The sequence below is a fragment of the Musca domestica genome, unplaced genomic scaffold (assembly GCF_030504385.1).
Source record: "Musca domestica strain aabys unplaced genomic scaffold, Musca_domestica.polishedcontigs.V.1.1 135, whole genome shotgun sequence".
NCBI lineage: Eukaryota > Metazoa > Arthropoda > Insecta > Diptera > Muscidae > Musca > Musca domestica.
In genome coordinates this window covers 1,318,477-1,462,655 of record NW_026712181.1, presented here as the reverse complement: position 1 = coordinate 1,462,655, position 144,179 = coordinate 1,318,477, and the positions used below count along the sequence as shown (strand labels likewise).

Here is a 144,179-nt window from a genome sequence, read left to right as displayed (position 1 = left end):
ACGAATGTGAGGGATTTAAACACCAAATCGGATGAGCATATATATGGGAGTTATAGCTATATCTGAAGCGATTTTCCCCAAATTTGATGTACTTGCTTCTAGACTGAATTCGGTCGGATGTGCCAAAATTCAGGTCATTTGGACTGATATTGGAAATTTGGTGCACAATTAACCTCAAATCGGTTGAAGATATATGTGAGCTATATCTAAATTTTGAGCCGATTCTTGCCTATTTAAATTTAAATTAAATTAATAGGGTTCGCCCTTGGGCCAAACAAATATTATTTGGAAAATTTCATCTCAATCGGATAATAAATGCGACCTGAATTTTGTTCACAAGAATACATAGACTCAGAATGTGATTCTACGAAGATCCTCAAAAGTAACTATAGGTCTATCTCCCTGACATAATGCCCTTACCACTACGTGGTGTAGGGTATAAAAATTACTTATATCATACAAAGTGAAGAAGTAGTTGATATAGTCCAAATCTGGCAGGTTATAATGTCTATATCAGGCTTAGGTCCGACATTAATTTTCATTAATGCATTTGTAAACAAAAAATTTCAATTTTTGCTGGTTTTCCTCTCAAATAACCTGAGAAGTGTTAAATTCGAAGTCACGATGAAGAGCCTTCGATAAACCTTAAAATTTCTCCACTTCCCGACATAACTTCGAAAATGTTCCTCTTCAAACCAAAATCTGCAAGGAAACACTGTAACCCAATTTTTTTCTATTGCCAAATGTTTGATTAAAATATGAACAGAGAAACTAACGACCATTTGGATGAGTATTTTGTCGACCATAAAAGTAGATTTAAGCTTCAAAAAAATAAACCTTTTTTCCATTTTCGTCATGGAGATTTTCTCGTTTGACATTGGATAATTTCGGATGCAACAAGCGAAAAAATGGATTCCGCACGGGTATTAACTAAAGAAAATAAAATTCAATTACATGGTGTTGTTGTTTTTTAGAAATAAAAATATTCATTTTTTTTTGCGGGGAGATTAAAATATATTGACAAGTAAAAATGAAAAAAAAAAAAAACAAACAAACATTTTACAAAGGTCAAATTCAGTAGGCAGCGGCACACAAAATGCATGTGTTTTTTTTTTGTAATCAGCCCACAAACATATTATTTTATTGGAAAATAATTCCAATACAATTATGACATATGCATTTTCGCTTATCAAAATCACTTGTTTTCTTTTCCCATCCATTCGACAATTCATTGCAAACATTCATTCAGTAGATTGTCATCAGCTCAAAGATTAAGATGAATCGAATTTTCTTCTACGCCATAATTTGTAGTTTATGTTTTGAACTGGCCCTGGGCCAACAACATTTGAGATATTTCAAAAGTTATGGTAAATCGTAATTTCGTAATTTATTTTTATTATTGTTGTTTTCATTTTAGAAATTTCTTTGGAAAATGAAAATAAAAACAAAAACATTGTTTTGCTTTCAGATCATCCCGGCAAATGTGTTTTCGGCGATCTGGTGTTATCACCCGGCGAAGAGGGTCAACCCAAGGGCAGTTGTTTGCGTTTGGTTTGTCAACAGAGAGATGGTCTTGGCACACTAAAACTGTGAGTTGTTTTGTTTAGTATTTTCGTCGTTTGTTATTATTTTTGTATAAACAAAATAATAAATAATTGTTTATTAAATTTTTGTAGTTGCAACAATGGAAGCGCTGTTAAGCCCCGCTGTCGTCTTGGTGCCCTGATCAATCCGAATGGCGTATATCCTGCATGCTGTGAGAGACAAGTTATTTGTGACTAGATTAATTGAACCAATTTGTGATATGTTTTAAAATTTAATTTTAAATGAAACAGCGGACTATTTCTTATAAGAAAATATTATAAGTGCACTTTGTACTTTTTTTTTTTGCTTTGCAATAGGATTCCCATGGTAGTATTAAGATGGTAACACTGTACAATAATATTTTTACCATTTTTATACCCTCCACAATAGTATGGAGATTATAATAATATGTCATTCCGTTTGTAACACCCCGAAATATACATTTTAGATCCCACAAAGCATATATAAATTCTTGATCAGCATAAAATTCTATGTCGATTTAGCGATGTCCGTCCATCTATTCGCCAGTCCGTCTATTCATATAACGGTAACTACCGATATTCGGTATTTTGATGATTTTAGCGACATTATTCACCGGAATTATTTAAAATTTTGTATTTGAAGTTCGAAATGGATACTACAGCATAAGACAGATAATTGTTTTTGCAGGTCCATGTCTTCGTATAGCCTCCGTACAACGGTAATGATGATTTTAGCGACATTATTCACCTGAAATGTTTCAAATTTTGTATTTGAAGGTCTTAATGGGTACTACAGTATATTACAACAAGTTAAAAGGCAGTAAGTTAAGTTAAAATTTTAAAAATACCGAATATAGCCGTTATATTGCGGTCTATACGAAGTGGACCTACATAGGCATTGTTTGTCATAAGATATTGTCATATTCAAATTCGAAACTTGAAATAAACGGTGAATAATGTAGCTAAAATCATGAAAATATCGTATATAGGGAGGTATCGTTATATCGAAGCTGTTCGAAGACCTGGACCTGTATAGACAATTTTTTGTCACAGGCTTTAGCATACATTACGAACTTCAAATACCAAATTTGAAACAACTCCTGTAAATAATATCGCTAAAATAATCAAAATACCGAATATAGGGAAGTACCGTTATATGGGGCCTATACGAAGACCTGGATCTGCATGGACAATTTTCTGTCACAGACTGTAGTTTCCATTACGAACTCTAAATGCGTAATTTGAAAGAATTCCGTTGAATGATGTCGCTAAAATCAGCAAAATACCGAATATAGGGAGGTACCGTTATATGGGGGCTATATGATAACGTGAACCATGGCCCTTTTATGAACTTAACCTACCTACTGGACAAATTAACATGTGTACAAAATGTTAGCTTTCTATCTCAATTTGTTCGAAAGATAGCGTGATTACAAGAGACAGACACACAGACGGACAAACAGACAGACACACAGACGGACAAATCGACTTAGAATTTTACGCTGATCAAGAATATATATACTTTGTTGGGTCTGATATGAGTATTTCGAGGAGTTACAAACGGAATGACAAAGTTAATATACCCTGCATAGTATGGTGGAGATTATAAAAAATTGCAGGTCCACGTCTTCGTATAGGCCCCATATAACAATACCTCTATATTTTGATTATATTAGCGACAATATACACAGGAATTGTTTTAAATTTCGTATATGAAGGTCCTAATGGGTGCTGAAGCCTATAACAAAAATTAAGTGATTGCGTCCTCGACTTTGTATATTTAAACGGTATTTTTCGATGACATTTTTTTTTTAAATTTTCCATTTCCTTACAAATGGTGAGGGGTATTAACAGTTCGTCTCGATCATTGCACAATGAAACCACATCCAATTTTCCTGTCCAAAACCAATTCAACATCTCCATATTTAAATCCTGAAACTCACGTTGACTTCAATATCAATTTTCAGAATTTGAGCTCTATTCCTTCATCCAATGCATATTCAGAACAATCTACCTCTCCCCAGACACCAACAGACACCAACAGTGATCCCAAATTAGTACAATTTAGTACTTTTCGAAAAATTACATCACTTTTCGTAGAATTATAGTACACATTTACAAAGACACCTCTGTATCTCAATTAAAGATACCAACAGAGACCTCAATATTAAATTTCAGGATTTCAGCCCTATTCATTCAGCCAACACCAAATATAGTACTATTTTGTTCTTTTCGTACAATTATAAATGACATTTTCAAGACCACACCATATGTCAAACACAGACAACAACAGTGCCAACCATATGAAACTTAAGAATTTCAGATCTGTTCCTTAACCCTATTCCAAATATGGTACTATTTAGTACTTTGCGTAGAATTATAGTACATATTTCTAAAGCCACTTCTTTATCTCCAATACAGATATCAATAGATACCACAATATTAAATTTCAGGATTCCAGCTATCCCTTTTGCCAATACCAAATATAGTACTATTTTGTACTTTTTGTACAATTATAAAAGACATTTCAAAACCACCTCCATATCTTAACCACGGACACCAAAAGTTGTCGTAATATAAAATTTCGAGGTTTAGCTCTATCTATTCACCCCATAACAAATTTTAGTACTATTGAGTACTTTGAGTACAATTATAGGAAACATTTTCAAAATCACTCCATATCTTAAACACAAACACCAACAGTGCTATCTATATCAAATTTTAGGATTTTAGCTCTATTCCATGACCCATTACCTAATTTAGTACTATTTTATACTTTTCGCACAATTATAGTACACATTTCCAAAATCGCCTCTATACCTCAATCCCAGATATTAAAATAGATTTCAATATCAAATTTCAGGATTCCAGCCCTATACCTTCACCCAATAACAAATGTAGTACTATTGAGTACTTTTCGAACATTAATAGTACGCGTTTTAAAAACAATCTCCATATCTCAACCTCAGACACCAACAGCGACTTTCATATTAAATTTCAGGATTCCAGCTCTATCCCTTTACCAGTACTAAATTTAGTACTTTTCGTACAATTTCGTATATTTCCAAAACCATCACCATATCTTAACCACAAATACCAACAGAGACTTTAATGTGACATTTGAGGATTCCAGCTCTATTTCTTCACTCAATACCAAACAGATATCCCAATACCAAATTTCACATTTCAAACACAATCTGCTCACCCAGTTCCCAATTATACCAAATATTGTACTATTTAGTACTTTTTGTGGAATAGTAGTACACATTTTCAAAACCACCTCTTTATCACAAACCTGCAACCAAAAGTGACCCCAATACAAAATTTCAGAATTCCAGCTTCAACTGTTCAACCTAAACCAAACTGTTTCAAATTTAGTACCATTTACTACAATTCGCACAGTTAGTACACATTTCCGAAACCACCTTCATATATCAAACTTATCTTGTAAACCTTGATACTCATACCAAATGTTAAGTTTTTAGATCTATCCGTTCGCATTAAACCAAATGGTACCATTTTAGTAGTTTAGTACCATTTCAGAACATTTCCTAATCTAAAGCATCGATTTTGATACATCTATTCTGCACTCTATCAGTTACTCTCATTCCAAATTTCAGAATTATAACTCATTCTGTTTACCAAATACAAGGAATTCAATTTTCGTACATTTTAGGACTTTTAGTACGAGTTTTCAAAAAGCCAGTATTATAACGCGCCTATGCATCAAGACTGAAGCTTGTACAAAATTTATAGATTCCACTTCAGCCATTGAGTATGGGCGTTATTTCACTACTTGGAGGTACATAGAGTGCGTGGTGTATCAAATGTATGAAATTAGACAAAAATGTATATGGGAGCTATATCCAAATCTGAGCCGGTTTTAATACAATTTGTCAAATTTATTTTTGTATCAAACTTCGTTACGCATTCCAAATTTCATTGAAATTTGTGATATTTGGCCGTTTTGGTGCAAATCGACGGAACATATGGGAGCTATATCGGAATCTGAATCGAATAAAATATAACTTAGCAAATTAATTTTTTTGCCACTTTTTTTTTACACATTCCAGATTTAAACTAAGCAACAGGTATGCATACAATTTTTTATACCCTACAACACTATGTGTTGGGGGTATTATAAGTTTGATTGGGTCAAAAATTATGTAACACCACGAAATATTGGTTTCCCCCATAGGAAAGTATATATGGACCTTCCTAGCCGAGTTGAGTCGATCTAGATATGTATGTCCGTCCGTCCGTCTGTCCATGTTAATTTGTAATCACTCTACAGGTCGCAATTATGGCTCGATCTTCACGAAATTGAAAATGGAGGTGGGGTTAAGGTCAGAATAGAACCCTATTTCTTTTGGAGATGATCGCATAATATTTAGGGGTAGAAATGGACCAAAAACTGAAAAATTCCTGATTTTGCAGTTGCTCTACAGGTCGCAATTATATACCAATCAGTGCGGAAGTTAGCAGGGGCTAGAGCTTAGGACTGGGCAGAAGCCTTCCAATTTTGATGGTCATCGGGTAATATTTAGTGGGTGAAATAGCCACAACATTTGTGATAAATAAAAGTAAAATTTTCCATTAAACCGCGAATATTTTTAATCCCGGCGAAATCACAAATAGACGAACAGGTCAATTCTGACCGTTTCGTAGATGCCGATAGTAAATATGTCGGTTATATATAGAGAAATATATACAATGTATATATAGAAGGAAGGGAATGTTAGCTAGAATGCTTATATCTCAAGAATGGCTAGACCGATTTCGGCAATTTTTGTCAATTCAGAATGCCCTCTTGACATAAAAATATAAAATCTAAAAAATCGCCTAAAAAGATGCCTATTATCATGTTATTATAGATTTTGTAGAATTTTGTGACTTTTTTTATATTTTCATATTTTTTATCGCATGCGATTTTTTCAATTTGATTATAATATTTTGTAATATTTTTTCACCTTACAACACAGGTTGGGGATATTATATAATTATTGCAAATATCGTCCGATCATCACGAAAATTTTCACAAGGGTACGGTTGAGCTCAGAAGGGCTAGGCCTATTGTTTTCTAAGACGTCCGCAATATATTTAGGGGTTGAAATGGACCAACAATTAAAAAATTGTCCTGATTTTGTAGCCATTATTAAGGTCACAAATAGAAACCAAGGGACACGAATTCTCGAATAAAGTTAGAGTTTAAGACAGCAGGTAGAATGGACCACTACTTTTATGGGAAGAAATACCAACATTTCCATTCTACCGAAACACTGAAAATAACTTACAAGCAATATCCAAGAGGCGAATTTTTGGTTTTTTTATGCTGATTTCGTTGACGAATATAGTAAATTGTCATAGACAGCAAATCATATAGAAGAGTCTAAATTTAGAGACACAGATGGGCCTCTTCCTTTTGGAAATGATCGCAAAATATGACCCAAAAACAGAAAAAAATCCTGTTCACACAATTGAAGCCAATTGACGCGCCTGAGAAGAGAGTTAATGACAGGGAAAGTTCTAGCATTTTGGATGACCATTAGATTATATTTAGCTGTAAAATGTAGCGCAACGACTAACAGCACGAAGGAGTGCGTAAATATTGGGCAAATGCCCCTAGGCAAAATACTAAGGGTAATATCTGGGCAGTGTTCCGTGACGCAATTTCAAAAGCGAAATCTTCCAAAATGGATTTGGACATAAGGGGGCTTCTAACATATTGTAGTGTTGTAGGGTATCACATGGTCGGCCCCGCACGACTATAGCCTTTGCTTACTTGTTTTTTTTTTTTTTTTTTTTTTTTGAGTTACCCCAAATTCTGTTGTTATTATTTGGAAATTAGCTTGAGATCATTAATTACAAACAAACAATTAAAGGTACAAATACGTTCCTCGTCGCCGATGAGTAGTGCCATCTACATGTGAAGCAAGAAACTATTTTATTTCATCATTGAATGGTTCAAGTCTTTGATTATCATATACATTGGTTTTTGAATTGGTAGTACAAATATTCATGTGCAACCACCCTGAAATAGGGGAAACGGGTTACTTTGAACCGTTTCAAGCTATTGCCAGTGTATTATACATTTTGTAGAACAGTTTATAACAAAACATAATATTTTTGTCATGTTTGTATAACGGATTGTATAACACCCAATTATTAAAATTAAATATACTGTTATAAATACGATTCTAACACATTATAATAAATATAACACAATTTCACAAAAAAATACTTTATTCAACAAATTTGAGTTGGAATAGGAAAATATTCCTACCTGTAATATTATGAAAAAATTATGCATAGCGTAGCAACCAAGTAGGAAGTGTCTGGGTATATCACCAATTTTTTATATTGTCTGTGAGACATTGCTAACATTTCATTACCAGCTTCAATTTTCTCCCAATAAAAAGAAGCCCAGAAGAAACGACTGTTCGAATCTTGAAATTTTGAGTAATAGTCACTCTTCGTTCAAAGGTTTAAGACTGGGTTTTTGGTTATTCGTACTTGAACGGTTCGAAAAGGTACTAATGATGCCCTTTGTATTTGAGGAAGCTGTAGAGCTAGAACTCTAAATTTTGAATGAAGGTCACTGATTTAGTACGATAGGTATACCAAATGGTTTTTGGAAATTTGCACTATAAGTGTACGGAAAGTATTAAAATGTACTAGATTTGGTACCATTTCGTATCGAAAAGTACTAAATTTATTACAACTTAAACTTAAATTTATTACAACTTAAATTTACACTACTGGCGGACTGTAAGATTGGGCTATGGAGGAAGTTTTCGGAATTTGTACTTATGCACTCGAAAAGTACTCAATTTGTACAACATTTGGTACCATTTCGTATCGAAAAGTACTAAATTTAGTACAATTTAAACGGATAGAGCTGGAATCTTGAACTTTGAAATTTAAACTACTGGCGGACTGTAGGATTGGGTTATGGAGGAAGTTTCCGGAATTTGTACTTATGTACTCGAAAAGTACTCAATTTGGTACAATTTCGATTTGGGTGCACCAAAAGGGCTGGAATTTTTGGAAATTTCGAAATATAGGGTGAGATGAAAAAACTGCAATCAACTTCTGACTGCTGTCATTTCCAAGCCACTCATCCGACAGCTGTTAAAATTATTCCAGTGACAGCTCATTATATTGTTTACAAGCGTACAAAAGCATTTGGTTGAGAATTTTCTAGGAAAAAAGTTATGCGTGGTGGAATTCGAGCGTGATAGCGTGATTTCTTTACATTTGGCTGGAAAACCACAAGTGGCTATCGTTAAAGCAATCCAGCATTTAAATGTGAATAAATCTTTTTCTGTTCGAAACATCGCTCGTTACCGTGATACTGGTAACGTAGCCCGATGTCAAGGAAGTGGACGGAAGAAAACAGCAACGTCAGCAGAAATGGTTCGAAAAGTAAAGTGGCGACTTGATCGAAACTCACGTCGAAGTGGCCGAAAAATGACTCGTGAGCTTAACATATCGCAATATTCCATTCGGCAAATATTGAAGAACGAGCTCGGGGAAAAGCCATTGACATTCCAAAAAGTGCAAGAACTTACACAACAACAAAAGCTGTACGTTCGGCCGGGCCGAACTTTTAATACTCTCCACCATTTGGTACAAATTTGGCAATTTCCAAAAAATTAAATCCATTAAAAATTCTGTTAAAATCTTAAAAATACCGAATGCCTATACGATGACGTGGGCCTGCATAGGTAACTTTTGTCATAAGTTATTACAAAACTTGAAGAAAAATCTATTTATAATGTTGCTAAAATCATCAAAATACCGAATATGGGGGGTGCCGTAATATTTGCGCTACACGAAGACGTGGACCTGCACAGACAATTTTCTGGCATGGGCTGAAGTATCCATTACGAACTTCACATGCGAAATTTGAAACAATCCCGGTAAATAATGTCGCTAAAATCATCAAAATACAGAATATCGGTGGTACGGTATATGGGGGCTATACAAAGACGTGGACCTACATGGCTCATTTTTTGACTCAGTATGTAGTATCCATTACGAACTTCAAATACCAAATATGAAACGATTCCGGTAGACAATGTCGCTAAAATCATCAAAATATCGAATATCGGGAGGTACCGTTATATGGGGGCTACACGAAGACGTGGACCTGAACAGATAATTTTCTGTCTTAGGCTGTAGTATCCATTACGAACTTCAAATACCAAATTTGAAATAATTCCGGTGAATAATGTCGCTAAAATCATCAAAATACCGAATATCGGGAGGTACCGTTATATGGGGGCTATATAATAACTTGGACTTACATGGCCCATTTACGAACTTAATCTGCCTACTGGCAAAATATACATGTGTGCAAAATTTTAGCCTTCTATCTCAATTTGTTCGATAGATAGCGTGATTACAACAGACAGACAGACGGACATGGCTAAATCGTCTTAGAATTTTACGCTGATCAAGAATATATATATATACTTTGTTGGGTCTGACATGAGTATTTCGAGGAGTTGCAAACGGAATGACAAAATTAATATACCCTCCATAGTATGGTGGAGGGTATAAAAAAATATACTCAAAAAAGCTAAAGAGTTGCTTCGCTTGGCCGAGAATATGAAAATGTGCACCTTCGGTTGGCCACCAGAACTCAAGCGCTGGCCATGGGGATGGTATGGGCCACCGTAACAGCCGATGGTCGCTCTACGCTCGTATTAATTGACCGTGGCATCAGAATAAAGTCCAAATATTATCGCGAAAGTATTCTGGAGGGTGTATTAAAGCCTTGGGCACGCAAACATTTTGGCCGCAGGTCTTGGACGTTCCAACAGGACTCAGCAACATCGCACTCAGTACGCACCACCCAAGAATGGTTACAAAATGAGGTTCCTCGCTTCATTTCCAGCGCACAATGGCAACCAAAATCTCCGGATACCAATCCTTTGGACTATTGTGTCTGGAGTATTTTGGAAAGCAAGTTTGGCACTATAAAATACCAAAATGCCGATCACCTAAAGCAAGCGCTTCGCCGGGAATGGACCAAAATACCGCAGAGCAACATTCGGGCAGCGTTTGACAGTATCATTGGTCGTTTGAAGGCCATAATTCGTGCCAAAGCTGACCAATACGATTAAAATTTAAACTTATTCGAAAATTTGATGCTATTTCCGATATTTTTATACCCTCAACCTTGGAAAGGTGGAGTCGGTCTGTCCGTCTGTCTGTCTGTTGAAATCACAATACAGGCCACATTATTTGACGTAGAGAAAATTTAGCAGAATAATTTGCCTTGCGTCTAGGATGGTTGGTATTGAAAATGACATATATTGGTCCACGTTTTGGTATAGCTCCCATATACCGGTACCTTCCGATATTCGGTATTTTGATGATTTTTGCCGCATTTTTTCATGGATTTGTCTAAAAATTGGTATTTGTTGGTCATAGTGGGTTGTAGCTGCGGTGGCGAAACATTGCATGTATAGGTCCACGTTTTGGTATAGCCCCCATATAATGGTACCTCCCGATATTCGGTATTTTGATGATTTTTGCAATTTTTTTTTTTTTTTTTTGGATTTGTCTAAAACCTGGTATTTGTTGGTCATAATGGGTTGTAGCTCCTCGTTTGGTATAGCCCCCATATAGCGGTACCTCCCCATATTCGGTATTTTGATGATTTTTGCCACATTTTTCATGGATTTGTCTAAGAATTGGTATTTGTAGGTCATAATGGGTCTTAGTTCGTGTGGCGAAACATTGTGTGTATAGGTCCACGCTTGTGTATAGCCCCCATATAATGGTATATCCCGATATTCGGTATTTTGATGATTTTTGTCACATTTTTTCACGGATTTGTCTAAAAATTGGAATTAGTTGGTCGTAATTGGTTCTAATGTTTCCATTACCCTAATCTTCGATATTCACAATATCGATATTCACAATATCTTCGATATTCTTCGATATTCACAATAACCGAATTCGAGCCTACCACTTTCATTGAGCTTTTATTAAAAAAAATCGTGTTTGCGAAATAAAATCTAGTTCATTGCCAATAAATGTTTGAACCATAAATTTTTGATACGGCACATGTGTCATGTGAATTCATGTCCATATTATCTGTCAATTGTATCTTCACTTGTAATTGTTTACGATTTTTAAATTATGTTAGTTGTTTCTGTTTACCGTTATAATTTGTTTTTTTTTCTCTCTCTTTTTTTTTTTTGTTCGAATTGATATACATTTTATTGTCCAATTTAATTTTTTATTTTCAATTTTCGCGTCGTGTATTATGTCAACTGTCATCGGCGTTTTGTATTAACGCAAATACAACAAAACGTCAGATTTTGAAACGTGCTAAGTTGTAGCTGAAGTGGTTTACAGTTTTCAGGCGCTTTGCTTTGAATGATGTCTTGATTGAATCGTACGTAGGTCGACCGATTGTCCACTTGATGTACATATGTATGTCTGTAGTTTACTTTTGATGGCATCTCATGTTACATTTTTGTAATTCCTATTGATGAATATTTTATTTCATTATGATCTGATCTACAATCACAATTTTACAACTCAAACCGCATTGTAAAGGCTTAAAAATAGTACGCATGATGACCCACTTGTAACCTTACAATAATTATATTAACCCGGAAAAATCGTTCGCCCGTGCATCTAGGTCAAATTCCAAAAATACCTCACAGAAATCCCAGCACAATTCAATTGAATAAAACGAAGTGAAAAGAATAGGGTTTGCATGGTCACAATTTTCTAAATGTTTATACCCTAAAATTCTAAGAACGATAGCCCTGTTCGGTACCCGGTACACCCCCCCCCCCCCCATATTTGGTATTCGGTATTTTGATGATTTTAGCAACATTTCTCAATGGAATTGTCAAGGAGTTCCTTGTGAGTACATTATTCCCTGATAGAGAATTATCTATATAGGTCCACGATATCGTATAGCCCCCACATAACGGTACCCCCCGATATTCGGTATTTTGGTGATTTTAGCCACATTTTTCAATAGAATTGTCTGAAAATCCACACAAGAAGTTTCTTGTGAGTACTTAATCCTAGAAAAGAATTATTTATATAAGGCCACGATAACATTTAGCCCCCATATAACGGTACCCTCCGATATTCCGTATTTTGATGATTTCAGCCAAATTTTCAATGGAATTGTCTTAAAATCCACACAAGGAGTTCCTTGTGAGTACTTTATGCCCAAGAATAGAATTGTCTATATAGGTCCTCGTTTTAGCATAGCCCCCATATAACAGGACCCACAGATATTCGGTATTTTCATAATTTTTGCAATATTTACCGAAATTGTTTCAAATTTCGTATTTGAAGTTTGGAACCCTTACTACAGCCTATGACAATAATTACTTATGCAGGACCACATCTTCGTATAGTTATAACCATATAACGGATTGGTATTTTCGACGGAATTTTCATGACATTTTTCAAGTTTCTTCCAAATGGTGGAGGGTACAAAAAAGGCCGAACTTAGCTGCTTTTTATACCCTCCACCATACTATGGAGGGTATATTCATTTTGTCATTCCGTTTGTAACTCATCGAAATAATGGCCTTAGACCCAGCAAAGTATATATATTCTTGATCAGCATAAAATTCTAAGACGATCTAGCCACGTCCGTCTGTCTCTCTGTTGTAATCACGCTATCTTTCGAATGAATTGAATGAATTGATTTTGCACACATGTTTATTTTTCCAGTAGGCAGATTAAGTTCGTAAATGGGCCATGTAGGTCCACGTTATCATATAGACCCCATATAACGGTACCTCTCGATAATCGGTATTTTGATGACTGTAGCTACATTATTCACCGATCTTTTTCTAAGTTTCTAAGATTTTGACGGATTTTATTGTTTTTGAGAATTGCCAAATTCGTTCCAAATGGTGGAGGGTATTTTTACTTGTTTAATCCTTCTCGAAGTCATGCACTCTATAGCAATATTAATTCTTATAAAAAATAAAAATGTTTCCGCCAAATTATTTGAAAATCGATTCAGAAACCAAATTAAAACTGATATAAAGCCAAAGTTTGATAGGTGGTATAATCTACTTTAAATATATTCCCAATATAAATTCTTTTTTTACGAGAGCTCTACTAAATACACATAGTGCATAGCACGTTTCCACAGATCGCCATTTCACACATGTATTTAAATTTGAACAAATTACCAGGTGTCTCATATTTTAAAGTGCACTGTCATTATTCATGTAATTTTGTCCAATATCTCCATAACCACATTTCTAATCGGAATTGTTTACAATATGCCATTTCAAGATCTAAGTTTGCATGTAATTGCTAACCTTTCCTTAATTTGGTTGGTTGCAGGTCGAATATGGAATAATTTATTGGGAGAGCCATTATTTTCTAATTATTCTTTTTTTTTTTGTATTTTAGCAGGGCAGTTGATTAAAAAGTAAATTAACTGTCAAAGTCCCATATAATGAAATTCTGTGCGGGAGATCTATTGTGACAAAACAATTTAAATTTAAAAATTTTAAATTAAAATTTGTTGTTGTTTTCTTTTAACAAATGTATGTACATATTTCATTCACTTTTTTTCATTTTTCCAAAACAAAAATAAAAACAAACAAACTTCAAAACTAATTATTGAAAATTATTTACAATTCTGAGTTAACAACTGCCAGTTAATGTTGGAGAAAATCCCCCAACAGATATTTTGTAATGAGAACAATTGTTACAATTTGGGTCGAGGTCGAAAAAGCATTCTGTTAGCCAAGCTGTTAAATAATTATTTTTTCCATAGATACCAAATGTGGGGGCTTGATGCCAGTTAATTCGTTGTTAAAACTAATTATTGAACTAAATGTGATGTGGAAACATATGTGACCTTTGCTCGACAATGAATTGACTAATGTTTGCTTTATTTTCTAACCTTTGGATTCTTTGAGGATTTGTGGTTACACAAGATATGTCATTGACAAATCGATAGAAAAAATTAAAAAAAATATTACAAATGATGTTTCTTTTATTTCTTGGGGCACTTTAATTTTTAGAGTTATAAAATATGTTAATAGATACAAATTTAATTCGATATATTTTTAGATTTACTGGAATTGCGGCTAAATTGTTAGGTTATTAATAACTTACACAATATTTTGATTAATTTGTGGAGCACTTTGATTGATTATTTCGTTGCAGGTTGCGAATTTCATAAAATGCCTCGGGGCAACGATTTCCACTTTACCAATGATTTTATTTTGTAATAAAACTTAGGCTGATTTTGTCCAAATTTTTAAATTTCTACAAAAAAAAATTAATTAATTAAATTTAAAAGCATTTAAAAAGTATTATTCAGTTTTGTCGACACATGTATACCCTCAGCCAACTTTCGATTATTTAAATATATTTTGGCTTGTGTTATGATCACTCAAATTGTTGGCCCTCTATGGTGTAGGTTCCGAAGGAATGTGCCAATATTGTGCTAGGTTTGGACTATATTGGTTACTTCCTTCACTTCATATGAGATATGTGGTCATTTTTAGAAAATGTTAAAATGTGCGTGAGGTACCAGATATAGGTGACCGAAGTATTTGATAATCATACTTCATTTAATACAGATACAAGTATTGATATGGGCAAAATTATAAGAAAATTGAACATTTATATCCAATTTTATGCGAAATCATAAGTTGTCTGGTCTATAGAAATATTTAGATATAGCAAGTTATGACAGATAAAAGTATTGAAAATTTTGACCCCTTGTGGGTGAAGTACCAGAAGGGGTTTCTGTCTTAGCAAAAATGTTTGTATGTGTGAAAAATTTGAAGAGAGTTGGATGCTTATTTCTATTTCTTTAAGCGGTTTGCTTTTCGAAATCTTGAAATCTATGTGAGGGAGGTACCAGAAGGAATGATCCGATCTCTAACATTTTTATAGGAGATCTTGAATCGGATTTTTGCGTTTTATGGATATTCCAAATGTTGACCCTTTGTGGGGGGCGTACCTGAAGGAGTGAACCAATATATAACCCATTTTCACAGCAGATCTTGTGTTAGTAGAAATAATGGGATGTGTGAAAAATGAAGAGGATTGGATGCATATTTCGGTTTTTATAATCCTTTTGTTTATTCCAAAATTTGACCCTTTGTAGGAGAGGCACCATAAGAAATGGTCCGATCTATAACATCTTTATAATAGATCTTGTGTTGATAAAAACATTGAAATGTGCAAGCCTGAATGGAATCACGAATGTTATTTTGTGTTTGTGTTTTATGAGATTCTTGAATATTCAAAATGTTGACCCTTTGTGGGGGAGGTACCAGAAGGAGTGAACCGATATATTCCATCTTCACCTGAGACCTTGGGTTAATGAAAATATTGGGATGTGTGTAATTTGAAGACAATAGGAATCTTACATCACATTTTTAAAGTGTTATAATTATTCAAAATTTTGCCCCTATGTGGGGGAGGTACCGGAATGAGGGGGCCGATATATCCCATCTTCACAGCAGATTTTGTGTTAGTAAAAATATTGGGATGTGTGAAATATGAAGAGAACCGGATGCTTATTTGGGATTTCGTTTGGTTATTCAAAATATTGAACCTTTTTTGGGGGGCTGTACCACAAGGAGTGGACCGGTATATTTAATCTTCACACCAGATCTTGTGTTAGTAGAAATATTAAAATGTGTGAAATTTGATAAAAATCTGATGTTTTTTTTTCGGATTTTATGAGAAACAAACTAATTCCAAATTGTTACCCGTTGTGGGGGAGGTACCAGATGAAATGGTCCGATTTCTACCATCTTTATAACAGGTCTTATGTTGGTGGAAATATTGAGATGTACCAACTCTGAATGGAATCGGATTTTAATTTTGTGTTTTTGAGCTTCATGGATGTTCAAAATTTTGACCACCTTTGTGGGGGAGGCACCAGAAGGAGTGGCTGATATCTACCATCTTCACACCAAGTATTGTGCTGGGAAAAATATTGGGATGTGTGAAATTTGAAAAAAATCTGATGCATATTTTGGATTTTATAAGAGTTATAATTATACAAAATTTTGACTCTTTGTGGGAGAGGTACTTGATGGAGCCGACCGATATTATCCATTTCGCACCTGACACTGAGCACCGATCAAAATATTGGAATATGCAAAGTTTGCACAAAATTGGAAAAAGTTTTCTTATTTATACGGAAAATTATTTTCTGTGAAATGTTCGATATTTTGTGGGGGAGGTATCTGAAGGATTGGACCGAAATTGTCCATCTCCGAACTTGATATAATATTGACAAAAATATTACGATGTACCAAGTGTGGATCAAATCTGATACTCCCTTCGAATGTTATCATACGCACTAGCCAGCCAGCTAGACGGACAGACGGACAGCTCTAGATCGACTCCAAATGCCCTGATACGGATTTGGTCCAAAGAGACCTGGGGTTTAAAACCGTTATTTCGATAAGGCATGTTTTGGTCGTATTCGTATATAACCTCTCCAGCCATATGGCTGAGAGTAGCAGCAAGTTCGGCCGGGCCGAACTTTGAATACCCTCCACCAATTGGAAAGAATTTGGAATTTTTCAAAAAATAAAATTCTTAAAAAAATTCTGTTAAATTTTTAAAAATACCGAATATAGCCGTTATATTGGGGTCCATACGACGTGGACCTACACAGGCATTGTTTGTCATAAGCCTTTACCATATTCCAATTTGAAACTTGAAATAAACGGTGAATAATATAGCTAAAATCATCAAAATATCGTATATAGGGAAGTACCGTTATATCAGAGCTGTGCGAAGACCTGGACCGACAATTTTTGTCACAGGCTGTAGCATCCATTAGGAACTTAAAATACGACATCTCAAACAATTTCAGTGGGTATTGTACCTAAACTCGTCAAAATACCGAATATAGGGAAGTACTGATATATGGGGCCTAAACGAAGACCTGGATCTGCATAGACAATTTTCTGTCACAGACTGTAGTTCCCATTACGAACTTCAAACACCAAATTTGAAATAATTACGGTGAATAATGTCGCTAAAATCATCAAAATACCGAATATCGGGAGGTACCGTTATATGGGGGCTATACGAAGACCTGGACCTGCATAGACAATTTTCTGTCACAGATTGTAGTTCCCATTACGAACTCTAAATACGTAATTTGAAACAATTCCGGTGAATAATGACGCTAAAATCATCAAAATACAGGATATTGGGAGGTGCTGTTATATGGGGACTATACGAAGAAGTGGAGCTGCATAGATAACTTTCTGGCTTAGGCTGTAGTATCCATTTCGAACTTCAAATACTTAATTTGAAACAATTCCGGTGAATAATGACGCTAAAATCACCAAAATATCGAATATTGGGAGGTACCGTTATATGGGGGCTATTTGAAAACGTCAACCTACATGGCCCATTTACGAACTTAGCCTGCCTAATGGAAAAATAAACATGTGTGCAAAATTTTAGCCTTCTATCTCAATTCGTTCGAAAGATAGCGTGATTACAACAGACAGACAGACTGACGGACAGACAGACAGACGGAAAGACAGACAGATGGAAATCGCTAAATCGACTTGGAATTTTACGCTGATCAAAAATATATATACCATGTTGAGTCTGACATGGGTATTTCGAGGAATTACAAACGGAATGACAAAGTTAATATACCCTCCATAGTATGGTGGAGGATATAAAAAAGATATTGAAGGCCCCATAAAAAGTTCTTTAATTGATTTTTATTTATCATCCATTACTCGCATTATTAATTTTTTTTATTGCATCCATTATCGACAGAGATCTACCTACTATGCTACACGTACTCTCTCTCTCTCTTTCTCACTCTCTCCCTGTATCCCAGCTCTTTATCCAACTCGCTCATATCGATAACAAATTTCAATCAATCACTCTCTAAATTACCTTTTACATTTAGCGCGATTTAAGGTAATTTGTAAAACACATTTTCGTCGGATTCCAATTAAATTATAACAAACGATTTCAATCACATTCACTTATTCACATCATAGCTGTCAAAATAGGCCTTCACGGAGTGATTTCTCTGGCTTCCAACTATGAATGATAAATTACATGGACATAATTGAAATTTATGGGTAGAGCAGAAGAAAACTCCCCATAGCTGACATTTCCGTCACTTCATTTAACAAATTTGTTTCCAAAAATAAAACAACGTTTTCAAAAATAAAAGAAAAAACTCCAAGAGATATTCATTGAATTGTAAAGCTACCACACATATTTACATGCAATTTTTGCCATGGTCCAATGGAGCCAAACTGACTGCGCCAGAGATGATGATGATGATTTACTGCCAAGTGTCGGCTGCTGCTGCTGCTGGTGTTAGTGTTGGCAAAATTTGCAGCCATAACCGTGGTAATAATAAGACAACATTAAAACGTTTATCACTTCCAAATTCATATCAAAAAACGATTTCACTTAGCCATTTTCTCTCCGCATCTGTAACTCCCGTTTGTTTCTCCAGCAAATCTTCACAAAAATTGATTTCGATTTTTCCCCCCTCTTGTGTAATTGTGTGTGATTAGCAGATAAAACCTCATATTAATAATTGTATTTCTTTAACACTTTTTTCCCCGTTGTTGTTAAATGCCTTGAAATTAAACTTTACAAAATTATTTATTTACACACACACACACACTCACATTTGCATATTACTTTGTTTACTGCATTAATTTCAATTTACCATTCACCTTCATCAACTAAAATAAAATAAAATAAAAAAGAAGTGAAATTTCTTTTCAATTCCCAAGTACCCACCGGAAAAAAAAAACCGAAAACTCTTTGAAATGTAAAAGAAATTACAAATGTTTAAACAATTACAACACCCAAAAACAATATGGGAAATGACAATAGCCGTCACAATCACAAGGAATGACTCGAAACGGTGGTAACGATAGGTGCAAATACTTACAATTATTTAGTCATAATACCCTTTATGCCATACAGAGGGTATATTATTTGATAGATCAGAAAAATATGACAAAAAAATTAAGGGTTACTTTGAACGATATCCACTTCAGGGCATTTGAAGTCGATCTGACCATACCCGCCCATTTGCCAGGAGAACCAGATTTCCCCGAATGCTCGATCCGTTTCCCTCTTAACTTTACCCATCTTAACACTATCGCCAAGCATAGCTCGAATTCGATGATAAGAATAAATAAGAAAATTATTTCATACAAACATACATTGTATTCACCAAAACATAGCATAGGGTCAAATTTTTGAATAAATATAAATCTCATCCTACACATCCCATTTTTATACCCTCCACCATAGTATGAAAGGTGTATTAAGTTTGTCATTCCATTTGTAACTCCTCGAAATACTCATGTCACACCCATCAAAGTATATACATTCTTAATCAGCGTAAAATTCTAAGACGATTTAGCCATGTCCGCCTGTCTGTCTGTCCGCCTGTCTGTTGTTATCACACTATCATTCGAACGAATTGAGATAGAAGGCTAAAATTTTGCACACATATTTATTTTGCCAGTAAGTAGGTTAAGTTCGTAAATGGGCTATGTAGGTCCAAGTTTTCATATAGCCCCCATATAACGGTACCTCCCGATATTCGGTATTTTGATGATTTTTGCGACATTATTTACCGGAATTGTTTCAAATTTGGTATTTCAAGTTCGTAATGGATATTACAGCCTATGACAGAAAATTATCTGAGCAGGTCCACGTCTTCGTATAGGCCCCATATATCAGTACCTCCTTATATTCGGTATTTTGACGATTTTAGGTACAATACTCACCGAAATTGTTTGAGATTACGTATTTGAAGTTCGTAATGAAAGCTACAGCCTCTACAGAAAATTGTCTATACAGGTCCAGGTCTACGTATAGCTCCTATATAACGGTACCCCCTATGTACGGTATTTTGATTATTTCGGCTACATTCTTAACCGTTTATTTCCAGTTGTGAATTTGAATATGGTAATGACTTGTGACAAACAGCAGACCCTAATATAACGGCTATATTCGGTATTTTTTTAAAATAAATTTTTGACGAATGTTATCTTTTTCGAAAATTTTCAAATTTGTTCTAAATGGTGGAGGGTATTCAAAGTTCGGCCCGGCCGAACTTACTGCTTTTTTACTTGTTATTATTATATTATTCATTGAATGAAATCCATTTCAGAATATTTGTAGTAGATGGATTGCCTTCTCCCTCCGTTAGCATGATGTTTCATGAATGAATATGGCAGCTGAACCTAAATGTGAACCGATCTTGATAAAATTTGGCGGAGGTATGTTTGAGCTGTGTCTGATATCTGCAGAAAATTTCATTCTTGTGGGTGCATTTTAGAAATGTCAGGTACTTAAGACCCGAATCGGATGAAACACATATATGGTGGCTATAGCTGTAACTGAACCAATTTCACCAAATTTTGAATACTTCCTTCTGGGCTACATTCGATCGGATCTGCCGAAATCCATTCCGTTTGGACCAAAATTACACATATGGCGCTCTTTAAAAGTTGAAATCGGACGAAAATATATATGAGAGCTATATCCAAATCTGAACCGAATTGTCAGACGGACTTTTGGACTAAACTTGGTTGTGTACGCTCAAATTAATTTTATTCGGATTGATATAGCGTATTTGGAGCACAATACTTATGAAATCGAACAGAACTTTGTATGGGAGCTATATCGAAATCTGATGTAATTATCACTAAATTCAATAGAGTTCGTCCTTGGTCCGTCGGTCTGTCTGTCTGACTGGTGCGCACGATGACTCTCGAAGGAAGTATCCGATTTGATCTAAACTTGGTACATCGTAATAGTATTGTCAAACTTCAAATTTTAAATAATTATAGCTCTCATAAAATGTAATGTAAGTGTCCGGTTATCTTCAAATTACACACATCACAATATTCTTATTAAACCAAGGACTTGTGTGAAGATGGACTATATCGGTCCACTCCTTCTGGTGCCTCCCCCACAGAGGGTCAAAATTTTGAGAATTCATGAAGCTAATAAAACTCGAAAATATCGTCCGATTCCATTCAGACTTGGTACATCTCAATATTTACAATAACACAAATTCTGTTACAAAGATGGTACTGATTGTGTCATTTCTCCCCCCATTGGGTTTAAGGTTTTCGAAAAACAAGCATCCAACTTTCTTCAAATTTTTACACATCCAAATATTTTGTTAAAGCAAGATCTCTTGTGAAGATGATATATATCTGCCAACCCCCTCTGGCACCTCACCCATAAAGGATCACAATTGCCAATACTTATATCTGTCATAATTTGCGAAACAAGTTACATCTCAATATTTCTCTTAACCAGAAATCATGAATTTATGATTTCGCATAAAATTTGATATACACAAGGTGAGATAAAAAACGGTAACAAAGTCAAACACCATAATTTTTCAATTTTTTATTTAATTTTATTAAACGGAAGCAAAAAATGTCGAAAATAGCGTCACATTTTAGAACAACTATAGATTTGCTCGAATTGGTCACCTTTGGCACGAATTATGGCCTTCAAACGGCCAATGAAACCCATGCCCATTCCCGAAAAAGGCATGCTTGAGATCGACACTTTGGTATCTTTTAGTGCCAACCTTGCTTTCCTTTCCGGATTGGTATACGGAGATTTTGGTGGCCATTGTGCGCTGAAAATATTCGGCATTTATTCTGATGCCACGGTCGAGCGGAGAGCGACCATCGGCTGTTATGGCGGCACACACCATCACCATGGCCGGCGCTTGAGTTCTGGTGGCCAACCGTAGGTGCACATTTTTAGCTGACCTCTTTGGCAAGTAAATACAATCATTTTGTTTGTTTACAAACTGCTGGACAACGAATGTTTTCCCATCGGACAAAACCAAATTCGGCAGTTCACCACCTTCGGCCAAGCGAAGCAACTCTTTAGCTGTTTTGAGCCTTTTTCCTTTCTGTTGTGGTGTAAGTTCTGGCACTTTTTGGAGTTTCAATAGCTTTACCCCGAGCTCACTTTTCAATATTTGTCGAATGGAATATTGAGATATGTTCAGCTCACGAACCATTTTTTGGCCACTGCGACGCGGGTTTCGATCAAGTCGCTTCTTTACTTTTCGAACCATTTCTGCTGATGTTGCTGTTTTCTTGCGTCCACTTCCTTGACGTCGGGCTAAGCTACCAGTATCACGGTAACGAGCGATGGTATGAGATATAAAAAATTTTATCACATTTAAATGCTGGAGTGCTCTAACGATAGCCACTTGTGGTTTTCCAGCCAAATATAAGGAAATCACACTATCACGCTTAAATTCCATAACGAATAACTATTTTTCTGGAAAATTCTCACCAAAGTGCTTTTGTAGGCTTGTAAACAATATAATAAGCTGTCACTGAAAAAATTTTAACAGCTGTCGGGAGAGTGGCTTAGAAATGACAGCAGTCTGAAGTTGGTTGCTGTTTTTTTTTCATCTCACGCTGTATGTTCTATTTCCTTCAAATTTTCCACACACCAATATATTTTTCTGTATTAGATGAAGTATGAAAATGGAATGCTTCGGTCCGCCCCACGCATATTTCCACATTTTCCCAAAATTTGCACTTATCTCATATAAAGTATACCAAGTGATCGATAAAGTCCAAATCTGGAATTATATCTTTCATGATTTTAACGATGTTGTCGTATTTGAAGTTTGTAATGGGTACTACAGCTAGCGACAGATTGACTATGCACTTCCACGTATTCGTAAAGCTCCCATATAACGGTACCTCCCTATATTCGGTATTTTTATGATTTTAATACCCTCCACCATACTATAGAGGTATATTAACTTTGTCATTCCGTTTGTAACTCCTCGAAATACTCATGTCAGACCAACAAAGTATATATATTCTTGATCAGCGATCTAAGTCGATTTAGCCATGTCCGTCTGTCTGTCCATCTGTCTGTTGTAATCACGCTATCATTCGAACGAATTGAGATAGAAGGCTAAAATATTGCACACGTGCTTATTTTTCCACTAGGCAGGTTAAGTTCGTTAATGGGCCATGTAGGTCCACGTGTTCATATAGCCCCCATATAACGGTACCTCCCGATATTCGGTATTTTAATGATTTTAGCGACATTATTCACCGGAATTGTTTCAACTTTGGTATTTGAAGTTCGAAATGGATACTACAACCTATGACAGAAAATTATCTGGGCAGGTCCACGTCTTCGTATAGCCCCCACATAACGGTACCTCCCAAAATTCGGTATTTTGATGATTTTAGCGTCATTATTCACCGGAATTGTTTCAAATTACGTATTTTCGTAATGGGAACTACAGTCTGTGATAGAAAAATGTCTATGCAGGTCCAGGTCTTCATATAGGCCCCATATATCAGTACCTCCTTATATTCGGTATTTTTATTTTGATGATTTTAGCTATATTTTTCACCGTTTATTTCAAGTTTCGAATTTGAATATGGAAATGGCTAATGGCAAACAATGCCTATGTAGGTCCACATCGTATAGACCCCAATATAAAGGCCATATTCGGTAATTTTAAAATTTATCAGCATTTTTTAAGAATTTTATTTGTTTTAAATTTCCAAATTCGTTCCAAATGGTGGATGGTATTCAAAGTTCGGCCTGGTCGAGCTTACTGCTTTCTTATTTGTTTATAATAATTCAGTGAATAACTTTTTATTCGTTTTCTACATGTCTTGACAATTTTGTATAGAACCTTCATCAAAACATTTGTTCAAATATTGGAATTCTATGTAGTTCATCAACATTCTAACTTTGTTATGACGCCTTCCCCTCCCTCCACTTCTCCCTCCACTACCAAACAAAATCTATGACCTGGTTGCGTTACTACCTCAACCAAGCACAAGTTGAGGTAACACATCATAGGTACTTACAGCCGGATTATGAACTTTCAGTGGGGATTTAACCAAAATTGTTTCTGTTTCTGTTGTTGTTATTGCTTTCGTTGGCGTTGCTTTGTTTTGAGGTACGGTGTGGCTTAAACTCCCAAAAAAATAAAACACTTCAAAATAAAAATCCAAATATACTCATTGTCAGTTGCGCAATTGTGACACTTAACAGCAGTTCGCTCAACAATGAAAACAAAAGTTTTCATTAAACGATTTTCGGTGTCGTTGCTTCGGAGGGGGGAATTTTGTCTCACCTTTACTTTGTCGATTGGTATGTGTGTGTGATTGTGTGCGACAGAGTGTGGCGTGTTGTAGGAAGTAAAGTTATGTTGAACTTACATCGCGCATGCGTCAAAGGCTGTGCAATCTGTCATCCGCGTTTAAGAGACGCCCCTCCTCCCCCAGAGTGGCTGATGGCCGACCTGAAATACGGAATTGAGTTGGTTTATGTGTTTCTTTATTTTTGGTTTGTTTCATTGTTTTTGTTTGTTATTCGCTTTTGTAATCTCTTCAATGTTATTTTGGCAGAGCATTACAAATCATGTTATATATGAATGAGTGTTGGCCAGCATGCCGAACTCAGGCAGCCACCGATCGCTAATACACATGTTGCAGAAGATTACTATTTTGCAGACAATTGGAGATTTGTTTCTTCTTTAGCGGATACTCAATGAACGAATAACTATCTTTTTGTGATTTTTTGCACAATGGGATGGTGTGTGAATGTGCATAACGTATAATATATCGACCTAAGTGTGGATACATGGGCGGGCATAATATTTTGCAATGGAAATGTGTTAATAAGAAGTGTAATCCAAGTAAATCATTTCAAATTATTAATTTTAAAAGAATTTGATAACAGCACTGCGGAAATAACCTGGTGTGAAATATTGAGGGGTGGCTATCATATTGCATTGCTTCTCATACAACGTTACTCCAATTATGAAAATAGTATTCAATTAAAATTCGGATGTAATTTATTCTGCAAACTTCAAAATAAAAAGAAGTAGACAAGTAAAAAAGAAGCTAAGATCGGCCGGGCCGAACATTGAATAACCTCCACCATTTGGAACGAATTGGCAATTCTCAAAAACAATAAAATCCGTTAAAATCTTAGAAATACCGTATGTAGCCGTTATATTAGGGTCAATACAACGACATGCACCTGCATAGGTAATGTTTTTCATAAGCCATTACAATATTCAAATGCGAAACTTAGAAAAAAAAGTCGGTGAATAATGTAACTACAGTCATCAAAATACCGATTATCGGGAGGTACCGTTATATGGAGGCTATACGAAGGCGTGGACCTGAACAAACCATTTTCTGTCGAAGGATTTAGTATTCATTGCGAACTTCATATACCAAATTTGAAACAATTCCGCTGAATAATGTCGCTAAAATCATCCAAATACCGACTATAGGGAGGTACCGTTATATGGGGGCTATACAAGGACGTGGATCTGCATACACAATTTTCTGCCTTAGGCTGTAGTATTCATTACGAACTTTAAACACTAAATTTGAAACAATTCCGCTGAATAATGTCGCTAAAATCATCCAAATACCGACTATAGGGAGGTACCGTTATATGGGGGCTATACAAGGACGTGGATCTGCATACACAATTTTCTGCCTTAGGCTGTAGTATTCATTACGAACTTTAAACACTAAATTTAAAACAATTTCGGTGAATAATGGCGCTAAAAATCATCAAAATACCGACTATAGGGAGGTACCTTTATATGGGAGCCATACGAAGACGTGGACCTGCACAGGCAGTTTTGTGTCTTAGGCTGTAGTATCCAATGCGAACTTCAAATACCAAATTTGGAAAAATTCCGGTGAATAATGTCGCTAAAAATCATCAAAATACCGAATATAGGGAGGTACCGTTATATGGGGGCTATACAAGGACGTGGATCTGCATACACAATTTTCTGCCTTAGGCTGTAGTATTCATTACCAACTTTAAACACTAAATTTAAAACAATTTCGGTGAATAATGGCGCTAAAATCATCAAAATACCGAATACAGGTAGGTACCGTTATATGGGGGCTATATGATAACATGGACCTACATGGCCCATTTACGAACTTAACCTGCCTACTGGCAAAATATACATGTTTGCAAAATTTTAGCTTTCTATCTATCTATCACACACCCTTTGTCGTAGGTACCTCTTCCGGAGTGGAAGGATATATTCCATCTTAACACCAAATCTTATGTTGATAGAAATATGGGGATGTGCCGAGTTTGAAAGGAACTAGATGCTCATTTTTCGTTTTATGCGCTTTGTGGTTTTACAAAATGTTCACAACTTTGTGTGGGAGGAATCAGAAGAAGTGGATCGATATAGTCCATCTTCACAGAAGATCTTGTGTTATTAGAAATAATGGGATGTGTGAAATATGAAGAGAACCGGGTGCTTATTTCGGATTTTATAATCGTTTTGGTTATTCAAACTTAATAACATATCTTACCCCGATAGAAATTTTGAGATGAGCCAAGTCTGAATGGAATTCGATGTTAATTTTGCGTTTTGTGAGTTTCATGGATATTGAAAATGTTGTTGAAGTACCTGAAGGAGTGTTCCGATTGAATATCTTTACACTATACCTTGTGTTAATAAAAATATTGTGATTGTGAATATTTTATAAGAGTTATAATAAACATTTTGACTCTTTGGGGGGATAGGTAATTGGAGAGTGGACCGATATTGTCCACGTTCACACCTGACGTAGCATTGAAGCAAATGTTAGGATTTGCAAGGTTGGAGCAAAATCTTTTTCTTCCTGTGCAGTAAAATATATATATATATATTTTTTTTTTGAAAATTTCGACATTTTATGGAGGATTCACCAGAAAGAGGGGACCGATATTGTCCATCTCCGAACTCGATCTATGTTTGTCAATAATATGATGATGTAACAAGTTTGGGCCAAATCGGATACTCCCTTTGAAAGTTATGGAGCGCACCAGCCAGACGGACCGGCGGACGGGCGGACTGACACCTCTAGATCGACCCCAAACGTTCTGAAACGGTTTTGGTCCAACGGATTTGAACCTAGGGTCTAAAACCGTTATCAAATGATGAAACCACACACACACGCTGGCCGAATGTTGCTCTGCGGTATTTTGGTCCATTCCCGGCGAAGCGCTTGCTGGATGTGATCGACACTTTGGTTCTTTTTTAGTGTCAACCTTGCTTTCCAAAATACTCCAGACAAAATAGTCCAACGGATTTGTATCCGGAGATTTTGGTGCCCATTGTGCGCTGGAAATTAAGCAACCAAAATGTTTGCATGTCCAAGGCTTTAATATTTTCGCGATAATATCCGTCATATAGTCTGATGCACGGTCGATTAATACGAGCGGAGATCGGCCATCGGCTGTTAAGTCGGGCGGCCTACACAATCACCATGGCCGACGCTTGAGTTCTAGTGGCCAAACGATGGTGCACATTTTCAGCTGAACTCTTTGGGAAGTAAACACGATCATTTTGCTGGACAACGAATGTTTTCTCATCGCAGAAAAAGAAATTTGGAAGTTCACCACTTTCGGCCGAGCGAAGCAACTCTTTAGCTCTTTTGAGTTTATTTTCTCTTTGTTGCGGTATAAGTTCATGTACATTTTATACCCTCCACCATTCTATGGAGGGAATATTAACTTTGTCATTGCGTTTGTAACTCCTAGAAATACTAATATTAGACCCAACAAAGTGTATGTATTCTTGATCAGCGTAAAATTCTAAGTCGTCTGGCTGTTGTTATCACTCTATTTTTCGAACGAATTGAGATAGAAGGCTAAAATTTTGTACACGTGTTTATTTTACCAGTAGACAGTATTTAAGTTCGTAAATGGGTCATGTAGGTCCAAGTTTTCATATAGCTCCCATATAACGGTACCTCCATGTATTCGGTATTTTTTATGATTTTTGCGACATTATTCACTAGAATTGTTTCATGTTTGGCATTTGCAGTTCGTAAGGAATACTACACCCTATGACGGAAAATGGACCATGTAGGTCCACGTCTTCGTATAGCCCCCATATAACAGTACCTCCACATTTTCGGTATTTTGATGATTTTAACGACATTATTCACCGGGATTGTTTCAAATTTGGCATTTGAAGTTCGTAATGGATACGACAGCTTATGACAGAAAATTGTCTGTGCAGGTCCACGTCTTCGTATATCCCCCATATATTCGGTATTTTAATGATATTAGCGACGTTATTCACATAAATTGTTTTCTTAAAATTTGGCATTTGAAGTTCGTAATGGATACTACAGCTTATGACAGAAAATTGTCTGTGCATGTCCACGTCTTCATATAGCCCCCCTATAACGGTACCGCCCAATATTCGGTATTTTGATAATTTTAGCGTCGTTATTCGCCGGGAAGAAAACGAAACATTGCAACATTTTCTATGCCAATGCCCAGCGTTTGCAAATTTTAGATCCCAATTCTTAGGGAACGACTCCATACCAGACCTTAATCAGACCATGGTAAACGATATAAGACAGTTAAGAAATTTCATTAAGTCAACTGAATTTCAATTATAACAGACTGTAAACTGCCCGCCTTCTTCAAAAAAAAAACCCTTAGTCTAAGCGCACAAAAGGCCTATACTGGCCCAACAAGGCATGCGGCGAATTGCTTCGCCACTCTTTTCAACCTAACTTAATCTAGCCATATCTGACGGTAAAACCTACTGATATATTTTAAATTTTCTAAATAAAAGCTCGATCTAAATGTAATAGTAATATTACGATGTACGATATCAGGTACCAGACCTTTAATAGACTCCAAATTCCCTGTCGTGAAAATGGAAGTCTAGAAATTTGTTTTGGATGTGGCCTATCCTTTGTAGTCATAAGGCTTAGGCCAAAGACAATTTAAAATTTCCTGATCTACAGGTGTAAGGTATCACACCGTAATGCATTTTATTCTATGTTTTTTTTTTACATATATTGTGCAGCGAAAACAAAAAAAAAAAAACAAAATACATTAGCCTGTTGTCACTGAACGGTTATTTCATGATGGGTTTAAGCCTTTTTCAGGTTTTTTTTTTTTTTTTTTTTTTTTTTTTTTTAATTTGGTTATTTACATTTTTTTAAATCTCTTGTACGAATATCGTTAACATGTAATATGGAGGGAATAGCCCATGCAAGAGTTTTCAACTTCAACAACTGTTTTGGCTCGAAATTAGTTTATGAATGGCATGTCTCCAAAAAAGACCACTTCAAAATTGTATCGGATAGATGACCGATTTTTGTTCATTCATGACAATGGCTGCGTTTTTGCACTTTTTGTTGTTATGATTTAGTTTTCATTTTTTTTTTGCTCGACGATCGCTTCGTTGGTTATGATGATAACATCCATCCGACGTTTGCTCTCAAACAAAAGCAAAGCTCTTGGCTTTGGTTAACACAAACAGCCAGCCAGCCAGCTAACCAACCAGACCGCCATCCACCGCATATGTTTTTTTTTTCATACAACAGTTGTTGTCGGCTTTGGTTTTGCTCTTAGCGTTGATGTTTTCTGCTGTTGCTGCTGCCGTTTTGTTGTTGGCCTTTTTCGCTTTTTGTATTATTTACGAAATATTTGTTGTTGCTGTTGTTGTTGTTGTTTTTTTCGCTTTTTTCATTTCAGTTACAAGCCACCAACAAATTTCAATTTCGTTCAGTTACCACTCGGTACGGGTACTGAACTGTTGTATGGCCGCCAACCAATATTAGTCAACCAAAATCGAAATCGAACGAATAATATTTGCTATAATTTGTTGAAACTGAACTCCAATAAATAAAGGAATAAAATATCAAAAATTAAATAAATATTGACAACATTTTAATATATCCTGTGTACGATAAGTGTTTCACAACGAGCCAGTGATAGTGTTTAAAAAGATGTGAGTTTTAAAAAAAATAGTTAAAAATAAAAAAAGATATCTATAATTCGATATTAAATATATATAAATACTGATGGAAAATTAAATAAATTTTGAAGTGTTAAATTGAAATTGAATGTCAAACTACAAGGATATACTTAATTTTTTTTTTAAATTCAACTCAAAATATTATTATTTACATAAAAATATTAGAGGTATCCTTGGATCATCCAGGACTTGTAAGGATTTTAAATTGTAACCCAAAATTTCTCTCAAGGTAACATTTATTTTAAGCTCCTTAAAATTGCCTTTTAAACCTCATCCCGAAGTGGATAGCCTGTGGATTAGTTATGGGTTCAAGTATAATCTAAGCTATGGAGGTTAATTAACACCGACATCTAAATTACGCATTTTACACGCAGTTGGATATGCAAAAGGATAACAGAAAGACCCATGCGTACCTTTGATGATCTGCATCATTTTATAACGTACGCTAAGCTGCGGTACAGGGTATTATGTTTTTGTGAGAGATAGACCATAGTTCCAATAGCTGTCAAAAATATATTTTATCCAACATCATTTTTAAGACTACTAACAATGATATGCAGCATAAACTATCAGATAAAGAGCGGTTAAGACATCTTCGTCCGATTTGCACATACAACCAAATTAGGCATGAAAAAAAGTATGCCAAGTTTGATCGAAATCGGTTCAGATATAGCTATAGCTCCCATATATATTGTTCATTCGATTTGTTATTTTTGTCCTCCGCAGCCGTAATATGCACTCTGCAACAAGAATATTTGGGGAAATATATCAAATGCAGCTCAGAAATACCTTTGCTAAATTTTATCGTATCGGTTCAGATTTGGATATAGCTCCCACATATAACTTCGTCCGATTTACTTTTTATTGTGCACCAAACGTCTAATATTTGCCCAAATGGGATGCAAATCGGCAATTACAACCGAATTGAATCTAGAAGCTAGTATGCTAAATTTGGTGAAGATCGGTTCAGATATAGCTATAGCTCCCATACATATTTTTCATTCGATTTGTTATGTTTGTTACCCACAGCCGTAATAAGCACTCCGTTACAACGATATTCAGGGAAATATATCAAATACAGCTCAGAAATATCTTTGCCAAATTTTATCGAGATCAGTTCAGATTTGGATATAGCTCCCATATATATCTTTATCTGATTTCAAATTAATTGTGCACCAAATGGGCAATACAAGCTCGAATTTAAAAGATACAAATGCTTCGGCATATTTAGTTCTTTGAACTTTAAATTATAATTATAATCATAGCGTGTATGATTGAATTCTCCCATAACAACTTTCAATTGTTATGCGGAGCTCTACTAAATTAGCAAAGTGGTGTAGGGTATCATAAAGTCAGCCTAGCTCGACATTAGAACTTTCTTCATTGTTTTTTTTTTTATTTTATTGAATGAAAGCAAAAAAACGTCGGAGATAGCATCAAATTTTAGGATAAGTTTAGATTTGTTCGAACTGGTCACCTTTGGCACGAATTATGGCCAAATGTTTCTCTGTGGTATTTTGGCCCATTCCCGGCGAAGCGCTTGCTTGAGGCGATCGACTCTTTGATATTTTTTAGTGCCAACTTTTCTTTCCAAAATACTCCAGACGCAATAGTCCAACGGATTGGTATCCGGAGATTTTGGGTGCCGTTGTGCGCTATAGATGATGGGAGGAACCTCACTTTGTACCCATTCTTGTCCCACCCAGTTCTGGTGGCCAACCGAAGGTGCACATTTTCAGCTGACCTCTTTGGCAAGTTAGCACGATCATATTGTTTGTTTACAAACTGCTGGACAAGGAATGTTTTCTGTCAATGGAATAATTTTAACAGTTTTCGGACGAGTGGCTTAGAAGTAACAGCAGTCTCAAGTTGGTTGCAGTTTTTTCATCTCACGCTGTATATATATTCTTGATCAGTATAAAATACTATGTCGAGTCTGTGGATAAATAAATAAAATTTGATAAAATTTTACACAAATATATATTATGTCTGCAGGACTTTTGGTATTGAAAATGGGCCATGTAGGCCCACGTTTTGGACTATACCCATATAACGGTACCTCCCGATATTCGGCATTTTGATGATTTTAGCGACATTATTCGCTGGAATTATTTCATATTTGGTATTTGAAGTTCGTAATGGATTCTACAGCCTATGATAGAAGATAGTCTGTGCAGGTTCAAGTCTTGGTATAGCTCCCATATAACGGTACCTTCAGATATTCGGTATCTTGATGATTTTAGAGACATTATTCACCGGAATTGTTTCAACTTTGGTACCATATATATTGGTACCTTCGGATATTCGGTATATTGATGATTTTAGCGACATTATTCGCCGGAATTGTTTCAAATTTGGTATTTGAAGTTCGAAATGGATATTACAGCCCAAGACAGAATATTGTCTGTGCAGGTCCATGTTTTCGTATAGCCCCCATATATATTGGTACCTTCGGATATTCGGTATTTTGATGATATTAGCGACATTATTCACCGGAATTATTTTAAAATTGGTATTTGAAGTTCGTAATAGATACTACAGTCTATGACAGAAGATTTTCTGTGAGTGGACATTTTGAAGTGGAAAAGTCTGTATGGAGAACCTGTTTCAATGTGGATAGAACATCAAACATGTATTTGCAAATTAGTAATTAAACTAACAGCTAAGCTTCAAAATTTAAATTTATTTCCCAAATATTTCTCTATGAAAATTTAAATTTAATGTAAGCCTCGCATTATTAATATCGCACAGAATATATTTACAAACATTACAGTGTCAAGATACTCTACTCACATTGACAATTCCACAATAAATTGAATGCAGCCTCAACGAAAGCTCATTACTACATAGTCGAACAAAGTGTTTTACGATGACAAATTTGAACTCATGACATGAAGTAATTAAAAAATTGTGCATTTCTTTTTAATTAGAAAAAAATCCTATTTATTTTATTCAAACAATATGCACACATTGTGTTTTATTACAAAGTGCTGATGTAAAAACGAAAAAAAGAAAAGAAACTGCTGATCCAAAGCAAAATACAATAACAACACGATGGGTGTGAAAATCTTGGCAGAGATGAAAAAGTAAAAGTGACGAGAGATAGTCATCTAAATCTTCAACAGCATCCGTCCAGCATTAAAAGCCATGAGTAATAACAGCAACAGCATCTAAACAAAAGGTGGCGACATAAAAAACAATGATGAAAAAAAAACCATACTTTTACATACAACAACATTAACGTGAAAGAAAAACAACAACAACGTTCCCTACTCAAATGTCAACCTTAATAGTGTCCACCTTGATGTTTTTTTTGGCTCTTCTAAATCCCATAATCATGCATTTAAATGTGTTTTATCGCAACCTAGCATCTGTCCAAGCATTCATTCATTCGCCCATTCATTATCTGCCGCAATAAATCACACATCAAAAATTCAAAATTATCAAAAAAACAAGTAAGCAAAGGCTACAGTCAAGCGGGGCCGACCGTTGAATACCCTACAACACTATAATAAACCATACAGTTGATATAGGCGAGATACTCGAAAGAATTCCACAAGATTTTGTGACAAGTAATATAAGGAAACCATCAGGTTCCGTTCACTAATTTTCGAATAATAGCAACTTAAACTAATTCGCTCATTTCCAATTTAGTGGTAGATTTGCACGTAAATGGTCTTCCTAGATCTGGAACCAATATTTCCCAAAAAAATGAGAAACAGACATTTGATTATATTCTTCAACGAAATCAGCGTTAACGAAATAGTCAGAAGATCGTCTTTCCTGTATTTGTGAATTCCCCAAAAAGTCACTGGAATCGACATTTTCGTATTTTGTCTACAAAATTTGGCAAACTATTTCACACATTGAATATTTTTGGATGGCCATCCAAAACTGCTTGGCTTTTGTAATGTCCGGTAACCCCCATTCAAATATGCGTGAGGATCGGGCGACAATTTTGCAGTTTTTTGGTCCATTTCAACCCCTAAATATATGGCGATCATCTCCATGCAAAATTTCGTAAGGATCGGGCCATAAATGCGATCTGTATATGATATCCTGATATCCTAACTACTTAGTTTTGTTAGCTGTAGAAATATTACCAAATGTTTAATTCAAAATGAAAATATGCCAAAAATATGACAAAATTGAAAAAATATGAGAACATTTTACAAAATCAATATTTTCATCTTTAGAGAGATATTTTTGAGATTTTTTTAGACGCTTTTTCTTTCCTGCCAAGAGGCCATTCTAAACTAATGAGAACTTTTCAAATCAGTTCAGCCGTTCTCGACATATAAGAGATTTTTCAAGCATATCTTCTTTGATAAACATATATATCGCACATATTTTGCTATATATCCGTTTTGTTGGATGTTAACATCAGTGTAAAGATCAGAAGTAACCTTGTCATGGCTTTGTGATTTCGCCGGGATTTAAAATATTCGCGGTTTAATGAAAAATTTTGAATTTTTTCAACACAAAAGATATGGTATATTTTACCCGCTAAATGTTATCCGATGACCACCCAAATTGGTAGGCTTCTTCCCCGTCCTAAACTCTAGCTACATACGAAATTCCGCGTCGATTGGTCTATAATTGCGACCTGTATAGCTACTGCAAAATCCGACATTTTTTCAGTATTTGGTCCATTTCAACCCCTAAACATTTGGCGATCATCTCCAAAAGAAATAGGGTTCTATTCTGACCCCAGTCCCACCTCCATTCTAAATTTCGTGAAGATCGGGCCATAATTGCGACCTGTAGAGTGATTACAAATTAACATGGACAGACGGACAGACGGACAGACGGACAGACGGACGGACGGACATACATAGCTAGATCGACTCAGCTCGGCGAGCTAGGAAGATCCATATATACTTTCCTATGTGGGAAACCAATATTTCGAGGTGTTACATAATTTTTGGGCCAATCAAACTTATAATACCCCCAACACATAGTGTTGTAGGGTATAAAAATTGAAATTGAAGTTTGAGTATGTGTCCGAATGTAAAATTTAATAACGATTTCAATTTGAACTGTCTGCCACCGCCTCTTTGACTCGCTAACTAACCGATCGAATGCCATGACTTGGCCCAGAAAACCGACATTCACAAATGCCACTTTTAATGAAGTCGCTATTGTTGTCCACGCTGTAAATAGATGAATTGTTGTTATTGCACACACATATGACAATTGCCGCGGCAATGAGTGAGTGATGATGTCAGAAGTTCAGTTGCAAAATCTATGATATGACATACACTTCTAGAAAATGGAACTTTTTTCTAAAAATTAAAAAAAAAAACCAAAAAGCAGTAAGTTCGGCCGGGCCGAACTTTGAATACCCTCCAAGATTTGGAATGAATTTGGAAATTTTCATAAAATAAATCCTTAAAAAATGTGTTAAAATACTAAATGTCGCTGTTATATTACGACGACATGGACCTGCATAGGTAAAATTTGTCATAAGCCATAAAAATATTCAAATGCGAAACTTAAAAAAAAAAACAGTAAAGAAAGTCTTAAAGTCGGGCGGGGCCGACTTTATGATACCCCACACCACTTTGCGAATTTAGTAGAGTTTTTATGGGAGAATTCAATCACACACGCTATGATTATAAATATAATTTAAAGTTCAAAGGACTAAATATGCCGATTCATTTGTATATTTTATATTCGGACTTGTATTGCCCACAATTAATTTGAAATCGGATAAAAATATATATGGGAGCTATATCCAAATCGGAACCGATCTCGATAAAATTTGGCAAAAATATTTCTTGCTATATTTGATATATTTCACCGAATATCGTTTTTACGGAGTGCATATTACGGCTGTGGGTAACAAATATAACAAATCGGATGAACAGTATATATGGGAGCTATAGCTATATCTGAACCGATTTCGATCAAATTTGCTATACTTATTTGGCTGTATGTGCAAAATTCCATACTATTCGGGCTGATATTATACGTTTGGTGCACAATAAAAGACAAATCGGTCGAAGATATATATGAGAGCTATATCTAAATTTTGACCGATTATCTCCAATTTCAATGGGGTTCGTCCTTGGGCCAAACAAATGATTTGTGCAAAATTTCTTCTGGATCGGGCAATAAATGTGAACTGTACTTTGTTTACAAAAATACATGGACAGACGGACGGACAGACATACGGACGAACGGACATACGTACATCCATAAATCGACTCAGAATGCGATTCTATGCAGATCATCAAAAGAAACTATGGGTCTATCTCGTTACCTTTTGCCTGTAAGAAACAAATGCACAAATACATAATACCCTGACCACCTTGTGGTGTGGGGTATAGAAATCGATAACAAATCATCAAAATACCGAATATCGGGAGGTACCGTTATATGGGGGCTATACAAAGACGTGGACGGGCACAGACAATGTTCTGTCTTAAGCTGTAGTATCCATTACGAACTTCAAATACTAAATTTGAAACAATTCCGGTGAATAATGTCACTAAAATCATCAAAATACCGAATTATGGGAGGTACTATTTTATGGGGGCTATACGAAGCCGTGGGCCGGTACAGACAATTTTCTCTCTTAGGCTGTATTATTCATTACGAACTTCAAATGCGAAATTTGAAAGAAATCCGGTGCATAATGTCGCTAAAATCATCAAAATACCGAATATCGGTAGGTACCGTTATATGGGGGCTATACGAATTCGTTGATCTGCACAGACAATTTTCTGTCTTAGGCTTCAGTATCCATTGCGAACTTCAAATACCAAAATTTAAACAATTCCGGTGAATAATATCGTTAACATCATCAAAATACCGAATATCGGAAGGTACCTTTATATGTAGGCCATACGAAGACGTGGACCTGCACAGACAGTTTTCTGTGTTAGGCTGTAGTATCCATTACGAACTTTAAATACCAAATTTGAGACAATTCCAGTGAATAAATTCGCGAAAATCATTAAAATACAGAATATCGGGAGGTACTGTTATATGGTGGCTATACCAAAACGTTGACCTATATGGACAATTTTCAATACCAAAAGTCCTGCAGATATAATATACATTTGAGTAAAATTTTAACAACCTACTTCTTTCGTTCGGAAGCTAGAGTGATTTCCACTGACGGATAGAAGGACAGACGGACGGACATTGATAAATCGACATAGAATGTTATGCTAATCAAGAATATATACTTTATGGGGTCTAAAATATATATTTCGAGGTGTTACAAATGGAACGACAAACTTAATATACCCTCCATGCTATGGCGGAGGGTATAACAAGTTAAAAAGTATCAGTGGTATCAGTCAGTATCGACAGAGGTATACCCTCATCAAATATTCGATTATTTAAATATATTTTGACTTCTGTTATGATTATTCAAATGAGCTTTTCGTTTTGCTATGAGCTTTTCGTTTTTCAAAATCTTACACTATATGTGCGGGAGGTATCAGAAGAAATGGCCTGATCCCTACAATCTTTATAAAAGATCTTGTGATGATGGAAATATTGAGATGTACCAAGTCTGGAGTGAAATCGGATATTAATTTCCTGTTGTATGAGCTTCGTGGATATTCAAATTTTTTACCCCTTGTGGGGAGAGGTGCCACAAGAAGTGGACCAATATATCCTATTCTCACAGCAGATCTTGTGTTAGTAGAATCTCCAATATCAAGTACAGTTCGCATTTATTACCCGATCCTGATGAAATTTTGCACAAATCATTTGTTTGGCCCAAGGACGAACCCTATTGAAATTGGAGATAATCGGTAAAAAAAATAGATATAGCTCCCATATATATTTTCTTCCGATTTGCCTTTTATTGTGCACCAAACGTGTAATATCAGCCCGAATAGTATGGAATTTTGCACATACAACCAAATTAGACCTGATTAGCAAAGTGGTGTAGGGTATCATAAAGTCGGCCCCGCCCGACTTTAAGACTTTCTTTACTGGTTTTTATCTCAACCTGTATGGGTCTATATCGTTTCCTTCTCAATTTTACACTTAAACTGTACAAAGACATAATGCCATGTACAACAGTGGAGTATAATAATAGGCTGGACTATTTCCCACACGTTTCAGATTTTTCCTCATAACCAAATAAATTTGAATTTGAAGAACATTTTTATCTCCCAGTCACAATGGCTCTGCCTTACATTTTCCAGAAAGATCTCATGCTAATGATCACAAACTCTTTGAAAACGATTGCAATAAAAAAACCCTCATTACTTAATAAAGATTATGCAAAAAAAATGCAATTAACTTTAATCCACTCACAATTTACAACATCGGATTTTCTCCAAGTGTATGCATTTTATGTGGAGCTATTTTTTTATTTCATTTTATATAATCTCCAGATGTCACTGGGTATTCAACTTCAATTGCGATTACTTAATAATTGTCATCATTACAATACGCCAGTTAGACGAGCAAATGAATAAATGAATGGACAAGGGGCATATCTGTGTGGCAATTTGGTTGGTTGGGTATTCTGTGCGCATGCGCTCGTCTGCCGCGCTGTCTCCGGCATACGAATCATCAAGAGAGAGAGCTAATGCATTTTGAAAGAGAGCTTTGCTGTCTCTTTGTAAAGAAAGTGTTATTAACCTTTTGCGGCCACAACGCGAGCCCCAGCTCCTCTATTGGGGCTTGTGATTTGTGGCATTTCGAATGTCGTTTAATGTTTCCACATTTACAGTTCGTTCGAATATGGAAGTTGTGGTGATTTAATTTCAGTTTTTATACCCTACACCACATAGTGGTAAGGGTATTATGTCTTTGTGCATTTGTTTGTAACATGGAGAAGGAAACGAGATAGACCCATAGTTACTTTTGAGAACCTTCATAGAATCACTTTCTGAGTCGATTTATGCATGTCCGTCCGTCTGTCCGTCCGTCCGTCCGTCCGTCCGTCCGTCCGTCCGTCCGTCCGTCTGTCCATGTATTCTTGTGAACAAAATGCAGGTCGCATTTATTATCCGATTGAGATGAAATTTTCCAAACAATATTTTTTTGGCCCAAGGACGAACCCTATTGAAATTGGTGAGAATCGGATGAAATTTAGATATAGCTCCCATATATATCTTCATCCGATTTCGGGTTAAATGAGCACCAAATGTCCACTATCAGTCCAAATTACCTGAATTTTGGCACACCCAACCGAGTTCGGCCTAGAAACAAGTATATCAAATTTTGAGAAAATCGGTTCAGATATAGCTATAGCTCCCATATATATCTTTCATCCGATTTGATCTTTAAGTCCCTCACATTCCTACTATGCACTCCACAACCGTGATATTTGGTACCAGGTATTAGATGGAGCACAGAAATAGCTGTTTTAAATTTTATCGAAATCGGTTCAGATTTGGATATAGCTCCCATATATATCTTCATCCGATTTCGGGTTAATTGACCTCCAAATGGCCAATATCAGCCCAAATGGCCCGAATTTTGGCACATGTGACCGAGATTAGCCTTAAAGTAAATACAACAAATTTGGAAAAAATCGGTTCAGATTTGGATATAGCTCCCATATATATATCTTCATCCGATTTCGGGTTAATTGTGCTCCAAATGGCCGATATAAGCCCAAATGGACTGAATTTTAGTACATCGGACCGAATTCAGCCTAGAAGCAAGTATATCAAAGTTAGTGAAAATCGGTTCAGATATAGATATAGCAAGCATATATATGTTTCATCCGATTTAGTGTTTTAGTCCCTTACATTCGTAATGTTCACTCCACAACCGTGATATTTGGTACCAGATATAAGGTACAGCCCAGAAATAGCTGTTTGTAATTTTATCGAAATCGGTTCAGATTTGGATATAGCTCCCATATATATCTTCATCCGATTTCGGGTTAATTGTGCACCAAATGGCCGATATAAGTCCAAATGGACTGAATTTTAGTACATCGGACCAAATTCAGCCTAGAAGCAAGTATATCAAATTTAGTGAAAATCGGTTCAGATATAGATATAACAACCATATATATGTTTCATCCGATTTAGTGTTTTAGTCCCTTACATTCGTAATGTTCACTCCACAACCGTGATATTTGGTACCAGGTATTAGATGGAGCACAGGAATAGCTGTTTTAAATTTTATCGAAATCGGTTCAGATTTGGATATAGCTTCCATATATATCTTCATCCGATTTCGGGTTGTTGACCACCAAATGGCCGTAATAGCATCAATTTTGGCAAATCCGACCGAAACCAGCTTAGAAGCAAGTACACCAATTTTAGTAAAAATCGGTTCAGATATAGCTATAGCTCCCATATATATGTTTCATCCGATTTCGTCTTTAAATCCTTCACATTCGTAATATGCACTCCACAGAAATGATATTTGGTACCAGTTATCAGATAAAGCCCAAAAATAGTTGATTTTAATTTTATTAAAATCTGTTCCGATTTGGATATGCCTCCCATATATATCTTCATCCGATTTCGTGTTAATTGTGCATCAAATGGCAAATATCAGCCCAAATGGTATGAATTTTGGCAAATTCGACCGAAACCAGCCTATAGGCAAGTACACACATTTTAGTAAAAATCGGTTCAGATATAGCTCTAGCTCCATATATATGTTCCATCCGATTTGCTCTTCAAGTCCCTTACATTCGTAATATACTCTTCACAGGAATGATATTTGGTACCAGATATCAGATAAAGCCCAAAAATAGTCGATTTTGATTTAATAAAAATCTGTTCAGATTTGGATATAGTATAGCATAGCATACTCTTCACAGGAATGATATTTGGTACCAGATATCAGATAAAGCCCAAAAGTAGTCGCTTTTAATTTTCTCAAAATCTGTTCAGATTTGGATATAGCACCCATATGTATCTTCATTCGATTTCGAGTTAATTGTGCAACAAATGGCCAATATCAACCGAAATGGCATGAATTTTGGCATATCTGGCCAAATTCAGCCTAGAAGCACGGACACCAATTTTAGTAAAAGTCGTTTCAGATATAGCTATAGCTCCCAAATATATCTTCATCCGATTTCGGATTAAATGTGCAGCAAATGGCTAATATTGGTACATCAAATTTAGTGAAAATCGGTCGGATACAGCTATAGCTCCTATATATACCTTTCATCCGATTTGTACTTTAAGTCCCTCAAATTCGAAAAATGTACGGTACAAGAATAATATTTGGTATCAGATGCAGCCAAGAAATATCTTCTTTTTCAGTTTTACAAATATCGGTTCAGATTTGGATATACCTCCTATATATATCTTCATCCAATTTCGTGTTGATTGCGCACCAAATGTCCAATATCAGCCCAAATGTCCTGGGTTTTGGCAAATCTGACCGAATTCAGCCTAGAATCAAATACATCAAACTTGGTGAAAATCGGTTCAGATATAGCTATAGTTCGTAAAATGCACGATAGAATTAGATAGATTTTGATTTTGTACCAAATATCTCATAGAGCTCTGAAATGCTCTGTATAAACCTTTTTACGAGAGCTCTACTAAATATGCATAGTGGTGTAGGGTATCATATAGTCGGCCCCGCCCGACTTTTGAGCTTTCCTTACTGGTTTGGATCTGAAACCGTTTGACTGTGACGCCCATTAATCTGTCTACTCACGTTGAGAGTTGTGGTTGTTTTTTTTTTTATTAATTTCAATTTGAATTCATTATTTATGACACTGACTCTAGGTGTGTGTGAGTGAGTGTGTGCGAGTGCATATATTTATGCGACAATTACAAAATATTTACTTTCTCGCATTGCATAGCAAGTACTTGACTTTTAAGTAAAAATAATGTTGTGGAAGAGGGCAATTCACCTTTTGATTTGTTTCAATTTTTACAACTCTACCGGCCGGCCATTAAATTTTTATTTTCTTCGTTGGCTGGATATTTATTTTGAAAATTAAAAATGATTTGCATAAACCGAATATTGTTGAATGGTTCACTTTTTAATGTTGGGTAATAAAGCGAAAGACAGACCCACTGCTTTCTTAGACAATTGGGTAATTTTTTCCTCTGCAATGGATTTGTTATTACTTTTTCGTTTATTTTTTTAATTGTCAATTGTAATAAACAAGATTTATTATTGGAGCAAATAATTAAATCAAATATTGGCCAACGCTAATGGGATACTAATGAAATTGAGTGTACCGATGGCAGATATAAACGTGCTGGGAATTGAAATCTAAATTTAATGCTTTCATGTTGTGTAATAATTTCAAAATGCATGTGGGTTTTCGAATACGAGATGATTTGGGTAAACAAATCGTGGGAATATCTGGGGGCGGATTTGGATAACAAACTTTGTTTAGTAAACAAATTAAAAATTTTTATACCCTACACCACAAGGTGGTCAGGGTATTATGCCTTTGTACATTTTTTTGAAACAGGCAAAAGGAAACGAGATAGACCCATAGTTCCTTTTGATGATCTGCATATAATCACATTTAGGGTCGATTTATGCATGTCCTTCCGTCCGTCTGTCCATATATTTTTGTAAACAAAGTACAGTTCGCATTTATTGCCCTATCCAGATGAAATTTTGCACAAATCATTTGTTTGGCCCAAGGGCGAACCCTATTGAAATTGGAGATAATCGGTCAAAATTTAGATATAGCTCCCATATATATCTTCGTCCGATTTGCTTTTATTGTGCACCAAATGTGTAATATCAGCCCGAATAGTGTGGAAATTTGCATTTACAATCAAATTAGGTATGAAAATAAGTATGCCAAATTTGATCGAAATCGGTTCAAATATAGCTATAGCTCCCATATATATTGTTCATCCGATTTGTTATTTTTGATCTCCGAAGCCATAATATGCACTCTGTAACAACAATATTGGGGGAAATATATCAAATACAGCTCAGAAATACATTTGCTAAATTTTATCGAGATTGGTTCAGATTTGGATATAGCTCCCATATATAACTTCGTCCGATTTACCTTTTATTGTGCACCAAACGTTTAATATTTGTCTAAATGGGATGGAATTTGCCACTTACGACCGAATTGCGTCTAGAAGATAGTATGCTAAATTTGGTGAAGATCGGTTCAGATATAGCTCCTGTTTGAATGTCCAAGGTTTCCGGCCCAAGGCTTTAATACACCCTCTAGAATATTTTTGGCATTTATTCTGATGCCACGATCGATTAATACGAGCGGAGAGCGACCATCGAAAAAAGGTTCTATCCACGGAAGACCTGAAAATGATATTCTACTCATAGAAGGACTAAAGAAGGTCCTCTAGTTATAGAAGTCCTGAAGAAGGTCTTCTTAGCATGGAAGACGTAAAGAAGGTCATCTATGGCTATCGCACCTGAAGAAGGTCTTCTTAGGATAGAAGACCTCTGTCACGTCTTCTATGGATAGAAGACCTATTTCATGTCTTTTATGGATAGAAGACCTCCAAAAGGACTTCTATGGATAGAAGACATCCGTCAGGTCTTCTATGGATAGAAAACCTCCGTCGGGTCTTCCATGGATAGAAGACCTCCGTCGTGTCTTCTATGGATAGAAGACCTCCGTCAGGTCTTCTATAGATAGAAGACCTCTGTCAGGTCTTCTATGGATAGAAGACCTCCGTCAGGCCTTCTATGGATAGAAGACCTCCGTCAGGTCTTCTATGGATAGAAGAACTCCGTCAGGTCATCTATGGATAGAGGACCGCCGTCAGGCTTCTATAGATAGAAGACCTCCGTCAGGTCATCTATGGATAGAAGACCGTCGTCAGACTTCTATAGATAGAAGACCTCCGTCAGGACTTCTATAGATAGTAGACCTCCGTCAGGTCTTCTATGGATAAAAGACCTCCGTCAGGTCTTCTATGGATAGAAGAACTCCATCAGGTCTTCTATGGATAGAAAACCTCCGTCAGGTCTTCTATAGATAGAAGACCTCCGTAAGGTCATCTATGAATAGAAGACCGCCGTCAGACTTCTATGGATAAAAGTCCTCCGCCAGGTCTTCTATAGATAGAAGACCTTCTTCTATGTATAGAAGACCTTCTTCTATGGATAGAAGACCTTCTTCTATGGATAGAAGACCTTCTTCCGATCTTCTATGGATAGAAAACCTTCTTCAGATCTTCTAGGGATAAAATACCTTCTTCTGAGGGTTACGACCTTTCTCAGTTCTTCTATTGATAGAAGACCTTCTTCAAGTCTCCTTCAAAAACAACAATTCCATTGACCTCCCCACTCTTCAATCACACATCATTTATTTTACATGACCTCCCAAAAACGAAAAAAATTCCCAAACATTTCTTCAACATTTTGACATTGATCCATCAGGTGGCCCATCCATCCATAGCTAATTTTATTGGAGGAAAAATTAATGGATTTTTAAATGAACTGCATAACAAAGGTAAGACCCCAACGACGACCTCTCTTAGCTTAAACAAAAGCCAAAAATAGTTATTATATTTCATCAATGCCATCTCCATCTCCACAATGGTATCAATCATCCAAGCAGTAATAGATCCACCAAAAAAGATCCATCCACAACAATAACAAGACAGCTAACTAACCGCAAAACAAAAAGTCAGATGTTAATTAAAATGGAGGGGTTTGGGGGAGAATAAATAAACAAAACACAACAAAGCGAAATGATGATCATTGTCGTCATCATGAAATTCGATAAAATAAAGAAGAATCAAAAAAACCTTAGTCATGCTGGTCTCAAAAAAAAAAGATTTAATAGTGTGCGTGAGCCTGGTCTATTATTGACCTAGGTTATGATATATTTTTAGATAAATAAATATCTTTTGTCAGTGGCAGAAGCAACAGCTTTAAACCACCTCAGGCGTTGCTCCATATTTGCCCTTTCTCTTGGTGTATATTTCCATGTTTTTTTTATTTTCAAATGACCCATTGTAGCTCTTTGCTCGTGATGACCATTAGTAAAACCGCGATGAAAAAAATTTGGAGAAATGTTAAGGTTAAACTCGTGTTATTCATTTAACCACCAACTGTTATAACTGTCAGTCGGCGATAATAATAATAATAGCAGAGGTTCATGTGTTAGCGTAATAATTGAATTCCGCCTAACACTAAACTTTTTTTTTTTTTTTGATTTTTATTAATCTTTGATCAATATTCAAATTGTAAAATTTGGTGTAAAATTTTGAAAAACTGATGGAAAAATACAGGCTTGATGGCTTTCTAATGGAACCAGCAATGTGGTATGAGAATAGCGCACACATGTCAGTATCAGGACAAAAGTCGGTTATGACTTTATGGTACCCTACACCGCTATGGTTATTAGAGCTGCCGGTAACAAATGAACGTATGTTTTTGAAATTTATGAGAAATATATTTTACCAACGGCGATTATTAAACAGTCCCAAAACCTAGTCCGTATCTCAATGCCAGATTCCGACTGAGACTTCAGTATCAGTCTCATTTCGGGTTACCACCTCTATCCAATCACCCAATAGCAAATTTAGTTCAATTTAGTACTTTTCGAACAACTATAGTCCGCAAACCCAGCTCGAAATCTCAACGTAAGATACCAACAGTTTTCTAATTACCAAATTTCAGATTTTCAGAATGCCACTTAGTACTTTTCGCACAAATATAGGGCACATTTCCAAACTACCGACAAATCTCAAAAACAGATACCATCAGTAGCATAAATATTAAAATTCAAAATTGAATCTCTTCCCCATCACCCAGTAACAGATATATAGTACCACCACCATATTTTCAGGTTATACCATATCCATATTTCCAGGTTATATATAAACAATGACCTAATACCACATTTCAGATTTTAAACACTACCTGATCCCATCTTACTAAATTGTACCGATTATAGTACTATTTCGTACCTTTCCTGCACTTGTAAACCACCTCTTTATTACAACTTACCAACAACATGGACCCAAAAACAAAATTTCTAAATTTCAGATTCATCCGTTTACCCTAAACCAAATTGTGCTAATATACCGTCCGTTTGTCCGTCCGCCTGTCAATCCGTAGTAGATTGATAAAAGTAGATTGATAAAATTTTACTCAAATGTATACTATGTTTGCAGGACTTTTTTATTGAAAATGGGTCATGTAGGTCCACGTTTTAGTATAGCCCCCATATAACGCTACCTCCCGATATTCGGTATTTTGATGATTTTAGCGACATTATTTACCGGAATTATTTCAAATTTGGTATTTGAAGTTCGTAATAGATATTACAGCCTACGACAGAAAATTGTCTGTGCAGGTCCACGTCTTCGCATAGCCCCCATATAATAGTACCTCCCGATATTCGGTACTTTGTTGATTTTAGCGACATTATTTACCGAAATTATTTCAAATTTGGTATTTGAAGTTCGTAATAGATATTACAGCCTACGACTTCTTCGTATAGCCCCCATATAACGGTACCTCCGAATATTCGTTATTTTGATGATTTTAGCGACACTATTTACCAGAATTGTTTCAAATTTCGCATTTGAAGTTCGTAATGGATACTGCAGCCTATGACAGAAAATTGTCTGTGCAGATGCTCGTCTTCGTATAGCCCCCATATAACAGTACCTCCTGATATTCGATACTTTGTTGATTTTAGTGACATTATTCACCGGAATTATTTCAAATTTGGTATTTGAAGTTCATAATAGATACTACAGTCTATGACAGAAAATTATTGTTGCAGGTCCACCTCTCCATATAGCCCCCATATAAACGTACCTCCCGATATTCGATACTTTGTTGATTTTAGAGACATTATTCACCGGAGTTGTTTCAAATTTGGTATTTGTAGTTCGTAATAGATACTACAGCCTATGACAGAAAATTGTCTGTGCAGGTCCACTTCTTCGTATAGCCCCCATATAACGGTACCTCCGAATATTCGGTATTTTGATGATTTTAGCGACACTATTTACCAGAATTGTTTCAAATTTCGCATTTGAAGTTCGTAATGGATACTGCAGACTATGACAGAAAATTGTCTGTGCAGATGCTCGTCTTCGTATAGCCCCCATATAACGGTACCCCCCCGATATTCGGTATTTTGATGATTTTAGCGACATTATTTTCCGGAATCATTTCAAATTTTGTATTTAAAATTCGTAATGGATACTACAGCCTAAGACAGAAAATTGTCTGTGCAGGTTCTCGTCTTCGAGACCCGATATTCGGTATTTTGATGATTTTAGCGACATTATTTACCGGAATTGTTTAAAATTTGGTATTTGAAGTTCGAAATGGATAATACAGCCTAAGACAGAAAATTGGGTGTGCAGGTCCACGTCTTCGTAGAGCCCCCATATAACGGTACCCCCCGATATTCGGGATTTTGATGATTTTAGCAACATTATTTACCGGAATTATTTCAAATTTTGTATTTGAAGTTCGCAATGGATACTACAGCCTATGACAGAAAATTGTCTGTGCAGATCCACGTTTTATAACCCCATGGTACCACCCTATATTCGGTATTTTTATGATTTTGGCTCATTATAAACATATTTTTGTTTCAAGTTTCGCATATGAATATTGTAATAGCTTGTGACAAAAGTTGCCTATGCAGGTCCACGCTGTCGTATAGACCCTAATATACGGCTAAATTCCGTATTTTTAAGATTTTATTAGAATTTTTAGCGGATTTTATTTTTTTCAAGAATGGTTAAATTTGTACCAAATGGTGGAGGGTATTCAAAGTTCGGCCCGGCCGAACTTACAGTTTTTGTACTTGTTTACTTGTTATCTACTGAATTTCTCACATGAGCTCCCGTTTGATAACCAATTTTCAAAACAAACATTTTGTAGATCAAATTTCACATGGCAAACAAACTATTTTCTATTGTAATTTTCCGCCAATTATTTAAAAATACGCCATAAACACATAAATTTTCTCCACTCTCTCAAGCTCATATCGCTGCAATCTCAATCTCATTAATGTATATAGTGCGTAAGAAGCTGCCACTCCTCCTGCCAATTAAAAGCGAAACATTCACAACTGATGATTAGTTTTTGATTTATTTTCAAACAGCCATGATAACGGGCGCTAGACTTTAGGCCTCCAAAAGAAGACCGTTTTGGTCTTGTGAACGGGCGAGCGAACGAATGAAAGAGTTTGTAACACTTAATGCCAAGATTCGTGTCGATGTCTTTTTTGTTTGGGGGGGACTGAACGTCATTATCTAAATATGTGCGGCTGTCTATCATGATGGGTACGACGAAATCAAACCCAAAACCATACTTCGTGCAAATGTGATATTTATAATGTTGTTGCTGTTTTTTTTTTTTTTTTTTCAAAATTTGTATTGCTAATTAAAGTATTTTAAGGAAAAATAATTATATGTTGCAATATGAGTGCTTGGAAAATACACACAGCTAACATGCATGCCTAGCCTACATGTTCGATACGATAGCAAAAGCCATGCAACATCCTTTCAACACATCGCTTTTGTTTATGAATTTATTTGTACAACCAACAAAAAAGTAGGCGTGTTTTGACGTTTCAAGTAAATTGTCAAGCTTACAAAGAGAGCATCGCCATCGAGCTAGGAAACTTACTTATATGGCCGACTGAAGAGCTCTAGCACAGATCCACTTATGTGTGTCTGATGTCGATGGTGTTTTATTTTTTGTAACACCACTTACAACTCCATCATGTGGAAAATCCAACACCAAACATAGACCAGATGATGATCGTCATCATCGTCATCATCATCCATCTAATCATTGGTGGTGTTTAACGGCTGGAACAACGCCAGCTGCTGCTGCTGTTGTTACGACTTTCACTTTCTGTTGCTTTTCATTTCATCATTGCTGTTGCTTCTTCTTCTTCTTCTACATCTTTTTCGCTAACAATGAGAGTCAAAGTGGCATCAACCAAGCAGCCGACCAACCAACATTGGCAACGTTTGGCCGCAACAACGGCATGTTCACCTTGTAACGAACCACACAAAAACGAGGTAAATGTTGATGATCTGATCTCTGGGTTGAATTTAATCCCATATTGCAACAATACTGGCAGGCTGGCTGGCTGGCCTGTTATGAAATCTGCACAGTTTGTGGAAACAAAGTGAAATAAAACGAGTTAGGGCCGAACTTTGAATACCCTCCACCATTTGGAACAAATTTGGAAATTTTCAAAAAATAAAATCCTTAAAAAATTCTGTTAAAATCTTAAAAATACCGAATATAGCCGTTATATTGGGGTCTATACGACGTGGACCTACATAGGCATTGTTTACCACAAGCCATTACCTTATTAAAATTCGAAATTTGAAATAAACGGTGAATAATATAGCTAAAATCATAAAAATATCGTATATAGGGAGGTAGCGTTATATCGGAGCTGTGCGAAAACCTGAACCAGCATAGACAATTTTCTGTCACAGGCTATAGCATCAATTACGAACTTCAAATATCAAATTTGAAACAATTCTGGTTAGGCTGAAACATCCATTACTTACTTCAAATACAATATTTGAAACAATTCTGGTGAAAAAATGTCAATAAAATCATTAAAATACCGAATATCGGGAGGTACCGTTATATGGGGGCTCTACGAAAACGTGAACCTGCACAGACAATTTTCAGTCATAGGCTATAGTATCCATTTCGAACTTCAAATACCTAATTTGAAGCAATTCCGGTGGATATTGACGCTAAAATCATCATAATGCCGAATATAGGGAGGTATCGTTATATGGAGGCTATACGAAGACGTGGACCTGCACAGAAAATTTTCTGTCATAGGCTGTAGTATCCATTACGAACTTCAAATGCGAAATTTGAAACAATTCCGGAAAATAATGTCGCTAAAATCATCAAAATACCGAATATAGGGAGGTAAAGTTATATGGGGCTATACGAAGACCTGGACCTGCATAGACAATTTTCTTTCACAAACTGTAGTTTCCATTATGAGTTCTAAATACGTAATTTGAAACAATTCCGGTAAATAATGACGCTAAAATCATCAAAATACCGAATATCGGGAAGTATCGTTATATGGGGGCTATACCAAAACGTGGAACTACATGGCCCATTTTCAATACCAAAAATCCTGCAGATATATCATGCATTTGAGTAAAATTTAATCAATCTACTTCAATTCGTTCGGAAGTTAGAGTGATTTCCACAGATGGACAGACGGATAGACGGGCATCGCTAAATCGATATAGAATTTTATGCTGATCAAGAATATATATAGTTACAAACGGAATGGCAAAGTTAATATACCCTCCATTGTATGGTGGAGGGTATAAAAATTCTGAAATTTCATATTTAGATTACTGTTGGTATGTGTGTTTAGGACTTTACGGTGGTTTGAGAATGCGTCCTATATTTGCACGAAAAGTACCAAATAGTACTAAATCTGGTAAGGAAGAGAGCTGAAACCGTGAAATTTTATACTGCGATAACTGATGGTGTCTAGAATTGAGATATGGAACGATTTTGCAAATGAGTACGAAAAGTTACTAATTTTGGATCTAGGATAGAGATATGTTTTTTTATTTATTTATTTATTTTTTTTTTTTTTTTTTTGGGCAAACGTACTAAGTGTTAAGTGTAAGAAGGTGTCTTATTATTGAAATTCCTGCAGATTTCAACATCTTTCAATATTCGCCATGACATTTAAATCCTGATTTCTTAATATTTTTTAAATGGATATTAATTTTTAACCTACTTTGAAATGCATTCAACCGATCTATCAATATTCCGAAATTTCTTTTGTTTATTTTTTTTCTGCGCGGAAAGCTTACAACCTCTCGGCCGTAATTCAATAGTAATAGTAAAAACAACAATTTAAAAAATATAAAAGAACAGTGTGGCTTGTTTTTGCGATTTCTTCATATTGCAACAATAAAAAATATAATTTAAAATAAACGAACAATACTGCGGCAAAACAAAAAAAAGAAATAATCAAACAAAACCACAAGGCCATAAAAAGTAAATAAAGTCATCAAACGTGAAGGCATAAACCTCAAATGTGGCACACAACAGCCTTCACCCAAGATTTCGATATCGGTTTGTTTTCTCACATTAAATAGACTCCTATTCGGCATTGTGGAGCAAGAAAAGAGTCATTGTGCTGTACGCTGCGAATGAATTTTTGCCAGGGTTGCCAGGGTTGATATGCAAAAGTGGAACGGAATAGGTATACAGGGTTAGATGAAAAAACTGCAACCAACTTCAGACTGCTGTCATTTCTAAGCAACTCGTCCGACAGCTGTTAGAATTATTCCAGTGATAGCTCATTATATTGTTTACAAGGGTAGAAAAGCATTTTGAAGAGAATTTTCCAGAAAAAAAAAGTTATTCGTGATGGAATTCAAGCGTGATAGTGAGATTTCTTTATATTTGGCTGGAAAACCACAAATGGCTATCGTTACAACACTCTAACATTTAAATGTGAATAAATCTTTTGTGTCTCGTACCATCGAAGAAAACAGCAACATCAGCAGAAATGGCTCGAAAAGTAAAAAAGCGACTTGATCGAAACTCGCGTCGCAGTGGCCGAAAAATGGCTCGTGAGCTGAACATATCGGCAAATATTAAAAAATAAGCTCGGGGTAAAGCCATTGAAATTGCAAAAGTGCAAGAACTTAGACCGCAACAGAAAGAAAATAGACTCACGAAAGCTAGAGAGTTGCTTCGCTTGGCCGAAAGTCGTGAACTGCCGAGTTTGGTTTTCTCCGATGAGAAAACATTCGTTGTTTGTGAACAAACGAAATGAGGTCAGCTGAAATGTGCACTTTCGGTTGGCCATCAGAACTCAAGCGCCGGCCATTGTGATGGTGTGGGCTGCCATAACAGCCGATGGTCGCTCTTCGCTCGTGTTAATTGACGGTGGCATCAGAATAAATGCCGAATATTTTCGCGAAAATATTCTGGAGGGTGTGTTAAAGCCTTGGGCACGCAAACATTTTGGCCGCAGACCTTGGACTTTCCAACAGGACTCAGCACCATCGCAGTCTGGACGCGCCACCCAAGAATGGCTACGAAATGAGGTTCCTCGCTTCATTTCCAGCGCACAAATCTCCGGATACAATCCGTTGGACTATAGTGTCTGGAGTATTTTGGAAAGCAAGGTTGGCATTAAAAAATATCAAAGTGTCGATCACCTCAAGCAAGCGCTTCGCCGGGAATGGGCTTAAATACCAAATACCAAAATGGACCAAATACAGCATTCGGGCAGCGTGTGACGGCTTCATTGTCCGTTTGAAGGCCATAATTCGTGCCATAGGTGATCAATTCGAACAAATCTAAACTTTTTCTAAAATTTGATGCTATTTCCGACATTTTTTACTTTCATTCAATAAAATTATAAAAAAAATGTAAAAAATATGGCGTTTAACTTTGTTGCAGAATTTTTTATCTCACCCTGTATATATACAAATGTTTAGGCTAATCGATTGGAAAATATGGTAAAAACCATAGCATAACTTATATCAGGGGTTTGGCTTCCCCATAAAATTAATTCGAAACACTAAAAATTGATGAAAGTAAGCGAAAAATAACAAAAACTTAAAAAAAAGCTTGAAATCTGGGTATGCCCTTATGTAGGGACTTACCTAGAAGTGGACCGACATGGCCAATTTTTCAAAGCTCTCTATTAAATGTTGGGAAAGATAACCTTAATTATTGTTGTTCCTTTGTATATTGGAGCCCAAGTTTGCCCTATGAACTCAAAACTCTTTAGATGTTTTGATCTACAAACAACTTGGAATTTTCCAAAATTTTCCAGACTAGCTTTTGGACAGACATCAGTCCGGCCGAACGTTTAATACCCTCCGCCATTATGTAAAAAAACATTTTTAAACAAAAGTATCTGGATTTATCTTTTATTCGCAAATATCAGTGAGATCGGTTGAAGAATGCAGTTAAAGTTTTAAAATAATATAAAATGGGTGGATCTGTTATATGGGGACCTTGGACCAATGTAGACTATGTTTTCACTACAAATACGGAATTTGAAACAAATTCGAAAAAATAAAAAATATCGAATATCTGCAGGTACCATTATATTAGGGCTAAAGAAAAACATGTACTTATTATAGACAATGATATGTCACAGAAGATAAAACCCATTACAAATGGTATATGTCAAATTAAAACAAGTTAAAAAGCAGTAAGTTTGACCGGGCCGAACTTTGAATACTCTCCACCATTTGGAAGGAATTTGGAAATTTTCAAAAAATAAAATCCTTAAAAATTTTAAAAATACCAAATATAGCCATTATATTGGGGTCTATACGACGAGGACCTACATTGAAAATATGGTATATACTGTGGTACCGTTTGTTGTGTGAAGACGTGGACCTGCATAGATAATTTTCTGTCACAGGCTGTAGCATCCATTACGAACTTCAAACACGACATCTAAAACAATTATGGTGGGTTTTGTACCTAAACTCGTCAAAATACCGAATATAGGGAGGTACTGATATATGGGGCCTATACGAAGACCTGGACCTGTATAGACAATTTTCTGTCACAGACTGTAGTTCCCATTATGAACTCAAAATTCGTAATTTGAAACAATTCTGGTGAATAATGACGCACAGAAAATTTTCTGCCTTAGGCTGTAGTATCCATTACGAACTTCAACTACCAAATTTTAAACAATTCCGTTGAATAATGTCGCTAAATTCATCAAAATTCGAACAAATCAGTTCCGTCACTGTACCATTATATTGGCTACATTATTCACCGGAATTACTTCATATTTCGTATTTTAACTTTGTAATGAGTACTGCAGCCTGTGACAGAAAATTGCAGGTCAACGTCTTCGTATAGTAACTCGTTCCAATTTGTGGAGGGTATTCAACGTTCGGCCTGGCCGAACTTACTGTTTTTTCACTTGTTTATGTATATTTTTTTGGGTCAATAGTAGAATTTTATGACAAGTACATTTATGGAATATTTTGACTTTTTTTACGATGCCGTTTAAAGGGAGTTTTTTTAAGCACAAGGAGTTTTTTAACACAATGTGAAATAATGGAACAATCTTCAAACATTAAATTATTCAAATAATTCTGTCGATTAAAATAAGGATTTTATATATTTTTTCAATATTTTATCTGATTTTTTTTTTTTTTTTTGAAAAATGTAATATTTTTCAAACATTAAATTAATCAAATAATTCTATCAATTCAAATAATAATTTTAAATATTTTTTCTGAATTGGAAGTGAATTTTTTGAAAAAAATTCCTATACCTACTAAAAAATTACTCTTTATAAGATAGGCTTATGACTAATTAAATGCAGATTTCAAATTTGAAAATGAGCTTTGTGGTAGGTGCTGAACTGGTCTTAAATATTTTTTTTTGTATATGCCATTGATAACAGTAGCAATATAGGTAACCCTTTTTAGGAAAAAAAACGCCAAGAGTTTGTTCACCGCACACTCATTCTAACCATTGTCTGATATCATATTGTTTGGACTGTTGTTGTTGTTCCAAGCCACGCTGCGGCGTTGTTGGGGCCAGTTGTTAGTTGTGAATGGACTTCAATGTCACGGGTTGTTTGTTTGGGTTTCTTAACTTTGTAGCTGTTGTTGTTTTCATTTTCGTTTGTTTGTAAACTCAATGCAGTCACCAGCTGTTCATATTTTCCCTCTCATTTAATATTCTCTTGCTTCTCTTTCTCTCATTTTTTTTACTTTGCATTTAAGCTTTGTGTCACTCCAAGCTTTGAGTCACTCACTCCACAATTCGATATTACATAATAGTTGTTTAAGCCATGCTTACAGCACACACACAACATTGCAAATCTTGAGATAGCCATTTTTTTGGGTTTGTTTTTAAAGTCGTCACAAACCGGAATACGGAATTACAACTAAATGAAAAAATTCGTAGTAACGCATGCGGATACATAGCGACCGAGATTAGCAGACAAACTTGAATGACGATGATGATGATGGAGATAATAATGTGAATGATAGTAACCGGCAGTTTTATAATTTTGCAATCTCAAACAGCTGTTGCTACCAGCTATGAAATGAATAAGAAATTATCAAGAGAAGTTCAGAGTTCAGTTTATCATATTTTTTTTTTTTTTTTGTTAAAAATAATTGTTTTGCACTTAAAGTTATTACCACGGCCAAAATTATTTTTTTAAACACTATCTAAAAATAGAGCTTTAAGAAAATTACGCCTTGTATAATGACGTGTTTTATATTAATATGGTATAATAATAGTAAAAGTTTTGTAATAACAGTATTTTTTTGTTACGTGCCGATGTATATGTGACTATTATTTATAGGTCATATAGACATAAATTAGAGCATCCAGTTCATTTGGCTTCGGTATTGGATAGATCAAAACTGAACAAGTAATAAAGATGTTAGTTTGGCCGGGCCGAACTTTGTATGCCCTCCACCATTTGGAACGAATTTGGAAAATTTCTAAAAATAAAATCCTAAAAAAAATCTGTTAAAATTTTAAAAATACCGAATATAGCCGTTATAATGGGGTATATACGACGTGGACCTACATAGGCATTGTTTGTCATAAGCCATTACCATATTCAAATTCGAAACTTGAAATAAACGGTGAATAATGCAGCTAAAATCATCATGCTGCACGAAGTCCTGGACCAGCATAGACAATTTTCTGTCATAGGCTGTAGCATTCATTACGAACTTCAAATATGACATCTCAACCAATATCGATTGGTATTGTACCTAACTCAAAATAAGGAATATAGGGAGGTACAGTTATATGGGGGCTATACGAAGGCGTGGACCTGCACAAATAATTTTCTGTCTTAGAATTTAGTATTCATTGTGAACTTCAAATACCAAATTTGACACAATTCCGGAGAATAATGTGGCTAAAATCATTAAAATACCGAATATAGGGAGGTACTGATATATGGGGGCTATACGAAGACCTGGACCTGCACAGACAGTTTTCTGTCTTAGGCTGTAGTATCCATTACGAACTTCAAATAGCAAATTCGAAACAATGCCGGTGAATAATGTCGCTGAAATCATCAAAATACCGAATATCGGGAGATACCGTTATATGGGGGCTATACGAAGATGTGGACTTGCACAGACAATCTTCTGTCTTAGGGTGTAGTATCCATTTCTAACTTCAAATGCCAAATTTGTAAATCTGGTAAATAATGTCGCTAAAATCATCAAAATACCGAATGCCGTTATATGGGGGCTACACGAAAACGTGGACCTACATAGCCCATTTACGAACTTAACCTGCCTACTGGCAAAATAAACATGTGTGCAAAATTTTAGCCTTCTATCTCAATTCGCTCGAAAGATAGCGTGATTGCAAAAGACAGACAAACAGATGGGCTGACAGGCAGACAGACGGACATCACTAAATCGACTTAGAATTTTACGCTGATCAAGAATATATATACTTTTTGGGTCTGACATGAGTTTTTCGAGGAGTTACAAACGCAATGACAAAAATTAATATACCCTCCATAGTTTACCAGGGTGTAAGGCAGGGAATACCTAGGTTTCGGAAAGAGCCACCAATCCTCATCAGTTCCCTTGTTTCCCCTTACGATCTCGTCACTTGTAAACAAACGTTGTTTTTATAAAAACAACAATAAAGGGATAAAACCTGACCATTTTGCAACAACAAAAGAAAATATTTTTATAAAAAATATCTGAATTCAACGTGTGTGTGCTACATGAAAACGTAGACCTAAATTTTCAATTATCGGGAGGTACCGTTATATGGCGGTTATATTAAAACCTGGATGTGGACCGACACAATATAAATTTTTCTGCCAAATTTTGAAGCTCTATGTCAAATAATGTGGGCTTTATCGTGATTTCAACAGACAGAGGGACATACATCGTTAAATCTACTTAGATTTTTATGCTGATTATGAATATGTATACTTTATGGGTTCTACGACGAATATTTAGGGATGTTACCTCCTTTTCAAGGTGGAGGTTATATAAATTTAAATAATATATGAAACCTTGAATATAGGAACATTTATTTTCGATGTATTTTCATTAAAAATTTGTATCAAACTGAACAAATTGTGAAAGGCCTAATACGAACCTTTGAAACGAATTTAAAATTTTAAGGTGGACTTAATGTGGCACGTTATTCTCTATATAGGTCAATATAATTGTACTTCCCGATATTCGAAATTTAGCCACACTTTCAAAGGGAAAAGTTTAAAATTTGGTATTTAGAGTTCATAATTTGTTCTACCACCTGTGGCCGAACTTTGTCTACATAGATACCATTTTTCGTATAGGCCCCATATAATTCGAAATTTTTTCGATTTTAGCCACATTTTCTAATGGAATAACTTAACATTTGATATTTTTTAAATTTGTAATATATTCTACCTCCTGTGTCTATATAGGCCCACATTTTCATATAGCAACCATATAGAGGCACTTCGGTATTTCCACATTTTCTAAGGGAATTATTAGGATTCCGTAATGGGTTCATCTGCTTATACAGAAAATTTCGACAAAATGCAACGTTATTCTATCCAAACCACTATTTTTACAGAATCATTTGAAATTTTGATAGCATGTTCCTAATAACGAGAAAGCTACCTTTCTGGTTCCGCCATGAGAGACTCCATAAAATGGGAAATTCCTATTGTTATTTTTACCAAATGTTGACATTTTTGTCAACAAAGTATCTGAATAGGTGGATCGATGTATGTCATCTTCGAAAGCTGTTATTTTTATACCCTCCACCATAGTGTGGAGAGTATATTAAGTTTGTCATTCCGTTTGTAACACCTCGAAATTTACATTTTGGACTCCACAAAGTATATATATTCTTGATCAGCATAAAATTCTATGTCGATTTATCAATGTCCGACCGTCTATCCGTCTGTGGAAATAACTCTAGCTTCCGAACAAAATGAAGTAGGTTGATAAAATTTTACCCAAATGTGTATTGTGTCTGCAGGATATTTGGTATTGAAAACGGGCCATGCAGGTCCACGTCTTCGAATAGCCCCCATATATCGATACCTTCCGATATGCGGTATTTTGATTAGTTTAGCAACATTATGTACCGGAATTGTTTCAAAATTAATATTTAAAGTTCGTAATAGATACTGCATCCTAAGACAGAAAATGGGCCATGTAGGTATTCTGTATATTGATGATTTTAGCGACATTATTCACCGGAATTGTTTCGAGTTTGGTATTTGATGTTCGTAACGGACGCTACAGCCTATGACAGAAGATGGTCTGTGCAGGTCCACGTCTTCGTGGTACCTCCCGATATTCGGTATTTTGATGATTTTAGGGACATTATTCACCGGAATTGTTTCAAATTTGGTATTTGAAGTTCGCAATGAATATTACAGCCTACGACAGAAAATTTGTCTGTGCAAGTCCACGTCTTCGTATAGCCCCCATATAAGGGTACCTCCCGATATTCGGTATTTTGATGATTTTAGATACATTATTTACCGGAATTGTTTCAAATTTGGTATTTGACGTTCGTAATGGACGCTGCAGCCTATGACAAGAGATTGTCTGTGTATGTCTACGTCTTCGTACCGTCCCATATAAGCGTACCTCCCGATATTCGGTATTTTGATGATTTTAGATACATTATTTACCGGAATTGTTTCAAATTTGGTATTTGAAGTTCGTAATGGACGCTGCAGCCTATGACAAGAGATTGTCTGTGTATGTCTACGTCTTCGTACCGTCCCATATAAGCGTACCTCCCGATATTCTGTATTTTGATGATTTTAGCAACATTATTCACCGGAATTGCTTCAAATTTGGTATTCGAAGTTCGAAATGAATACTACAGTCTAAGACAGGAAATTGTCTGTGCAGGTCCACGTCTTCGTTAAGCCCCCATATACCTCTCGATATTCGGTATTTTGATGACTTTAGCATTTCGCATTTGAATATTGTAATGGCTTGTGACAAAAGTTAGCTATGCAGGTCCATATCGTCGTATTGCCCCTAATATAACAGCTACATTCGGTGTTTCTAAGATTTTAACGGATTTTATTGTTTTTGAGAATTGCAAATTCGTTCCAAATGCTGGAGGTGTTCGAACTTACAGCTTTTTCACTTCTTTTCTTTTCTAAATTTTGAACTTTTTGTCAACAAAGTATCTGAATAAGGGGATTGATTCAATCTTCGAAAGCTGTTATTTTTGTCATCATGTCTTTATAAAAAGCCAGAAAAAAACCTATTATCATCATCATATTTTCGTCATATTAAAATCTTTAATATGCTTTATTGATCACAGCTTAAAATTTTCAAGGTAAATCCAATTATGGCCATCAAAAACCCAATATTTGTTCATGACCTATATAGCTCGCTGTAGGTGCACTTAAAAATAATTTCCTATACTTGAATTGCGTTCAAGTCATAATATTTCCGGTAAAAGCAAGCGCTTCATTGATTGCTTTTATCAAGTGAAGACTTCAACGAAACTGTTGTTAAATCAAGGCTTTAAATATTTTGGCAACCTGCAATTAACATAATTATCTGCACAATGTAAAAGTAAAAAAAAGCGGCAGCAGTGAATTTCTGGAGCGTAACGGCGAATTCGTCAACACGATTTTTTTAGTTATAAAAGCAAAACCGTAATTGGCATTCAGTTTCAATTTCTTGTCATTCGATGGCGTTAATAGCGTTTGCTAATTGTTAATATTTTCCGTTCTTTATTTTCTCTTGCAGAGTCACGCAAACGTTGAAGTGAAACACTTTTTGGAATAGAAACAAGCAAAAGGCAATTGTCACCCAAGGAACAGACGCAAAATGCAGGCGAAATTTTTAATTTTACTTTTTATATTGACTGTATTGGGGCGAGTGGCTTGGGCCCAGTATGGCCGCGGTGAGGCTCATGTAAATCCCGAAGATACCGGCTATACCCCTGCCAATGCGCGAGATCCCAGCAAGACACTCAAACCGGCCATATTGAGAACGGAACTTAGATTTGGTCGAAATTTGGATCCTGAAAAGGTACGAGTGGTCACTGTCAAGTCGGACAAGGGTGATGATGTGGAATTGTTGGTGGGTAAAAATAGTAGACGGGCTCGTGTGGGACAAACACAAAGTTTCTTTGTACGCTCCTCGGATGTACGCAAGCCCGAGCAGCTGAGATCAGCCAAGAAGTCGAGTAATCCCGAGGACCTGTTGTTGGCCCATTCACCGGCTTTACTAAAGCAGCAGGAATTATCCAATGAAGCCAAAGCCTACCAGCAGCGTAAAGAAGATGCGGAAGCTCGCTTAAAACAATTGGAGCAGTTAAAGCTTATCAAGGCCCAAAGTTGGAGGCAACAGGAAGATATGGTAAATCCATGGTCCTCTAGACCCAGGGCAGCAAGACGTATACGTTTTGAGGATGATACCCCAAATCACACTTTTCAGAATATGGAAAATAGATATTTTCCGCAGCAACAACAACAACAGCAACAATTTTATCAGGCTAGGTCCAACACTCGTCCCTATAGCTATGGAACCCTTGAGAGACCTCATAATTTCTCTTTTCCATCGGAAAAGTCCGTCATTACCTATCAAACTTATCGCCAGGAACAACAACAACCCCAATGGCAACCCATGGAAGTTCGCAATGGCAATTATAGGCAAGCAACCGTTTCCTATACCCCCGAGAGGTCCTACAGCCAACAATCGTCGCCTCGAGACAATTTTGAGCGTAATTCCCGTCATGTGCCTTCAGCTGGTGGCAATGAAAATAATTTCCACGAAGAAAACCGTCAACATAAAGTACCTGTAAATCTGATTACGAAAAAGAATTATGCTCCCGCCAAGAGAACCCATATCCGGGTGCCAGCACCCATTGTTGTTACCTCTTCCACAGCGGTACAGCAAAGTTCGGCGCCTTTACAACAGCCAATGAAACAACAGGAACAATCTCGCCCCCAGCCACCACAGCAACCACAAATTCAATACGATTTTGTGCCCCAGCCAGCGAGACAGCAACAACAACAACCACAACAACAAAAACTACAAAAAAGAGAGCAATATAGTTCCGTACCCCAGGGCCATGCCACCTCGTCAGCCTCTCTGACATTCATAGAATCCGATGAGCCCCCCACCAAGTCCTTTACCCGCTCACCCCAAACATCGGCCACAACTACAGTTGTCGATGGACCCGCAGTCACCGTTATCGAAGGTATACGAGTACCCGATGCTCCCGAAGATAAAGTAAAAACCTGGCGCAATGCTCGAGTGCTCAACAATCAATTGGTGCCATACCCAGAGGGTTATACGCCGCCCAAGGTACAAATTCAAACGTTCGACAGATAGACACAACAATTTAATAGGGCCAGCATGAGAAGTGTCCACACAAAAAAAAATCTTGTCCTTTAGAATTTATTGAAAATTTTTAACTAACACCAGCACATTTTACGCACAAACCGTATGTGTGTATATGTGCCTTCGCTGCGGGAACATGAACTTTTTTTTCAATATTTATTTATTGCCGTTTTCATTGTCCCCATCAATCCAATTAGAATTTATTTAAGCTATTGTTATTTATTTATAAAAAGTTATTTTGCAATTTTGTTTATTTTTAAAAAAAAGTTACTATGTAATTTAAGAATTTAGTTAGTTATAACAAAAAAATAAATAAATAAAATATAAATATTTTATTTTTAGCTTATTTTGAGCAAAGCAAAGGTAAGTTCCCTAGATCCTTATCATTTACCACCTCCATATCTTCACCATAGACACCAATAGTGACATCTATATCAAATTCAGGATTTTACCTTAATTCCTTCACCCAATACCAAAATTTAGTACTTTTCGTACAATTATAGTACATACCCCAATCATACACTCCCACAGAAGTCCCCATTCCAAATATTACGATTCCACCCCTGTTGTTCCGCCAAAATACAAATTGTACATTTTTTTTTTTTTGGAAAATTGAGGTACATATAAGTACGAGTTTCCAAAACTACCATACTCCGACAGCAATCAAACTTAGTACTATTTAATACTTTTCGCACAATTGTAGTATACATATCCAAAACCACCTCCATATTAAAATTCCAAATACCAAAAGAGACCTCAATATCAAATTTCAGGATTCCAGCTATATGTATTCACTCAAGATTTGTTCGAATTGCTCATCTTTGGCAAGAATTATAGCCTTCAAACGGCCAATGATACAGTCACACGCTGCCCGAATGTTGCTCTGTGGTATTTTGGCCCATTCCCGGCGAAGCGCTTGCTTGAGGTGATCGACATTTTGGTATATTTTAGTGCCAACCTTGCTTTCCAAAATACTACAGACACAATAGTCCAACGGATTGGTATCTGGAGATTTTGGTGGCCATTGTGCACTGGAAGTGAAGCGAGGAACCTCATTTTGTAACCATTTTTGGGTGGCGCGTTCTGAGTGCTATGGTGGTGAGTCCTGTTGCAATGACCAAGGTCTGCGGTCAAAATGTTTGCGTGCCCAAGGTTTTAATATACCCTCCAGAATATTTTCGCTATAATATTCGGAATTTATTCTGATGCCACGTTCGATTAATACGAGCGGAGAGCGATCATCAGCTGTTATGGCGGCCCAGACCATCACCATGGCCGGCGCTTGAGTACTAGTTTCAAACCGAAGGTGCACATTTTCAGCTGCCTCTTTGGCAAGTAAACACTATCATTTTGGTTGTTTACAAACTGGTGGACAATGATTTTTTTTCTCATCGGAGAAAACCAAATTCCGCAGTTCACCACTTTTGGCCAAGCGAAGCAACTCTTTAGCACTTTTGAGCCTATGTTCTCTCTGTTACGGTGTAAGTTCTTGCAATTTTTGGACTTTCAACGGCTTTTCACCGAGCTCATTTTTCAATTTTTATCGAATGGAATATTGCGATATGTTCAGCTCACGATCCATTTTTCGGCCACTACGACGCGGATTTCGATAAAGTAGCTTCTTCACTTTTCTATTCATTTCTGCTGATGTTGATGTTTTCTCCCGTCCACTTCCTTGACGTTGGGCTACGCTGTATCACGGTAACGAGCGATGGTACGAGATAGAAAAGATTTATTCACAATATAATGAGCTGTTACTGGAATAATTTTAACAGCTGTCGGACGAGTGGTTAGGAAATGACAGCTGTCTTAAGTTAGTTTGCAGTTTTTTTTATCTCACCCTGTATTCACTTAATACCAAATTTAGTACCATTTAGTGCATTTCTTAAAAATGTAGTAAACATTTCTATAACCACCTCCATATCTTAACCACAGACTCCAACAGTGACATCTATATGAAATTTCGGGATCCAGCGCTATTCATTAACCCAATGCCAAATTTAGGACCATTTAGTACATTTCGAATAATTATAGCACACATTTCCAAAACCACCTCCATATCTTAATCACAGACCCCAACAGTGACATCTATATCAAATTTCAGTTCAATTCCTTCACCTAATACGAAATTTGGTACCATTTAGTACTTTTCGTACGATTAAAGGACACATTTAGTATCATTTAGGCCATTTCGTACAGATATAGTACACATTTCTAACACCCCCTCCTCATCTAACCCTAGACACCATATCAAATTCAGGATTCACCTCAATTCCATCACCTAATACCAAATTTAGTACTTTTCGTACAATTATAGTGTCCATTTCCAAAAACCACCTACATATCTCAATTCCCGATACCAACAGAGACCTCAATGTCAAATTTTGGGCTTCCAGCTCAATCTCTATTTACCTAATACCAAATTTAGTTCTATTTAGTACTTTTTCGTAAAATTGTAGTACACATTTCCAAAATCAGTACCACTCTGGATACCAATCCGACTATTGTGTCTGGGGTATTTTGGAAAGCAAAAAAAAGCTAAAAAATACCAAAGTGTCGATCACCTCAAGCAAGCGCTTCGCCGGGAATGGGCCAAAATACCGCAGAGCAACATTCAGGCAGCGTGTGACAGTTTCATTAGCCGTTTGAACGCCATAATTCCAACAATCCAATTCTTACTTATCTAATCTTATTCTAAAATTTGATGCTATTTCCGACATTTTTGCTTTCATTCAATAAAATTTAAAAAAAATGTAAAAATTATAGCGCTTGACTTTGTTGCAGTTCTTTTTTCTCACGACCCATTATTACGAATTTCCAAAACTACCTGCATATCCCAATCCTACACTCCGACATTAATATTATTTTTAATTTTCAGGAAACCAGCTCTATTGGTTCACCCAAATCCAAAGTGTGCCAAATTTAGTACCATCCTATACTCCATCAGTAGTCTTAGGTCAAAATATCAGGACTCCAGCCTTATGGGTACAACAATATCCAAATTGTACCAAATTTAGTACATATGAGTACAAATTTTCAAAACTACCTACATATCAGGATTTAATACCATTTAGTACACCACTTTTCAGAAACTACCTACATACCTCAGTCCTACAATGCAATAGTAATCTTATTTCCAAATATCAGGATTCCAATCCTACCGGTTGACCCAAAGTTTCAATTGTACCAAATTTTCAAATTCAAATTTCAAAAACTCCCTATATACCTAAGATCTAGAATGCAATAGTAATCTTATTTCCAAGTATCAGAAATCCAATCCTACCGATTGACCCAAAGTTTCAATTGTACCAAATGTTGTACCATTTAGTACACATAAGTACGAGTTTCAAAAAACTCCCTACATACCCCAGTCCTAGAATGCAATAGTAATCTTATTTTTAAATTCCAGAATTTCAGCTATATTGATTCACCCAAATCGAAATTGTACCAAATTTAGTACCATTTAGTACACATAAGCAAAAAAATTCGAAAACTTTATACATATCCCAATCCTACACTCCGCTAGTGATATTCATTTCAAATTTCAGGATTTCAGCTTCAACCGTTCCTCCAAATTCAAAGTGGACTAAATTTAGTACGATTTAGTTATTTTCGTATTAACGAGTACACACTTCCAAATCTACCACCTTATATAGATTTTACTCCACAACCTTAATTACCATTCCAAATTTGATTACCATTTTTTAGCTCTAACCGTCCACATAATACGAAATTTTTTCAATATAGTACATTTTAGAACTTTTCGTACACTTATAGCGCGAATTTCCAAAAACCCCTTGGTACATCTATCATACACTCCATCAGTGACCCTAATTCCAAATTTAAGAGTTCAAACTCCACTGCTTCCTCAAATACAAAGGGTACCGTATTTAGTACCTTTTAATACTTTTCGTACCGCTTTAGTACGCATTTCTAAAAAGCCAGCCTTATTTGACCCCTAAAGGGTCAAAGAGTACCGTATTTAGTACCTTTTAATACTTTTCGTACCGCTTTAGTACGCATTTCTAAAAAGCCAGCCTTATCTGACCCTTCGGACCAAAAGTGACCCTCAGGCAAAATTTAAAGATTCTAGCCTCAGCCGTTTCGTCTGGGCGTTGATGAATCTTTAAATCAGTCAGTCAATTATTTTACCATTTTTATTATATAGATATAGATTTATAGATAGACTTAGATTATGGCGGGTTAAATAATAATATTTACAAAGTTACAAACATAATGACAACAAACTCATTTCATAACAAACTAATTACAACATGGCAACACTGACATTTATTTTAGTTTAGTTCTTTTCTTATTTCGGTCGGTTGTGGTCTATATTGTGCGTGTCCGGGTCTTGTGAATTGTTTTCGGTAGTTTGGTAAATGAATACTTGTGTTTTGTTAATAAAATATAAATTTAACGCGTTAATTAAATTAAATTCATAAAAAAAATCCGTAAATATTGTCAAAATTGTCATAAATTTGTGCAAAAATTATTCTTGTGTATCGTCTTCTTCTCACGAGAGAGTGAATTGCATTTTTGCTTTGTTGTGTCTATGCCGGTAGCAAAGTGTAAACAAACGTCGACGTCAACGTTCGGGATATTTTGCTGTCGCTGTGAAATTAAGTGTTGTTGTGATTAGTTGTGTATAGGAATGTCAAACGTGTAATTTGAAGGTGAGTAACACGATTTTCTTTGTGAATCTTATCTCTGATAGGGCGAGAGCCATGTCTTCTAAAACTATTATTATTATTATCTATGAAGAGACATCCATTGTGTAGGACTTTGCACTTAAAATCTTCGTATTGCATTTTTAAAAGAAAAATCAGTTTTGTGGGACTGATAAGCTAAATAAGAATATTATTTTCTTTAAATTAAGAAAATTATTTCTTTTTAAAGCAAAGGTTTATGAAACACGTCTAAACATGAAGTGCTCCCTCCCAGACCCGTGAAGCTTGTCGTAATTGCGGCGAAATTTGACATACGTCTGTGATCTCCTGGGGGTTTTATTTTTGCATCTTTCTTTTATATTTTGATTCTAAATTTGTCATGATTTTTTGTTTTTCGCGCTTTTGAGCACAAGGTAGAGCTTAAAGACCCTGACACTCGAAAGTCGTCTAGCGTAACTCCCTGTGTCCTGTGTAGGTTCCTTTGCTGTCATCTCCACTGTTTTATCCAGCGCAGATATCTGAAGACCCTGTTACACAATTCTTATACCCTCCACCATAGTATGGAGGGTATATTAAGTCGGTCATTCGGTATCACCACGAAACATACACTTTGGACCCCAACATAAAATTCTATGTCGATTTAGCGATGTCCGTCCGTCTGTCCGTCTGTGGCAAACACTCTAGCTTCGAAATGAACGAAATGAAGTAGGTTGATACGATTTTACTCAAATGTATATAATGTCTGCAGGACTTTTGGTTTTGAAAATGGGCCATGTAGGTCTACGTTTTGGTATAGTCGCCATATAACAGTACCTTTCGATATTCGGTACTTTGATGATTTTAACGACATTATTCACCGGGAATGTTTCAAATTTGGTATTTGAAGTTCGTAATGGATACTACAGCCTATGACAGAGAGTTATCTATGCAGGTCCACCTTTTGATGTAGCCCTCATACAATAGTACCTCTCTATATTCGGTATTTTCAAGATTTTAGTTACATTATTTACCGATTTTTTTTCAAATTTCGCATTTGAATATTGTAAAGGCTTATGACAAAAGTTGGCTATGTAGGTCCACGTCTTCGTATACATACGGCTACGTTCCGTATTTTTAAAATTTGAACGGAATTTTAAACGTCTTTTATTTTTTGAAATTGCCAAATTTGTTCCAAATGGTGGAGGGTATTCAAAGTTCGTCCGGCCAAATTTACAGCTTTTTTTTTTCAAGTTAGATCGTACCGATATATTGGGATCGCTGCAGGTATTTATTCCTCACAACGTTTTTAGCAATATATTACCCATAATTGGTACCTTGAGGACCACAGGATAGTTAAGCCTGACAATTTTTTAAATGCCCCTGTGGACATTTAAAAACCGTCTCATTATTCTACACTGCTCAAAAATATATTCTTCACATAGTATTGATTGATTATTTTCATGAATTGCAAACGGAATCACAAACTTATCTTATGTACCGTACTGTACAGGGAAAACAGAGTCATATCTGAATAATTAAACATGGCAACACTAACATTGATTCCAGTTTAGTTCTCTCCTTACTTCTGTCGGTTGTTGTTTATTTTGTGCGTGTCCGCGTTTTGTGAATTATTTTCGGTAGTTTGTTAAATTAGAATATGTCTTTAGTTAATAAAATACAAATTATATTCGCTAATTAAATGAAATTCAAAGGATATTCTATAAAATTGTAAAAAAATTGCCATAAATTTGTGCTAAAGTTATTCTTGTGTATCATCGTCTCCTTCTCATGAGAGAGTGAATTGCATTTTTCCTTTGATGCCTCTCTGCCGGTAACAAAATGTAAACAAACGTCGACGTCAACGTTCGGGATATTTCGCTGTCGCTGTGGACTCCACAGCGTGGAGTGTTGTTGTGACTGTGTATAGGAATGTGAGCAGTGAAATTTTAAGGTGAGTAACATAATTTGTTTTTGTGAGTCTTGCCTAATAGGACTACCCTGCAAGCATTTGGATGTGAGTTTTTAACTCCATCACCTAATATTACACTACTTTGTCGCTTCCTGCTTGTGAAACGTCGATAGTTGGTCGATTTGCAATAACAATTCTATTGCCCCACTACAGTTAACTAATTTTCATCTCCAATAGTAACTTTTTTGGCACTTCCCGTAGATTAAAGAGCGATTGTTTTGTTTTACTCCCATAAGGGAGAACAAAATTAAACGAGTTCAGTTTGTCGGAGATCGGGATTGGTGCACGAGTGAAAAAAAAACTATTAAATGAAAAAATATATTTAAATTATTAAGTGAAAAAATTGTGCCTTTTTTCAGCATTTTTTAGTGTATGTGTTCAAAAAATTTTTTAAAAATTAAAAAACAAGTGATACACAAAAATAAAAAAATTAATATTAATTAGTGAAAAATAAAATTTAATATTGTGTTAATAACTGAGTTTTACTTATGCTTTTTGTATGCGTTTTACTTATTGTTTAATTACGCTTGAAATTATATTAAAAAAGTTATACAAATAATAATTTTATTTTCAAGACTTCCAGCTCTTTTTTACTTTCTGAAGGCATTGCATATCGCATACAAATCAATAAAGTCACCAACAGTCGATGAAAACCCACGCCCTCAATCAATTAAAGATTCGAGCTTTAACCAAAAAGGTAAACCGTTTGGGAAGAAATGAACCACGCTCTCGTTACTTCCTTAAATTACCTTTATTGTAACGACTGAACGTTACTAAGTCGTCAATTTCATCTGCCACTAAAAAGTCAATGTTAAGAAGTAACTAGTGCGTGGTTCATTTCTTCCCGAACGGTTTAACTTTTTGGTTAAAGATTCGAGATCGCCGGCGAGGGTTTTCATCGCCTGTTGGTGACTTTTTAGTTATGTCAGCGACAAAAAATGCTTGCTGGGTACTGTCATATCTTGCAATATCTGTCCTATTCTTTCTGTATTTGTATGGGAAGTCTAACTATAAAATGTATGCATGCAGATATTTTAATAAGAAAGCAAAAACATCATTGATAATGTAAAATTCATATTTAAAAGGAAAGCATTGTAGTATTTTGTCGAAAGCTTCGAAATTTTACTCAAATGTATATTATGTCTGCAGGAATTTTGGTATTGAAAATGGGTCAAGTAGGTCTACGTTTTGGAATATGTACCTCCATATTTTCGGTATTTTGGTGATTTAAGCGATATTATTCACCGGGAATGTTTCAAACTTGGTATTTGAAGTTCGTAATGGATACTACAGCCTGTGATAGGAAATTGTCTTTGCAGATCCGCATCATCGTATATCCCCCATATAACGGTACATCCCGATATTTGGTATTTTGATGATATTAACGCATTATTAACCGAAATTGTTTCAAATTTGGTATTTGAAGTTCGTAATGGATACTACAGCCTGTGATAGGAAATTTTCTTTGTATAAGCCCTATATAGTGGAACCTTCCGATATTCGGTATTTTGATGATTTTAGCGGCATTATTCACCGGAATTGTTTCAAATTTGGCATTTGGTGTTCGTAATTTATTCTACAGCCTATGACAGAAAATTGTATGTGCAGGTCCACATCTTCGTATAGCTCCCATATAACGGTACCTCCCTTTATTCGTATTTTAATGATTTTAGCTATATTTTTCACCGGAATTGTTTCAAATTTATTATTTGATGTTCATAATGGATGCTGCCGTCTATGACAAAAAATTGTCTGTGCTAGGTCCACGTCTTCGTATAGCCCCCATATAACGGTACCTCCCGGTAATCGGTGTTTTGATGATTTTAGCGACATTATTCACCGAAATTGTTTGAAATTTGGTATTGGAGTTCGCAATGAATACTACAGCCTATGATCAAAACTTGTCTATGCAGGTCCACGTTTTCGTAAAACCCCCACATAATAGTACCTCCCTATATTAATGCTTTTAGCTGTATTATTCACCGATTTTTTTTTTTTCAAGTTTCGCATTTGAATATTGTAATATATTGCAGGTCCACGTCGTCATTTAGACCCTAATATGACGACAACATTTGGTCTTTTTAAGATTTTAACAGAATTTTGAAAGGATTTTATTTTTTGAATATTGCCAAATTCGTTCCAAATAATGGAGGGTATTCAAAGATCAGCTCAGCCAAACTTACAGCTTTTTTACTTTTTTTTTTTTTTGTGGAACATTGGTGAACATTTTTTTGATATACGGTGAAAATCGAGATTTCTTATCTCAGGTAACTTTGTGTAAAATTTCATAAAGAATATTTTAGTCTTTGAGGTCATCCCTCCAAAAAATACTTTGTAAGAGATTTTTGCATAAAATCACTTAAAGTACAGCTTTAAACCTAAAATGCGTTTTTAATATATGTATAGTGAATTCCTGACGTTTAGATAAGATTTTGACGGGTTTTAGGAGCTACAGTAGAGTTTTATGACAAATAATGTTGTAGAATATTTTGACTTCTTATGATCGCATTTAAAAATGATATTAGCTCGAAAATTTCAAAAAATGTGGAGAAAAGAAAAACTTGTTGAAAAATATATTTCGAGTGTGTACCAAATTTATTGAAGAAAAAATTTGATATATCGTATCCCATTTTGTAAATTTTGACATTAAAAAGGTCAATTTTTCATAGAAATCAAATTTGGTTTTCTTTTGGCGGATAAATGAAAAAAACCTAATAAAGATGGGAGATTTTTAAAATATTATTTGAGGTTAGCTTAAGGTTCGCAAGAAGTTATGGAGTTAAAATTTCGGGTGTTATTTAACATTTTGCATTCGCAGTGTGTAGAAATCATTACTACCAGAGATAACGCTAAAATAGCCCACTATATTCCAAATTACGACTTTTTTATATAAATCCTCCATCAAATGAAACCCCAATTTATAGATATATAAATTCCTTATAGTAAAATATATTTTGTTCGATATTCAAGTTTCACAAAGTTCTTAACTTATTAACTTATTTTTTTTTTGCTTGGTGGCAACCAATTTAAAGCTTCATAAACTGATTAACTGTCATTATTTTAAAATCTTTGGCATTCAGTCGAACGCATTCCTTTGCCTCAAATTCCAGATGTAGAACACAACTCGATGAAGTCATCATAAAACCATTTTTCGAAAATTTATAATGTTTAATGTCGGGGTGTTTTTCCAATATTAATTCTATGTAGACAAATATTGCCGGATATTTGGCGTTCAGTGTCAGACTGTAGCTGTTCATTTTGACATTGACTTGGGAACTGCAGAAAACATTGGAAATGAGAATCTGTAAAAAGAAAGAATTTTATTTTATCTTAGTTTCGAAGGGAATGAAATTTGTTGTTGAAAGGCTTACTTGTATCTGAGGATCTTTGATAGCCTGAACACTGCTAAACGAGGCAGGGAAATAAAATGTACGGGCCAATGCCATGTTATTTCGTTGCAGCACAAATTCTACAAAGCTGTTGTAGTTGGTAAACTCTCCCTGAAAGATGTCATCGACGGGTATTACCTTGTCGTAGTGAACGCCATTTGGTACCTGGAATGGAGAAAGGATGTATAATTTACTAGTAAATTCCCGCTATTTCGTGTGCGAAATAATGAATTTATGTTAAGAAATTTTTTTACCCCAAATAAAATTTTTTGAATAATTATCTTCCCCAAATACCAAATCTAATACCATTCAGACCTTTTTTGGTGCAGGGTGAGATAACTTTTGGCAAGAATTATGGCCTTCAAACGGCCAATGAAACTGTCACACGCTGCCCACATGTTGCTCCGCGGTATTTTGGCCCATTTCCGGCGAAGAGCTTGCTTGAGGTGATCGACACTTTGGTATTTTTTAGTGCCAACCTTGCTTTTCAAAATACTTCAGACACAATAGTCTAACGGATTGGTATCCGGAGATTTTGGTAGCCATTGTGCGCTGAAAATGAAGGAACCTCCCTTTGTAATCATCCTTGGGTGGCGCGTGCTGAGTCCTGTTGGAGTGTCCAAGGTCTGCGGCCAAAATGTTTGCGTGCCCAAGGCTTTAATACACTCTCCACAATATTTTTGCGATAATATTCGGCATTTATTTTGATGCCACGGTCTATTACTACGGGCGTAGAGCGACCATCGTCTGTTATGGCGGCCCACACCACACCATCACCATGGCCGGCGCTTGAATTTTGGTGGCCAACCGAAGGTGCACATTTTTAGCTGACCTCTTTGGCTAGTAAACACGATCATTTTGTTTGTTTACAAACTGCTGGACAACGAATGTTTTCTCATCGGAGAAATGCAAATTCGGCAGTTAACCACTTTCGGTCAAGCGAATCAAATCTTTAGCTCTTTTGAGCCTATTTTCTTTCTGTTGCTGTGTAAGTGCTTGCACTTTTTGGAATTTCAATGGCCTTACCCCGAGCCCGTTTTTCAACGAACCATTTTTCGGCGACGCAGGTTTATATCAAGTCGCTACTTTACTTTTCGAACCATTTCTGCTGATGTTCTTGTTTCTTCCGTCCACTTCCTTTACGACTATTTAGTACTCTTTAGATACTAAGAATTCCCAAATCATCTCTCAAACAAATTTCAAGAACTATTCGACTTATAGCAAATTTAGTACCATTTAGTACTTCTCGTATAATTGTAGAACGTATTTCCAAAACCACCTCATGTTTTGAGTTTTTACCTATACCTGTTCTCAGTTCTCCCAAAAATTTGAATTGTACCAAATTTAGTACACATAAGTAAGAATTTCCGAAACTACCTACGTACCTCAGTCCTAAATGCAATACTAATCGGTTCGCCCAAATCGAAATTGTACCAAATTTAGTACCAATTCCAAATTTCAGGATTCCACCCCTATCGGTTCGCTCAAATACATATTGTAGCAAATATGGTACTATTAAGTAAATATCCCAATCCTACATTTCAACAGTCATCCTAATTCCAATTTTAAGGATTCTAGCCCTATCGGTTCGCACAAATCCAATTTGTACTAAATCTGGTACGAATTTCCAAATTTACCACCCCAATCCTACACTCAAAATTTCCGAAACTGCCTCCATACCTCAAGAAATGTTATTTTCAAATTGCAGAATTCCAGCTCTATCGCTTGACCACAATTCCAAGTTGTACAATTTTTAGTACCATTTAGTACACCGAAGTACAAATTTTCAAAAATACCTTCACATCCCAATCCTACACTCCGACGGTAATCTTATTTCCAATTTTCAGGATACCAGGTTCATTGATTCACCCAAATCCAAATTGTACCAAATTTAGTATCATTTAGTACACATAAATACGAATTTCGAAAGCTTCCAAATCCATTAAGTACTACTTTCCAGAACTTTCTACATTCCATAATCTTATAATGCAATATTAATATTATTTTCATGGACTTCAGGACTCCGACTCGATCGGTTCTCCCAAAATTTAAATTGTACCACAGTTAGTACAATTTAGTATACATTAGTACGAATTTCCAAAAAAATACCTAAATTTCTCAGTCCTAAAAGTCCGCTATTGGATCTATTTCTAAAATTCAGAATTTCTACTCTATCGGTTCACCCAAATCGAAATTGTACCAAATTTAGTACAATTTAGTACTTTTCGTGCACATAAATAAAAATTTCGAAAACTTCCCCTGTATTCCAGTCCAACACTCCGCCAGTAATTTTAATTTCAAATTTCAGCATTCCAGCTACATCCGTTCCTGCAAATTCAAATTGTACTAAATTTAGTAGCGTTTAGTACTTTTCGTATACATGAGTTCGCACACAAAACTACCTCCTTACATCGACCCTAATCATCAACCTAGATTTCTTTTCCAGATTTCAAGTTTTTAACCCTAACCATTCACATGATGCGAAATGGTACCAAATATAGTACATTTTAGTAATTTCCGTACGCTCCGTACATCTATCATACTCTTTATCAGTGACCTCATTTTAAATTTCTAGCTCTTCGTCCTCAAATACGAAGGGTACCATATTTAGTACATTTTAATACATTTCGTGCCGTTCTAGTACGAATTTAAAAAAAACCTAACCTTATGTGACCCGTTCGAACCAAGAGTGACCCTCACTCAAAATTTCAAGATGCTAGCTTCAACCGTTTCGTCTGGGCGTTGATGAATCGTTAAGTCAGTCAGGGATGGATCTTTAGTATCTCTGCATTAATTGGTTTAAAGGTGGCGACACATAAGAGGATTTTTATAGACATGAGAAGATTATGTTTAGCAGGACTCAATTATGGAAAGAACTGAAATTTCTAGCCCAAATTTTCGCTACTAAATATTTTATTTTTAATTTTTTTACCAATTTGTCGTATATCCTGAGTTTAAGAATTCGTAGAAATTGAAACACCTTACCATCGTTACAGGCCATGTTGTCGTATTCTTTGGAAACAGTTGAGACCATTTGTAAATATTCATTGAGACCTGCAGGCCGTCGGTATTTATTTCGAATAGATCGCATATCAGAGAGACATTCAGGGATCGAATTTTACTCTCATACAAGGCGGTTATGGCAATGGGCGCCAGAAATTCCTTAGACCAATAGTGCAGCAGCTAAAAAAATAAAATGAATTTAATTTAAAAAAGTAAATAAAGCAAGTAAAAAAACTGTGAGTTCGGCTTGGCCGAACTTTGAATACCCTCCACCATTTGCACAAGCTATTACAATATTCAAATGCGGAACTTGAAAAAAAAATTATTTACAATGTAGGTAAAATCATCAAAATACCGAATATAAGTAGGTAACATGGGGGTTATAAAACGTGGACCTGCACAGACAATTTTCTGTCATAGGCTGTGGTATCCATTACGAACTTCAAATGCGAGATTTGAGACAATTCTGGTAAAAAATGTCGCTTAAATCATTAAAATACCGAATATCGGGAGGTACTGTTATATGGGGGCTATACGAAGACGTGGGCCTGCACAGACAATTTTCTGTCATAGGCTATAGTATTCATTATGAAATTCAAATTTGAAATAGTTCTGGTAAATAATGTCTCAAAAATCATTAAAATACCCAATATCGGGTTATATGGGGGCTATACGAAGATGTGGACCTACATGGCTCATTTTCTGTCTTAGGATGTAGCATCCATTACGAACTTCAAATACCAAAATTGAAACAATTCCGGTAAATAATGTCGCTAAAATCATAAAAATACCGAAAATCGGGTGGTACCGTCATATGGGGGCTATACGAAGACGTGGACCTACATGGCCCATTTTTTGTCTTAAGCCGTAGTATTTATTAAAAACTTTAAATACTAATTTTGATTTTGAAATTCCGTTAAATAATGTCGCTAAAATTATCAAAATACAGAATATCGGTAGATACCGGTATATGGGGGCTATACGAAGACGTAGACCTTCACAAACAATTTTCTGTCATAGGCCGTAGTATTCATTACGAACTTCAAATACCAAATTTGAAACAATTCGGGTGAATAATGTCGCTAAAATCATTAAAATACCGATTATCGGGAGGTACCGTTATATGAGGGCTATACGACTTATGTGGACTATGTGGACTTACATGGCCCATTTTCAATACCAAAAGTCCTGCATACATAATACACATTTGAGTAAAATTTTATCAACCCACTTCATTTCGTTCGGAAGCTAGAGTGATTTTCACAGACAGACAGACGGACGGACCTGGATAAATCGACATAGAATTTTATGCTGATCAAGGGGTCTAAATGTATATTTCGAGGTGTTACAAACGGAATAACAAAGATAATATACCCTCCATACTGTGGTGGAGAGTATAAAAATCTGAACACACCTTATAATTTCCATAGTAATCAATGGCTGACCATGACGGCGCAACCCAGACATCATTCAGCTGCCAATACAATGCACCCATTGTTCGATGTTCGGTATCGCGTAGACTGCGATACAACTCTGTTTCGGTTTTCGTGGCCATAGCCTGTGAGATTTGACTAAAATATACCAAAGCCTCCAAATAATTGGCATCCTCTGGCAGCGGCAGAGGAAAATGAATTCGCACCAAAGGTGTTATGGCCATCATGCCCAGTGGATGATGTTGACGATGTTCTATTAAATCGGCAAGATTATCCTCCGGACCCAGTGTGCGCTGCCATGTCTGCAAGGAGGGTAAACTTTGAAACCCGTATTCCGATGCAAATCTAGGGCGGGGATATATGGAGGGATTCCAACCATCCTTGAAAATGTCATAGAAATGGACTAAAAGAAAAGAGAATTAATAAGGGGAAAAATTCATTATTTTTGTTATTAATATTATTTTTCTTCCGAACTCACCATCTCCATAATTGGGATCTTGAGGATTTGCCGATATATAATTATCTCTCGCCGATTCTTTGCCATTGGATGGTGACGAGACCAAAGGCAATGGTCGTGTTGCATGTTCCAATGCCTTTAGTTCATGTATTACCGTAGCTATATACAATTGCCGATATTCAGTCTTAAAACGTTCCTCCACTGTGCCATACCAATTTTGTGCAATGGCCACCTCATTTTCATTATTTGTCGCAAATATCGCAATACTTGGATGATGGGCAATACGTTGAGCATTTTGTATAACCTCTTTACGTACGGAGGCCAAAAATGAATCTGTAACGGGATACATGGCACACGCAAACATCATATCCTGCCATATCATTATGCCCAACGAATCGGCCATTTCATAGAAATATTCGGACTCATAGATGCCACCACCCCAAACGCGTATCATATTTTGGTGAGTGTCCTTGGCTGCTTGCAGGAGGTGTTTAACTAAAAAATGGAAAATACATATACAGGGTGAGATGAAAAATGCCACTCGTCCGACAGCTGTTAAAATTAAAAAACATGGACAGACGCACGGATGGATTGACATCCATAAATCGACTCAGAATTTTATTCTATGCAGATCATCAAAAGGAAATATAGGTATAACTCGCTTGCTTGGTTTTTATTCGTTTATAGTTGTTTCTGCTGCAGCTACCTAATAACCGCTAACGATTATTTTGTACAGTACATTTTGTATAACGCCTAAAAGTATGCTCTAGTTGCAGTCTTATTGTTATGGGTGATGTGTTATAAAGTAGAGATGTTGATGGTTTATTCAAAATGACATACGCCAAACTTTAAGATGTTACCTCACACGACACTGTGGTGCAGGGTATTTTTATACCCTCCACCTTGGAAAGGAGGGCATATTAACTTTGTCATTCCGTTTGTATCATGTCTAAATATTCGTCGTAGACCCCATAATGTATATATATTCATAATCAGCATAAAATTCGATTAAAATATGTCCGTCTGTCTGTTGAAATCACGATACCGGCCACATTATTTAACGTAGAGCGTGAAAATTAAACGGAATAATTTGTATTGTGCCTAGGATGGTTGGTTTGAAAATGAGGTATATCCGTCCACGTTTTGGTATAGTCCCCATATAACGGTACCTCCCGATATTCGGATTTGTCTGAGTAATGGTATTTGTAGGTCATAATGGGTCCTAGTTCGTGTGGCGAAACATTGTATGTATAGGTCCACACTTTGGTATATCTCCCGATATTCGGTATTTTGATGGTTTTTGTCACATTTTTTCACGGATTTGTCTAAAAATTGGAATTTGTTGGTCATAATAGGTTCTAGCTCCGTTGGCGAAACATTGTACGTATATATAGCGGTACCTCCCGATATTCGGTATTTTGATGATTTTTGCCACATTTTCCCACGAATGTGTCTAAAAATCGGTATTTGTGGGTCATAATTGGTTCTAATGTTTCCATTACCCTAAGGTGGACGATATTAAAAGTTCGGCCCAGCCGAACTTAATGTTTTTTACTTGTTTTTGTGTGCATTTTTTTCTAAAATTCAGAAAGAAAATAAGTCGAGTTCTGTGAAAATTGCTATAGTTCCGATATATACAGGGTGGGATGAAAAAACTGCAACCAACCTCAGACTGTTGTCACTTCTAAGCCACTCGTCCGACAGCTGTTAAAATTATTTCAATGACAGCTCATTATATTGTTTACTAGCGTACAAAAGCATTTTGGTGAGAATTTTCCAGAAAAAAGTCAGTCGTGATGGATTTCAAGCGTGATGGTGTGATTTCTTTCTATTCGGCTGGAAAACCACAAGTGGCTATCGTTAGAGCACTCCAGCATTTAAATGTGAATAAATCTCTTATCATCGTACCATGTCTCGGTAGCGTAGCCCGACGTTAAGGAAGTGGATGGGAGAAAACAGCAACATTAGCAGAAATGGTTCGAAGAGTAAAGGAGCGACTTGATTGAAACCCACGTCGCAGTGGCCGAAAAATGGCTCATGAGTTGAACATACCGCAATATTCCATTCGGCAAATATTGAAAAATGAGCTCGAGGTAAAGCCATTGAAATTCCAAAAAGTGCAAGAACTTACACCGCAACGGAAAGAAAATGGACTCAAAAGAGCTAAAGAGTTGCTTCGCTTGGTCGAAAGTGGTGAACTGCCGAATTTGGTTTTCTCCGATGAGAAAACATTCGTTGTCAAGCACTTTGTAAACAAACAAAATGTTCGTGTTTACTTGGTCAGAAGAGGTCAGCTGAAAATGTGCACTTTCGGTTGGCCAACATAACTCAAGCGCCGGCCATGGTGATGATAGCAGCCGATGGTTTCTCTCCGCTCGTATTAATCAGAATAAATGCCGAATATTATCACGAAAATATTCTGGAGGGTGTACTAAAGGCTGGGGCACGCCAACATTTTGGCCGCAGACCTTGGTCATTCCAACAGGACTCAGCACCATTGCACTCAACACGAGCCACCCAAGAATGGTTACAAAATGAGGTACCTCGCTTCATTTCCAGCGCACAATGGCCACCAAAATATCCGGATACCAACCCGTTGGACTATTGTGTCTGGAGTATTTTGGAAAGCAAGGTTGGCTCTAAAAACCAAATACCAAAGTGTCGATCACCTCAAGCAAGCGCTTTGCCGGGAATGGGCCAAAATACCGCAGAGCAACATTCGGGCAGCGTGTGACGGTTTCATTGGCCGTTTGAAGTCCATAATTCGTCCCAAAGTTCACCAATTCAAACAAGACTAAACTTATTCTAAAATTTGATGCTATTTCCGACATTTCTTGCTTTCATTCAATAAAATTTAAAAAAAAAAATGTAAAAATTATGGTGTTGGCGTATTAGTAAGGTAAACCGTTTGGGAAGAAATGAACCACGCTCTCGTTACTTCCTTAAATTACCTTTATTGTAACGACTGAACGTTACTAAGTCGTCAATTTCATCTGCCACTAAAAAGTCAATGTTAAGAAGTAACTAGTGCGTGGTTCATTTCTTCCCGAACGGTTTAACTTTTTGGTTAAAGATTCGAGATCGCCGGCGAGGGTTTTCATCGCCTGTTGGTGACTTTTTAGTTATGTCAGCGACAAAAAATGCTTGCTGGGTACTGTCATATCTTGCAATATCTGTCCTATTCTTTCTGTATTTGTATGGGAAGTCTAACTATAAAATGTATGCATGCAGATATTTTAATAAGAAAGCAAAAACATCATTGATAATGTAAAATTCATATTTAAAAGGAAAGCATTGTAGTATTTTGTCGAAAGCTTCGAAATTTTACTCAAATGTATATTATGTCTGCAGGAATTTTGGTATTGAAAATGGGTCAAGTAGGTCTACGTTTTGGAATATGTACCTCCATATTTTCGGTATTTTGGTGATTTAAGCGATATTATTCACCGGGAATGTTTCAAACTTGGTATTTGAAGTTCGTAATGGATACTACAGCCTGTGATAGGAAATTGTCTTTGCAGATCCGCATCATCGTATATCCCCCATATAACGGTACATCCCGATATTTGGTATTTTGATGATATTAACGCATTATTAACCGAAATTGTTTCAAATTTGGTATTTGAAGTTCGTAATGGATACTACAGCCTGTGATAGGAAATTTTCTTTGTATAAGCCCTATATAGTGGAACCTTCCGATATTCGGTATTTTGATGATTTTAGCGGCATTATTCACCGGAATTGTTTCAAATTTGGCATTTGGTGTTCGTAATTTATTCTACAGCCTATGACAGAAAATTGTATGTGCAGGTCCACATCTTCGTATAGCTCCCATATAACGGTACCTCCCTTTATTCGTATTTTAATGATTTTAGCTATATTTTTCACCGGAATTGTTTCAAATTTATTATTTGATGTTCATAATGGATGCTGCCGTCTATGACAAAAAATTGTCTGTGCTAGGTCCACGTCTTCGTATAGCCCCCATATAACGGTACCTCCCGGTAATCGGTGTTTTGATGATTTTAGCGACATTATTCACCGAAATTGTTTGAAATTTGGTATTGGAGTTCGCAATGAATACTACAGCCTATGATCAAAACTTGTCTATGCAGGTCCACGTTTTCGTAAAACCCCCACATAATAGTACCTCCCTATATTAATGCTTTTAGCTGTATTATTCACCGATTTTTTTTTTTTCAAGTTTCGCATTTGAATATTGTAATATATTGCAGGTCCACGTCGTCATTTAGACCCTAATATGACGACAACATTTGGTCTTTTTAAGATTTTAACAGAATTTTGAAAGGATTTTATTTTTTGAATATTGCCAAATTCGTTCCAAATAATGGAGGGTATTCAAAGATCAGCTCAGCCAAACTTACAGCTTTTTTACTTTTTTTTTTTTTTGTGGAACATTGGTGAACATTTTTTTGATATACGGTGAAAATCGAGATTTCTTATCTCAGGTAACTTTGTGTAAAATTTCATAAAGAATATTTTAGTCTTTGAGGTCATCCCTCCAAAAAATACTTTGTAAGAGATTTTTGCATAAAATCACTTAAAGTACAGCTTTAAACCTAAAATGCGTTTTTAATATATGTATAGTGAATTCCTGACGTTTAGATAAGATTTTGACGGGTTTTAGGAGCTACAGTAGAGTTTTATGACAAATAATGTTGTAGAATATTTTGACTTCTTATGATCGCATTTAAAAATGATATTAGCTCGAAAATTTCAAAAAATGTGGAGAAAAGAAAAACTTGTTGAAAAATATATTTCGAGTGTGTACCAAATTTATTGAAGAAAAAATTTGATATATCGTATCCCATTTTGTAAATTTTGACATTAAAAAGGTCAATTTTTCATAGAAATCAAATTTGGTTTTCTTTTGGCGGATAAATGAAAAAAACCTAATAAAGATGGGAGATTTTTAAAATATTATTTGAGGTTAGCTTAAGGTTCGCAAGAAGTTATGGAGTTAAAATTTCGGGTGTTATTTAACATTTTGCATTCGCAGTGTGTAGAAATCATTACTACCAGAGATAACGCTAAAATAGCCCACTATATTCCAAATTACGACTTTTTTATATAAATCCTCCATCAAATGAAACCCCAATTTATAGATATATAAATTCCTTATAGTAAAATATATTTTGTTCGATATTCAAGTTTCACAAAGTTCTTAACTTATTAACTTATTTTTTTTTTGCTTGGTGGCAACCAATTTAAAGCTTCATAAACTGATTAACTGTCATTATTTTAAAATCTTTGGCATTCAGTCGAACGCATTCCTTTGCCTCAAATTCCAGATGTAGAACACAACTCGATGAAGTCATCATAAAACCATTTTTCGAAAATTTATAATGTTTAATGTCGGGGTGTTTTTCCAATATTAATTCTATGTAGACAAATATTGCCGGATATTTGGCGTTCAGTGTCAGACTGTAGCTGTTCATTTTGACATTGACTTGGGAACTGCAGAAAACATTGGAAATGAGAATCTGTAAAAAGAAAGAATTTTATTTTATCTTAGTTTCGAAGGGAATGAAATTTGTTGTTGAAAGGCTTACTTGTATCTGAGGATCTTTGATAGCCTGAACACTGCTAAACGAGGCAGGGAAATAAAATGTACGGGCCAATGCCATGTTATTTCGTTGCAGCACAAATTCTACAAAGCTGTTGTAGTTGGTAAACTCTCCCTGAAAGATGTCATCGACGGGTATTACCTTGTCGTAGTGAACGCCATTTGGTACCTGGAATGGAGAAAGGATGTATAATTTACTAGTAAATTCCCGCTATTTCGTGTGCGAAATAATGAATTTATGTTAAGAAATTTTTTTACCCCAAATAAAATTTTTTGAATAATTATCTTCCCCAAATACCAAATCTAATACCATTCAGACCTTTTTTGGTGCAGGGTGAGATAACTTTTGGCAAGAATTATGGCCTTCAAACGGCCAATGAAACTGTCACACGCTGCCCACATGTTGCTCCGCGGTATTTTGGCCCATTTCCGGCGAAGAGCTTGCTTGAGGTGATCGACACTTTGGTATTTTTTAGTGCCAACCTTGCTTTTCAAAATACTTCAGACACAATAGTCTAACGGATTGGTATCCGGAGATTTTGGTAGCCATTGTGCGCTGAAAATGAAGGAACCTCCCTTTGTAATCATCCTTGGGTGGCGCGTGCTGAGTCCTGTTGGAGTGTCCAAGGTCTGCGGCCAAAATGTTTGCGTGCCCAAGGCTTTAATACACTCTCCACAATATTTTTGCGATAATATTCGGCATTTATTTTGATGCCACGGTCTATTACTACGGGCGTAGAGCGACCATCGTCTGTTATGGCGGCCCACACCACACCATCACCATGGCCGGCGCTTGAATTTTGGTGGCCAACCGAAGGTGCACATTTTTAGCTGACCTCTTTGGCTAGTAAACACGATCATTTTGTTTGTTTACAAACTGCTGGACAACGAATGTTTTCTCATCGGAGAAATGCAAATTCGGCAGTTAACCACTTTCGGTCAAGCGAATCAAATCTTTAGCTCTTTTGAGCCTATTTTCTTTCTGTTGCTGTGTAAGTGCTTGCACTTTTTGGAATTTCAATGGCCTTACCCCGAGCCCGTTTTTCAACGAACCATTTTTCGGCGACGCAGGTTTATATCAAGTCGCTACTTTACTTTTCGAACCATTTCTGCTGATGTTCTTGTTTCTTCCGTCCACTTCCTTTACGACTATTTAGTACTCTTTAGATACTAAGAATTCCCAAATCATCTCTCAAACAAATTTCAAGAACTATTCGACTTATAGCAAATTTAGTACCATTTAGTACTTCTCGTATAATTGTAGAACGTATTTCCAAAACCACCTCATGTTTTGAGTTTTTACCTATACCTGTTCTCAGTTCTCCCAAAAATTTGAATTGTACCAAATTTAGTACACATAAGTAAGAATTTCCGAAACTACCTACGTACCTCAGTCCTAAATGCAATACTAATCGGTTCGCCCAAATCGAAATTGTACCAAATTTAGTACCAATTCCAAATTTCAGGATTCCACCCCTATCGGTTCGCTCAAATACATATTGTAGCAAATATGGTACTATTAAGTAAATATCCCAATCCTACATTTCAACAGTCATCCTAATTCCAATTTTAAGGATTCTAGCCCTATCGGTTCGCACAAATCCAATTTGTACTAAATCTGGTACGAATTTCCAAATTTACCACCCCAATCCTACACTCAAAATTTCCGAAACTGCCTCCATACCTCAAGAAATGTTATTTTCAAATTGCAGAATTCCAGCTCTATCGCTTGACCACAATTCCAAGTTGTACAATTTTTAGTACCATTTAGTACACCGAAGTACAAATTTTCAAAAATACCTTCACATCCCAATCCTACACTCCGACGGTAATCTTATTTCCAATTTTCAGGATACCAGGTTCATTGATTCACCCAAATCCAAATTGTACCAAATTTAGTATCATTTAGTACACATAAATACGAATTTCGAAAGCTTCCAAATCCATTAAGTACTACTTTCCAGAACTTTCTACATTCCATAATCTTATAATGCAATATTAATATTATTTTCATGGACTTCAGGACTCCGACTCGATCGGTTCTCCCAAAATTTAAATTGTACCACAGTTAGTACAATTTAGTATACATTAGTACGAATTTCCAAAAAAATACCTAAATTTCTCAGTCCTAAAAGTCCGCTATTGGATCTATTTCTAAAATTCAGAATTTCTACTCTATCGGTTCACCCAAATCGAAATTGTACCAAATTTAGTACAATTTAGTACTTTTCGTGCACATAAATAAAAATTTCGAAAACTTCCCCTGTATTCCAGTCCAACACTCCGCCAGTAATTTTAATTTCAAATTTCAGCATTCCAGCTACATCCGTTCCTGCAAATTCAAATTGTACTAAATTTAGTAGCGTTTAGTACTTTTCGTATACATGAGTTCGCACACAAAACTACCTCCTTACATCGACCCTAATCATCAACCTAGATTTCTTTTCCAGATTTCAAGTTTTTAACCCTAACCATTCACATGATGCGAAATGGTACCAAATATAGTACATTTTAGTAATTTCCGTACGCTCCGTACATCTATCATACTCTTTATCAGTGACCTCATTTTAAATTTCTAGCTCTTCGTCCTCAAATACGAAGGGTACCATATTTAGTACATTTTAATACATTTCGTGCCGTTCTAGTACGAATTTAAAAAAAACCTAACCTTATGTGACCCGTTCGAACCAAGAGTGACCCTCACTCAAAATTTCAAGATGCTAGCTTCAACCGTTTCGTCTGGGCGTTGATGAATCGTTAAGTCAGTCAGGGATGGATCTTTAGTATCTCTGCATTAATTGGTTTAAAGGTGGCGACACATAAGAGGATTTTTATAGACATGAGAAGATTATGTTTAGCAGGACTCAATTATGGAAAGAACTGAAATTTCTAGCCCAAATTTTCGCTACTAAATATTTTATTTTTAATTTTTTTACCAATTTGTCGTATATCCTGAGTTTAAGAATTCGTAGAAATTGAAACACCTTACCATCGTTACAGGCCATGTTGTCGTATTCTTTGGAAACAGTTGAGACCATTTGTAAATATTCATTGAGACCTGCAGGCCGTCGGTATTTATTTCGAATAGATCGCATATCAGAGAGACATTCAGGGATCGAATTTTACTCTCATACAAGGCGGTTATGGCAATGGGCGCCAGAAATTCCTTAGACCAATAGTGCAGCAGCTAAAAAAATAAAATGAATTTAATTTAAAAAAGTAAATAAAGCAAGTAAAAAAACTGTGAGTTCGGCTTGGCCGAACTTTGAATACCCTCCACCATTTGCACAAGCTATTACAATATTCAAATGCGGAACTTGAAAAAAAAATTATTTACAATGTAGGTAAAATCATCAAAATACCGAATATAAGTAGGTAACATGGGGGTTATAAAACGTGGACCTGCACAGACAATTTTCTGTCATAGGCTGTGGTATCCATTACGAACTTCAAATGCGAGATTTGAGACAATTCTGGTAAAAAATGTCGCTTAAATCATTAAAATACCGAATATCGGGAGGTACTGTTATATGGGGGCTATACGAAGACGTGGGCCTGCACAGACAATTTTCTGTCATAGGCTATAGTATTCATTATGAAATTCAAATTTGAAATAGTTCTGGTAAATAATGTCTCAAAAATCATTAAAATACCCAATATCGGGTTATATGGGGGCTATACGAAGATGTGGACCTACATGGCTCATTTTCTGTCTTAGGATGTAGCATCCATTACGAACTTCAAATACCAAAATTGAAACAATTCCGGTAAATAATGTCGCTAAAATCATAAAAATACCGAAAATCGGGTGGTACCGTCATATGGGGGCTATACGAAGACGTGGACCTACATGGCCCATTTTTTGTCTTAAGCCGTAGTATTTATTAAAAACTTTAAATACTAATTTTGATTTTGAAATTCCGTTAAATAATGTCGCTAAAATTATCAAAATACAGAATATCGGTAGATACCGGTATATGGGGGCTATACGAAGACGTAGACCTTCACAAACAATTTTCTGTCATAGGCCGTAGTATTCATTACGAACTTCAAATACCAAATTTGAAACAATTCGGGTGAATAATGTCGCTAAAATCATTAAAATACCGATTATCGGGAGGTACCGTTATATGAGGGCTATACGACTTATGTGGACTATGTGGACTTACATGGCCCATTTTCAATACCAAAAGTCCTGCATACATAATACACATTTGAGTAAAATTTTATCAACCCACTTCATTTCGTTCGGAAGCTAGAGTGATTTTCACAGACAGACAGACGGACGGACCTGGATAAATCGACATAGAATTTTATGCTGATCAAGGGGTCTAAATGTATATTTCGAGGTGTTACAAACGGAATAACAAAGATAATATACCCTCCATACTGTGGTGGAGAGTATAAAAATCTGAACACACCTTATAATTTCCATAGTAATCAATGGCTGACCATGACGGCGCAACCCAGACATCATTCAGCTGCCAATACAATGCACCCATTGTTCGATGTTCGGTATCGCGTAGACTGCGATACAACTCTGTTTCGGTTTTCGTGGCCATAGCCTGTGAGATTTGACTAAAATATACCAAAGCCTCCAAATAATTGGCATCCTCTGGCAGCGGCAGAGGAAAATGAATTCGCACCAAAGGTGTTATGGCCATCATGCCCAGTGGATGATGTTGACGATGTTCTATTAAATCGGCAAGATTATCCTCCGGACCCAGTGTGCGCTGCCATGTCTGCAAGGAGGGTAAACTTTGAAACCCGTATTCCGATGCAAATCTAGGGCGGGGATATATGGAGGGATTCCAACCATCCTTGAAAATGTCATAGAAATGGACTAAAAGAAAAGAGAATTAATAAGGGGAAAAATTCATTATTTTTGTTATTAATATTATTTTTCTTCCGAACTCACCATCTCCATAATTGGGATCTTGAGGATTTGCCGATATATAATTATCTCTCGCCGATTCTTTGCCATTGGATGGTGACGAGACCAAAGGCAATGGTCGTGTTGCATGTTCCAATGCCTTTAGTTCATGTATTACCGTAGCTATATACAATTGCCGATATTCAGTCTTAAAACGTTCCTCCACTGTGCCATACCAATTTTGTGCAATGGCCACCTCATTTTCATTATTTGTCGCAAATATCGCAATACTTGGATGATGGGCAATACGTTGAGCATTTTGTATAACCTCTTTACGTACGGAGGCCAAAAATGAATCTGTAACGGGATACATGGCACACGCAAACATCATATCCTGCCATATCATTATGCCCAACGAATCGGCCATTTCATAGAAATATTCGGACTCATAGATGCCACCACCCCAAACGCGTATCATATTTTGGTGAGTGTCCTTGGCTGCTTGCAGGAGGTGTTTAACTAAAAAATGGAAAATACATATACAGGGTGAGATGAAAAATGCCACTCGTCCGACAGCTGTTAAAATTAAAAAACATGGACAGACGCACGGATGGATTGACATCCATAAATCGACTCAGAATTTTATTCTATGCAGATCATCAAAAGGAAATATAGGTATAACTCGCTTGCTTGGTTTTTATTCGTTTATAGTTGTTTCTGCTGCAGCTACCTAATAACCGCTAACGATTATTTTGTACAGTACATTTTGTATAACGCCTAAAAGTATGCTCTAGTTGCAGTCTTATTGTTATGGGTGATGTGTTATAAAGTAGAGATGTTGATGGTTTATTCAAAATGACATACGCCAAACTTTAAGATGTTACCTCACACGACACTGTGGTGCAGGGTATTTTTATACCCTCCACCTTGGAAAGGAGGGCATATTAACTTTGTCATTCCGTTTGTATCATGTCTAAATATTCGTCGTAGACCCCATAATGTATATATATTCATAATCAGCATAAAATTCGATTAAAATATGTCCGTCTGTCTGTTGAAATCACGATACCGGCCACATTATTTAACGTAGAGCGTGAAAATTAAACGGAATAATTTGTATTGTGCCTAGGATGGTTGGTTTGAAAATGAGGTATATCCGTCCACGTTTTGGTATAGTCCCCATATAACGGTACCTCCCGATATTCGGATTTGTCTGAGTAATGGTATTTGTAGGTCATAATGGGTCCTAGTTCGTGTGGCGAAACATTGTATGTATAGGTCCACACTTTGGTATATCTCCCGATATTCGGTATTTTGATGGTTTTTGTCACATTTTTTCACGGATTTGTCTAAAAATTGGAATTTGTTGGTCATAATAGGTTCTAGCTCCGTTGGCGAAACATTGTACGTATATATAGCGGTACCTCCCGATATTCGGTATTTTGATGATTTTTGCCACATTTTCCCACGAATGTGTCTAAAAATCGGTATTTGTGGGTCATAATTGGTTCTAATGTTTCCATTACCCTAAGGTGGACGATATTAAAAGTTCGGCCCAGCCGAACTTAATGTTTTTTACTTGTTTTTGTGTGCATTTTTTTCTAAAATTCAGAAAGAAAATAAGTCGAGTTCTGTGAAAATTGCTATAGTTCCGATATATACAGGGTGGGATGAAAAAACTGCAACCAACCTCAGACTGTTGTCACTTCTAAGCCACTCGTCCGACAGCTGTTAAAATTATTTCAATGACAGCTCATTATATTGTTTACTAGCGTACAAAAGCATTTTGGTGAGAATTTTCCAGAAAAAAGTCAGTCGTGATGGATTTCAAGCGTGATGGTGTGATTTCTTTCTATTCGGCTGGAAAACCACAAGTGGCTATCGTTAGAGCACTCCAGCATTTAAATGTGAATAAATCTCTTATCATCGTACCATGTCTCGGTAGCGTAGCCCGACGTTAAGGAAGTGGATGGGAGAAAACAGCAACATTAGCAGAAATGGTTCGAAGAGTAAAGGAGCGACTTGATTGAAACCCACGTCGCAGTGGCCGAAAAATGGCTCATGAGTTGAACATACCGCAATATTCCATTCGGCAAATATTGAAAAATGAGCTCGAGGTAAAGCCATTGAAATTCCAAAAAGTGCAAGAACTTACACCGCAACGGAAAGAAAATGGACTCAAAAGAGCTAAAGAGTTGCTTCGCTTGGTCGAAAGTGGTGAACTGCCGAATTTGGTTTTCTCCGATGAGAAAACATTCGTTGTCAAGCACTTTGTAAACAAACAAAATGTTCGTGTTTACTTGGTCAGAAGAGGTCAGCTGAAAATGTGCACTTTCGGTTGGCCAACATAACTCAAGCGCCGGCCATGGTGATGATAGCAGCCGATGGTTTCTCTCCGCTCGTATTAATCAGAATAAATGCCGAATATTATCACGAAAATATTCTGGAGGGTGTACTAAAGGCTGGGGCACGCCAACATTTTGGCCGCAGACCTTGGTCATTCCAACAGGACTCAGCACCATTGCACTCAACACGAGCCACCCAAGAATGGTTACAAAATGAGGTACCTCGCTTCATTTCCAGCGCACAATGGCCACCAAAATATCCGGATACCAACCCGTTGGACTATTGTGTCTGGAGTATTTTGGAAAGCAAGGTTGGCTCTAAAAACCAAATACCAAAGTGTCGATCACCTCAAGCAAGCGCTTTGCCGGGAATGGGCCGAAATACCGCAGAGCAACATTCGGGCAGCGTGTGACGGTTTCATTGGCCGTTTGAAGTCCATAATTCGTCCCAAAGTTCACCAATTCAAACAAGACTAAACTTATTCTAAAATTTGATGCTATTTCCGACATTTCTTGCTTTCATTCAATAAAATTTAAAAAAAAAAATGTAAAAATTATGGTGTTGGCGTATTAGTGGTAAGGGTATTATGTCTTTGTGCATTTGTTTGTAACATGGAGAAGGAAGCGAGATAGACACATAGTTACTTTTGAGGATCTCCATAGAATCACCTTCTGAGTTGATTTATGCATGTCAGTCTGTCCATGTATTTTTTTGTGAACAAAATGCATGTCGCATTTTTTATCCGATTGAAATGAAATTTTCCAAACAACATTTGTTTGGCCCAAGGACGAACCCTATTGAAATTGGAGATAATCGGTGAAAATTTAGATATATCTTCGTCCGCTTTGCCTTTTATTGTGTAATATCAGCCCGTATAGTATGGAATTTTGCACATACAACCAAATTAGGCCTGAATAATAAGTATGCCAAAATTTGATCGAAATCGGTTCAGATATAGCTATAGCTCCCATATATATTGTTCATCCGATTTGCTTTTTTTTGTCCTCCGCAGCCGTAATATGCACTCTGTAACAACAATATTTGGGGAAATATAGTAAATACAGCTCAGAAATACATTTGCGAAATTTTATCGAAATCTGTTCAGATTTGGATATATCTCCCATATATAACTTCGTCCGATTTAGATTTTATTGTATACCAAACGTCTAATATTTGTCCAAATGGGATGGAGTTTGGCACTTACGATCGAATTGAGTCTAGATGCTAGTATGTAAAATTTGGTGAAGATCGATTTAGATATAGCTATAGCTCCCATATATATTGTTCATCCGATTTGTTGTATTTGTTACCCACAGCCGTAATATGCACTCCGTAACAACGATATTCAGGAAAATATATGAAATACAGCTCAGAAATATTTTTGCCAAATTTTATCAAAATCGGTTCAGATTTGTATATAGCTCCCATATACATCTTTACCAAATTTCAAATTAATTTTCACCAAATGGGCAATACAATTCCGAATTAAAAAGATACAAATGCTTCGGCATATTTAGTCCTTTGAACTTTAAATTATAATTATAATCCTCGCGTGTATGTTTGAATTCTCCCATAAAAAAAAATTTTAATTGTTATGTGGAGCTCATCTAAATTAGCAAAGTGGTGTAGGGTATCATAAAGTCGGCCCGCCCAACTTTAGGACTTTCTTTACTGGTTTTTTATCTCACCCTGTAATTTAGTACCAAGTTTGAATCAGATCGATGGGAGAGGAGTACTCCAATTATTGTGTAGACGAAAATATTTCACCAGATTGACTCTAAGTCCTACATCGAATTGCTTTTGCAGTGATATGGGATGTAAAATCGTTATTTCTTTGAAGCTTATTTTAGCCGTATAAAACAATGCATACCCTCTGCATCCCTTAGGTTTAAGAAATGAACATTCAGATTTAAAATGCAGCAGTGCACTGAAATACAAATTCTCAAATGCCAACCTGAACAGGTGCCATAAAGAATTGATTTGTTCAGCAAGAACAAAAATGCAGGTAATCCTCCGAAATTGTGTCACACCAAAGTTATAAGGGCCGAAAAAATATTTAAGTTTTGAACATTTCCCCCCCCCTATAACCCTATCGCATCGTCGTTATTATTTCAAACTTATTTCGGGATTACATCGTTGATTTCGTCATTAATCAAATAAGGCTCCGCCTATAAATAATGCAATTTGATGACAATTTAATTCAATTCGTTTTCATTGAAAATGTGACAAGTGTTTTGGCCATAAAACTTCACTCGTAACAAGGTTCTGATAACACAATACGCTCCCCTCTTGCACAAATGTTTGCGTATAAATGAATAATAATACAAATACATTTGATTATGTTACGTGTGTTTTTTTAAGACCTTGCACTTGCCGGTTCTTTTTTCTGCACCACAAAATATAGATCTAACTGTCATAAATATTGACATATGTTGTTGTTAATTACTTACTTCTTGTTTTATCGCGACTAAATTCCGGCAATATATGACTTGGTATATAGTTGCTGCCTTTCATGAAGATCTCCTTGTCATTGACTTTGAAGAGAAACGTATTGCCGCTACCTAAAAGAGAATAGAAGTAGGAGTAGAAATAGAAAAAATGAAATGGTTAAGTTTACAAAAAAGAAAGAAGATAAGAAAATGTTATACTATTCTGAGATATCGGTAAATATCGTATATTATTTGTATGCCACAATAAAGTACAATATAACATTACTGTGGCATAAAACATTTATCAATTGAATTTTAATTAATTAAATGTTTATAATCTATATTAATAGCAGAGTAAGGTAATAGACTGAGTGACTGACTGACTTAACGATTCATCAATGCCCAGACGAGACGGCTGAAGCTAGAATCTTAAAATTTTGGGTGAGGGTCACTCTTGGTCCGATGGGGTCAGGTAAGGCTGGATTTTTGGAAATTCGTTCTAGAACGGTACGAAAAGGTAGTGAAAGGTACTAAATACAGTGTCCATTGTATTGGAGGAAGCAGTAGAGCCAGAACTCTTAAATTGAGAATGAGGGTCACTGATGGAGTGTATGATAGATGTACCAAAGGGGTCTTGAAAATTCGTATTATAAGTGTACGAAAAGTACTAAAATTTGATACCATTTCGTATCATATGAAAGGTTAGATCTAAAAAATTTATATTTGGAATGGGAATGGGAATCAAGGTTGAGGAGAAGAATCAATGTAAGGAGGTAGTTTTAAAAATGCGACCTCATGTACACGAAAAGTACTAAACGGTACTAAATTTAGTACATTTTGAATTTGGAGGAACGGATGGAGCTGGAATCCTGAAATTTGCGAATCCTGTAGGATTTGAATATAAAGATAGTTTTGAAATGTGCACCTATGTGCACGAAAAGTACTTTGGTGCAATTAAGATTGCGCAAACCGATAGAGCTGGAATTCTGTAATGCATTCTAGGACAGAGGAATGTAGGTAGTTTTGGAAATTCGTACTTATGTGCACAAAATAGTAATTTTGTAAAATGTCAATTTTGGGAGAACCAATAGAGTTGGAATGCTGAAATGAGAATTATTGGACTATGTGACGTAGGTAGTTATGAAAATTAGTATTTAAATGTACTAAATTGTTCTACATTTGGATTTGTGTGAACCAATACAGCTGGAATTCTAAAAATTGGAATTAAAATTACTGTTGGAGTGTAGGATTAAGTTAGGTAGGAACCTATGGAAATTCGTACTTATATGTACTAAATGGTCCTAAATTTGATACACATTGGAATTGTGATGAATCGATGGAGCTGGAATTCTCAAATTTGGAATGAGAGTCGCTGATATAGTGCAGGATAGATACGCCAATGGGTTATTGGAAATTCGAACTTTAAAATTAAGAAAAGTTCTATAATATTTCTAAACTTCTAAAATGGTACCATTTGGTATAATGTGAACGGATAAACCTAACAACTTAAAATTTTGTATGGGAATTAAGGTAGGAAATGAAGGTGGTTTGGGAAATGCGTACCAAGTGTGCGAAAATTGTATTGTAATTGTAAATTGTATTAATTGTACTAAATTGTACAAAATTTGGAATAGTTTGGTTTAAGTTTAACGGATCAAGCTGGCATTGTAAAATTGTGTATTTAATGCAGTTTTGTGATAGTAGCATATTTGGTGCAACTTGCTATTTTGTAAAAAGGTGAAAGCGTCGCTGTTCATGTGTGACCTGGACATATGGAGGTGATTTCGAATTTTACGAAAAGCACTGAAGGGTACTAAATTTGGTATTGGGTGAAGGGATAGAGCTGAAATCCCGAACTTTGATATTGAGGGTCTGTTGGTATCTGGGATTGAGATATGGAGGTCGATTTGGAAATGTGAACTTTAATTGCACGAAAAGTACTAAATGGAACTGTATTTGGTATTTGGGGAGGTTTGTGAAACGCGTACCATATCCGTACAAAAATTACTAAAAAGTATTATATTTGGTATTCGGTGAAGAAATAGAGCTGAAACCTTGAAATTTGATATTTGCTGGTGTTTGAGGCTAAAATATGAGGGTGATTTTGGATATGCGTACTGTAATGGTACGAAAAGTACTGACTGGTAATAAATTGGGTATTGGGTGGAGGAATAGACCTGGAATCTCTAAATTTGATGTTGAGGTCATTGTTTGTATGTGAGATTGAAAAATGCAGGTCGTTTTGGATATGTGTACTATAACTGTAGGAAAAGTATTAAGTGGTACTAAATTAGGTATGGGTTGAAGTGGTAAAAAAAAAATTCTGAATTTTGATATAAAGATTACAGATGGTATATGTGTGTCGGTGGTGTGAAAATGCGCCCTATATTTATAGGAAAAGTACTAAATAGTACAAACAGTTGGTAATGCGTGAAGGGGTAGAGCTAAATTTGATATTTAGGTCTCTTTTGGTATTTGAAGTTGAAAATCAGAAGTGATTTTGAAAATGTGCACTATTACCGTACGAAATATACTAAACAGTACTTAATTTAGTATTGGGAGAAGAAATAGAGCGGAAACCTTAAAATTTGAAATAGATGTTACTGCTGATGACGGTGGTTGAGATAGGGGTGTGTAATATTATGTTCGAAAAGTACTAAGAGGTACTAAATTGGGTATTAGGTGAAGGAATAGAGATGACATTTTCAAATACCAACAGAGAATTTGGAATTGAGGTATGGAAGTGGTTTTGGAAATGTGTGCCATAGCTGTACGATATGTACAAAAAGTACTAAATTTGGTATTGCCTAAAGAAAAAAGTTCAAATCCTAAAATTGAATATGGATGTTGGTGTTGTTGTCTGTGATTAAGATTTGGGGGTGGTTTTCGAAATGTGTACTATAATTGTGCGAAAAGTACTAAGTGGTACTAAATTGTGTTATGGATGAAGCTGGAGTTTCAAAATTTGAGGTTTATGTTGGTATCTAGGATTGATATATGTAGGTCAAATATGTACTACAATTGTACGAAAAGTACTAAATTTGGTATTGGTGAAGGTATAGAGCTTCAACCCTGAAATTTGATATGAATGTCACTGTTGGTTTCTGTGGTTCGGATATCGAGGTAATTTTGGAAATGTGTATATTTAATATGAACCATGAAAAAAAATCCTTAATTTTGATTTATAATTTTTCCGAGATTACGACAAATTTCACTGTTCAATAATCAGTCAGGGTTATGGAAAATACCAAGTGGATTTGATAATATTCGGTTTGTAAAATAAAACCACAAAGGGTTTCGGGTTCTTAGGCAAATCTTGTTTAAGGCTTTTATATAGCCTTTACCTTTCTGAAAGGGTCTCTAAAATTGTGAGATACATTTTACAGTATTTCATATTGAGCTTTGAAAATATATTCGATTGCTTTGGATTCCCTTAAGAGTTATTAGTTTGATAAAATGGGGCATATTTTGGAAAGTCCCTTTTTGGAATGGTCCCTTTGGTATAGTCGAAGGGTAAACCCCAATTTCAAATTTTTTTATACCCTCCACCATACTATGGAGGGTGTATTAACTTTGTCATTCCGTTTGTAACTCCTCGAAATACTCATGACCCAACAGTGTATATATATTCTTGATCAGCGTAAAATTCTAAGTCGATTTAGCCATATCTGTCTGTCTGTCTGTCTGTCTGTCTGTCTGTCTGTTTGTCTGTCTGTCTGTCCGTCTGTCTGTCTGTTGTACGAATTGAGATAGAAGGCTAAAATTTTGCACACGTGTTTATTTTTGCAGTAGGTCTACGTTTTCATATAGCTGCCGTATAACGGTACCTCCCGATATTCGGTATTTTGATGATTTTAGCGACATTATTCACCGGAATTGTTTCAACTTTGGTATTTGAAGTTCGAAATGGATACTACAGCCTATGACAGAAAATTATCTGTGCAGGTCCACGTCTTCGTATAGCCCCCATATAACGGTACCTCCCAAAATTCGGTATTTTGATGATTTTAGCGCCATTATTCACCGGAATTGTTTCAAATTACGTATTTAGAGTTCGTAATGGGAACTACAGTCTGTGACAGAAAAATGTCTATGCAGGTCCAGGTCTTCGTATAGGCCCCTCTCTTTAAGAAAATATCTTTGGGTAATATTATCAGCGCAACTTTTGGTGCTGGGCATTACATTTATATTCCTAACACTCTTGGTGAACCTCTGGTGTAGGGTATAAAAAACCTCTACGATTGACCCAAAATTGGGTGTGTCTTCATCAATTATTTATTTGTTGTTGCATTTGTCCAAACAATGACAATCTTATCTTCAGATGACAAATAGAAAATTAGTTGTCAGTTTATTGTCTATTTTATAACCGCCGAGATAATAATGAAGAAAATGTATTCATCATTTATTGACATAAAAAAATATTTACGCCACAAAAGCAAAATGTTTAAAATTAGATTCTTGTACAAAAAAAAAAAGAACTGCTTCTGTTCCTACTTACCTTCCATCACGGGATCTTCCACCAATTCCACGGTGCGAAAACCAATGCTAATCGATTTTTGTGAAGCAATTTTATTTCTCAGACTGGTGCCTCTCTTATCCAACCAAGCTTTGAGAGTAAAATGTAATGGATACAACTTTTGGCCACCATAACCATTTGGCCACCAAAGAGTAACTTCATCCTAAAAACAAACCAATACACACAAACATAGAAATACATTATCATTACAAGATCACAAATTGTGTGTGTTCAACTCACAAACTGCATTCAATGCCGCAATACTCACAATGGGAAAGGCCACTTGAAACTCAATTACGGGAGCCTTGTAACTAATTGGCGTTTTTACATGGTCACTGATAATTAGCGGATTCTTCAGAAGTTCTCTAAACGAATCAAGATCAATAACAAAATTTGCATAATTCGTATAATTTTTCAATTTACTTGCCCCCCATCATTGTTGCAGGGTTTCAATTTAAAGTGGCCACCAAATACTTACACAGCATAGAATGTCAATTCACCATAGAAATTCTGCCGCCCTGCACAGTCCATAAACACTCGAATATCCATTATCCAGTGTGTTGTATTTTTCCATGTGGCCACATCAACATCACGTATCACGGCCACATCATAATACTCCAAGGCCACCGATTTCCAAATACCCATCGAAGGTGCCGCCAGACCCCAATCCCATGAGAAGCTTGCCTGCATTTTTCGCAACATATTCATGTGACATTCCCCATGATAACGTGCACTGGGACAATTGGGTGGGACATCAAAGCCTTGAGCTTTCAACTCATTGGCCCTTTGGCGGGCCGCATAGACCGGTGACATTATCTCAATTTCGAGTAAATTTTCTTCTTGAAGAAACTGAGAAATTTCATAGGAATAGCGGACAAACATATTATCGGTACGACCGAGGAGGTAGTGATTAAGGCGCACCTCTGCCACTGTGTCAATGCCGTAGAGAGTTAAGTTTTTATAGCGAATATTCCGCAAGGTGGTGGTGTTCACTGGAAGACAGTAGCAAGATTTTGAGTGAAAATTTTATATTATTTTCCGATCTTATTACAAAAAAAAAAAAAAAAAAAAAACTTACCCATAAATTTATTGGTATAGGTCCAATTATCGTAGGCAATCCAACGCATATCCACATCGTTCCATGAATCCAAAACTTGTTCGCCATACAGTGCCGAATAGACTCCACTTGGTAAAATTATATCCGAAACAGTTAATGCTGGAATAAAAAAAACATGAAAAGGTGGCTAATTAAAATAATAATCAGAAATATGAATTAAAAACATGGATGAATCAAATAATCGTAATCTAAGAGACCTTGAAAAAAAGTAAAAACAAAATTCATGTTCTTTTAGTCCTAAAAAATATTCAAATATTAACAATTGTTGGTCTATATTTCATATTTTTAGGATAAGATTAATCTATTTTCGAATATTTTTCAATACCCATATTTTTTGGTTAGCCCTCGTATTTCAATAATTTTCGCGGAATTTTTATCATCGTTTTTTTTTTTTTTTGAAATTTTACAAGTTCACATACCGTAAGGGGTATTTAAAGTTCGACCCTTCCGAAATTATCATTTTTTTGCCGGTATGGCGTTACAATATTTGTGGACATAAAACGATTTTTTTCAAGGTCCGTACGGTTTAAGAATATTTTTTCCAGGCCCATGTATTAATAAAAAAAAAAAAGTTTTGAAATTTTCCAAATTTCTTCTTCAAGAGGCAATAAATCATAGCTCTTGGTAGAATATTTTTTAAACATTTCAAAACTATTCTTCAAAATCCTAGGAGCTAGAAAAAAATTTCTTAAGAAGCATAAATATTGTATAACCAGTCCCCCATAAGAAAACCACTTTATTGGTAAAAAAATGCATATAAGTTCAGCCGGGGCGAACTTTTAATACCCCCACCGAAAGGAGCTCGCAAAATTTCAGAAAATACCGCTTAAATTATTAAAATACCAAATATGAATTTGTATTGGTAATTATATTTCAGAGAAGGTGGTGTCTCTTGAGAACTCCAAATATCAATTTCTAGATGATTCCGCTGAAAAATGTGGCTAAGTTTAGCAAAATACGAAAACATCGAAATATGGGGTTATAAGAAAAATGTCGGTATGCATTTCTGCTTCAGATACCAAATTTGAAATAAAGGCATAGAGCTCCCAAATATCGATTATTGCCGGGTACAGCTATCTGGGGGCTATACAAAAATATAGGGTGAGATAAAAAAAAAACTGCATCAAACGCCATAATTTTTACATTTTTTTAATTTTATTGAATAAATGCAAAAAATTCGGAAATAGCATCAAGTTTTAGAATAAGTTTAGATTTGTTCGAATTGGTCACCTTTGGCACGAATTATGGCCTGCAAACGGCCAATGAATCCGTCACACGCTGCCCGAATGTTGCTCTGCGGTATTTTGTCCCATTCCCGGCGAAGCCCTTGCTTGAGGTGATCGATGCTTTGGTATTTTTTAGTGTCAACCTTGATTTCCAAAATACTCCAGACACAATAGTCCAACAGATTGGTATCCGGAGATTTTGATGGCTATTGTGCGCTGGAAATGAAACGAGGAACCTCATTTTGTAACCATTCTTGGGTGGCGCGTGCTGAGTGGGATGGTGCTGAGTCCTGATGGAATGTCCAAGGTCTCCGGCCAAAATATTTGCGTGCCCAAGGCTTTAATACACCCTCCAGAATATTTTCGCGATAATATTCGGCATTTTTTCTAATGCTACGGTCGATTAATACGAGCGAAGAGCGACCATTGGCTGTTATGGCGGCCCACACCATCACCATGGCCGACGCTCGAGTTCTGGTGGCCATCCAAAGGTGCACATTTTCAGCTGACCCCTTTGTTAAATAAACACGATCATTTTGTTTGTTTACAAACTGCTTGACAGCGAATGCTTTCTCATCGGAGAGAAACAAAATCGGTATTTCACCACTTTCGGCCAAGCGAAGCAACTCGTTAGCTCTTTTGAGTCTATTTTGCGGTTCTCTGGCGGTGTAAGTTCTTGCACTTTTGGGAATTTCAATGGCTCGGGGTAAGCTCATTTTTCAATATTTGCCGAATGGAATAATGCGATATGTTCAGCTCACGAGCTATTTTTCGGTCACTGCGACGCGAGTTTCGATCTAGTCGCTTCTTTATTTTTCGAACCATTTCTGCTGATGTTGCTGTTTTCTTGCGTCCACTTCTTTGACGTCGGCCTACGCTACCAGTATCACGGTAACGAGCGATGGTACGAGACACGAAAGATTTATTCACATTTAAATGCTGGAGTGCTCGAACGATAGCCACTTGTGGTTTTCCAGCCAAATGTAAAGAAATCACACAATCACGCTTGAATTCCGTCACGAATAACTTTTATTCTGGAAAATTCTCACCAAAATGCTTTTGTACATTTGTATAGCTTCAAGAAATATTTTTAAAAAGTTTACGATTATTGACCCAATATGTGTAAAAAAATATATTAAAAAATTACGATTATTCATAATAGTCCCCAAAACTAACCAGGATAATTTATAAAATAGCCCGCGAAATAATATATTGAAATAATTACAATTATTGGTCCAATATTTTGATGAATGTAAATATATTTAATATTAGACCAATAGATCTTGAAAAATATTTTTAAAAAATCCATGATTTTTAATTCAAAAAACTCATGAAAAAATATCTCAGTACCAAATTTGCAACAATTCCGAGGAAAAATGTGAATAAATTCACCAAAATACCGAGATTCGGGGGAATATTGGGATATATTGGGGCTTTACGAAAAAAAACTATTGTGCGAAATGTCGATATTTGGAGGTTTTAAAAATCAAATGAAAAAATTAATATATCCTCCTTTCCAAGCAGGAGGGTACAAAAATCTATGACTTTATATTGTTTTCATGTAGACCAGTGTTATAATTCAAAACAGATTTTAAACAGCTTGCAAATCGCATACGATAACACCAAGAAACTTAAACAGCTGTTAATTGATACGAATTTAATCAATTCAATTCGCTCGTGCAACAACAACAAAAAAAGTTAATTTAATTGCTTTTATGGGATAGGTCGTGAAAAACGGTGACATTCATATTTTGAAAAAAAAAAAAATAATAATAACTATTGCATATAAATTCAAACACATGGTTTTTGGAAAAATAAAAAAAAAACAAAAAGCTCCGTAAAATATTAAATATTTTTTTTTTTTTTTGCGGCTAACTTTCATTAAAGCGGATCCAAAAATCATATTTGCCTTCATTTTCATCTCATTTCATATTACAAACGTTATACTAATCTTTATGGCTTAAGGACGCACGCACACATCGATATAGCAATTAGAATTACGTTTAATTATCTTTCCGATAAACAAAAACGTCAATTCAAATTGAGTCTTCAATGGAATAATGCCTATTGCGTTGATTAGTGGAGATATTGATTGATTATAAACAAATATGTGAGTGAATAGTAGTAGGTATTGGCAAATATTGAGACTCACAGTATCATAGTATCTATAGGGTATCATATTAACCCATAATCACAAAGCTATCGTTTTCATGAAGGGATACAGGGTGAGATAAAAAAACTGCAACAAAGTCAACCGCCATAATTCTTAAATTTTTTATTTAATCAAATTTTGAAATACGTTTAGATTTGTTCGAATTGGTAACCATAGGGACGAACTATGGCTTTCAAACGGCCCGAATGTTGCTCTGCAATATTTTTTGGTCAATTCCCGGCGAAGTGCTTGCTTGAGGTGATCGACACTTGGTATTTTTAAGTGTCAACCTTCCTTTCTAAATTACTCCAGAATATTCCAACGGATTGGTATCCGAAGATTTTGGTGGGCATTGTGCGCTGAAAATGAAGCGAAGAACCTCATTTTGTAACCATTCTTGGGTGGCGCGTGCTGAGAGCGATGGTGCTGAGTCCTGTTAGAATGTCCAAGGTCTGCGGCCAAAATATTTGCGTGCCCAAGGCTTAAGTACACCCTGCAGAATATTTTCGCGGTAATATGCGGCATTTATTCTAATGCCACGGTCGATTAATACGAGCGGAGAGCGACCATCGGCTGTTATGGTGGCTCACACCATCACAATGGCCGGCGCTTGAGTTCTGGTGGCCAACCGAAGGTGCACATTTTCAGCTGACTTCTTTGGCAAGTAAACACGATCATTTTGCTGTTGTTTACAAACTGCTGTTCAATGAATGTTTTCTCATCGGAGAAAAAAACAAATTCAGCAGCTCACCACTTTCGGCCAAGCGAAGCAAGTCTATTTTCTTTGCGTTGCGATGTAAGTTTTTGCACTTTTTGGAATTTCAAAGGCTTTACCCCGAGCTTATTTTTCAATATTTGCCGAATGGAATATTGCGATATGTCCAGCTCACGAGCCATTTTTCGGCCACTGCGATGCAGGTTTCGATCAAGTAGCTTCTTTACTTTTCGAAACATTTGTGCTGATGTTGCTGTTTTCTTCCGTCCACTTTCTTGACGTCGGGCTACGCTACGAGTATCACGGTAAAGAGCGATGGTACAAGACACAAAAGATTTATTCACATTTAAAAGCTGGAGCCTGTGGTTGTCCAGCCAAATATAAAGAAATCACACTATCACGCTTGAATTCCATATGAACAACTTTTTTCTGGAAAAATGCTTTTATACGTTTGTAAACAATATAATGAGCTGTCACTGGAATAATTTTAAAAGCTGTCGGAAGAGTGGCTTAGAAATGACAGCAGTCTGAATTTGTTTGCAGTTTTTTCATCTCACCCTGTACTATTAAGATGGTAGCCCGCGAAAGGTAGAAGCTGAAGTGGATTAATTGCGTCGAAAAAAAGAATCACAAAGTATGTTTGTTATCTTCTGAAATACGAGTGGAAGGGAATTATTTTTAGCGAAGACCTGAAGAGAGTATTTTTTCATAGACGATCTTCTCTAAGGGTAAAATTACGTTTTTGACGACTTGAGGGGACTGATTTAATTCCATCAGTAATTCATAACTTTCTTTGTAGAGACTAAAAAATATCAAAAAACAAGTTAGAAAATATCAGTCGGTTTAACGACAAATATTAAGTGTGATAATAAAATATATTTCGACTCGATTATTCCAAATGGGATGGTATCGAAGATATAGGGCAACATTTTCTATTTAGCAAATAGCCGATTTGAAATATTTGTTCATATTTTTTGGAAAATGTTGGTTATTGAAATATTGAGATGTGCAGAATTTGAATGAAATCAGATGCTCATTTCCCGTTTATTGAGGTTTATGGTTATTCAAAATTTTGACACGTTGTAGGGGAGGTACGTTCCGTCTATTCGTCACACCAGGTCTCGTGCTAATAAGAATATTGGGACGTGTCGAGTTTGATAGGGATCGGATGCTTAATTCACTTTTTATAAGCGTTTCAGTCATTAAAAATGTCAACCCAAAAGGAGTGGACCAATATATCTCACAGTCCTACCTGAGGTTGCGTTAATACAAATTTTAAAAGGTTTGAAATTTGATGGGAATCGGATGCTTTATTCGCGTTTTATGAGGCATACAAATATGCAAATTTATTTTTTTTTATTTTATTTAATCTATTAGTCTATGGATAATTCCTTACAGACTATATATGTACATAACTAATAATTGTATAATTAAAATTAAGAATTTAAAAACATTATTGATCCCCAGCAATTATATAGATTATGTCTGTATTTTTTTTTTTTTTTTTTTTTTGCCATAGTATGGTGGGGACTATGTCCGCTTCCAAAACGGTCATTATAACCATTTGGAGTAGACCGGACATAATCCCCAGAAAGATAACAAGGCTTAAGTTGAGTTTAGGGTATTATTATTGTGCATTCGTTAGTAACACGTAGAAGGAAGCGAGACAAGATCTTCATAAAATCACTTTCTGAGTGAATTTGTGCATTCCAGTTCGTCCGCCTGTCCATTTATTTTTGTGAACAAAATGTAGGTCGCATTTATTATCCGATTGAAATGAGCTTTTACAGTGTTTGTTTGGTCCAAGGACGAACTCTATTGAAATTGGTGAGAATCGGCCAATATTTGAATTGAATTTCGGCACATCCGACCGAATTCAGTCTAGAAGCAAGTACATCAAATGTGGTGAAAATCGGTTTAGGTATAGCTATAGCTCCCATACATATGTTTCATCCGATTTGAGATTTTAAGTCTCTCACATGCGTAATATGCACTCCACAACAATGAATTTGGTACAGGTATCAGATAAAGCTCAGAAAAAAGTGGTTAACATTTTATCAAGATCGGTTCAGATTTGGATATAGCTCCCATATAAACTGAATGAATTTCGACTGAATTCAACCTAGAAACAAGTACTTCAAATTATTGTAAAAATCGTTTCAGATATAACTATAGCTCCAATATATATTTTGCATCAGATTTGGTGTTAAAGTCCCTTACATGCGTAATATGCATACCACAACAATATTTGATACCAGGTACAGATATAGCTCACAAATAAGTGGTTAAAATGTAATCCAGAACGGCTCAGATTTGGATATAGCTCCCAAATATCTCTTTATCTGATTTCAGTTTCTTTGTGCACAAAATGGCTATTATTAGCCCAAATGCATAGAATTTTGTCGATTCCGACTCAATTTATTCTAGAAACAAGAGCTCAAAATTTTGGGGAAAATTTGTTCCATACATGTTTCATCCGATTTGGGGTTTAAAGTCCCTCACATTCGTAATATACACTCGACAACAATAATATTTTGTACTGGGCATCATATACAGCTCGAAAATACCTCGGCCAAATTTTATCGAGTTGGGTTCAGATTTTTATATACCTTCGATATACATCTTTATCCGAATTTACGGATGTCAGCCCAAATTGGATGGTGTTTTTCGTATTCAACCGAATTATTCCATTTGGTAAAACTCGGTCCGGTATACCTATTGCTCCAATAAATATTTTCTAATATAGTCCTTATACAGCAATGTTAGTTGGTATTAGAGTTACAGAAGCCTCCGTCATATTTGTTGAAAATCAATTCGGAGTTGGATATAGTTTCCAAATTGTGACTACCCTAAAGGCATGATGCGCATTCAAATAAGATTCATAGTTTCTATGTTCTGCTTCACATAAATTTCCAATATAAACATTTCTTGTTACGGAAGCTCTACTAAACATTTCTAACCCAGTACGGAAATACCGGGTTATTCGAATACTAAATCCGGGTTTTATCCGACTCTACAAAAGTGATATGTGCAAAAATGAAAGCTTATGGAAATACCGATCCAACATCTGATGGGCGGCAAAGTATTTTTTTCGTATTGAAAATACCTGGTTACCCGGTTATTGGACTTGAAAGATCGAATAGAAAATCCGGGTTTTGCCAACATCTGATGGGGGATGAGGCAAAGTATTTTTTTTAATTTGGAAATACCTGGTTACCCGGTTATTGGACTAGAAATTTCGAATACAAAATCCGGGTCTTATTCGTTTCTCAAGAAGTAATATACACAAAAAGAAAAGCTTTTAAAAAACTCTATCCAGAAAGTGGTCATATGATGGGGTTGTTTGAACCAGTTCCGGAGCAATACAAGAAAATTATTATTTTTGTACCGGAACATTTTGAAAAACCTCTAAAAAGTCGAAAATCACTGTAGGCTACCTTCAGATATTTTGTATTTTGGCTATTTAGTCCACATCTTCGATGGAATTTGTTTAAAATCTAATGTTTGTAATTCTTAATGGATTCTACCAGCGGGGTCTATACATTGTCCATATTGGTCCACGGTTTCTTGTAACGGTACCATTCGATATTTGGTATGCTGGTGATTTTAGCCACTCGAAATGTATTCCATTCCCGGAAAATACATTTAAATATGTAATAGTGCCCAATTGAACAAAGAAGGTATTTAAATATATTTATTTATTTTTAGAATGGTCTTCAAAAGTTTGGGGTACACAGCTGCTGGAAAAACCGAAGGCTCTTTCAATAACAAAATTTCTGTCTAGAAAATTTATTGAATTACATATCAAAAAAAAAAAAAAAAATAATAATAATAATAAAAAATAAAAAAAAAAAACAGTAAAGAAAGTCTTAAAGACGGGCGGGGCCGACTTTTTGATACCCTACACCACTTTGCTAATTTAGTAGAGCTCCACATAACAATTAATGGTTTTTATGGGAGAATTCAATCATACACGCTATGATTATAATTATAATTTAAAATGCAAAAGACTAAATATGCCGAAAATTCGGACTTGCATTGCCCATTTGGTGCACAATTAATTTGAAATCGGATAAAAATATATATGGGAGCTATATCCAAATCGTAACAGATCTCGATACCGATCTCGATATTTCTGAGCTGTATTTGATATATTTCCCTGAATATCGTTGTTACGGAGTGCATATTACGGCTGTGGGTAACAAATATGACAAATCGGATGAACAGTATATATGGGAGCTATAGCTATATCTGAACCGATTTCGATCAAATTTGGCGTACTTATTTTCAGGCCTAATTTTGTTGTATGTGCAAAATTCCATACTATTCGGGCTGGTATTACACGTTTGGTGCACAATAAAATGCAAATCGGACGAAGATATATATGGGAGCTATATCTAAATTTTGACCGATTATCTCCAATTTCAATAGGGTTCGTCCTTGGGCCAAACAAATGATTTGTGCAAAATTTCATCTGGATAGCACAATAAATGCGAACTGTACTTTGTTTACAAAAATACATGGACAGACGGACGGACGGACATGCATAAATCGACTCAGAATGTGATTCTATGCAGATCATCAAAAGAAAAATATGTATATCTCCCTATTTTCCCGTTCAAGTACCCACTTCAGATATTCAATGCTTCCCCAAGAACATCAATCAATTAAAGAATGTCATTAGCCGATAACATCAAGATTTTGTTGATATTAGGCAACTGTGTTGTTGCTGCTGTTTTTACTTCCTTTCGAAAATTGACTCACTTTCATTTTGATTTTTCAGCGACCAATTACGATTCAGGTAAACCACACTTATTGAGTCGGCTCGGCTCTCACGTGCCATGGCAAATAAAAATAGCAAAGCAATCACAGCAAACATCGCAAATGGGGTACCATAAAACCCTGTCTTGTGAACACAGGAGTTACTTTTTAATCTCAACATTTTATTTTTTCTTAATTTATATCACTTTAATATTCTACTCGGAGCAGTTAAAGCGAACCTTAAACTTTTAACACAAGAATAATCTCAATTTTCAGTATGAGAATTTACACACACAAAATAAATTATCGTAATTATTTGAGTTTGCCGGCATGAATTTAATTTCAGTTTAATGGACGTTTTTATTATACAATTTACTTTTCTTTTTTGTTTTGTTCACTTCATATCATAATTTGTTTGTTGATAATTCACAAAAAAAAAACAAAACGAATTAAAAAACATTTGTTATGGTTCGAAAACTTTGATGCTTCCTTCCTAACAGCGTTCACACATTATTTCCATTTTTATTAGAATTTTCGAAGCGCGCCCATCGACTCCACCGCGACCACAAACAAATGACGACTGTTTGCCTTGCGGTTTCATTTCAAAGTTTCAATTGGAGAAGCTAGTGCGGCTTTGGCCGTTGGTCGGTTCATTCATGCATTTCTTCTTTTTTTTCTATTTTTTCTTTGCATGCAAACCTTATCACAGTCATAAATATTGAAATACGTTCTTTGGGTATAAGAGAGAACCTCCAAAGAGAATGAGTTAAGCGTTGAGAGTTAGAATGCGAGAGAGAATATTTTGAAATGTATAAACGTTTGTGTACTAATAGATCATGTGTTCAAGTGTGGCTAATTTGGCGTATTTTTGGAGGGTGGTATAATAGACTCAACCCATATGGTAATACCGAAAAGTCATAAGAAATCTTTAAATTATTCAAAAACTGACTTGCAAATTTGGCTAAGACTTTCAAAACTGGTTTTTATACCCTACACCACGTTGAGGTAAGGGTATTATATCTTTGCGCATTTGTTTGTAACATGGAGAAGGAAGCGAGACAGACCCATAGTTACTTTTGAGGATCTTCATAGAATCATATTCCGATTCCGATTTATGGCTGTCAATCCGTCCGTCTGTCCATGTATTCTTGTGAACATCATGCATGTCGCATTTATTATCCGGTTGATATGAAATTTTGCAAAAAATATTTGTATGGCCAAAACACGAACCCTATTGAAATTGGTGCTAATCGGATCATATATAGATATAGCTCCCATACATTTTTAACCGATTTAATTTTATTCAATGAAACCAAAAAATGTCGGAAATAGCATCAAATTTTAGAATAAGTTTAGATTTATTGTTATTGGTCACTTTTGACGCGAATTATGGTCTTCAAACGGCCAATGAAACCGTCACACGCTACCCAAATGGTACTCCGCGGTATTTTGGCCCATTCACGCTGAAACGCTTACTTGAGGTGATAGAAACTTTGGTTTTTTAGTACCAACCCTGCATTCCAAAGTACTCCAGACATAATAGTCCAATGGATTGGTATCCGGAGATTTTGTGGCCATTGTGCGCTGGTTATGAAGTGAGGAATAATATTCGGCATTTTCCTGATGCCACGGTTGATTAATACGAGCGGAGAGCGACCATCGGCTGTTATGGCGGCCCACACCATCACCATGGCCGGCGCTTGAGTTCTGGTGGCCAACCGAAGGTACACATTTTCAGCTGACCTATTGGGAAGGAAACACAATAATTTTGTTTGTTTACAAACTGCTGGACAAGGTATGTTTTCTCATCGGAGAAAACCAAATTCGGCAATTCACTACATTCGGCCAAGCGAAGCAACTCTTTAGCTCTTTTGAGTCATTTATACCCTACACCACATTGTGGTAAGGGTATTATGTCTTAACGCATTTGTTTGTAACATGGAGAAGGAAGCGAGATAGACCCATAGTTACTTTTGAGGATCTGCATAGAATCTCATTCTGAGTTAATTTATGCATGTCAGTCCGTCTGTCCGTCCGTCCGCCTGTCCATGTATTCTTGTGAAGAAAATGCAGGTCGCATTTATTATCCGATTGAGATGAAATTTTCCAAACAACATTTGTTTGGCCCAAGGACGAACCCTATTGAAAATGGAAATAATCGGTAAAAATTTAGACATAGCTCCCATATATATATTCGTCCGATTTGTCTTTTATTGTGCACCAAACGTGTAATATCAGCCCGAATAGTATGGAATTTTGCACATACAACCAAAGTAGGCCTGAAAATAAGAATGCCAAATTTGATCGAAATCGGTAAAGATATAGCTATAGCTTCAATATATATTGTTCATCCGATTTGTTATTTAGTCCTCCGCAGCCGTAATATGTACTCTGTAACAACAATATTTGGGGAAATATATCAAATACAGCTCAGAAATACATTTGCTAAATTTTATCGAGATCGGTTTGGATTTGGATATATCTGCCATATAAAACTTCGTCCGATTTACCTTTTATTGTGCACCAAACGTCTAATATTTGCCCAAATTGGATGAAATTTGGCACTTACGACCGAATTGAGTCTAGGAAATAGTATGTCAAATTTGGTGAAGATCGGTTCAGATATAGCTATAGCTCCCATATATACTGTTAATCGGATTTGTTATATTTGTTACCCACAGCCGTAATATGCACTCCGTAACAATGGTATTCAGGGAAATATATACAGCTCAGAAATATCTTTGCCAAATTTTATAAAGATCGGTTCAGATTTGGATATAGCTCCCATATCCTATATCAAATGGGCAATACAAGTCCGAATTTAAAAGATACAAATGCTACGGCATATTTAGTCCTTTGAACTTTAAATTATAATCATAGCGATTATGATTGAATTCTCCCATAAAAACTTTTAATTGTTATGTGAAGCTCTACTTAATTAGCAAAGTGATGTAGGGTATCATAAAGTCAGCCCCAACCGACTTTAAGACTTTCTTTACTGGTTTCTTTTCATTTTGTCCCAAAGAAGTACCCGAAGTAGTCCAAACATAGAACGTCAAAATATATGTGTCAGACTAAGGTCGGATGTAAAAATGGATACTCCTTTCATACATCCCGATAGAGGGTCCACATTAACGACGTTCTTAGGCTAATGGTATACATCTATCTGTAAAAACGGCCTATACTTTTAATACATACATATTTGTAGAGATTTAAAGAGCAATAAATTAATTTTGTATTGCATTAAAGGAGAATAGCGTGTCATAGAGAGAGAGGGAGAGATAGAATGAGAGAGAGAATGAGAAAATTGCAACAATGCAACGCGTGCCATTGTTGTTTTCCAGTCACTGAACTGCAAATGATCCACTTCTTTATATTTTTGCTAACAAACAAAGAGAGATTAACATAAACACTAGCAACGTATGAGGAAAAGTACACGTATATTAGGTGGGAACGTTTAAAATTAGCGTTGGCTGGTTCATATTTTGAAAATGTGTTTAAGGGTTAGTACTACATATACGAAACATAATCTTGTCATTAATTTGCGGTATTTTAAGGCCCACCCTAATGTCTAAACAATAACTGAACTGAACAATTTGTCTAACATTGTTTGCTGTAACGCTTCGAAACCTTGTTAATGAACTTTAAATTGAGCTATTCAAGCATTTGTATTATACTTGCAAAATTTAGAGAGGGTGGAGTGTTATATCTCGAATAAGAAAAAAGCGTAAGGTTCGGCTATATATATGTATAAGAATAAAATTTACTCAATATTTTGGAATTTATGTAATAAATAATATTTTTTTAAATTATATGTATAATGTTGTTATATATAATACATATGTTTATATAAGTGTCCGGATATTTCCTTTCGATCAGTAAAATATTTATTTTTAAATATTATATTAAAATATTTCTAATTTAATTTCAATCTGCTGTGATTCCTTCAGCTTCCGTTGTTGTTGGTCGAGCCGACGTAGAAGTCACGCCTTCACCATTCTCCGTATTGTTATTGGCGGTAATATCTGAAAAGTTTGGACGTTCACTAGTTGAGTAGCCAATTCCCGAAGAACCGGCATACAATTGATTCAGGTGAAAGACTTTGACATGATCCGCCGATAACTTGATGCAATATTCATTTTTCAACTCAATTTCGGCGTGTATTATTTTTATGGGCTCAGTTAGGACGAAACCATTTTCCGAAAATTTGTATTTATGCACTTCCGGATGGTAGAGTTCCAAATACACAAAAACGGCTGGTTTCTTTACCGAAATGATGAAACTATAATAAATTGTACGAATTTTATTGTTTTTATCCTGGCAATTGTCTGAGACAAATTGGATCTAAAAAAAAGGGAAAATTCAGAAAATAAAATTCAGAAAAAAAATTGAAACAAAAGACAAAATTTACCTCCAATTGAGGATCGGTCATTCCCACAACCTGATGGAATTTGGTGGGGAAAATATAGGTGCTGGCCAGAGTTCTCTCATCCTTGACCAAATTGAATTTCAAAAAGCTATTATTGATTGTAAATATTTGATTGAAAACCTGCGACAGCTCTATATAAAGCTTATACATGCCATTTGTGGTCTAAAATGCGAAATAAATATTAATTTATGTAAAATTTTTGAAAAACTATTTCTCAACTTACCACAGATATTTCAAACGAATTGGAACGTCTAAAATATAATTCAGACCATAAATACGTGTATATGGTTATATTATACGATTCCGGCTTCTCTATATCATCCACATGTTCGTCTTTGGTAACTGTGATGTTTATGCGATCATTTTTGCTGTCGATCAGGGCAGTAATTGCAATTGGAGCCATAAACTCCCGGGACCAATACCAAAGTAACTGAAAGTTAATTAAAAGAATAGAAATAATAATTGAAAAAATAAAATTTTATGAAAACTGAAAAAATCCTTAAACTAAATATTTTTATAAAATATAATAGTCCTTAAAAAATATTTAAAAAATCCACATTTGTAGCTCTGATTGTCCTTAAAAATATATTGTAAAAAAATCCACGTTTGTAGCTCTGATTGTCCTTGAAAATATATTTTTAAAAAATCCACGTTTGTAGCTCTGATAGTCCTCGAAAATATATTTTTAAAAATCCTCGTTTGTAGCTCTGATTGTCCTTGAAAATATATTTTTATAAAATTCGTGTTTGTAGCTCCGATTGTCCTTGAAAATATATTTTTTTTAAATTCGTGTTTGTAGCTCCGATTGTCCTTGAAAATATATTTTTAAAAAATCCGCGTTTGAAGCTCTTATAGTCCTTGAAAAATTATTTTTAAAAAAATCCACGTTTTTAGCTCTGATTGTCCTTGAAAATATATTTTTAAAAAATCCAGGTTTGTAGCTCTGATTGTCGTTGAAAATATATTTTTATAAAATCCACGTTTGTAGGTCTGATTGTCCTTGAAAATATATTTTTAAAAAATCCACGTTTGTAGGTCTGATTGTCGTTGAAAATATATTTTTAAAAAATCCACGTTTGTAACTCTGATTGTCCTTGAAAATATATTTTGAAAAAATCCACGTTTGTAACTCTGATTGTCCTTGAAAATATATTTTTAAAATATCCACGTTTGTAGCTCTGATAGTCTTTGAAAAACAATTTTTAAAAAATCCACGTTTGTAGTTGCGATTGTCCTTGAAAATATATTTTTAAAAAATCCACTTTTGTAGCTCTGATTCTCCTTGGAAAATATTTTTTTTAAAAAGTCCACGTTTGTAGCTTTGATTGTCCTAGAAAATATATTTTAAAAAATCCACGTTTGTAGCTCTGATTGCCCTTGAAAAATATATTTATAAAATTCACGTTAGTAGCTCTGATTGTCCTTGAAAATATATTTTTAAAAAATCCACGTTTGTAGCTCTGATTGTCCTTGAAAATATATTTTTAAAAAATCCACGTTTGTAGCTCCGATAGTTCTTGAAAATATATTTAAAAAATCCACGTTTGTAGCTCTGACTGCCCTTGAATTTTTTTTTTAAATCCACGTTTGTAGCTCTGATAGTCCTTGAAAATTTATTTTTATAAAATCCACGTTTGTAGCTCTGATAGTCCTTGGAAATATATTTTGAAAAAATCTAAGTTTGTACCTCTAATTCTCCTTGAAAATATATATTTTTAAAAAATCCACGTTTATAGCTCTAATTCTCCTTGAAAATATAGTTTTTAAAAAATACACGTTTGTTGCCCATATTTGTTTGTAGCCCTGATATATTTTTTAAAAAATCCACGTTTGTAGCACTGATTTTCCTTGAAAATATATTTTGTCCTTGAAAATATATTTTTATAAAATTCACGTATGAAACTTTAATAGTCCTTGAAAGAATATTTTAAAAAAATCCACGTTTGAAATTTTTATAGTCCTTGAAAAAATATTTTAAAAAATTCAATGTCCAATGTTAAAAATATTTTTGGAAAAAATCCACGTTTGTTGCTCTGATAGTCCTTAAAAAAATGGTCTTGATAATTAGTTGCATCCCTTTAGAGGATTTATCTAATTTAGTTCTTTTTACAAATCCTCGATCTTAGTCCTTGAAAGTCCTCAAGGCCCTGACCTTGGAAAAATACTCCTAAATATCTACCAGTCTTCACAACCCTCATACCTTATAATTTCCAAAATAGTCAATGCTCGACCAAGTGGGTGCAACCCAGGCATCATTCAACTGCCAATACATGGCACCCATTGTTCTTTTATGTGTTCTCTCCGAACGGAAAAGATCAGTGGCTGTCTTCACGGCCATAGCCTGTGTTATTTGACTCAAATAGATTAGTTTATCGATATTCTCTTCGGATACTGTTGCAGGTAGGCGAAAATGTCGGGATATCATTTTTGTTATGGGTGTAAAACCTTTGGGATCATGTTGTCTGTGGACAACAATATCGGCTATCTCATCATCGGGATACATTGTGCGATTCCATGACGATCGTATGGGTAGACTTTGGAAACCGTATTCCGTTATAAATCGAGCCCTTGGATATATATCGGGATCCCAGAGATCTTTTTCATCGTCCCAGAAATGAACTGAAATGCCAAGGAAATAAATAAAAAAACTTCAATCTGCTGTTTAACCCCCCTCACTTACCATCACCATAATTCGGATTTTGTGGTTCAGTGGATAAATCTTTTTTACTCTCCTCCACACCCATAGAGGGCGTGGATATCATTGGCCCAGCTCGCGGATTGAAATCATTACGTGATATCACATTCAGCTCGTGACGAATGGTACCCATAAACAATTGACGATATTCATCCTCCAAACGTTCCGAATCATCTCCAAATTCAGTTTTATTTTTCATTAAATACCATTCAATTTCATCGTTTGTTACAATCATGGCAAAGCTAGGATGAAAAGCCAAACGTTTGGCATTTTGATAGACCTCGACGCGGACCGATCTGCAAAAATAAGATTTAATATTTGAAATGATATTCTAGAGCTTCCATGCAATACTTACTCCACAAAGTCTTTATTTGACATGGGATATGTAGCGCCTGAAAATGCCATTTCCTGCCACACCAGCAGGCCATAGTGATCGGTTAAATTATAGAAGGTATCCGATTCGTAGAGACCTCCACCCCAGACTCGTATCATATTCAAGTGAGTTTCCTTTGCCGATTTGATAATATGCTCCAAACTCGATTCCTTAGACGAGTGCTCTGGCAGTATGTGTGAGGGCACATAACTGGCACCCTTAACAAAAATCGGCTGATCATTAACTTTGAAATAGAAGTTGCGACCATAATCTGGAAAAGAAGAAGATTTTGGAAATATTAAATCAAAGATCGTTTAGAATACTTTGATGGGAAAAAAAAGATATTTCTCAAAAAGAAATTGAAATAGAAATTACGACCATAATCTGAAAAAAATTACAATTTGGAACAATCAAAGACCATTTAGTATACTTCGATAGAAAAACAACGATTTTTCATAAAGAGAAGATAAGAATATCTTTCTTTAGCAGAATATATTGTCTTTAGCTGAAGACCCTAGTGTTACCTTAATAATATCCTTACAGCATTTGTCCCATACAGCAGATGATATTCACTCGCATTGAAGAGCAGACGATAGGCTAGAAAATCTCTTTTATAAAAGAGATGGCTATATTCTGTCCTATAGTGAAGCAAACGATCTTCCCTACCTTTAGGTGATATTTACGGAGAACAGACGAACTTCTCTCTTATAGAAGAAAACATTATTTGAAAAATACATTCCGATTTTTTCCTCACCTATGGGGGAGCAATCTTTGTTCTCTCCTATCGGACCGAACAAGATCTTCTCATAATAGCAAACCTAACGATTTATAGAAAAGCTGACGATACATTCTGTCGAAGAGCAGACGATGTTCACTCCCATAGGGGGGCATAGGATTTTCCCCTAATAAGAGAAAACGATCTCTCCACTATAGGAAATAACTTTACTCGCCCTTTTAAAAAGAAAACGATATGATTTTCTCCCTTATAAGTGAGCCGATAAGAAATTACTCTCTTAGAGGTGAGCAGAGACCATTTTCTCCAATCTTCTCCTATACAGTGAATAAAAAACATTCCGGTTTTCATAGGAAGGTAGAGACAATCTTCTCTCTTACAGGTGAGCTGAGAAAAAAATTACTCTCCTAGAGGTGAGCAGAGACGATTTTCTCTCCTATAGGATCCTATAGGAGAACAGACGATCTTCTTACAATAGCAGAATAAACAATTTATGAGAAAGCTGATGATGTATCCTAGCGGAGAACAGGCGATCTTCCCTTCCATAGAAGGGAGGACAATCTTCACTTAAAGAGAACACAATATCTTATCCACCACAGGAAAGAACTTTACTTGCCTTTTGGTGAAAGAAAAAAACATCCCGGTTTTCCTATAAAAAGGCAGATATAATCTGTCCTCTTATAGGTGAACCATGTGGATTATCTCTCCTAGAGGCGAACAGAGACTTTCTCTCCAGAGATCTTCTTACAATAGAAGAACAAAAGATTTATACGAAATTTGACGACTATTTAGCGGAGAGCAGACTATCTCCTCATTCAAAGGTGGGAAACTATCTTCTCTTCAAGAGAGAAAGAGAAACATTTGGTTTTTTGCTTATGGATGATTTTCTCTGAACACTTTATTTTCTCCTAAAGGAGAGCAGTTTTTATTTTATCCCATAGAATCCTTCTCTCCTAAAGGAGAGCGGAGAAAATTTTTTATGCTCTAATAGAAAAACAGAACGGCTCATATCTTATAGAAGACAAGAAAGAAACAATTCCTTTTTTTTCTATAAGAGGACAGAGACGATCTTCTCTCCTGTAAGAAAGCAGAGACAATCTTCTCTCCTGTAAGAGAGCAGAGACGATACTATATTTTATAAGAGAGCAAAGACGATCTTCCCTTTTATAAGAGAGCAGTCTTCTAGTCTTCATGAGAATAGATTATATATTCTATAAGTGAGCGGTATGTTCCTACAAAGGCCAATATCACTCTCACTGTTTACTTACAGAAACCTTCCTTTTTTGCTACAGATGGCTTCCTCTCATTCAGGAGGACATACTTTATTTTTTCCTATTGGAGAGCAAACCTTCTTCTTTACAAGTGGAGATCAGCTGACGCTTCTCTCCAGTAGGAGAGCAGCAGGCCATATTTTCTTCCGTAGAAGACCAGCTGACTATATTCTCTCATAGAGGAGAGTAAAATACAATCTTCTCTCCTATAGGAGAGCAGCAGACGAGAACAGAAAAAAATGTCTACCTACTCATAGAAAATCAAGGAGTATTCCCATCTATCAAAGACTAAAACTCACTACATATTTATACCCTCCACCTTGGAAAGGAGGGTATATTAACTTTGTCGTTTTAACATCCTTAAATATAACGATACCTCCCGATATTCGGTATTTTGATGATTTATGCCACATTTTTTCACGGATTTGTCTGAAAATTGGTATTTGTAGGTCATGACGGGTCCCAGTTCGTGTGGCGAGAATTTGCATGCCTTATCAAAGACTAAAACTCACTACATATTTACACCCTCCACCTTGGAAAGGAGGGTATATTAACTTTGTCGTTTGTAACATCCTTAAATATAACGATACATCCCGATATTCGGCATTTTGATTGTTTTTGCCACATTTTTTTCACGGATTTGTCTAAAAATTGGTATTGGTCATAATGGGTTCTAGCTCCGATGGCAAAACATTGTATGTATAGGTCCACGTTTTGGTATAGCCCCCATATAACGTTACCTCCCGATATTCGGCATTTTAATGGTTTTCGCCACATCTCTTCGCAGAGTTGTCTAGAAATTGGTATTTATTGGTCTTAGCTCCTTTGGCGAAACACTGTATGTATAGGTCCACGTTTTTGTATAGCCTCATATAGCCGATATTAGGAATTTTGATGATTTTTGGCACATTTTCCCATGAATATGTCTAAAAATTGGTATATGTAGGTCATAATGGGCTCTAAAGTTTCCTTTACCCTAAGGTGGAGGGTAGTAAAAGTTTGGTCCGCCCGAACTTAAATTTTTTTTACTTGTTTTATATACAAAATGTCCTCTCATCTATAGAAGATCAATTGTTATTCGTATCTCTCTGAAGATTAAAATATCTGACATGGAACATACCAACTTCTTAGATTCGAGACTACAAAGTCCCCTCAAATAGTAGACCGTAAGTGTTTCACTCAGAAAAAAGATTATCTGAGAAGGAAACGCTCACATAAGGTCTCAGATCGTCAGATATGTATAAGAGCTTTGCGGTATTATATAGACAAAATAAGGCCTTGTCAGATGGAAGCCCAAAAGGTTTACACAGATGAAAGAAAATCGGCTATTTTCAGTTGGGAGACAAAAAGGTTTGCGGATAGAGGATTGTAGGGTCCTCCCAGATAGAAGAACCTAAGAACTTGTCATTTTCTATATTCTTTTTTGTTTTTCAAAAAACTAAAAACTATTTTAACAGGATGAAGGATCAAAAAGTTCTTTTGCAGACTATTTGTTTCTTGTGCGGAAAGTACAATTTTACTGGAAAAAATATCAGAAGATTCCATTCACCATAGTATGGAGGGTATATTAAGTTTGTCATTCCGTTTGTAACACCTCGAAATACACACTTTAGACCCCACAATGTATATATATTCTTGATCAGCATACAATTCTATGCCGATTTATCAATGTCCGTCCGTCTGTCCGTCTATCCGTCTGTCCGTCTTTGGAAATCACTCTAGCTTCCGAACGAATTGAAGTAGGTTGATAAAATTTTACTCAAATGTGTATTATGTCTGCAGGACTTTTGGTATTGAAAATGGGCCATGTAAGTCCACGTCTTCGTATAGCCCCCATATAATCGATATTTTGATGATTTTAGCGACATTATTTACCGGAATTGTTTCAATTTTGGTATTTAAAGTTCGTAATGGATACCACATCCAAGGACAAAAAATTAGCCGTGGACCTACACGTCTTCGTATAGCCCCCATATAACGGTAACTCCCGATATTGGGTATTCTGATAATCTTAGAGACATTATTTACCGGAACTATTTCAAATTTTGTATTTGAAGTTTGTAATGGATACAACTGCTAAGACAGAAAATTGTCTGTGCAGGTCTACGTTTTATAACCCCTATTGTACCTCCTTATATATAAGCAGATTTTTTTTCAAGTTTCGCATTTGAATATTGTAATAGCTTGTGACAAAAGTTGCCTATGCAGGTCCACGTCGTCGTATAGACCCTAATATTCGGCTACATTCGGTATTTTTAAGATTTTAACAGAATTTTTAACGGATTTTATTTATATGAAAATTGTTAAAGTTTTACCAAGTGGTGGAGGGTATTCAAAGTTCGGCCCGGCAGAACTTAAAGCTTTTTTACTTGTTAATTCTATTATTAATTCGATTATTACTTACCATCTAAATCCTCCTCAAGTTCAATGGTACGAAAACCAATGTTGATAGTTTTTTGGGACTTTGTCTTCGATCGAAGAGTGGGACCATTAATTTCCGTATAGCACTTGGCGACAAAGTATAGCGGGTACAATTTTTGTTCACCATAGCCATTGGGCCACCACAATTTGATTTTATCCTAAATAAAAAACCAGAAGAAAAGAAAATAAACCGAAAGCAAATTTTCAAAAATTTAATTTAAAACATTACCTTGGGAATATGCACCTGGAATTCAATCAGTGGGGAGTTATACAAAATCATGCGTCGATTCAAGGTTAGGGGTGTATCTAAAAGTTCTCTAAAATGTTTTCAAAATTTTCATTTATATCTTCCATTCTATTCAATTCCTATCTCACTTACGCTGCAATAAACAACAATTCGGCATAGAAATTCTGCCTTACACCCGTGGTGAGGAAAACACGTATATCCAACGTCCAATGGGTGTCATTGCGACGCATGGCCACATCAACATCTCGCATAATGGCCACTTCATAGTACTCCAATTCGACAGGTTTCCAGAGGCCAATGGATGGCGCTGCCAAATTCCAATTACCACCGAAACTCATTTGCATTTTCCGCAACATATTACGATGACATTCACCATTCTCGCGTACATGCGGACAATTAGGTGGAGCATTAAAACCCTTGGCCATTAAATCCCCGGCTCGTTCCTTGGCCACCTGTATGGGTGATCTAATTTCAATTTCCAAAACATTTTCCGGTTGTAGCAATGTCGTGATGTCATACGAATAGCGGATAAACATGTTATCCGTTAAACCGAGAATTTTATTGTTCAAACGTATTGTCGAAACCGTATCGATGCCATGGAAGGTCAGATTCAGTTTGGTATTGACATCAAGGGTAGCTGAAAGGAGGTATAGATGTTTTGAGAATTTCTTTGGGGTTTTTTTTTTTTGATGGATGGGTTTGACATACCACTAAATGTTGTTGAAAATGTCCAGGAGTCTTTGGCAATCCAACGTAAAGCTTCATCGTTCTTGGAATATAAAACATCGCCATAGAGATTTCTGAGGGCACTATACACACCAATGGGTGATTTCAATCCATTTAAAGTGATGGCTGCAGGAGATATAGAAAATGTTACTCAGATGCTTTCAAAAAAAAGTTCGAGAAAACTAAATAATCATAAGTCATGCCCCGTCGCCGTTCAGCCGTCGTAAGCAAACTTCTACAGATTCGGGTTTCTTGGTATCTGTAGCAGGAAGGTAAACTACAAACTCCAAGCCTTTGGGGAAATTTATGCTTAACTCCGAATCGAATTGCTTGGGACTCCGAATCGCCAAGGACTTTACTTACACAGAGGAAGAGAACCATGGGTCATGAAAGCAGCCGCTGTCTTTTTCTAAAGTTACCAAGAAGCACTATAGGGAAGAGCTGTGCTATGCAGTAATCGACACAAACAAACAAATATCTCTTGAAGACCGCGGAAGGCTAAGACAACAGAAGATATTGGAACACCACCGACAAGGCGGGGATCCGAAAAACCAAATGAAATTTGAGATAAAAGGCGACATATTATAAATTAAACTCGAAGGGACGAAGTTGAGGTTGGTGAGGAAGGAAGAGTCTTGACAAAGGCAACCTTTTTCGTCGGATGATGGGGTACAAAGAACAAATGCTCTAAGATATTGACCTGCAAAACAGGAGATTGGACGTTAAAAGGTGGGAGATCTTCCCCAGGAAGGGGTGAGAGGACGGTACTCTGCTTGTAGTGAGCCTGTACAAACTATCAATGTCCAGTCCGACCAAGATGAAGGTCATGGCATTCTACGTCCCGAAGACTCTCTTCTTGGCATCTCTAGCAGGAAGGTAAGCTACAAACCCCCAGCCTTTGGGGAAAATTAAGCTTAAGTTCAATTCAACTTTCGGAGACAGGTAGAAACATTGCCTGGGACTCCGAATCGCCAAGGGCTTACTTACACAGAGAAAGAGGACCATGGGTCATGAAAGGAGCCGCTGTCTTTTTCTAAAGTTGCCAAGAAGCACTATAGGGAAAAGCTGTACTATGCAGTAATCGACACCAACAAACTGTATAAAGATCTCTTGAAGAGCGTGGCAGGCTAGGACAAGAGAAGTTATTGGAACACCTGCGATAAGGCAGAGATCCGAAAAGCCAAATGAATTTCAAGATAAAAGGCGACATATTATGAATTAAACCCGAAAGGGACAAAGCTGAGGTTGGTGAGGAAGGAAGAGGCTTGTCTAAGGCAACTTTTTTCGTCGGATGATGGGGTACAAAGAACAAATGCTCGAAGATATTGGCCTGCAAAACAAGAGGTTGAACGTTAGAAGGTGGGAGATCTTTCCCAGGAAGGGCTGCTTGCAGTGGGCTTGGACAAACTCTCAATGCCCAGTCCCGAAGGCTCTCTTCTTTAAAAAGAGAAATCGAGGATCGACCAACAGGAGCATTAGCAGCAAAAAATTGAAATGAACAAATGCTCGAAGATATTGGCCTGCAAAATAAGAGGTTGGACTTTGAAAGGTTGGAGATCTTCCACGAGAAGGGGTGAGAGGACGGTACTCTGCTTGTAGTGGGCCTGGACAAACTCTCAATGTCCAGTCCCGAAGGCTCTCTTCTTTAAAGAGAGAAATCGAGGATCGACCAACAGGAGCACTAGCAATAAAGAGGAGAGGGCCGCAAAAAAGATCAGCGACCCAACCTCAGATATCAATAGCAGCGGCCCTTATATCAAATTTTATGATTTCAATTAATTTCGCCCATTACCAAATTTAGTACAATTTAGTACAATTATAGTACGCATAGCCAAAACCAGCTACTTCTCTCACCCATAGGCATCAACAGTAATATGCATAAAAATTTTCGGGATTCCAGGTCTATCCCATCACCTAATACAAGACTTAGTACCATTCAGTACTTTCCGTTAAATTTTAGTACAAATTTCCAGAACCACCCCTATATCTCAATCCAGATACCAACAAAGACCTCAGTATTAAATTTCGTGATTGCAACTCTATTCCTTCACCCAATACCAAATTTAGTACCCTTAAGATTTGTCGAACAATTATGGTACACATTTTCAAACCACGTCATTATTTCAATCCCAAATAGCAACAGGGAGTACTTTTCGTACAAATATGGGCATATTTCCAAACCACCGCTAAATATCAAATTTCAGAATTTTATCTTTATCCCTTCATTCAATACCAAATATAGTACCATTCAGAGTTTTTCGTACAATTATAGTACAAAATTCCGAAACCTCCATATGGCTACACACGAACAGCGGGCCCAATATTTCTGAAAAATTTCAGACTTCAGGCACTATATCTTCACCCAATATTAAATTGTACCGAATATAGTACAATTTAGTACTTTTCGTGCACTTGTAGTACACACTTCCAAAATCATGTAAATGTACGAAATTTAGTACCATTTAGAGCACATAAGTACAAATTTTCAAAACTACCTACCTCAGTCCAACAATGCAATAGCAACCTAATTTCCAAATTTTATGATGCCAACACTATTGGTTCTCCCAAAATGAAACTGTACCAAATTTACTACCATTTGATACTTTTCGTGCACATAAGTACACATTTCGAAACATCCTTTATAACCCAGTCCTATACTCCGGCAGTAATGTTAATTTAAAATTTCAGGGTTCCGCCACCATCCGTTCCTCCAAATTCAAATTGTACTAAATTTAGTACAATAAGTACGAATTTCCAATACTACAATAGGCAAGGCAATAGTAATATTATTGTCATATTTCAAAATTCCAACTATATTTGTTCTACAAAAATCGAAATTATGCCAAATTTAGTACAACTTAGTACACATAAGTACGAATTTCCAAAACTACTTACATTTCTCAGTCTTAGAGTGCAATATCAATCTTATTTTCAGATTTCAGAATTTCCACTCAATGTGTTCTCCCAAAATTTAAATTGTACCAGATTTAGTGTCATTTATTACAAATGAGTACGATTTTCCAAAACTACCTACTCAATCTTAGAATATAAGAGTAATCTTATTTTAAAATTGCACAATTCCAGCTCTATCGGTTCGCCCAGTACCATTTAGTACTCTTCGCGCACATAAATACATAAATCGAAATCTTCCTCCTTATCCCAATCGTACACTTCACCAGCAATGTTCATTTCAAATTTCTGAATTCCAGCTCCATTCGTTCCTCCAAATTCAACTTGTACTAAATTTAGTACCGTTTAGTACTTTTCGTATACATGAGTACATACTTGAAAAACTATCCCTTACATCGACTCTACTCCTTAACCATGATTCCCTTTCTAAATTTCAAGTTTTTAGTTCTAAATATTCACATGATACGAAATGTTACCAAATGTAGTACATTTTAGTACTTTTCGTACACTTAAAGGGCGATTTTCCAAAAAAACCTTTGGTACATCTAACATACACTCCATCAGTGACCTTCATTTCAAATTTAAGAGTTCTAACTGTACAGCTTCCTCAAATACAAAGGGTACCATATTTAGTACCTTTTAATACTTTTCGTACCGTACTAGTATGAATTTCCAAAGTCCCCTTTGTGAATTTTAGGAGAAAGGCAGAATTGAAAGATTCTAGCTTCAGCTGTTTCGTCTGGCCGTTGATGTCAGTCAGTCAGATATGCAACAGCAGGTTTTTAGAAGCCGAAATTCGAAGCCAAACCCTTGCCATTAGAACGCCAAACCCTATAGAACCTTCCCACTGGTATCTTATGAAATTTTTTTTTTTTTTTGCCCCCAAACTTTGAGTACCCTACAACTTTGTTGTATTTATCCACTTCAAAAAACAACTGAATTCCACCGGAAACCTCAACATTAGTTTTCTTGAGAATCCAAAAATAGTTACAAAAGCTAAACAAAATCACAATCGCAGCGATTTGTTTGTGATATAAACAAACCAGATAAACAAAAATAAAAATTCGCCAATTCAAAGTATTCTCTCAATTGTGTTATAGATAGAGAGAATATCTTTGTTTCCCATTTTTGATTGGTTTTGTTGGTTGAAGAGAACAGTAGGCGGAATTGAGTACCGGTTATCTTATCTCAGAGTGGTATGGCAGCCCATCACACAGCATATTGTTATTAAACATTATTTTTCCGATTTGATTAGATACGCTTGTTTTATACACCACTGTTGTCTGTAATTGCGAGTCAATGGAGAATGCTCCCAGTGTGTGACGCATGTTTCGTTGCACGATTCCAGACAAAGTGGGTCGCAGAGATTATAATTCAGGTGGTCATATGTTATGAGATGTAAGTACACAAATATGGGATTTCAGTGTTTTTTTGAATTTGGCTGAAAACAATTGATAAAAAAGAACTTCTGTCAGGGAGAGAATAACGTTTGATTTGTTACCTCTTGAGTCAGAAAATCAGAGTTAAAATCTGAGCGCAGTTGAACATGATTCTCCTTTTATTAAAATGAAGTTATAATACCCAATTTTTATTATAAAATATTGAAATTGTGGTTAGATACAGGGTGAGATGAAAAAACTACATTTCTAAGCCACTCGTCCGACATATTTTAAAATAATTCCCGTGACAGCTCATTATATTGTTTACAAGCGTACAAAAGCATTTTGCTGAGAATTTTCCAAAGAAAAAGTTATTCGTGATGGAATTTAAGCGTGATAGTGTGATTTCTTTGTATTTTCGACTTGATCGAAACTTGTGTCGCAGTGGCCAAAAAATGGCTCGTGAGCTGAACATATCGCAATATTCCATTCGGCAAATATTGAAAAATGAACTCGGGGTAAAGCCATTGAAATTCCAAAAAGTGCAAGAACTTACACCTCAATAGAAAGAAAATTGACTCAAAAGAGCTGAAGAGGCCGAAAGTGTCGAACTGCCGAATTTGGTTTTCTCCCATGAGAAAACATTCGTTGTCCAGCACTTGTAAACAAACAAAATAATCGTGTCTACTTGCCAAAGAGATAAGCTGAAAATGTGCACCTTCGGTTGGCCACCAGAACTCAAGCGCCGGCCATGGTGATGGTGTGGGCCAACATAACAGCTCTCCGCTCGTATTAATTGACCGTGCCATCTGGAGGGTGTATTAAAGCATTGGAAACGCAAACATTTTTGCCGAAGACCTTGGACATTCCAAGAGGGCTCAGCACCATCGCATTCAGCACGTGCCACCCAAGAATGGTTACAAAATGAGGTTCCTCGCTTCATATCCAGGGCACAATGGCCACCAAAATCTCCGGATACCAATCCGTTGGACTATTGTGTCTGGAGTATTTTGGAAAGTATGTTTGGCACTAAAAAATACCAAAGTGTCGATCACCTCAAGCAAGCACTTCGCCGGGAATGAGCCAAAATACCACAGAGAAAAATTCGGGCAGCGTGTGACGGTTTCATTGGCCGTTTGAATGTTATAATTCCTGCCAAAGGTGACCAATTCGAAAAAATCAAAACTTATTCTAAAATTTGATGCTATTTCCGACATTTTAGGTTTCATTTAATAAAATTAAAAAAATGTAAAAATTATGGCGTTTGGCTTTGTTGCAGTTTTTTTATCCCACCCTGTATATTAGATGTATACCTAGATTTCTTTGGGCGAAATCCGTTTCAGGACATTTGGAGTCGATCTACGATGTCTGTCCGTCCGCCTGTGTGTCTGACTTGTGTGCACTTTACCTCTCGAAGGATCTCTCCAATTTCCTTGAAATTTGTTACAATGTAAGCTAATATTTATTACCAAACATGGATGACATTCGGAGATGCGCAACATCGGTCCACTCCTTTTAGTATTTCCCTCCACATACGATCACAATTTTAAAAGGAAAATAATTTATCTTATAGAGAGAGAGAATTGATCATCCCATTTTGTTCAACCTTGGAAAATCCTAATGTTTTGTATGAATACAAGTTCAAATTCGAAAATGTACAATAGCAGACCTCCCCCGGTTAAAATCTCCACAATTAAAACGGTTAAAATCTCCACAATTTTTGTTTCATTTGATATAATTTACCGATTTAATGCAGTCATAATATTCCATGGAATCATTCGGTCTCGGCAGACTTCAAGTTATTTGTATAAATTTATTATTTACATTTAAAAGCTATTTGACAATGAAAATTTATCACTTAAGTCTACACTAATTCCAGATAATATTGAACACCACTTTTAAAAATAATTTATAAAATAAATTATTGTTCAATATTTAATTGCCTTCTTGCATTGACAGATAAAATCCCATGGCCTTCGAGTGGAAATATTACTACCCATCATTGGGAACTCACTTTTATTTTCATTACTTAAATTCCAATTGGTCAGACTGACCGTTTTGACTTTATCACATTTCACCGGAGAACTTGAAAAGATAGCTGCTGTTGCTACCAATATCAGTAGAAACGCAAATGATTCACTCGACTTTAACATTTTTGTTTTCAATTTGATTTATTGTTATGGTGGTATATTTTTTTTAATTTTTCATTTTTGCATTTATATGGATCTTTTTTGTTATTGACAATTTTATTAAGCCATTTCTTTTTTAGACCATTCAAATCTTTTGTGTTTTTTTCTTATCACTTTTTTGGGGGGTGGCAATTTGATTTGAAAATCACACACGTGCGAATTTGCTACGTTGCGTTCGTTTAAAGAGTTCGTGGAAAACTGTTCTCTGTTTGCTCGTTGAAGTTATTTTCTCTACCGGAGCTGCCCAAAATTTATTGATTATAGCTTGTTTTATATTGACATATCGCTTTTGAAGAGCTGATATGAACCATTTATCAAGAGACTTCAATCAGTCATGTCGTAGCAATCGATTAGTTGTTATTGTTGTGGAATGTTTTTTACAAAAGGGAAAATATGGGGAATTTTTCGGTATAAGGGAAATACAGCCACCTGTTCTGTGAGAGCAGTACAAATATCAGCAAAATCTACTCAATATTGAGGAAGTTGTTTCTGAAGAGTTTCCGTTACTAAAATAGGGGCCTCCACAATATACATTAACAAGAGAGTAATTTGGTTCATTGGCTGAACACAGAACTTTAAAGGAGATCGAGAATTTTGAAAATTTGCGTTGGGCATTTATAGTTTAAAGTGAGATAGTACCAAATAGGGCAAAATTGCACAGAATTGTCATTGGTCATCTGAAAAGAGCTTAAATATTTAATTTGGGTGTTTTGTAACTTAAGGACACCACGGACAAACGCAATCGTAGCAAGTCAAAATCTTCCTCAAAATTATTTGTCATATAATTCTACTATAGGTCTCAGAAGACGTCAAAAATGTAAATCTTATATAAACACGAGTAATGCACCAGGAACCTGTAACCAACTTCAAACTGCTGTCATTTCTAAGCCACTCGTCCGACAGCAGTTAAAGTCATTCCAGTGACAGCCCATTATATTGTTTACAAGAGTACATAAGCATTTTGGTGAGAATTTTCCAGAAAACAAGTTATTCGTGATGGAATTTAAGCGTGATAGATTTCTTTATATTTTTCTGGAAAACCGCAAGTGGCTATTATTAGAGCACTCCAGCATTTAAATGTGAATAAATCTTTTGTCTCTCGTACCGTTGCTCGTTACCGTGATACTGGTATCGTAGCCCGACGTCAAGAAAGTGGACAAAAGAAAACAGCAAGATCAGCAAAAATGGTTCGACCAGTAAAGAAGAGACTTGATCGAAACCCGCGTCGCAGTGGCCGAAAAATGCCTCGCGAACTGAACATATCGCAATATTCCATTCGGCAAATTTTGAAAAATGAGCTTGGGGTAAAGACATTGAAATTCCAAAAAGTGCAAGAACTTACACCGCAACAAAAAGAAAATAGACTCAATAGCGTCTTCGCTTGGCCGAAAGTGTTGAACTGCCAAATTTGGTTTTCTCCGATGAGAAAACATTCGTTGTCCAGCAGTTTGTAAAGAAAAATAAACATAATCGTGTTTACTTTCCAAAGAGGTCAGCTGAAAATGTGCATCTTCGGTTGGCCACTAGAACTCAAGCGCCGGCCATGGTGATGGTGTGGGCCGCCATAACAGGCGATGGTCGCTGTCCGCTCGTATTAATCGACCGTGGCATCAGAATAAATGCCGAATATTATCGTAAATATGTTCTGGAGGGTGTATTAAAGCCTTGGGCACGCAAACTGTTTGGCCGCAGACCTTAGACATTACAACAGGACTCAGCACCATCGCACTCAGCACGTGCCACCCAAGAATGGTTACAAAGTCAGGTTCCCCGCTTCATTTCCAGCGCACAGTGGCCACCAAAATCTCCACCACCAATTCGTTGGATTATTATGCCTGGAGTATTTTGGATAGTAAGATTGGCACTAAAAAATATCGGATATCGCCTGTAAGTAATGTTGGTATTTTTTCAGACAAAGATAGTGGTCCAGTTCTACCCGCTGTCCTAAATTCTAACTTAATGCGAGATTTCGTGTCCTTTGGTTTCTCTGCAAAATCCGGAACATTTTTAAATGTTGGTCCATTTAAACCCCTAAATATATTGCGGACATCTTTGAAAACAATAGGCCTAGCCTTTCCGAGCCTAACTTCACCCTTATGAACATTTTCGTGAGGATCGGGCGATAATTGCAATCTGTAAAGAATATATCCATCCAATATTAACATCATTATAGGCGGCTTTTTATGCGATTTTTTAGATATTATGCGATCATCTCCAAAAACAAAATGGTTCTATTCTGGCCCTAGCCCCACCTCCATTTTCAATTTCGTGAGGATCGGGCCATAATTGCGACCTGTTGAGTGATTACAAATTAACATGGACAGACGGGCGGACGGACATACATAGCTAGATCGACTCAGCTCGGCGAGTAGGAAGATAAATACATACTTTCCTATATGGGAAACCAATATTTCGAGTTGTTACATAATTTTTGGCCCGATCAAACTTATAATACCCCCAACACATAGTGTTGTAGGGTATACAAAATTAAAAACTATGGCGTTTGACATTGTTCCAGTTTTTTTATCTCACCCTGTAATTAAAAACTGGGAAATCTTATTGAGTAGAATACATTTCCTAAAAACTGCTGAATTTATGGGTATTAACAAGGTCTAACCACATTTTCAATATATTAATCTACATTTCTGTATTTTTCAGGTCTCGACAAATCAGCGTCCTAATCCCTTATTATAACATGTGCATGAAGTAGAAAGTAAGTACTTATTTTTCATTGTTTTCTGGCGTTATTCGTTATTCATTACCTCGTATTATAAACGAAAATCATTTGGCCTTGTTGCTTTTATGAGTTACAATTATTTTCAGCTCACTATTATTACAGAGTGTGCAATTGTCATTATTTTGGGGATGCTGGAAGTGCAGAGGGTATATGGTAGTCATTACTAGTAATGTGAAAAGTTACACAAAGGCTATTAAATTTGGCTGTGGCTAAATTGTGGAATTAAGATTTTAAGACCATAGTAATTAATTCGACCATAGTAATAATTTTGACAATCCGTTTTGTCAATCCTTTTGCTGTTAATGGGCACTTATATGTAGCTAACGTTTCTTATATGTAGCAAACATCCCTCCATATACATATGCATATATTCAAGTTTAGGTATAGTCCCCATACCACTGGACCCTCGGTATTCAGGGTGCAGTCATATAAAATTGTCACAAATTTGGTATTTGGAGTTCGTGTCAACACAGGACGTTATTTTATTCTATAAGGGTATTTTATCAAAAAGGAAAACTAAAATGATCCTTTCTTCAATGATCTTCTACACATAGAGGGCTTCAAGTAGTATTTTTCCAATATAAGACTTAAAAACATTTTTATATCACATATTTTTTTTTATTTTCTATTGCATTTATTTATGCATTATTTGGTTTGGCATTCATTAGAATTCGTTCCATTATCTAGCTAGCATTTTTATATAGAATACCTTAGGGCGATGTTATATTACATTTCTGCATTGTTAAGTTTTTACAACCAACTCTTCAACTTTTCATCAATTCAAAGAGAGTACCTTCATATCGAACGAAATGTATGTTCATATATTGTGACAAGGCTGCTCAGAACCGAAAAAGAAAAACATTGAAGAGAAAATTAATATTATATTTTTCTTTGTATTCTAGAATCCATTTTAATTGTTTTTATAGCCTCTACCATAGTATGGAGGGTATATTAAGTTTGTCGCTTGTAACACCACGAAATATACATTTTAGAACCCACAAAGTATATATATCCTCGATCAGCATAAAATTCTATGTCGATTTAGCGATGTCCGTCCGTCTATCCGTCTGTGGAAATCACTCTAGCTTTCGAACGAAATTAAGTTGGTCGATAAAAATTTACTTAAATGTATATGATGTCTGCAGGACTTTTAATATTGAAAATGGGCCATGCAGGTTCACGTTTTGGTATAGCCCCCTTATAACGGTACCTCCCGATATTCGGTATTTTGATGATTTTAGCGACATTATTTACCGGAATTGATTCAAATTTGGTATTTGACGTTCGTAATGGATACTATAGCCTAGGACAGAAAATTGTCTGTGCAGGTCCTCGTCTTCGTTTAGCCCCCACATAACACATTATTCTCTGATTTTTTTTCAAGTTTCGAATTTGAATATTGTAATGGCTTATGACAAAAGTTGCTTATGCAGGTCCACGTCGTTTTATAGACCATAATATAACGGCTACACGCTGCCCGAATGTTGCTCTGCGGTATTTTTGGCCCATTTCCGACGAAATGCTTGCTTGAGGTGATCGACACTTTGGTATTTTTTAGTGCCAACCTTGCTTTCCAAAATACTCCAGACACAATAGTCCAACGGATTGGTATCCGAAGATTTTGGTGGCCATTTTGCGCTGAAGCGAGGAACCTCATTTTGTAACCGATGGTGCTGAGTCCAGTCGGGATGTCCAAGGTCTGCGGCCAAAATGTTTGCGTGCCCAAGATTTTAATACACCCTCCAGAATATTTTCGTGAAAATATTCGGAATATATTCTTATGTCACGGTCGATAAATAGGGGCGGAGAGCGACCATCAGCTGTTATGGCGACCCACACCATAACCATGGTCGGCGCTTGAGTTCTGGTGGCCAACCGAAGGTGCACATTTTCAGCTGACCTTATAGGCAAGTAAACACGATCATTTTATTTGTTTACAAACTGCTGGGAAACGAACGTTTTCTCATCGGATAAAACCGAATTCGGCAGTTCACCACTTTCGGCCATGCGAAGCAACTCTTTTGAGTCTATTTTCTTCCTGTTACGGTGTAGGTTCTTTCACTTTTTAGAATATCAATGACTTTACCCCGAGCTCATTTTTCAATATTTTCCGAATGGAATATGGCGCTATGTTCAGCTCATGAGCAATTTTTCGGGCACTGCGACGTGGGTTTCGATCAAGTTGCTTCTTTACTTTTCGAACCATTTCTGCTGATGTTGCTTTTTTCTTCCGTCCACTTTCTTGACGTCGGGCTACGCTACCAGTATCACGGTAACGAGCGATGGTACGAGACACAAAACATTAATTCACATTGAAATGCTGCAGTGCTCTAACGATAGCCACTTGTGTTTCCTAGCCAAATATAAAGAAATCACATTATCACCCTTAAATTCCATCACGAATAACTTTTTTCTGAAAAATTCTCATTAAAATGCTTTTGTACGCTTGTAAACAATATAATGAGCTGTCACTGGAATAATTTTAACAGCTGCGGCTTAGACGATTGGCTTAGAAAGGACAGCAGTCTTAAGTTGGTTGCAGTTTTTTCATCTCACCCTGTAGAGTATATATTATTTGACACGGCCAAAAGGTGCCTCATCAAAATAACGTTTTTAGACCCTAGGTATTTTTGGGCCAAATCCGTTTCAGGAATTTGGAGTCGATCTAGAGGTGTCCGTCCGTCTGTATGCCTGTCTCCCTGGCTGGTATATGGAATATGTATTATATTTTTATATATATTTGATTTCACTGTCAAACATACCTAATATATTAAATTATCTACCAAACGCACAAACATATTTTTTTGCTATCTCGTGAATTGATAAAAATGAAACTGCCCTACCAGCTGGCATTATCTATCGGCATTGATAATGGCAAATACTATATATAGCAAATAAACAGTTAATATCCAATGATTTCATTTAAGACATGTATTAACAAATAAATTAATTACGTACATTTATTGCAGAATTAAGAGGATTTATTAAATTTCATATCAATACATAGGATGAGTGAATTTAATAACAGATAAATTCTGATAGACCTTTTGCAAGTACGTCATAGTATCTGCCGGTTCTGAAATTTATTAATGTGTTTTAGAACTTAATATTTAAAAACTCTGTGCCACAAAATATTTTTTATCGGATATATAATCTTTCAAATTTTATTCCAGTGACAGCTCATTATATTGTTTACAAGCGTACATAAAGCTTTTTGGTGAGAATTTTCAAGAAAAAAGTTATTCGTGATGGAATTTAAGGGTGATAATGTGATTTCTTTATATTTGGCTAGGAAACACAAGTGGCTATCGTTAGAGCACTCCAGCTCTTAAATGTGAATATATGTTTTGTGTCTCGTACCATCGCACGTTTCCGTGATACTGGTAGCGTAGACCGACGTCAAGAAAGTGGCAACAGCAACATCTGCAGAAATCAGGTTCAAAAAGTAAAGAAACTATTTGTTCGAAACCCGCGCCGCAGTGAGCTCGGGGTAAAGCCATTGAAATTCCAAAAAGTGCAAGAACTTGTACCGCAACAGAAAGAAAGTAGACTCAAAATAGCTAAAGAGTTGCTTCGCTTGGCCGAAAGTGGTGAACTGCCTAATTTGGTTTTCTCCGATGAGAAAATATTCGTTGTCCAGCAGTTTGTAAACAAACAAAATTATCGTGTTTACTTGCCAAAGAGGTCAGCTGAAAATGTGCACCTTCGGTTGGCCACCAGAACTCAAGCGCCGGCCATGGTGATGGTGTTGGCCGCCTTAACAGCCGATGGTCGCTCTCCGCTAGTATTAATCGAAGGTGGCATCAGAATAAATGCCTAATATTATAGAAAAAATATTCTGGAGGGTGTATTTAAGCCTTGGGCATGCAAACATTTTTGCCGCAGACCTTGTACTCACCACCATCGCACTCAGCACGCGCCACTTAAGAGTGGAAACAAAATGAGGTTCCTCGCTTCATTTCCAACGCTCAATGACCACCAAAATCTCCGGATACCTATCCGTTGGACTATTGTGTCTGGAGTATTTTGGAAAGCAAGGTTGGCACTAAAAAATACCAACGAGTCGATCACCTCAAGCAAGCGCTTCGCCGGGAATGGGCCAAAATACCGCGGAGCAACATTTGGGCAGGGTATAAAGGTTTGATTGACCGTTTGAAGGCCATAATTCGTACCAAAGGTGACCAATTCGAACAAATCTAAACTTATTCTAAAATTTTATGCTATTTCCGACATTTTTGCTTTCATTCAAGCAAATTTAAAAAAAAATGAATAATTATGGCGTTGGACTTTGTTGCAGTTTTTTTTATCTCACCCTGTATACCATTTTAATACCAGATCTTGTGTTAGTAGAAATATTTCGAACTTCTGTGGGGGGAGATACCAGAAGGAGGGAACCGATGTTGCCCATCTACGAACTTGATCTTAGTTTAATAAAAATATTACGATGTACCAAGTTTGGACCAAGTCAGATACCCGCTTCGAGAGCTATCGAGCGTACCAGACAGTCAGAGAGACAGACATACAGACGGAAGGACACATCTAGATCGACTCCAAATATCCTGAAACGTATTTGATCCGAACCAAAAAAAAAAAAAAAATGATTCATAGTTCCTTTTGATGATCTGCATAGAATCACCTTCTGAGTCGATTTATGCATGTCCGTCCGTCTGTCCATGTATATTTGTGAACAAAGTACAGTTTGCATTATTACCCGATCCAGATGAAATTTTGCACAAATTATTTGTTTGGCCCAAGGACGAACCCTTTTGAAATTGGAGATAATCGGTCAATTGGAGATATAGCTCCCATATATATCTACGTCCGATTTGCCTTTTATTGTGCACCAAACGTGTAATATAAGCCCGAGTAATGTGGAATTTTGCACATACAACCAAATTAGACCTGCAAATAAGTATACCGAATTTAATCGAAATCTGTTCAGATATAGCTATAGCTCCCATATATATTGTTCATCCTATTTGTTATTTTTGTCCTCCGCAGCCGTAATATGCACTGTGTAACAAAAATATTTGGGGAAATATATCAAATACAGCTCAGAAATACATTTGCTAAATTTTATCGAGACCGGTTTGGATTTGGATATATCTCCCATATATAACTTCGTCCGATTTACCTTTTATTGTGCACCAAACGTCTAATATTTGCCCAAATGGGAATGGGAAATTTGGCACTTACGACCAAATTGAATCTAGAAGCTAGTATGTTAAATTTGGTGAATATCGGTTCAGATATAGCTATATCTCCCATATACATTGTTCATCCGATTTGTTATATTTGTTACCCACAGCCGTAATATGCACTCTGTAATAACGATATTCAGGGAAATATATGAAATACAGCTCAGAAATATCTTTGCCAATTTTTTATCGAGATCGGTTCAGATTTGGATATAGCTCCCATATATGTCAAATGGGCAACACAAATCCGAATTTAAAAGATACGAATGCTTCGGTATATTTAGTCTTTTAAACTTTTAATTATAATTATAATCATAGCGTATATGATTGAATTGTCCCATAAAAACTTTTAATTGTTATTTGGAGCTCTACTAAATTAGCAAAGTGGTATAGGGTATCATAAAGTCGGCCCCGCCCGACTTTGAGACTTTCTTAAATGTCTTTTGTTTTTTTTTTTTTTTTTTTTGAAGTTTGTAGTATAACTTTCTATTAAATTATGTCAAATTTTGGTATCTAAATTTTTATTATGTAGGCAGGCTATTACCAAAAAAAATATAGGACCAGGTTTTTTCAGCTCGTATGTAGAGAGCATTTGGCTTAATGCTTCTATGAGAAAGCTTGACATGAGATTGCCATGGTTTCTCAAGGAAGCAGTAATTATTATTGTTATCTGAATCAGAAATAGACATTTTCATAATTCTTCAATTACATATTGCTATTTTAAAATATTACTGAAAATTCAGTGAAAAACATCCACCTTGACGTAATTTCCCTGCATTACAAATTGACATTATGCAACTAAAGGTCATTGACCTTTAGTTTTTCCGATGCAAATAGTCTATGTATTTCACATCGCTTTTGTTTATTTAATTAAAACAATGCCAATGACATTATCAAGATTAATCACGATTTTGTAATATTTGTGGAACAAAGAACTATGCCCTATAAAATCCAGTGAATGTTCAGAGGAGAACTCAGTGCACATTGAAATTTTTATAGACTCGAATTGAAACGGAGACATGGTAATTTTTTATAAACCCCTACTCCTCATTTTATTGGCCAGCATTGCCTGTCTGCACGCCAATGAAAATGTCAAAGCCATCGAAAGTGACCCAAAGCAAACGGCTGAACTGGAGGAATTAAAAGTGCAACAAAATGATGTGGGTGATACGGAATACACCTTTCGGTGTACAGTAGGTCAAAAGAAAACTGGTAAGTGAAAGAAGTACATTTCGAACTTTGGATTAATTTGAACAAATTTGATTTTCCAGTTCGTGTCGGCTGTACTGGAAAAGATCGAAGCTATTGGCCCACACCTCACGATGTTAACCTGACCTTAAGATGTCCACCCAATGGAGGAGGACCATCTTTGGCCTTTGTCGAGGTGATTTTCACTGTAACAACACGTAATGTAAATTGTGTTGTTGCCGCTGGAGGTATTGGCCAGAATTACATACAAATACGTTTGGATGTTTACGGCACAAAGACATTGGATTACATAGCGGAATTCTATATTTTCTAAAATTTGGTGAAGTTAAGAATTTCGATTTTTTTATAGGGGTTTAAATAAAAATGTATTTTTCTTTGATAAAAACCTAACATAGATTTAAGATTTTCAGAATTGCAACAGCGCACCACATTTATCGATTCCTGAGCATTTATGGGTTTCGGAGGTCCCCGCTGTATTTTCTTCCTAAATATTTATAGGTTAACATGTTCTAGCAAACCATTATTATGGCTTTGTACATTTGTTTGTAACATAGAGGAGGAAGCGAGATAGGCCCATTGTTACTTTTGAGGATCTTAATAGAATCACTTTCTGAGTCGATTTATGCATATCATTCCGTCCGTCAGGTCCCATTTATTGATCGATTGAGCTGAAATTTTCCAAATAATATTTGTGTGGCCAAGAACGAACCCTATAATCCAATTAGATTAAGCCCCCATATATCTTCAAACTATTTTGGGTTTATTGTGCACCAAATGACCAATATAAGTACAAATGACCTGTGCATTCCACCGAATTCAGTCTAGGAGCATGTACATAAAACCTGTTCAGATATAGCTATATCTCGAATATACATGTTTAATCCGATTTGGGGTTTGGTATCGGATATCGGATACATCCCAGAAATACCTCTGCCAAATTTTATCAAGATCGATTCAGATTTGGATGTAGCTCACATATATATCTTTATCCGACATCAGATTTATTGTGCACCAAATGGCTAATATTAGCCCAAATGGACTGAATTTTGGCAATTACGTCCGAATTCGGTATAGAAATAATTACGTCAAATTTAGTGAAAATCGTTTCAGATATAGCTATAGCTCCCATATATATATGTTTTATCCGATTTGGGGTTAAAAGTCCCTCACAAGCATAATATGCATTCCACAAAAATAATCTTTGGTACCAGATCTCAGATACAGCTCTGAATAAAGAGTATCAAATTTTGTCAAAATCGGTTAAGATTTGGATATAGCTCCCATATATATCCTCAACCGATTTCGGGCTAGTTGTTCATCAAACGGCCAATACAAGTCTAAATGGCCTGAATTTTAGCATATCCGAACAAATTCAGTCCAGAAACAAATGCATTATATTTTGGTGAAAATCGGTTAAGATATAGATATAGCTCCCATATGCATGTTTAATCCAATTTGGGGGTTTAAGTCCCTCACATTCGTAATATGCATTCGACAAAAAATTATATTTGGTACCAGAAATCAGATACATCCCAAAAATACTCTTGCCAAATTTCATCATGATCGGTTCAGATTTGGATATAGCTCCTATATATATCCTCAACCGATTTCGGGTTGATTGTGCATCAAATCAAACCAATATAAGTCCAAATAACCTGAATTTTAGCATATCCGAACAAATTCAGTCCAGAAGCAAGTGCATTATATTTTGGTGAAAATCGGTTCAGATATAGCTATAGCTACAAATACACGTTTTATCCGATTTGGGGTTTTAAGTCCCTCACTTTCGTAATATGCATTCGACAAAAAAATATATTTGGTACCAGACATCTTAAAGAGCAAGGAAATACCTCTGCCTCTTTTTTTCAAGATCGGTTCAGATTTGGATATAGCTCCCATATATATCCTTAACCGATTTCGGGTTAATTGTGCATCCAAAAGTCAATATTAGTCCAAAGGACCTGAATTTTGGCATATCTATGATATAAACCTTCTCGAAGTAATAGCAATGTTATTTGGTATAAAATATTAAAATGTCTCCATCAAATTTAGTGAAAATCGATTCAGAATTGGATATGCCTCCCATAAATTTGTTCCCTCTGAAACCAAACTGTAACTGCTCTAAAGCCAAATGTTAATAGGTGGTATGATCTACTTCAAATAAATTCTCTTGTTACGGGAGCTGTACTAAATATGCATTGATGTGTAGGGTATCATATAGTTGGCCCCGATCAACTTTTGTCTTTTCCTTACTGGTTTTATTTTCGACAAATTTGAAACTTTTTCCGAACTCGAACTAAGTATTCTTTTAATTTAACTAATCAATACCAAAACTCGGAATTAAGCTCGCAAGATAGCTCAAAATATTGTTGAGGACCTTTTGTATATGGCCAAGGCCTTTCAAATGCTTCGTTTAAGAACCCGGAACATTTTTGGGTTCTTGATCTACAAACCAAGTGCTATCAAATACATTTGGAATTTTCACAATCTTCACGGTTTTAAAGATACATATTGTGTAAACGATTTTTTTGTTCATAAACTCACATTAAAATTTGGTTTGGATTCAGAATGGAAACCTGTTAAATCACCAGTAAGAAACGTAAACACATAGTTCTCACTTTTTGTACATAAATTTCAAATATAATTTTCTTTAAAACTATTATACCTAAATATATGGTTTATTCAGAGATTTATAATGAAATTTTATGTAGAACATTCTTCTTTTGACACTTTCTGCCTAAAAGGAATCGTAAAGTTTGAATGTCCAAAAATACTATGGTACATCTATCCCGCACTCCATCGGTGTCTCTCATTCCAACTTTCAGCTCGTTCCGTTAGTCCCATACAAAGTATTAAATTTGTAGTAAATGTTAGCACTTTTCATACCATTTTAGTTCGGGTTTCCAGAAACCCAGCCCATGTACCAAGACTGACTCTCGTGTAAAATTTTACGATTTTAGATTCAGCCATTTCTTTTGGTCGTTGATTCTCAGTCGAATGTACCTCCCAATTTCCATCAAACTTCGTAGTTGGTATATTTGTACAAACATTAGATGCAATGTAAGGTTGGGATGTGTAGGTCTATGTATATAATAATTTTGCGAATATGGCCGTAAACTTGAATGGGTCCATATAAAGGTCCTGACCTTAGTTGCCTTTCGTATTATTCTTTAATTACTTCTAAAGCTCTCTCGTCTGGAATACATGTTAAAATGTCTAATCTACCCTCATCAATTTTTTAGTTTTTGGAGGGAATACAAAATTTACGTTTACAACACCTCAAAATATTCGAGGGAGACCCTAAATCACACATGTTTTAATCTTGAGGTTTTAAATTTTTCATAAAGGTCGATAGTCCTATATAACGGTACAACATGATTTTCGGTATTTTGAAGGTTACTGCCACAATCTTCAACCAATTCAGCTAATACTTTATACTTGCTTTTTTGGTAGGTATTTTCTCTCTCTACAAAAAATATTCGGTCCACTAATTGATATGGCACCCTTATAATCGTAGCTCCCTATTTTCGTTATTTTGAAGGCCTCTCTTTTAAATTTCCCACCAAATTAGCTGCAACTTCACAATTTGGGTTTTCGGTAGGTATTTTCTCACCTTGCAAGGAATTTGCGATTCAGGTCCACCAATTGGGATAACCAAATACAGGGTGAGATGAAAAAACTGCAACCAACTTCAGACTGCTGTCATTTCTAACCCACTCGTCCGACAGCTATTAAAATTATTCCAGTGACAGCTCATTGTATTGTTTACAAACGTACAAAAGAATTTTGGTGAGAATTTTCCAGAAAAAAGTTATTCGTGATGGAATTAAAGCGTGATAGTATGATTTCTTTGTACTTGGCTGGAAAACAACAACTCCAGCATTTAAATATGAATAAATCTTTTGTGTCTCATACCATCGCTCGTTACCGTGATACTGGTAGTGACCGAAAAATGGCTCGTAAGCTGAACATATTGAATATTGAAAAATGAGCTCGGGGCTAAAGTCATTGAAATTCCAAAAAGTGCAAGAACTTACACCGCAACAGAAAGAAAACAGACTCAAAAGAGCAAAAGAGTTGCTTCGCTTGGCCGAAAGTTGTGAACTGCCGAATTTGGTTTTCTCCGATGAGAAAACATTCGTTCTCCAGCGGTTTGTAAACAAACAAAATGATCGTGTTTACTTACCAAAGAGGTCGGGTGAAAATGTGCACCTTCGGTTGGCCAGAACTCAAGCGCCGGTCATGGTGATGGTGTGGATTGCCATAACAGCCGATGGTCGCTCTCCGATCGTATTAATCGCATCAGAATAAAGGCTTGGGCACGCAAACATTTTGGCCGCAGATCTTGGATATTCCAACAGGACTCAGCACGCGCCACCCAAAAATGGTTACAAAATGAGATTCCTCGCTTTATTTCCAGCGCACAATAGCCACCAAAATCTCCGGATACCAATCCGTTGGACTATTGTGTCTGGAGTATTTTGGAAAGCAATGTTGGCACCAAAAAATACTAAAGTGTCGATCACCAAGCAAGCGCTTCGCCGGGAATGATCCAAAATATCGCAGAGCAACATTCTGGCAGGGTATGACGATTTTATTGGCCATAATTCGTGCCAAAGGTGACCAATTCAAACAAATCTAAATTTATTATAAAATTTTATGCTATTTCCGACATCTTTTGCTTTTATTTAATAAAATTAAAAGAAAAAAATTAAAAATTATGGCGTTTGACTTTGCTGCAGTTTTTTATCTCAACCTGTATTAATATAGATATAGCCCTTATATATCGGTACCTCCAAATTTTCGGTATTTTCCAGTTAATTCAGCTAATATTTTACATTTGGGGTTTTTGTAGGGCTTTTCTCTCCCTGCAAAAAATATGCGCTTTAGGTCCACTAATTGATTTAGCCCTCTTATAACGGTAGCTCCCTATTTTCGTTATTTTGAAAGTCTCTGTTCTATTTCCATCCAAATAAGCTCAACTGCACAATTTGGGTTTTCGGTAGGTCTTTTCTCTCCTTGCAAGGAATTTGGTACTTCCCTATATCTCCCGATAAACTGAATTCTGCTGATTTAAGCCACATATTACTGCATAATTGTTCAAAATTCGGTATGTGGAGATTGTAATGGCTTCTATCTTCTGTGATATAAGACAGCTGGAATATAAATTAAGTTCAAACGAGTAAGCAAAGGCTATAGTCGTGCGGGGCCGACCATGTGATACCCTACAACACTACAATATGTTAGAAGCCCCCTTATGTCCAAATCCCTTTCAGAAGATTTCGCTTTTGAAATTATGCCACGGAGCACTGCCCAGATATTACCCTTAGCATTATTATTTACGCACTCCATCTTTGTTGTGGTCTATTTAACAGTTACATTTTGGTTCATTTTAACCCCTAAATGTTTTACGATAATTTCTAATATCTCTATATTTAGTCTCATCTATATGTATATTTGATTGTCTACGATATTTGCCTATATTCGTCAACGAAATCAGCGTAAAAAGCCAGAAGTTCGCTTTTGTGTATTTTTGATTTTGCATGAAAGTTATTTTCAGCGTTTCGGTAGAATGGAAATGTTGGTATTTTTTTCAAGCAAAAGTAGTGGTCCATACTACACGCTGTCCTTAACTCTAATTTCATGCCAGATTTCGTATTCCTTGGTTTCTATGTGTGACCAGAAACATTTTTAGTTGTTGCTCCATTTCAACCCCTAAATATATTGCGGACATATTTGAAAACAATAGGCCTAGCTCTTGTGATCCTAACCCTAGCTTTGTGAAGATTTTTGTGAGGATCGGACTATAATTTCAATCTGTATATAATATCCCCAACATGTGTTGTAAGGTGAAAAAAATATTACAAAATTTACATTTCAATATTATAAGTCAAATTGAAAAACTAGCATGCGATAAAAAATATGAAAAAATAAATATATGTCACAAAATACTACAAAATACATATTAACATCATTATTGACATCTTTTTATGCAATATTTTCTAGATTTTATACTTTTATGTCAAGAGGGCATTCTGAATTGACAAAATTTATCAAAATCGGTCCAGCCATTTTTGAGATATAAGCATTCTAGCTAACATCCCCCTCCATTGTATATATACATTGTATATATTTCGCTATATATATCCGATATATTTACTATCGGCATCTATGTAATGGTCAGAATTGGCCTGTTCGTCTATTTGTGATTTCGCCTGGATTAAAAATATTCGCGGTTTAATGGAAAATTTTACTTTTATTTAACACAAAGGTTATGGTCTATTTCACCCACTAAATATTACTCGATGGCCATCAAAATTGGAAGGCTTCTGCACAGCCCTAAGCTTTAGCGCCATGCTAACTTTCGCGTCGATTGGTCTATAATTGCAACCTGTAGAGCAACTGCAAAATCAGGAAATTTTTCAGTTTTTGGTCCATTTCAACCCCTATTCTATTCTGGCTCTAGCCCCACCTAACTTCTAAATTTCGTGAAGATCGGGCTATAATTGCGACCTGTAGAGTGATTAAAAATTAACATGGACAGACGGACGGACATACATAGCTAGATCGACTCAGCTCGGCGAGATAGGAAGATCCATATATACTTTCCTATGTGGGAAACCAATATTTCAAGGTGTTACATAATTTTTTGCCCAATCAAACTTATAATACCCCAACACATAGTGTTGTAGGGTATAAACATTGATATGAAATATTTTTGGAATTTTAAGAAAAAATTTTAAATATTTATCATTCCTATTATATAATCTTTATTCATCAGTATTCGCAAATTAAAAACAACCTCTGCGGCAAATTCAAAAACGTATGTTCCGAAATGTTTTGTCCAAAGATAAGGTTCTTTCAACGCGGAAATACAAAAAATAATCGAGATCTGCTATCTGTTCTGAAATACCGTTGCAAATTATGAAATTTTGATTGAAATCAATATTTAAAATATATAATATAATAAGCCGAAACAAAGAGTCGTGCAAAATATAAAAACTCATTAAGTTGTTAAATGCATGACAGTTCCTAATCAATTTCCCCTCGCAAAACATTCAAAGAAAATGTTCATTACCAATAACCACTTTCAAACACTTATTATTTTGGGCAGCATATCCCACCTATATGCCAGTGGAAATCTAAGGGCAATTGAGTCGAATCAAACACAAATTGTGGAATTGAAGCAGTTGATGGTTGAGCAAGATCTATTGGGTTGTTATTTTTTCACCTTTAAGTGTTCGGTGGGTCAACGAAAAACAGGTAAGATATTCGAAATTTGGCAGTGAAAAAAATGAATGCGAAAGAAAAATACGAATTCTACGATTCTTGAAATTTTTGGATTTTTTTTTTGTTTGGAAAACACCCACAGAATTGTTGTTTTTCTTTCCCATTCATTTATCCGACATACCTAAACCGGCCGTTATGAATTTGTTATTTTCCAGCTCGCATCGATTGTGCCAGCAGGGATCATAGTACATGGCCGAAACCCCATGATGTTGAGCTGAACCTAAAATGTCCCAATGGCGGGGGCGGAGGTGAAGGTTCCACTATAGCATTTGCCGAAGTAGTATTCACTGTTACAAATCAAAATGTCAATTGCTTTGTAGCCGCCGGTGGGGTGGGTCAAAACTTCATTCAAATGCATTTGAATGTTGAAGGTACCAGATCATTGGATTACACGGCTGAGTTTTTTGTTAATTGACATTTGGGAAAAATAAATTAAAGAAAATGTAAAAAATATAAAAGGTCATAATTTTTTCTACAACAAAAATTCGATGATTTTTGCTTTGAAAATATTTTCCTAAAAATCTCGACTTTATTTTTAAAAATGACCGAATTTTAGCATTAATGGTTTGTTAAAAAATATTTTTAATATCCACGACCCTAGACTTGATGGTACTTAAAAAAGTCCTTAAACTTCTACGATTTTAATTTTGACAGCTACTACGTCAGCTAAAAGTCCACCTTAAATTTTAGATGCGTTCCAACAGTTTGTGTTAGGCCCTTTTAGTACTCAAAATGCACATTTTTTCCAATTTGACAAAATTGTGTTATCAAAACTTTTTTATACCCTCCACCATAGGATGGATAATAATAATTCCATATCCACCCCATATATCATTTCCAAATATCAGCAAAGAGCTTAATATCAAATTTCAAAAATCCATCCAAACAGAAATCTATCCCAATAGCCAACAGCACATTTTGTGACATCTTGTACTTTTCGCACGCTCATAGTACGCATTTTCCAAACCACCATCTTCTCACATCTAAAGACACCAACAGTGACATCCATATTAAATTTGAGGATTTCAGCTCTATCGCTTCACCCAATACCAAGCTTAATAGCAATTTGGTGATTTCGTACAGTTAAAGTATGCATTTTCAAAACAATTCCCATATCTCAACCTCAGATACCTAAAGTTATCTAAATATCAAATTTCAGAATTTTATCTCTATCCCTTCATTCAATATAAATTTTTGTTGTATTAAGTACTTTTCGTACAGCTATAGTCCCCGCTATTTCAATTCGGAGACCTCAATATCAAATTTGTTAAGGCTACATCAGAGAAACTAATGCCAAATTTCAGGTTGTAAACCCAATCGGTTCATACAATATCAAATTGTACCAAATATAGTACTATTTAGTACTTTTCGTGCACTTTTAGTACACATTTCCAAAACAAGCTCTTTATTACAAAACTACCACAAACAGGGGGCCAAATACAATATTTCAAAATTCCAGCTTCATCCGTTCACCCTACTAATCCGAACTCTTCCAAATTTGGTACAGCTCGCACACCTGGTACGAATTTTCAAAATAACCTTCATATATACAGGGTGAGATAAAAAAACTGTAACAAAGCCAAACGCCATAATTTTTACATTTTTCTATTCAAAATTTTATTGAATAAAAGCTAAAAGTATCGCAAATAGCATCAAATTTTAGAATAAGTTTAGATTTGTTCGAATTGGTCACCTTTGGCACGAATTATGGTCTTCAAACGGCCAATGAAACTGTCACACTTTGCCCGAATGTTGCTCTGCGTTATTTTTGGTCCATTCCCGGCGAAGCCCTTGCTTGAGGTGTTCGACACTTTGGTATTTTTAGTGCCAACCTTGATTTTCAAAATACCCTAGACACAATAGTCCAACGAATTAGTATCCGGAGATTTTGATGGCCATTGTGTGCTGAAAATGAAGCGAGGAACCTCATTTTGTAACCAGTCCTGTCGGAACACACACATGTCTGCGGCCAAAACGTTTGCGTGCCCAAGGCTTCAATACACCCTCCAGAATATTTTCGCTGTAATATTCGGCATTTATTTATAATAATATTCGATTAATAAGATCGCAGAGAGACCAACGCCTGTTA

The 144,179-nt window shown here is 35.9% G+C and overlaps 6 protein-coding genes across 6 annotated transcripts; 3 read left to right on the top strand and 3 right to left on the bottom strand.

Annotated features, from left to right (window-relative positions):
* Positions 1-1,208: 1,208 nt before the first annotated feature.
* On the top strand, positions 1,209-1,857 carry LOC101895966 (uncharacterized). Its single transcript, XM_011296122.3, has 3 exons — positions 1,209-1,367; positions 1,469-1,589; positions 1,677-1,857. Exons 1-3 carry the CDS (start codon positions 1,277-1,279, stop codon positions 1,780-1,782), a joined length of 318 nt encoding a protein of 105 aa, XP_011294424.1. The 5' UTR covers positions 1,209-1,276; the 3' UTR covers positions 1,783-1,857.
* A 28,252-nt stretch (positions 1,858-30,109) lies between these two features.
* Positions 30,110-61,907, top strand: LOC101896417 (transcription factor SPT20 homolog). Its single transcript, XM_005188125.4, has 2 exons — positions 30,110-30,396; positions 60,060-61,907. Exon 2 carries the CDS (start codon positions 60,141-60,143, stop codon positions 61,650-61,652), a length of 1,512 nt encoding a protein of 503 aa, XP_005188182.1. The 5' UTR covers positions 30,110-30,396; positions 60,060-60,140; the 3' UTR covers positions 61,653-61,907.
* Positions 61,908-71,196: 9,289 nt separating this feature from the next.
* Positions 71,197-77,302, bottom strand: LOC101899447 (beta-mannosidase). Its single transcript, XM_059118876.1, has 6 exons — positions 77,296-77,302; positions 76,583-77,056; positions 76,086-76,507; positions 74,654-74,851; positions 71,651-71,833; positions 71,197-71,581 (listed from the first exon to the last, which is right to left on the bottom strand). Exons 1-6 carry the CDS (start codon positions 77,300-77,302, stop codon positions 71,306-71,308), a joined length of 1,560 nt encoding a protein of 519 aa, XP_058974859.1. The 3' UTR covers positions 71,197-71,305.
* A 4,378-nt stretch (positions 77,303-81,680) lies between these two features.
* Positions 81,681-106,862, bottom strand: LOC101891994 (beta-mannosidase). Its single transcript, XM_059118899.1, has 11 exons — positions 106,287-106,862; positions 97,391-97,528; positions 96,791-97,304; positions 96,581-96,677; positions 96,295-96,475; positions 91,818-91,928; positions 87,067-87,540; positions 86,570-86,991; positions 85,138-85,335; positions 82,135-82,317; positions 81,681-82,065 (listed from the first exon to the last, which is right to left on the bottom strand). Exons 1-11 carry the CDS (start codon positions 106,462-106,464, stop codon positions 81,790-81,792), a joined length of 2,772 nt encoding a protein of 923 aa, XP_058974882.1. The 5' UTR covers positions 106,465-106,862; the 3' UTR covers positions 81,681-81,789.
* Positions 106,863-110,120: 3,258 nt separating this feature from the next.
* On the bottom strand, positions 110,121-125,880 carry LOC101892167 (beta-mannosidase). Its single transcript, XM_005184587.4, has 11 exons — positions 125,482-125,880; positions 119,161-119,304; positions 118,585-119,089; positions 118,435-118,522; positions 118,189-118,363; positions 113,763-114,051; positions 113,393-113,703; positions 112,913-113,331; positions 110,936-111,142; positions 110,695-110,874; positions 110,121-110,627 (listed from the first exon to the last, which is right to left on the bottom strand). Exons 1-11 carry the CDS (start codon positions 125,618-125,620, stop codon positions 110,211-110,213), a joined length of 2,874 nt encoding a protein of 957 aa, XP_005184644.1. The 5' UTR covers positions 125,621-125,880; the 3' UTR covers positions 110,121-110,210.
* An 8,703-nt stretch (positions 125,881-134,583) lies between these two features.
* Positions 134,584-135,118, top strand: LOC131800981 (uncharacterized). Its single transcript, XM_059118900.1, has 2 exons — positions 134,584-134,803; positions 134,863-135,118. Exons 1-2 carry the CDS (start codon positions 134,611-134,613, stop codon positions 135,111-135,113), a joined length of 444 nt encoding a protein of 147 aa, XP_058974883.1. The 5' UTR covers positions 134,584-134,610; the 3' UTR covers positions 135,114-135,118.
* The last annotated feature ends 9,061 nt before the right edge of the window (positions 135,119-144,179 follow it).

What these genes read in the sequence shown, in the direction of transcription:
- LOC101895966 (XM_011296122.3), top strand. Translation starts at nt 1,277, where the DNA reads ATGAATCGAATTTTCTTCTACGCCATAATTTGTAGTTTATGTTTTGAA. An exon ending in GAGATATTTCAAAAGTTATG is followed by an intron (nt 1,368 to 1,468) that starts GTAAATCGTAAT and finishes TTTTGCTTTCAG; the next exon opens with ATCATCCCGGCAAATGTGTT. An exon ending in GGTCTTGGCACACTAAAACT is followed by an intron (nt 1,590 to 1,676) that starts GTGAGTTGTTTT and finishes AAATTTTTGTAG; the next exon opens with TTGCAACAATGGAAGCGCTG.
- LOC101899447 (XM_059118876.1), bottom strand. An exon ending in ATTACTATGGAAATTATAAG is followed by an intron (nt 74,852 to 76,085) that starts GTGTGTTCAGAT and finishes TTATTTTTTTAG; the next exon opens with CTGCTGCACTATTGGTCTAA. An exon ending in TCAAAGATCCTCAGATACAA is followed by an intron (nt 71,582 to 71,650) that starts GTAAGCCTTTCA and finishes TTCTTTTTACAG; the next exon opens with ATTCTCATTTCCAATGTTTT.
- LOC101896417 (XM_005188125.4), top strand. Translation starts at nt 60,141, where the DNA reads ATGCAGGCGAAATTTTTAATTTTACTTTTTATATTGACTGTATTGGGG.
- LOC131800981 (XM_059118900.1), top strand. Translation starts at nt 134,611, where the DNA reads ATGGTAATTTTTTATAAACCCCTACTCCTCATTTTATTGGCCAGCATT. An exon ending in AGTAGGTCAAAAGAAAACTG is followed by an intron (nt 134,804 to 134,862) that starts GTAAGTGAAAGA and finishes TTGATTTTCCAG; the next exon opens with TTCGTGTCGGCTGTACTGGA.
- LOC101891994 (XM_059118899.1), bottom strand. Translation starts at nt 106,464, where the DNA reads ATGTTGAGATTAAAAAGTAACTCCTGTGTTCACAAGACAGGGTTTTAT. An exon ending in TAGTCGCGATAAAACAAGAA is followed by an intron (nt 87,541 to 91,817) that starts GTAAGTAATTAA and finishes TCCATTTTTTAG; the next exon opens with TTAAACACCTCCTGCAAGCA. An exon ending in AGATCCCAATTATGGAGATG is followed by an intron (nt 86,992 to 87,066) that starts GTGAGTTCGGAA and finishes CTTTTCTTTTAG; the next exon opens with TCCATTTCTATGACATTTTC.
- LOC101892167 (XM_005184587.4), bottom strand. Translation starts at nt 125,620, where the DNA reads ATGTTAAAGTCGAGTGAATCATTTGCGTTTCTACTGATATTGGTAGCA. An exon ending in ATTTTCAACAACATTTAGTG is followed by an intron (nt 119,090 to 119,160) that starts GTATGTCAAACC and finishes ACCTCCTTTCAG; the next exon opens with CTACCCTTGATGTCAATACC. An exon ending in ATTCGTTTGAAATATCTGTG is followed by an intron (nt 110,875 to 110,935) that starts GTAAGTTGAGAA and finishes TTCGCATTTTAG; the next exon opens with ACCACAAATGGCATGTATAA.